Raw genomic sequence first — 130121 nt, forward strand, 5'->3', positions numbered from 1 at the left:
ACAAGGTTTGACACTAATAGATTCGCCAGATTCACCAGGACGGCTGGAAAAGAGCAGGATTGTTGACGCCGCAACACCACTATATCAGAGGAGAAGATACTCTGCTGCAAAAATCGATATTACAAAGAGCGTAGAACCCTGAACATCGAACGCGTTCCTATGTGCGCCGTCTCTTAGTAATAGGTCAGAAATACGGAATGTAGGTAATACGTCATTATTCGTGACTGTGGAATACCCTTTTGAATGTGCTAGTTTCCAACTGAACATTTTGGGAGGGATTACAGAATAATAGGCGAGGGAAAATTTGAATCAGATAGAATAGCAAGGAATCCTAAGAGAACAGATTGGGATATGTAAAAAAAGAACACAGCACATCTAAGAGGGACAACTGTCCGGTTTGGACAGACACTTCGCATCTTCGAGACGACGCTTGAAAAGTCCTCAGCCTGACTAAAAATACGGACGACGTACAGCAAAGCAAAATAACTTCAGAAAACTCTGAAAAGAGATTGAAGATCCCAGAAAAAGAAAAACATCAAAAAGGTTGCAACCGATAGCAGAGCAATTTCCTCCGTCTCTCTGAAAATAAAAGATAGAGGACCTGGCACATCTACCCCTTAAAACTCATTTTCCTGGATCCTGGGCAACTGGAGAATAAGTAAAAAAGTATGCTTGAAACAGTCCAACGGGTATTTCTAAACCACTGAAATCACTCCAAATCGATGGTATTTTCCCAGCAATTTTCCAAATGGTTGCCATTCACCCCTTGGTAGGATACAGCGCGACAGACAACCTGAAGGCCATTGTTCACGGTTCATCGAAATCCACTTCAACTCCTTACAGGACATTCTCAACTTGACATTAATGTTGAGATAACAACATTTTCAGATTTCAGAAACGGTAGCGAAAGGGAATCTAGCACTGTTATTTTATCGGGGAACATCTTGTTCAGCCCACTATCGGCAGAAACCATGCTTCTTTGATATATTAATTGATCCTCTCTTTTTATACCCACAACCGTTTCACCAAGGACCATGGTCTGGTGAGAGGGGAAACAGATGTTATCAGCATAGTCGAGGTATTTGTCCTCCGGACAAGGCAGCATTAACAACGTTACCGATAACAAAAAGATACGCTTTGAACCTCAAATACCTTCTGGATTATACCTCGATCAGGTGAGAATTTAAATTTCGATCACTATTCCAAAATGATCCGCAGGCTGTTGATATGGTGAATGCAGGAGGATCCAGAACAGAAACTAGCCCGTTCCCTGCCAATCAAGCTTTCGAAGTGTTTCTTCATGCTTTCACGATTATTTTAGCTATAATCTTGTCGCACTCAAACCGGGTGCCCTTGTTTGGGATCTTAACGCTTTTTCAAATCTCCGGGGTAGATTTGGAATTTTCATATGAATGGAAATAGCAGATCTACAGAAATTGTAGGAGCACAGCTTTGCTGAAGACCATCAATATTGGTCCGTTTGAGTGCTATCTGAAATTATTTCTCTTCTGCTTGGAGGACTAGTTCGCATCCGCAGTTACAGTAGCTAGCTATTCATTCATTTATATGAAGCGGAAGTTCACCGGATGTAATGCGGTTAGGAGGTGTGGTGAAGTGTTCCTTTCACCTCTTTAGTTGCTCGTCATCGTGGATGAGGGGTTGTCGATAACGTCCCTCACAGGACCACCGAAAAGCTTTGCAATTGCTTGCAAGTTCTTTCGTGATTAAGTATAAACTCCTGAAATCATTGCGATCTGCGGCAGCTCTGCTTTCATTCGGGTCGTGACCGACGTCCCAATGCTCATCGATATTCTCAGGAGGGTGACTTAGGACATCTACCGTCCGATCAGCGAGGTAGCTCTCCCCCTGGCGAGCGACAGACGATGTTGAACTTGGGGTACCGTAGCTCCCCAACCCTTCGTGAAGTGGCGGGCGCAATGTCAACACCTCTCTTATTATACACATCCAGAGGACACATCCAACACCGGATGCACGCCTACTACCACTACAGCTTACAAAAACGCATTGCCACAGAAGGGAAAAGAGTTCTCTCCATAGTCCCACTTTTACTTGGCTTAGGGCCAGACTGCCCAGGTTATATCGCTACAATTTCCGTTCAAGTTGAAGAAAAAGAAGACTGTGAGTGAATTTTTAAGCCCCAACTCACAGGGAAAAAGTGTCATGAAATTATTTTAGTTGATAAACTCTGAGTTCTGCAGGAATATGTGCCCTATTGTGAAAACGAATCCGCGCAGCTTTACCTACAAAGCCATTTTAATCATACTACAAGACCAAAAAAACTTCTTAAGTGATCTTTTCACGGCTCTTCTTCAATATACTTACCGCCTCTTTTCTGCAAGACGAGCAAAATTTTTTTGATACATTGCACAGATTTTCCAGGAGAAGCAACCAAAGACACGCGTGCGTATTGAAGATAATAAGGTCCCGGCATTGCATGAAATTGCAAATAGATCCCTCCAACTGGCGTCTGAAGAGATTAGGCCTGTCCAAACATTTTTGAGCCATGCATGGTGAACGTAGTGTTTCCCGCTCAGTGGAAAGCATACAAATTAGTTTTACTACTGAAACCTTAAAAACTATTGAAACCACACCAACCAAAGTAGAAACAACGAAATAACCTCCCCAAAGAGACCCCGCACGCTGATCCAAAATGATCGCAAGAATATTAACATGGTAAATGCAGGAGCATCCACAACGAAAACCAGTCTGCTCTTTGTCGATCAAACATTCGTTGGTACGTTCCATTCAAGACGAGTGCTCTTCTTCGGAATCTGAATGTCCACACGCACTCTCTGAGAAGGATTACGAATTTCCGATGCTTCCGAATAAATAGAAATAGTAGCTCTGGAGAGCCTGCAAGGATGATGATGAATAATTCTTCCAGAAAACCGTCAAGCTTAGTGGCTTTACTCCGTTCGAGTACATTGATGGCCGAGAAGATACCCGCTTATTGCGGTGAGTAGCGATTTCATCCCCGAGAGGTAAAACTTGGCCAAATGCGCTGCTTTTCAGCTACTCGCCATTGCAAGAAGAAGTCGATCATCCACGTTCCTGATCGGACCATCGAAAACCCGTAAGTTCCTTTGTAATCTGATATATGGTCCTGAAAGCAGTTACACTTCCTTCTCTGACGAAAGCAGTGCTGCTTTAATGGCGGCCCAATGCCATCAATTTTCTGAGGGGAACTATTCAAGACATCTGCCGTCCGATCATCGAAATGGTTCACCTATTACGAACGACTGCGATAGCATCCAAGGTGCTCTACCGTGGCTGCTTCAGCCAGTTGATGCGGACGGTACTCGATATAGACCGGACTGACTAGGTACATGAGACCTGCGTTGCTTGCAAATATGTCCATGGTTTAGAACACCAGCAAATCCATATTTTAGTGTTGTAATATATGATAAAAGGAACGCAAAAGGAGAACATCTGTGCTTGGCGCCAGGCGCTAAGTTATATGAAAATTTATGTTTCTCCTCACAATGATCAAGAAGCCTCATCCAATATTACGGCCTGGGGATGCCAAGGCAGGGTGGAAATCCGAAACGCCACGCCTCTTGAACAACTGAGGCAGGAGGGGCATTGATTGATGATGGGGTTCCTTGAAGATATTGCCTCTCGATCGCAACACTCGGGTGCAGAGCTTTACGGTTCCACGCGCGCGGTTAAAATCTTCAAAAGATTTGGCCTGGACACGCTAGACCGCGAGATTTCTACCCACTCACCGACTTCTAAGCCGCCCCATCACAATTCTTTATGTGCTCCCCCACGGATTTACATCCACTTCCAAGCAGAGTTCCTTAAAACATTCCCTCTAGCTCTGCTGGATGGAGAGCTCCTTTTGTCCCTGATCAATCCTATCTGCCGCCTATCGTCCGGCGTAGTGACATGCTGATCGAAGTTGGATCTTCTAGTGCGGAATGTGCATCTCCTAGGTATGGATGCATCATATGTCTTGCAAATACATTGCGTTTCTCCTTCCGTGGGACCATCTGGCTTAGTCACACTTGCAAGAAACCCTCATGCAGTGACTTTGATGTCCTTCTCGGCTTTGGAATACTGTTTCCCTACCCCATGGCTCTCTCAGTTCAAAGATGATTGCTTGCTGTGGGTGAAGCCCTCGCTAACGTGCAAAGACACACCACGTACCAGCGCAGGGCTGACAAAAGTCGGCGCTACGATTAAAGAAGACCCCTCTTTGCGAAAGGTGCTTGCATCACTTTCGTTGGTCAACACTATCGCCACTCCACCAGTCGAGTCTATGACCCATACACAACCGTCACGGTTTCTACAGGGTGCACTTACGATGGTAGTTTCCATCTGAGATTCATAAGTGGTCTGCTCAATAAATCCTGAGCGACCCTGCAATCCAACCAACAACATCAAACCCCACTGGTCAAACAGGAAGAATAAGGAGAGGAGAATACAACTTTGAGACCGTTGATAATTTTTCCTATCTAGGGTCGAAAATCGCAACCGATAACATCTACGATGAGGAAATCCGCGCACCGTTGTTGTCAGCCAACAGAGTCTATTTTAGTTTACAAAAACTGTTCCGCTCGAAACGTCTCACCGTAGGGTCAAAGCTCTTACTGTACAAGACTATGATCTTGACAGTCCTCATGTATTCCTTGGAGACTTGGGTTCTTAGCAAGAAGAATTGCGAACTCTTGGTCGCGTTCGGGAGAAGAATCCTCTGAAGAATTTTTGGCCCCCTACAAGAGGATGGACGATTCCGTAGCCTACATAACGACGAAATCTATGAGCGACACCATGACCGTCCAATTGTGGATAAAATCCGGCTCAATAGGTTACGGTGGCCGGGTCACTTAATCCGTGTGGATAAGGATGATCCCACCCGGAAAGTCTATAAGGGCAATATCTATGGTAGAAAAAGAAGACGAGGCAGACCCTGCCTAAGATGGAGCGATGGCGTAGGTCAGGACGCCAGACAGCTTTTAGGGATATCGAATTGGTGAACATCGGCGCAAAACGGGATACCGGTTGTTGCGCCGTTGATGATGATGATGACCCTACAATGATTGAAATTTATTTGAATGGACCTCATTTTCTCATTGCAGTGGATTTTTACCACTTTCGGCAATGTGCCGACTATCCCATCCTTCCTTCGCACAATAGGCATTTGGGGTCCCTATTGCGCTCCTTTGCAATATGGCCTTTCTCCGGACACTTTCTGCAACGACTAATTCCGCTAGTACATGCCTTCGTGAAGTATCCAAACATGAGGCGCTTGAAGCACCTTTTTATTATAATAAAACCGGCTCTCTCAGACGGTCAATAAGCCTCCGATTCGAACGTTTCTTTCGACAGTAATTTCTTGGCATAGGCTTTTCTCAAGCTCACGATGGATTCTTCTTCCAGTTCCTCCAACTTAAATTGTTGTTTCAACGCACTGCATATTCCATCTTTGGATTCCACTTCATCGCGATGCTTGCACTGTATGAGGATCTCATGTTCTTGGGCCCGTACTGTAACATTCTCTCCGTCGGTTTTGCCCAAGTTAGATTTTTTTCACCTTTCTGAGTACTTCGGATCTTACTTGCATTTTCTCCCAGATCTTTTACGTCGGGGTCAGATTTGACATTTTTTAGAATCTCCGCCTTGCTGGAGATAACAGTTGCCCTTTTTGGAATTGGCAGTTTTGTTTTCTGCCTCGCCTTTTTGTAACCGACCTTTGTCCATCCAAGACTTTCGTTTCCCTTAGGTTTCCCTTTGGTTGCTGACACTCGCACTCGGGGTAAAGGTTTTCTTTCGCACTTTTAGTTCCGTTCTTCGGAACAACTAGAGTGCTTTTTTTCATTTTCTTCTTTCCGGACTCCTTTCTTTCGTGGTAGATCGCTAAAATTACGGTTCAATGTCACCTGGGTCGGCTGCGACACGGTTGAAATGGCAGGCGTCGGCTTTTGTTCGGGCCTCTTTCCTCTGATCTATTATACAGGATCCTAATGGCTCTCACCATGTTTTTAATAGCTTAGTGCACGCTGTGCTTGCCCTTGTTAAACTAGGATAGCTCAACTATTTCGGCTCCAAGTTGCATGAAAAGTAACCCCCCTTAGGGATCTATTACTTCTAAACACACCTTGACCCGTAGCACTTAATGTACTTTCTTGGGTTTTATTTTTTGCCTTCTTTGGCATTGATGAAGATCCAAGAATCGAGGTGCTTCTCCTGAATGGATCAATTTCTTGGGCTTGGAGTACCTCCTGTGCTCGTCCCTCTTAGCAATCTCTTTTCAACCCATCATTTTTTGCCTTCGATGTTAGTGTTCTTGGTAGGATCTTGTTTCGCTTGAACACCTTCTTCTTCAGCTCTAAAGCGCTTGTAGCATAAGAAGCCACGGTGGCCTAGTTATCCACCTCTGAGGCATTCCAGTCGAGGGATATCGACGGCCGGGTTTACTCCCTCCCAAAAACCGCTGGTACTGGGGTTCCGAGCCCCTGCACCGTAAGTTTCCTCCTTCTCTCTTTTTCCATGTTGAGTTTATTTTCTTGGTATCCTTCCCTTGAGTGAATGAGGTTATAATTTTTTTCCGACTTTCGACATTCTTTTTAAGGTTTTGTGTAAAACAAAACCTTATTAAAATCGATTCAATGTCTGTCTGTCTGTCTGTCTGTCACACGCATTTTTCTCCAAAACGGCTAAACCGATCCAAACGAAATTTGGTGGACAGATGGGAACTATGAAATTTCACGCATAAATTTAGGTGGAGTTTAAAGAGGGGCTCCCCATACATGCAAAAGGGGGATTCAAAAAATTTTTTCACCGGATATAGTTGTGTAGGGTGTCAAATGAAAGGTCTCGATTTGTACTTTCCGAAACTGACATTAATTTTGGCATAAATTGTAAAGTGCGTGAGTAAGGAGTCAAAATGTACGCATTTGAAGTGAGACAGGATTCATTTTCGGAAACTACCCAACCCAAAAATCCGAAAAAAATCAGGGTGGTGCGCCTAGATGAAATCTAGGCCTCAAAATATGTCCCATTCCAATATCTGCTCGAAAAAACCTACTAATAGTATATTACTACTTTTTAGAAATTAACTGAAAAACCCCCCTGAAATTCATCCTATGACTTCCGGATTCTGTACGAGCATAGAGGACAATATTTGGTGTATATGTGCTAAATTTCATAGAAATCAGGCAATTAACGCCAAAGTTATAGCAGTTCAAACCTAGCAATTTCGCGAGTTTACTGCTTCCAAAGCCATGCAAATCGAATGCTGACGTCATAATTACCCGGAATAATTGACATTCGCGTGGAATATTAAAGTCACATTTATGAAGAATCTATTTATCTGGAGCCCTTTTTAAGGTTTTGTGTAAAACACTTATGTGAAATCTACTCTTCGAGAGATGTCCCATTCCGGTATCTGCTCAAAAAATTTACTAATAGTATATTATCAACTTTTAGAAATAGACTAAAAAACTCCCCTTAAGTTCATCCTAAGTGTACTAAATTTTGCACCCACATAGAGGACAGCCTCGTGCATACACATGCCAGGTTTCATGAAAATCCAACTATTAGTGGGAAAGTTATAGCAGTTCAAACTTATCAATTTCGTGCTAATTAACAGCATCCTAAGCCATACAAATAAGATGCTGACGTCATAATTAACGAGAATAATTGAAATTCCAGTGAAATATTAAAATTCCATTCAAGAAGAATCTAATGCTCCCTAGCCCTTTTTAAGGTTTTGTGTAAACACAAAACCTTATTAAAGTCGGTTTACCGTCTGTCTGTCTGTCCGTCTGTCCGTCTGTCCGTCTGTCCGTCTGTCCGTCTGTCTGTCTGTCTGTCTGTCCGTCAGTCTGTCTGTCTGTCTGTCTGTCCGTCACACGCATTTTTCTCAGAGACGGTTATAGCGATTGACACCAAATTTGGTTAAAAGGTGGGAACTGTGAACGCTCGCACATACAGTGAGTTACATCCTCTTACGTTGAATTTAAGGGGGGGTCCCCATACATGCAAAAGGGGGGTGTAAAATTTTTTTTCATCAAATATAGTCGTGCGGCGTATCAAATTAAAGGTCTCGATTAGTACTTTTCGAAGCCTGTCTTAGTTTTGACATTTGTTGGAAAGGTGGGGAGTGCGGGGGGTTGAAAGTGATCATTTCTTTAAGGGGGACATTCTCAGAAACTACCAAACCGAAAAATCTGAAAAAAATCAGGAGGCTGCCACTATATGGTGCCTTAGCTCCGAAATATCTTTCATACCGATATCTGTTCAAAGAAAGTTAATAATAGTATATTACTATAATTTTTTGTAATTGGCTGGAGACCCCCCTTAAATTTATCCTAGCGGCACGAAATTCTGCAGTGATGTAGGCAATAGTGTAGAGCATGATCATACCAAGTTTGATGGAAATCGCACTATTACTAACAAATTTATAATACGTCGAAATTGTTGCTTCTTTGAAAATTGAAGACTATCAATGTCAATATCACCCGAAAGTGGACATATGCATATATTACGTGCTACGTACTAAGAAATACACAAAACCTTTCGTACCTGAAGCGTCCAGCTTCCGGTTTCCCGACTTGTTTATATTTGATGTTGGTTAAATTGTTTTCATTCCCTAATAATATTAAACTCAGAGCGTGAAGCGTATGAGGTTGACCATTATCAACACAGGGCTTTCCATCAAATGATTTATTTAAATCGCTTTCAGTTCACAAGCGGAGTCGGCTCGTGATGATCGGTTTCGTCATTTTATTTTATCAAATGCGTCATCAGGATGTAATCGCGAGATTTTTAAATCCCCATCTAGCGTATCAAGCCACCGTTGTTTTGGCCGGTTTTTTGGTTGCTTACCATTGCTTTCGATGTTCTGATCAATGCTGGTTGTTGAATTCTCGTTAGCGTGAATTACGTTACCACACCATCGAAAACGCCTCTCTTGCAGTTTTCCCACGATCGATGCAAACCCATATCGATCGCGGATATTCTCATTTCAGACGTAATCAAAACGTGTCACGCCACCAGTGCAATGCAACATCTTTATCCCCATTACCGCAAGACGCCGTTCATTGTCCTTTATAGTCGGCCAACACTCAGAACTATAGAGAGTGGCAGACGGACGACATTGCAGTAAATTTTAGATTTGGGACGTGCGCTGATACGTCGATCACAAAGAACACCAGTTGGGAAATGCCACTTCATCCAGGTTGCATTAATGCGTGAAACAATTTCATTACGCAGTTCTCCATTGGCTGATAGCGTTGAATCGAGATTTTTAAATCGCTGAGTTCTGACAATGGCAGTAACCTGCCCTTCGAGATACTTAAATCGCTCAATTCTGGCAATGGCAGTAACCTGCCCAGAACTGAACGATCTCAATATCTCGGGTCAATGCTATAAGCCAATGGAGAACTAGGTTATGCTCCTCACATAGGGAAACACAAAACCTTTTATACCTGAAGCGTCAAGCTTCCGGTTTCCCGACTTGTTTTCTTTTAATTTCAAAATTCATCTCGGGTGTCATATACTGAAGGGTATTTGCTAAATCCCCACGTTTGTTCGTTTTTCAGGTTTCGGCCTGGACCTGCACATCGGCTTAAAAACACGTGAAGTTTTGAACAATGGAAAGGTGAGAAAATGTTTGAAAATTTAAAAAAGTACAAAACGGAATGAAGAGAAAGCAATCAAAATTTCTTATTTCGTTTTTTACGAGTAAAAAAAATTCTTTGTTTTTAGTTTTTAATGTCAGCTCGGACTCTGTGCTTTAGTTTAAATAAAAACACACTTTCTAAGAGGTTAATGCCCCATTTTCGTGACGTCGGTATCTCAATTATATTTAGGCGCTCTGAATATATAGAAACCATTGACTTTCCATGTAGAGTTATGAAAAAAACGACTGCGAAGCCAATATAAAATCTCCCATCAAAATCCACACATTGAAACAGATCGCTAAAAACCTGCGGAAACTGAAAAGCTACCAACCGAGATGAGCCCAATTTAGACAAAATCGAAATCAGCCATGGTCCACTACCCCGAAGCAAGCTTACGATGCAATGATGACATTAAATTAGATATTAAAATTTAGATTTTTTTTTTTTCTGTTGCTAAATTTCTTTGAAGAGGACATCTCCTCGCTCGATCTTTGAATAATATCTGGCGGACTGCCCAGTATGTATAGTCATAGTGTGTGAGCGTTGATCAGATTTTTTTGGCGAATCTATTGCAACGGCTTTTCTAGTCGATCTTCTAGTCACTCTCCTCAAGACTTTACAGCATCATTTCTAGTACGAATTATAAAGGGACTGCATCGCAATTATTATACAATTTTTGTACTCGTTTTCAAGAATGCCCCTCGGTGCCTTCTGAATCGGTCGCCAATTATTGTTAAGTGGTGCGGCTCGTTACAACCCGGTAAAAATTTCCGTGATCAGTGGAGAAGCTCGTCAAAAACCAACCCCGTCTCAGTCAGTTCTGTTCGCAAACACGCAATAAACAACGCTTCACAGTCAAGTAAGTTGTTAAAAATAAATCCGGGTATGACTCGAAATATTCTGCATTTAATCATTGCACTGTTCACATGCACTTTACATCAATGCCTTGCCCAAAATGTTTTAAAGTTACGTTTAAATTTAAACGACACACTACCTTATTGTGCAGCGGAAAATTTATAAATAGTAAATTACCTGAAATAAAATAATGATGTCTCAAAATTCGTTGCATAAGCATAATAATTGAATGTACGCTCGTCCCTTGCTCTGTCGCACTCCCAATACGCAGATATCCTACATAAATTTCAATCGCAATGAATTCCTGCAACACATTCAAGTTATGTGCTAATTACAGGCGATTTGTATCTGAGTTTACGCAATATGTTTTTGGCGATATCTTTTAATTTTGAAAATATATTATAATTGGAGTTGCATCTAGTGCACCGCCATTGACCAGTGATGCGAAATGTGGGGCATGACACTTCCATGGGGGACGACCGTGACCTAAACGAGGGGCCTCGAAAGCAATGTGAAAATAAATTCGTTGCCAACGCAGCTTATGAATTTTCCAATGAAATGATTCTAATCAGTGGATACAGTCAAAATTATTTTACACTGATTAATTGTATTAATTTGTTCATCAGTTCAACACTTAAACTGTATCCATCAGCCAATCGGCGAATGCTATGTACAAATATACCTGGGCAAGGTTCCTAATAGTTCGATCCTGAATATTTTATATTGGACCACCTAACCAAATATAATTTTTTCGAATAGTTATTTTATTCCAAATATTAGAATGATTTAAAGTAGTTTTTGCTTTTTTTTTTGGAAAAAAGCACTCGGAAAATTTAAAACAATAGACACGTGTGCTGACTCCTGCGCGGAGTGCAAGCCATTTTTTCCTCCCATTTGTAGATCATCACCATCAACGGCGCAACAACCGGTATCCAGTCTAGGCCTGCCTTAATAACGAACTCCAGACATCCCGGTTTTGCGCCAAGGTCCACCAATTCGATATCCCTAAAAGCTGTCTGGCGTCCTCACCTACGCCATCGCTCCATCTTAGGCAGGGTGTGCCTCGTCTTCTTTTTCTACCATAGATATTGCCCTTATAGACTTTCCGGGTGGGATCATCATCCATACGGATTAAGTGACCCGCTCACCGTAACCTATTCGCCCGGATTTTATCCACAACCGGTCATGGTATCGCTCATAGATTTCGTCATTGTGTATGGAATCGAAGGATTCTTCTCTCGAACGCGGCCATGAGTTCGCAATTTTTCTTGCTAAGAACCCAAGTTTCCGAGGAATACATGAGGACTGGCAAGATCATAGTCTTGTATAGTAAGAGCTTTGACCCTATGATGAGACGTTTCCAGAGGAACAGTCTTTGTAAGTTGAAATAGGCTCTGTTGGCTGACAACAATCGTGCGCGGGTTTCATAATCGTAGCTGTTATCGGTTGTGATTTTCGACCCTAAATAGGAGAAATTGTCAACGGTCTTAAAGTTGTATTCTCCTATCCTTATTCTTCTTCGTGTTTGTGTTTGACCAGTGCGGTTTGATGTTGTTGGTTGATTCGTCTTCGGTGCTGACGTTGCCACCATATATTTTGTCTTGCCTTCATTGATGTGCAGTCCAAGATCTCGCGCTGATTGCCACCTGCTCGATCTGGATGAAAGCAGTTTGTACGTCTCGGGTGGTTCTTCCCATGATGTCGATATCGTCAGCATAGGCCAGTAGTTGGATGGACTTAAAGAGCATCGTACCTCTTGCATTTATATCAACATCACGGATCACTCTCTCCAGGGCCAGGTTAAAGAGGACGCATGATAGAGCATCCCCTTATCGTAGACCGTTGTTGATGTCGAATGGTCTTGAGAGTGATCCTGCTACTTTTATCTGACCTCGCACATTGGTCAGGGTCAGCCTAGTCAGTCTTATTAATTTCGTCGGAATACCGAATTCTCTCATGGCCGTGTACAGTTTTACCCTGGCTATACTATCATAGGCGGCTTTAAAGTCGATGAACAGATGGTGCTACTGTTGTCCATATTCCAACAGTTTTTCCATCGCCTGCCGCAGAGAGAAAATCTGATCTGTTGCTGATTTGCCTGGAGTGAAGCCTCTTTGGTATGGGCCAATGATGTTCTGAGCATATGGGGCTATCGGGCCTAGCAAGATAGTGGAGAATATCTTATAGATGGTACTCAGCAACGTGATACCTCTATAATCTCTGCACTGTGTGATATCTCCTTTTTTATGTATGAGACAGATAATGCCTCGTTGCCAATCGTCAGGCATTGATTCGCTTGACAGCTTGAGCACAAATTGATGAACCACTTGGTGTAACTGGTCGCCTCCATAGTTAACCAATTCGGCTGTAATTACATCGGCTCCTGGTGACTTATGATTTTTTAGCCGATGAATTGCACGGACTGTTTCTCCTAAACTTGGTGGTGGCAGTATTTGTCCGTCGTCTTCAGTTGGCGGGACCTCGAACTCGCCGATGTTCTGGTTGTTCAGAAGCTCATGAAAGTACTCAACCCATCGCTCCAATATGCCCATTCTGTCGGAAATCAGATTTCCCTCTTTGTCTCGGCAGGATGAGCATCGTGGTGTGTAAGGCTTCATCCTGATAACTTCTTGGAAAACTTGCGCGCCTGGTGCAGTTGCTCCCTATACTTTTCTAGTTCACAGACTTGTTGGTTCTCCCAGGGTTCCTTTTTCCGTCTGTGAGGTCGCTTCTCCGCTCGACGGAGTTCGTGATAAGTCTCTGCGCGTGCCCGCGTTCTTTGAGAATGCAACATAACTCAGCATGCGGCATTCTTCCGTTCCGTTGCTAGCTTACATTCATCGTCAAACCAGCCCTTCCGACTCCTTTTGCAACTGAGGCCAAGTATGTTTGTGGCCGTATCCATGATAACGTTCTTCAGGTGATTGTGAGGATCATTTGTTGATGCTTCATCTCCAGGTCCTCTGTTGACTGCGGTTATTGCGGCATCCATTTCCCTCTTATAGGTGTCGCGGAGGGTTGTGTTGTGGATGGCTTCAGTGTTTACTCTCACCTGATTGTCAGAGGGGATTCTAGGTGGTATTGTTATTCGAGCTCGGAGCACCATGCCAACGAGATAGTGATCCGAGTCTATATTAGCCACCCTACATGTTCTCACATTCATCAAGGCTGAGAGTTGGCGGCGTTCGATCAACACGTGGTCAATTTAGTTGAAAGTGGTCCCGTCTGGAGTGGCCCACGTATGTTTGTGGACCGCTTTCCGCGCAAACCAGGTACTTCCAACAACCGTTTCGTGTGACCCTGCTAATTGAATAGTCCGCAGCCCGTTATCATTTGTTTTTTTCGTGTAAGCTATGGGAACCAACGCATCGCCTGAATACGTGCTCCTTCCCTACTTGGCTGTTAAAATCCCCAAGTATGATTTTAATATCATATCTGGGATAGGCTTCGAGGGTTCGCTCTACTGCCTCGTAGAAGGTATCCTTCTCCGACTCTGTAGTCTCCTCTGTAGGGGCGTGAATGTTAATGAGGCTTATATTTCTAAACTTGCCTTGCAAGCGCAGAGTGCATAGCCGTTCGCTTATGTTTTCAAAGCCGATAACAGCAGGTTTCATTTTTTGGCTGACAAAGAAACCTACTCCAAGCACATGGTTTACTCGATGACCGCTATAATATATAGTGTAGCGGCTCTTCTCCAGGAAACCGGTCCCTGTCCATCGCATCTCTTATAACGCTGTTATATCAGCCCTATATTGGGACAGGGTATCGACTAGCTGCTCATCAGCTTTATCTCTGTACAGGGAGCGCACGTTCCATGAGAAAATGTGCAAATCATTAATTCGTTGTCGTTGCCGGGTCCGTCGTTTTAAAGTCCGTCCTGTCCGAGGCTCCTGTTGTGGCTTCGTAACAAGTTGTTTTCCGTGTAGGGTTGTCAGCCCTACCCAACCCCCAACCTGGAGGACCAGTTGGTACAATTTGTCCCGTTTTTAGGCGCGGGAGACTCGCCTTCATCCTTCTCCGTCTGCAGCTTTTCGTTATGAAAGAGAGATGGAGGTGGAGAGATTAGATAATTAGATTAATTGTAATCTTACCCGAGCCGTCTCTCCAACCACTCCTTAATGGTAGAGATGAGCCTGTGTGTCCACTGACCCTTTCCCGAGCGTTCCCAATGCTCTTTCCATCTATCTAGAGATCTCTTCCTTTCGGCATTCATCTTCTGAGATAAAGGAAAGATTGACTTTGCGTTGTATATATTCGTCCTGAATGCCGAACACACCCTTAGTGCTTTTCTTCTGTAGACTGCACTCAGTTTGTTAGCGTTAAATGTGACCTGCAATGCTTTACCCCAAACTGGAGCTGCATAGAGCAGGATCGAACTCACTACCCTAACTATAAGCAACCTGGAAGCATAACATGGCCCTCCCACCTTCGGCGTCATCCTCGCCAAAGCCACACTTGCCGTAGATGCTTTGTCATAAGCGGGGATCATACGGGAATACCAATCTTCGCCGTAGATTCCCGTATTAGGTTCCAATTGTCCGAATTGAATGCATTTCTCACATCCAGATTCACCACCACGCAACATTTGCTATTACTAACCTTTCCTTGGATTGCATCTCCGGCCAAGTCAGTAGCCATTTTGATGGCATCAATGGTTGATTTGGCTTTACGGAACCCATGCTGTTGATCTGAGAGGCCTCCCTGACCCTCAACAAACAGGAGTAATCTATTATAGATTACTCGCTCTAGCATTTTCCCTACAATGTCCAAAAGACAAATAGGTTTGTAGGAGGTTGGGTCACTTGGAGGTTTACCAGCCTCAGCAGCAACAACCCAGTGAATTGTCCGGGCTGGATTTCACGGCAGCTTAAGGGCCCTATTCGGCACGCCATCCAGACTCGGAGCTTTGTTATCTCCTATTCTAGCGCAGATCTCCAGCAGCTCGTCACTGGGGGCTGGCGGTATTACCAAACAAAAGTGAAGGGCACGTGATCTACGGAGATGAACGGCCTCTCAATCGCCCGATCACGATTCTATAGGCGGTCCCCCACGGGTTTACGTTCGCTTCCGAACAGAGCACCATTAAGCACTCCTTCTTGCTCCATTGAAAGGCAAGCTTGAGGGTTTTCGGACTTCTACCGCCCTCTGATTATTAGCGCTCTTGTGACTCGGTGACAGGTCCCCATTCGACCAGTAGTTTGGTCTTCTACTAGGGAATGAGGACCTCCTACGCATGGACGCGTCACACGCTTTGGTGATGCATTGGGCAGCATCAAACGCTCTTTTCGTAGAGGCGCCTGCTTTATCAGGTTGTTCTAGCCACACTTCTATGAAGGTCTGCTCATTCAGAGCTTTGCAGCCTGATATCTTTCTCGATTTCGGGCATGCATGATGGTCTTCTGCCCGGTGACTCCACCCATAGGGCAAAGAAGATTGCCTGGTGATCGCTGTGGGTGTAGTCCTTGTTAACACCCCAGGACATACCACTTACCAGTTCAGGGCTAACAAAAGTTAGGTCTACGGTTGAGGCAGACTCCCCTTTCTGAAAGGTGTTTACATAACTTTCGTCGGTCAGAATCAAATCCAACTGTGCAAAGCGTCTAATAGACTGCGACCCCTTGCATTTCTCCCTTTGCTACCCCAATCACGGGCCCAAGCATTGAAGTCATCAGCAATCACCTTTGGAATACGATCCCTTGCATCGAGAACAAGGATGTCAAGCATTTCCTCGAATTTGGAAGTGTCAGACTTGGTGGGGCGTAACAGCTGTACACATATACCCCGTTTATTTTCGTCTATACGAAACCGCTGGCTGTCTGACTCCCAGTACATTGTATGGCTTGTCGACCGCATGCCCATATCGCCGCTCCACCAGTCGAATCTGTAGCCCATACGCCACCGTGACGGTTTCTATAGGGTTTGCTAATGATGGTAACTTCCACTTCGGATTAGTAGGTGGTCTGTTCGAGTAAATCCTGAGCTACCCTGCAATGATTTTTTCATTGAAGCTAGCACCTTCCTAAATTTCGAGCATTTAGCACTTCCGGCAATATGCCGGTAATCCCGTCCCTCCCTTCCTTCGCAAAATAAGCACTTGAGGTCCACATTGCACTCTTTGGCAATATGGCTTTTCTCCCCACACCTTCTGCATCGATGGCACCGATCAATGCCGCTGGTGCATGCCTTCGCGAAATGACCAAAAGCGAGGCACTTGAAGCACCTCTTTAGAAAAATCTCTCTCAGACGGCAAACAACCCATCCGATTCAAATCTTCCCGGCCGCCAATAACTTTTGCGCTGCGTCCACTGGTAATCGCAATGTGGCCGTTTGAGTATCGCCTTAGACTTTGAACAAACTCATAATGGACTCCTCAGCAACTTTCTCCAACTTGAACTGTTCCATTAAGCCAGTGCGAATTTCTCCTTTGGATGTCACTTCATCGAGATCCTTAGACTGTACATAAACCGCCTGATTTTGGGTCCGCACTGTGACATTCAAATTTTCCTTGTTGGAGATTAAAATTGTTTCTGGGTGAATTCGCACTTTTGCTTTTTTCTCCGCCTTTTTATTAATTTCCTTGGTCCATATACCTTTTTGATTCCCCTTAGATTTTCCGATCCGATTGCTGGAGCTCGCACTTGAAGGTTCTGTTTTCTCTCCTCGATGCTTTTAATTCCGTTTTTCGGAACTATTTGTATGGCCTTTTTTCTCTTAGGCGCCTGCTAATTTCCCAGAGGATTCAGATCTTTTTTCCGCACTCTCTTGTTTGGTGGCAGGTTTATTACAATACGATTAGATGTCACTTGGGTCGTCTGTTACACCGTTGGGGCAGCAGATTTTGACATGTCCTTGGAATTTCGTTTCTCCTGCTGCAATTTGTTGTAGAGCACTCTAATAGCTTCACCATATTTTTATGGCTTGGTGCCCGTTGTGCTTGCCCTTGATGAACTATAACAGTTCAATTATTTTTACACGAAGCTGTGTCAAGGATAATTCCCCTGGATCAGGACTCTGCTCTCCATGAATCCTAACCGGATTACTACAATTACAATTTACAATTCCAATTACAATTAGTACAACTACTACTCCAAACTACAATTTTATTTTATAGTGTGTATATATATTTCGGAAGCAACTTACCCCTTCATCAGTACAGGGCTACGAAGTAGTAGTACTGATGAATGATGATGATCCTTTTCCTGGTTCTGGAGTATTTCCCCTTGTCGCTCCTCTTGAATGTGTGTGGTCGGTGTTGTTACCGTTTTTGTCGCCCAGCGATCTGCTTTCAACTAATCTTTCTTCGATTTTGTTACTGGTACTGTCAGTAGAGTGGTACTTCGCTTGAACACCTCTTTTTCCAAATCTAGAACACTTGTAGCATTGGATGCCACGGTGGCCAAGTTGTCCACCACCAAGATGGAGGGATATCGATGATCGGGAGCCTGCTTGTCCCAAAACCCGCCGATACTGGGATTCCGAGCTCCTGCACCGTAAGTTTCCCCTTTCTCATGTCTTCCATATCCGTGTCCAAAGAAGATCGAAGGTTTATGCTCACAAGCCAGTTCTGTGAATGTTTGTGTGTGTGTATTTGTGATAGGGCAGAAGGTATACCCTATGAGCACTCAGACCGTGGTGGCCCCTTGTTCTCGTCTCCTCCATCTAACGAAATATCCCGGACTTCCATTAGTGGATATGATGCTCCCCGTTGCAACTGGAACACATAGGCGTCACATAGATAATGATCCGTGGATTCCCTTCCTCATTACAGGAGGGTCACCTATCGTCCTGTACCATTGCTATCCTGGACATATGTCCAGCTAGTGAATGATGGCCTGTCAGAATGTCGTCAATACTTCTGCAAGCCTTCCTGTTTTTCTTCACGATAAACTTTGCGATATGCATGTTACGTTCTGACAGAAAAAGTTTGATGTGTCTAGCAGCAATTAGCCAATGCCACTGATACTCCAATTGCTGGTTCCGGTCCCAGCATGGAGAGATTGCATTCTCTTCTACACCACAGTAACCAGAGTAGTTTCACCGTATTGAATTTAGCGATACGAGTTCAAACGGTTTCTGTACTTTAATTCCCTCGTATTTGATTCCAGTTCCATGAAAGGATTCATCTCCTTACGCAGAACATTCGTATATTTCCCATTTAACACCGTCATTTGTTTGCGATGTTTGTGATCCGATTACCCAAACTGGCATTAAGTCAGTTGCGGGATTACCTACGGGGGCCACTTTAAAGCAGCCTCATCAGTACACTCCAAATGCAGAAACCCATCGCGAAAACCACAGGCACTCCCGGAGGATTTTAAATTATCCCTCTGATAAATTACCATTCTTGGGGAAAACTCTCTTCTGTACACTGCACGCAGTTTGCTAACGTTAAATGTGACCTACAATGCTTTGCCTCAAATTGGAGCTACATAGCGCAGCTAGCACTACCCCAGCTATAAGCAACCTGGAAGCATACCGTGGCCCTCCCACGTTCGGCATCATCCTTGCCAGGGCCACGCTTGCGGTAGATGCTTGGCACAAGCGAAATGCACGTGTTGATTATAACTGGGCTTCGCGTCTATCATCACTCCCTAGTATTTGATATCAGGCTTAAAAGTGATTTGATTCCCAATTTGAACGCGAGCATAATTTTTTTTATGGCGCTTGGTGATAAAAACCGATCCGTTTTTTCCTTCGCAAGCGTAAGACCAGAACTCTCTAGCAAACCTCTAATAGCCCCGATCGTTTTGCATGAGTATAACTCAGCTACTTCGAGATCGTCTGTGACTACAACCAGCATTGGATTCCTCCGGAATCAAAAAATTAAGAGCATCGTTGTACATGATGTTCAACAGCACTTGATCCAGCATGGAGCCCTATGTGATACCCACGGAGACCACGTACTCCTGGGGTCCATCTTCGGTGTCATACCAGAGCCTCCGTTCTTGTAAATAGCTGTTTACAATAGCTGCGAGATAGACAGGAATACCAATCTTCACCAGAAATTCACGTATTAGGTTTCAATTAGTCGAATTAAATGCATTCCTCACGTCCAGGGCCACCGCCACGAAATTTTTACTAGTACAACCCTTTCCGTGAATTGCATCTTCGCCAAGCCAGTAACCATTTTGATGGCATCAATGATTGATCTGGCTTTACGGAATCGCATTTGCTTCCTTATAACCCGAGAGAAGCCCCTTCTCAAAATCTTTCACTTTGAAGTTTGATTGGCGTATTAAGACGATATTTCGAAGAAACATATGATATGAGGGTACCTTGAAGGTATTTCTGGAATACAATTGCACAAAGTCGCTCTTGAATTAACTTCTGTTGACACTTCGTAATAATGACAAAAACCGAGCGCATAGACCAAACTTAAAACTCAATTATTCTTTGGAAAACACAAGAAATTAAAGATGTCCAGTTCTACTATCGAACTACGACTGCAATCGTCAAATTTTAATCTTTTCCAATCCTGCAGTCACAACTTATTCTCGCGCAAACAAATTAGATTTTTCAAAATGAAAATTGGTCACCGAGCTCCATTTTTTCTAAATATAACTAACTTAATTTCTCCTGAGTGCAATATATCCAACGGGAAAATTCGAAGAAATTTTCATTCCATAATTCACGTATGAAAGAAATAAAACAAAGTCCGTCCGTTGACCCCCCGCAAAAATTAAACTAGAATTTATATCGAATATACAATACATACCTTGGGTGAAAATGCTGAAATTTTACGATTGATTATAAGCATGACGCCATCGATTGTTTGTATACCAACCAGAAAACTGGCGGATAAATTGATCAGACACGATTTGCAAACTACGCGGCTTCCTCCTGATCTTGTGGCATGTCTGTCGCGATATACACATCAATAGTGCAGACCAAACAGGATCAGCATAGTTCAAGGTGGATAACAACAGAATACCGAACACCAAATACCAATCAGTCCAAAGGGTGCATATCGCGTCTTATTTTGAAATAAAGACAGCCTTTGCCAACTAACATCTACGAAACGCTCAATACATTCAATAGACAGATCGCTAGATAGATGATGCTGCTTCAGATTCAGATACTTCGTAAGCGTGATTACGAGTTGCGATCAAGAGATTGTGATAGAATGTTGCGCTGGCAATCATTTCGGGAATACTAGACGGAGGTAATCATCATCAAATACTGCATCAGATTACTCAACTGGTGTTCCAGCCTGATACCAATCACAATAACAAAGTGAAAGGATTATTGAAACTAAATACCCTGAAGGAGCTTCGAAAATAAAGCGCACATGCGATCAAACAGAATACATGTGTGTCCACAGTAAACCTACTTAAAAAATTCAATTCTTTCCAGCCCACCTTCGCACATATTTTTCACACAATATACTAGAATGAAATAAAAAATAAAGTGTAGAAAAAGATGCCGAAAATACTTCAGCATACGACGAGTCTTTAAAATGTGATTTTATCGAAAAATTTTGAAAAATATGTAAATATTCTGCAGAAAGTCATAAAGTGACGCGTGTGCTCTCCGATGAGTAAACAGCAGATTATCACTATACTATAGAATATTTTATAAATAAATTTTAAAAAATATCTTGTGAATATCGCCTGGCCTAAGACTTTCAGGAGAGAAGTGTATATTGAAACTCACTATATATCATCACGTTTATTATCAATTTAATCCAACTATTACTCAGAAGGTCTCAATATTTCTAATTTTAGCAATTTCGATCAAGATTTCAAAATTTATACCGAAATTCTCAATGAGAAGAAATGTTAATTTTGCATTTTGCATTTTCAAAACTTTCTCTAGGCAAACTTTGCAGGCAACAATTTGCAAATTATAAAAAATCAGTTCAGATTTTGCAGTAAATATCTATTAACTAACGTTACCAAGAATACCAGTCAACACTGTCCACCCAATTTAGTGCCAATAAGTGCAATAGACAGAGAGACGACTTACAAGCAGACAGTAATGCGTAGTTCACCGAGGCATCCAATGAAGGAAGTATAAAGGCTGAGACACCTAACGAGACAGAGGAAGAATGCTACTCGAAGCACAATACCGCGTCGCGTTGCAATTTCCAGCCCTCTGAGCAGACTTCGGTTCTCTCCGTTCCCCGTCCAAACATGCTAATACCGCGAAACTTGCGACTAGCTGTCGAGAACTTCCCTCCGGTTCGCACTTATGACTATAAGCATGGGAACATGAGTCTCGGATTGCGCCGAACGTGGCGATTCGACATTAGCAACCCCACTTTGGACGCAGACTTCCTGTGTCCCCGTGGGCTACTAGTGGACCTGCAAAATAGAGAATTGATATACCCCGCAACCTCATTAAAGTCGTCAGAAAAAAAACACCTGCGCAAACAATACTCTTTCCATTGTCTTCGAGGACATTGCCGACTATTTCATTCGTGCACACCTCCGAAATTAAGCAACATCACTACTAAAGGGAGTTTCTCCCAGCCGATTAAGCACAATGTGCAGCACCACTTCAACACTACCAGCTCCCCAAAGGTGAATCCCCTATTACCCCAGCAGCTAGCTGTTGCAAAGAAAGTGTTTGATGAGCTCATGAAACAGGGTATTAGTAGACCGTCCAATGTTGGTCATCTTTAAGTCAAACGGCGAATGGAGGTCTTACGGAGATTACAGGCATCTGAATGCTCAGACATTTCCCGACAGACATCAACGTGTTTTCACGACCTTAGATCTGGCCAAGGCTTATCATCAAGTCCCAGTAGCTCCCAAAGACGTACCGAAAACGGCTATTTGTACACCTTTCAGACTCTTCAAGTTCACTAGGATAACATTTGGCTAATGCAGACATTCCAAAGATTCATCTACTCTGTCCTACAAAACTTAAACTTCTGTTTCGTCTACATGGTTCTTCTTCTGAATCTGAGCATTTGGACAATCTTGAGTGCATTTTTCAACGTTCCCTTGAGGCCGGGCTCGTTCTAAACGTTGAAAAGTGCAAATTCCTACAAACGCATTTGAAATTTCTCGGCCACATGATTACTCCTGACGGAATTCAACCAGACCCAAAGTTGAAGCGATCAAAAACTTTGCCATGCCAACCACGGTGATGGATCTGCGAAGGTTGTTGGGCATGGTAAACTCCTGTCGTCGTTTCCTACCCAAGGCCGCTCATCACCAAGCAATCCTCAAAGCTTACTTTTCTGAGCCTAAAACAAAAGACTCAGATGCACCCCTAGCTGTGTTCGTCACCTCAGATACAACGGTAGGCGCCACTCTTCACCAAACCTGGCAACAGTTGAGCTTCTTTTCTAAGCAAATAAACCCAGCTAAATACAATTACAATGCCCACGATTGCGAGCTACTCGCCATTAAATACTTCTATTTCTCCCTTGAGGTAGGCCGTCTACGGACCACAAACCCATTACGTTTGTGCTTAAACAAAAGCGTAACAAAGCGTCTCCTCGCCAACTTCATAAGTCAGTTTACTTACGACATCCAACAGTTGTCTGCAAAAGACAACATCATGACAGACGCTTTATCACGAATCTCGGAGGTAACAGTCCCCGCCACATTCGGTTATCGCCGAAGCGCAAAAGGACTACGCAGAGCTAGAAAACCTGAGGACAAACTCCAAATACAAATTCAAGAAGTTGCCTATCTTCGGCTTAAACGCCTACTTACTCTGCGAGACGTCAGACAAAGAGCCTAGGCCATTTATTCCGCCTCGACAAGCACGTAAAAATGGAATTAAACGTATTCCCTTGGACAACCAAACGTTTCCACACCATCCAACACCATTGGTTCTTTGCGAGACTGACAAGGCAACACATTTACAAAAGCCCTCGGCGAGATCTTCCATAAATTCCATCGAGATTCAAGGACAAGCGCCAAAATTACATTCCGTGAAACGACTAAGGGGATCCAACCCTGGAGCCTATGTGCTATTTACACTCATAAGACCGAAGTACATATAAGCATAGATCAAGCGCCGAGGCATCCAATACCCGGATACGTATCACCTCTGCGAAGTTGCCGAATAATACAACAAATAACTTCTCAACTGCGTTAACCCCCACCAGGTGCTGCAAGTGTTTAGAATATTGACACACATCGACAATCTGCCGGGGAGCTGACAGAAGCCAGCATTACCAGATGCGAACAGATAGTTTCCGAAGCGAAGACTTGCAACGAAAAGGATAATTGCACATACTGCGTGATCGAGGCTATGTCCGGTCTTCAGTGATGATTGTGATAACCCTCATCCCATTCGGGTTGAGGATAACACCGTGGAAGGCGTAGAGGATTGCTCACTTTTCACCATGGAGGAGATGTAAAAGACAACCCCCACTATGAAAAATGAGAAAAGATCTGACAAAGGTAGCTCGGCAGACACACATAAAGTGGTGTCCCACCACTAGCCAGTCCTACTAATCGGCACATTTAGCTCGTTCCTGGCACCTTTCCTTGTTGCTGGAAGGTGTCGAAGCACGCACTAAGTAGCAAGGGCAAAAAAAACACTGACCTGCCGTCTGCATACCAACCACTTTGTATGCTTGAGGCGGCCAGAAATATTACCGAAGGGCTCATCAACAGTGAACTCATAGAAGCGATGCTGTGATGGATGCCGTGAATGCGGTTCACTGCACTGAGGCGTGCAAATGTCAATCTCGACGGATAGTGGACGGATTGATGTCAGAAATGGCTTCAATTCCGTAATATTTGCTGATTTGCTAGTCGCACTAGAAAGTTCTTTCCATGTTTCGAGCTAGCTCTTGCAGTTATTGAGGGACTATTTAAGTGGCCACTCTCTGCTTTTTGAGACGCTGAAGTCCCAGAGGAGAATGGAGATCACATCGGGAATAGGACAGGGATCAATCCTAGAGCGGAGGGAGATGCTTAGTTCACTTCTTTTTCTTGCTCACAATGAGATGGAAGCCATAGGCAGTTTTATGAAGACACGGGATAGCTGTCTTCAGAGGGATTCTGCGCATTGCTTTTGAGTTCTTCTTCCACAGAAGAAGATTGAGTTTGATCGGTAGACTAGTCCCTTTGGCAAAGGGTTCTTCCAACTTAACTTTCTCCTCCCCCTCAACGGATTCCCTGTCTTAAAGGCTCCCTAAGATGGTTCCAGCCTAGTTCTCTGATAACGGGAAAATTTTTAATTGATAGTTCGACGGTTTACCGTTTCGAGGATCCAACACTCAGTGAGTAAACACATTCACACACCCTACTAAAAAAACGACTTTAATAAAGTAGAGGGGGGGGCGGATTTCTAACTGTAAAATTAACATATCTTCATAAGATATTGAGCTCAGTGCCATTACAAGGTTGGAGCAACTCTATCGAAATATACAAATTGCTGTCACTCTCCCTATTATTGACATAAAGGGAGGACAAGTTTTGTTGGGATTTCGGTCTAACTCTCCATGCAAACCACAACATTTGCTCACTCTCTGGCGTAATTACTTACGGCATCGTTCTGGGGCAATTGCCAATACTGTTTGCATCGTTGGGCGATTAGCTTTTATTTTGCATACACCAGCATTTCGGGAACAACTTTATCTTTCTCCATTGCCGGTCATTGAAGTTTTATCAATTTCGTCGACATACCGAAATCATTCACCATTTTTTCCATCGCTTGCCGCACAGACGAAATCTTCTCTGTTGTTGATTTGTTTAGAGTGAAGCCTCTTTGGTATGAGCCAATGAAATTCCAGGAGTATGGAGCTATCCGACCTAACAGAATAGCGCAGAATATCTTATAGATGGTACTCAGCAACGTGTCAATTCTATAATTGCTGCAATGCGAAATATTTCCTTTTTATGTTTGGAATGGAGGATGTCTCTTTGCCAGTCATCAGGCTTCAATTTTTTATCCCATACCGTGAGCATAAGTTGATTAACCATTTAGTGTAATTGGTACCTCCATATTTAACCAATTCGGGTGTAATTCCATCGGCTCCTGGCGATTTTTAAGTCGGTGAATTGCACTAACTGTTTTTTCTATACTTGGTGGTGGCAGTATTTGTCCGTCGTCTTCCGTTGACGGGACATCCAACTTGCCGATATCCTGGTTGTTGAGCAGTTCATTAAAATTCTCAACCCATCACTCCAAAATTCCCATTCGGTCGTAAATTAGATTTCTGGCTTTGTCTCGGCAGGAGGAGCATCGAGGGGTATAAGGCTTCATTCTGCTGACTTATTAATAAAACTTCCGCGCCCGGTAAGACTGATCCCTGAATTTTTCAGTTTCACAGACCTGTTCTCCCAAACTTCTTTTTTGGTCTGTGAATTCGCAATTTTTATCCCTTTTAGTGGGCTTTTATGACAAGGATGAATGAATTCTTTGAATTAATGCTTAATCCCTGGAAGGAGTCACTACCCTAATGAGATGAAGATGCGATAGATTAGTCGTAAGTGCTGTTAATAACACCTCACCTACTCCCTGAAGTACCTGTATATTATACAGTTATTCAGGTTTTGCGCCGAGGTCCACCAATTCGGTATCCCTAAAAGCTTTCTGGCGACCTACGCCTCGTCTTCTTTTTCTATCATAGATATTGCCCTTATGGACTGTCCGGGCTGGATCATCCTCATCCATACGGATTAAGTGACCCGCCCACCGTAACCTATTGAGCTGGATTTTATCCACAATCGGTCGGTCATGGTATCGCTCATAGGTTTGATCGTTATATACGGAATCTTCCATCCTCATGTAAGGGGCCAAAAATTCTTTGGATGATTCTTCTCTCGAACGCGGCCAAGAGTTCGCAATTCTCTAAGAACTAAGTTTCCGAGGAATACATAAGGACTGTCAAGATGATTGTCTTGTACAATAAGAGATTTGACCCTATGGTGAGACGTTTCGAGCGGTACAATTTGTGTAAGCTGAAATAGGCTCTGTTGGCTGACAACAACCGTGCGCGGATTTCATCATCGTAGCTGTTATCGGTTGTGATTTTCGACCCTAGATAGGAGAAATTATCAACGGTCTCAAAGTTGTAGTCTCCTATCTTTATTCTTCCCGTTTGACCAGTGCGATTTGATGTTGTTGGTTGGTTGGTTTGCGGTGCTGACGTTGCCACCATATATTTCATTGATTGCCCGTATTAAATACCATTAGGTATCAGGTCGCAGGTCGTAGTTTCGACATTTATTATCGAAAATGATCATTTCTTTCATGGACCCATTCTCAGAAACTAATCAACCAAAAAATCTGAAAAAAATGAAAAAGCTGTCACTATATGGTACCTAGGCTCCAAAATACCCCTCATATCGATATCTATTAAAGTTTATACTAGTATATTACTGTAATATTTAATAATTGACTGCAAACCCCCTTAAGTTCATCCTATCACGGAATTTTCCAGCAATGTAAGCTATAATATAGAGCATGATCCTACCACTATCACACTATTACTAACAAAGATATAATAGATCGAAGTTGCCGCTTCTGTGCAAATTCAAGTCTTTGAATGTCAATATCACGCGAAAGTGGATATTCCCATATAATATATGCAATGGGACAAACGTCCCCTCAAATGTTTTTATAAAAGAAAGACACAAAACACTTCATATCTTAAACGTCCAGCTTCCGGTTTCCCGACTTGTTCTGCATTCAATTCGGTTTTCTTCAACCACAGAGTAAAAAGTAGTCAACCATATCGGAACTATGCTCCTTACGTAACATTCTTACCGACCCAGAAACAGTCCCTGGAATACATATTTCTCCCTTGAGTGCGTGGCGTCTCTCAAACCTAAAAACTCCATTCTCGACGCATTCTTCACGACGCAAATTTAACCGCCCTTGCTATAAGTATTTTAATGTAAATGCTTTGCATCCCTGCTCTATGCGCTTGCTTTTTCCCAAAGATGCCGGTATTAGACCTTATTAGCATGGCAAATATTCTTCTTTATATGTGACTCCACTACTATTACTTTTGTCTTTAAGTCAATCTGCTCCGCGGTAATACGGATCAGACAATATTGGTACAGAAATGCTTCAACCTGATACTGGGCCACCATCAAACTTCTTAACCTGACCTGTGACACCAATAGTGCTGGTATCCTGTTTCCTAAAAAGAAGAAATCCCAAGTCGTAACAAGGTCTGAGATTTCTTAGAAATTGTCAAAATTTCACAAATCTATACCAATTAAGCATACATCAATAAATCGGAGAAAACCCAAACACAATAGTATCTAAAGTGAGGCAAAATAACTGAATCAACATCTGTCAAGACTTCATCATATTCGGTGATATTTTTCGAAGCACGTGTTCATCATTTGAGTGTTTCCAGCAAGATCGAATATCCACAGAGATGTTAACGGAAGCAGGTCTCTGTTCAGTAGTAAAAATACCTTAGATATGCCAACGAAAAGCTCCGGGTATTAATTATTTTCAACATAAACCCCGTCCCAGTAAAATAATCATAATTAGATGTAAAAAAGCGCAAATAAAAAGCAGAAATTGTAGCATTAAAACACCTGACTGAAAATGCACTCCGCAACCAAACATAATTAAGTTCGGCCCTGGGAATAATAAAAATAATTAGTGGATCTGAGAATGATTGCGGCTCTCCGTAGTCATACGCTCCTAGGATATTTCCCAGTGCTCTATAAGCTACATCGTTTCCCACTACTCGCATGATCCACATCCAAACTACACTGAGAAAATCAGGAAAAACATATCGCGAATTCGGAAAATTCGGTCTCTCGGTAATTTGCGCGCATAGTCGACATACAGGCTTGATCATATGAGAAAATCTAAACTTCTAGATATACTATATATATAAATTCATAGCTACGTACGTGAGTATATACTCACGGTTCGTGTAGCTAGAGGAGATCGGAGTGAATACGCTCGTGTTTTCTTCTGGTGCTAAAAGTGTTTTTCCCGGGTAATCAAAGGCCATCTGGGACCGTAGCCAAACCTGAGTTCGTTGTAAGCTCTGAGTCGGCTAGATACACTGGCAGAGTTTAATTCTTCTAGTGATCAGTCGACATCGATCTTTTCAATAGTACGATCCTTTAGCCTAGCTTTAATAACTTCGGCTGGGCCCAAGGCCTGTTATATAACACACTTTTATATACTATTTTAGTGGTGCATACGGGCGCATTATAGTCAAAATATCTCTTAAAATTTTGTAAGTTTTCTATTCTAGTTAAAACTCACCAATAAAAATTAAAATTTGAAAAAAAATCCCAGAACGAACTCTAAAAACTGTAAAAAATTGTGTGGAAACAATTACAGAGGACAAAAGATAGTTTGTGGATACATGTTTATAGTTGAAATGAGTGCAAAGTTTGGTTTCTGGTGTGCAGTAAAGGATACTCACAAGTTTTAATTCAGCAATTGCTGGAGTGGAGTTTAAAAAGTGCAACCATAGTGCGAAAGGACATTTGACATTGTCTTCATCTGATGAAAATGCCGTACACCTTTCTGTGATTTCTCTTCCCAAAATACATAAATGGCCACTATAATTGCATCTATTATTGATCTCCAACTGGATATACGCTACATAAACGACTATAAAATCTTGTGTGATTCTAAAAAAATCGCTCAGCTCTACCTCAGAGGAACAATATCGGGCCCGCACCGGACTTAGACGTCTTGAACTTCTTGCTCCTTTCCTTCAGATATCCCCATACCCTAGTGGATACACGTCTACATACACTGTGCCATCTCAAGATACACATTTGATTTATTTATAGCCAAAAAGAAAACCGAGCAGAATTTATTGTGTACCCAAAAATACTATACGAAAAGCTTGAATTCTCGAAAGTTGTCTTCGTTCGTCGTTTACGTTAACATTTTCGTGCATTATCTAAGACGAAAAATGAGAAAAGGACAAACAAACGTTGCGCGGTATACACGGCCAGACAATCTCGAGCTAGTTTTTCATCATTCGCTCAGATACCAGCCAGTTCGAGCTTCCCATCTATTTTATTTTCGAAAATTTTCATCCGTTTTCCACCGTCATCATTGCGCTCGCAACCCAGTGACCACTACTACCACCGCAACGGGAGCAACCACCTATCAAAATTCAAATATACCGACCCATTCCAAAATAATAACATACAGGCCACCGTGCCTGCTGAAGCGGACACTTTGCTTAAAGTTCTGCTGGTGGAAATCTGTCTCCCAGTATCATAAAGAGGATTCGAGTCGCATCTAAAAATATACACAAACAATCGCCACCAAAATAAAATTGTGGCCACAATAATGCCGACAACTATCAAGCAAGATCACAACTCAGCCGAGTCGAATAATCCCAGGAGAAAGTTCCTCCATTTCACTTTGATTGGTCTAACTTTTTTCCGGACCATTACCAGATGATCATCATTCACTAGAGCAAAATTTGACCTAGAGAATTTTGCCAAATCGAGCAACTGAATGGACGGGAAAGCGCTTTTCCTCAATTGAACTTGTGGATAGACATCGTGCAACCGCCAATTCACTAGATTCTAGGCAAACCGATCAGGGCTTCATGCGAGGGTACCACGTCTAACCAAAGAGCTTCAATTCGCCACATCAACATACACATGTGCTGTCTCCGCTTTTCTCAGCCGAGCAGGTCCTATTTTTAGATATTTTCGAAAAACGACACGAAAAATGAAAACTTGCGGGTTTTGCAAGCGCTCATTATTTAATAGAGTAGTGCGTAGGGGATGGATGACATGGGATGTACAGGTGTTGGTGGCCGGTACATGTGTTTCCGAACCGAAGTAGCTGAGCCTGACCGTAGCCAACCAATCAACCACCAGCAGCTCCAAGCGCTCCTAATTGAAAGCACTAGTTTTCGGCCTGGCTCACCTTGCTTGATGGTATTAGATGAAGATTTCTACGCTCACTTGGGATCTTCCAATATTCTCAGGGGGTCTTTCGGCACAAAGGTGTGTTGGGCATAAAGATACAAATGAAAAGTTGCTGAAAATCATTTATGCACACCTCATAATCTAAGCAAGTTATGAAAGTGTATTTGTGGGAAAGCAAAGAGCTTTCACCGGCAAAATTTCTACCTAAAAAATCCTCGTGATTTATATTTAGATTCGACATTTAGCTAGAATATTTGTCTCTCGGGTGCAACTACGTTTCCATTTCACCTGGTGTGCTTTTTAAAGAAGAGTCTTTGAATGTCAAGTTTTCATTGAAGGAGGTCTTGGAGAGGACATTCATAAATGGTATTTGGTGGGACTGCGGAATATTTCCTTTCGGAGATGCAGTGCAATATACCAAAATAGGTTGCCTATTCTGCCTACCCAGAGAATATAGGCTTACCCAAACTCTTTCAGAAATGCGCGGAATTCTTTGATTTTCAACAAAGAGCCGTTTTATAACGGTGGAAAACTTCGATGAAAGCCTCCATTTGTAGTGAAGAAGCGGAGTCTGGACTTTTTTGTAAAACCCCAGGGTTTTTTTGAATGCATTTTAGGGATTTGACACCTAAAAGTCCAAATGTCATTGATTTCGGGCATTAAAAAATTAACTTTCTTTAATAATTCTCTGGCCTACACTGAATATCAAAGATACGCCGTTCAAGGCTCTCTCAATTCAGCGATAATATTCTCAGTTTATTGAGATCCATCCACATTGAAGTATTCGTTTGCTATGCTTACATATCCTGTGTCCAATTATCGTAGCTTAATTATATGCATGCTGCCTCGCTTACATTTTGTCCTTCTGTGTTAATTTGTCAATTCTCTGCTTATATTTAGCATCTTTGCTTCAGATTTAATTGAGGAATCTTCATTTGAATTGATTAACTGTACCATCACGAAAATGTCACAATGGATATGAATTAATAGTTACTGTTCCTTTGTGACAGTTGTTGCTGCTGTGCAAGTTGCCTAAATTTTTAAATTTTCCAACCAACCTCTTTCACTTCAACCACTTTTTTGACATTGATGTACATTGTTGTAGTATATCAATACTGGGAAAAGCTAAGGCTGGCGGGTCTATTTGTTACACTAGGAACATTCAGGTTTATAGAGAGTCTAGCTCTTTTATTTTAGGAACTTTACGTTTTTGAAAAGTAATCGCAAACCCAAAGGTTGTTGAACCTTTGGGACGAGAACTCCTCGAAGGATGTCTAGCTCCTAGGAAGATTGGAGATACTATGCGACAGCTAGATAAACTGTCCAGAAAATTTTCGGGAGCCTCATGGGTTAGAATTTTTTGACGACACTCGAAAAGTCTACAAAAATCAAACCAAGGTAGAAAGCCAACGAAGCAAACATTTTTATGTGACATTAAAAGGCGAGAATCTCCAAAAGATACTACCATGCTGAAGTACCCCAGGTTTTTACAGGCTGAGATTAGCCTGTTGATCCTTCTTATCGCAACGAATTATAATTAGTGGGGAATATGAGAGGGAGAAGTCAACTTTATCGTCTAGGCTTGACCACCCGTTCCTTCAGATTTTTCCACTGTCAAGGCTTCGGCCACCCGTTCCGGCTCCCGACTTCGACTAACAGTCTACTGGTTTCATCGATTGAACTTACCTAGCGTGTTAAAGTTTCTCCGCCAGCTTCCCTTCCAATACCTTTTAGATACTTCAGTATCACCTATGGGTTGGAAGCAGTTGCTCCGCTACAATTTTTTCAGTTTCCTGATTTTGGAGATTTCAAGCTTGCCAAATATTTCATGCTCATAATTGTATTTCATTCGCTATCTTTTGATCCTTCCGAGGGTATTTTCTCAGATACTTCAATCAGTATTTTCTCAGATACTTCTATGAGGGTCTACATACCCTAAGTCATACAATTGATTTGTAAACGCGAAGTCTAATTCTGCTTTGTATTCAGACTGCCTTTAATGTCTTCAGGAACCATTTTCTTGACTTAGATTCGTTAGATTCACCAGAATTATTCGGTAGTTAGGTAGTAAGCATATGGAGCTGTCTACATTTTCGTTGAATTTCTCACACGCCAAAACTCATACTCAACCAATTTTTTCGTCATGATCTTGTGCTCGTTTCTCAATCCCACCAGAGTCACTTGCGACTCGAATCGAGATGTCCTAAACATCCTTCCACCCTTCTATTAGTGAGGGCTTCAAGATTTGTCAGCCAGACATTGGAAGATCCAGCTTTGATACATATCACACACAATCGCTTATTTATCGGTGCGAAGTTGATAATGTTTAATTTGGCTGTTCATTCCTTATCCACGATGAAGGTGACTCCAAAGTACATCTTTCTTGATGGCCCTTTTGAAAACTACGTACGATAAATAATAAGCAATCTCGCAGTCAATACATTTCGATCCCTGGAATGTTATCACTAAGGTGGTGGAGGGAACATTTAAAAGCGGCAGCTCTATTTAGTGATTGAACATTCTAGGATCCTAGATTCATCAGTTCATCCGTTCGATTCCGTAGTACTGATCCAGCTCATGATTCTGAGGTACTCTTTTTCAAATTTCTATGGAAGTCGAGTTGTGAGCCCATCGCTTCGAGGATTTTTAGAAACCTCAAGAGAATACACATTTAGTGGAGATTGAAAGGTGAATTTGGGAGCAAAAATATAGACAGCATTTCTTGTAATTTAAATTTTTACATCGGTAATCAACCATCAATTTCACTCCAAAGGGCTATACCAATTTGGTCGTCGCACTCCTACTTTATTATTATCGAAAAACTACGAGTACCAACATCTAACCTCATCAGACAACAGCCAGCGTCACACTTTTCGTAAGAAGCATCCTCGCAAATTGCTCCTTGGTCAAACAAATCGCAATGGAGGAGAATATATTCTAGGTCATGGTTTTCTCGAATTTCAGAGAGTTCACAGAATCCCTGGTTAAGTAGTGGCTTCAAGCAAATAATACTCCCCCGTATTGCTGATTTGTCCGCTTTGCACTGCCACAAAGAGCGCTTTCACCTGCTCCCGTTCCAACGATGGCTTTCCCAGAGATGTTATACTCAACAGATTTTCAAACCAGTCCCCAAGTCCATTATCTGGTTATTGTTTGAAATGAGTGACGAGGAACCATCACTCCTCTCTATACAGCAAGTGGTTTTCTCTCTACAGTAAACAACTATTAAACGACGGAGAGAGGATGAATATATGTAGGTACATGTATGTCTCATGGAGCAACCACTTTGCTTCACACACGCGACATGGCGATGATGTAACAGACAAACACTCAATGGCTGCCACTCACCAAACCTCACCAAAACCCACACGTGTAGCGCTATCCATACACAACAATATAGCTAACCCACGAGTTGATATGTAAACGGCTAAGGCAGTGGATGAAGCCTTGGTGATAACAGGAATATCTAGCTAAAAATCCAAAATTCTCATCTCCACCTTCTTTGCCATGATTCTTCCGATATTCGCCGTTCTGTTTTGCCACTTGGTCTTTAGGTACTATAACATAATATACACTGCTGCTTCTCCTGACGTCGTTTTGCAGACACAAATCATCCAAAGCTTCCTTAGTCGACCAACTAAACGCGTTTTCCGAATCCATTGAGGAGCTTGAAGTTGAGTTAAAATGCATGGCCTTCGAGATGAGGAATGAACGTCTTTAACAGGATCCACCAACATTGGATAGAATCCCCGCAAACCCTGCACTTACATTCGAGGTCTTCTCACGCATATATTTCAAACTCTCAACGGCTACTTTTAGACAATCACAAACATCCATGACTATAGCGGGGATTCAAACCTGGGACACGACGTCGAAATCGTTAAACTGACACCCCAGCGATCTCGGTTATCGTACCAAACAAATACCATGGAAATGATAAAATCTCTTTGCTTTTGACTCGTCTATATAGAAACTTCAAGTTCGATCGGACTGGACTTGAGGTATCATTCGATTTCAGTACAGATCTCGAGAAGAGGAGAGAAGTAATGTTTTTTTATCGTTCACCAAGTAGTAATTCAAATATGAAAAGGTCAGGTTTGCAATAAACAAAACCCCAGTTCCACCAGTACCTCGTTTTCTCTGAGACACTCTTATTTTTTGGCCAATTTCAATTTGTCAAGCTGTCTATGAGTTCGATTTTAATGTCCCCTACGTTGATGTTCGAATGGCTGGCGTCCTGATTCTTGATTGTATCATTATTTTCGTTTTGTCCTCGTTAATGCGTAGTCCAACCTTTTGCCAGCAGTGTCAAGAGTATGCAGTTCCTCTGCATCAGCCAGTTTTCGAGATATAATATTGATGTCATCATTGTGTCGATGAATAGTGTCCTGTTGGTGTTGGTATAACGTTGAAAAGCGTTGACGTCAGTCCGTTGTCCTGCTTCAAACCAGTACATGTTTCGAAATGATCAGTCAATCTGTTCTGGATCCTGATCTGTGAGATGGAGTTCGTCATATTCATCTTCGTCAGTGGTACTCATTTAACTGGTATATCAAATTGCAGCATTATGTTGTACAGTACTCCATAATCTATATGTTTGAAGTCAACAAAAATTTGGTACACCTCAACGTTGAATTCCCAGCAATTTGGAGGATTAGTTTAACGGTAAAAAGCTGGTCAGTTGTGGAGCGACCTGGCCTGAAACCGCCTTGGTACTCACCAATGTGCCGTTCGTGGTCTTATTCTGTATTTTATAGGACGAACAGACTAATTGTGAATGGAACAGATGATGCTCCTGGGCCAGTGGTCTGAGATCACCTTGCCCTTCCAGGTTCGCAGTAGTAGTTGGTGTGTTGCATTTAATAGACTCGTTCCACTAGATTTTAACAGGTCGACTGGAATCTCGTCCGCGCCCGGTGCTTTGTTTGATTTCAGTCTCTGTCCTTGCAAAGTCTAGTCCTGGGTTGATAACCGTTCTTAATTGTATTCACTAGTCTATATGCCTGCCTGATGTTTCTGTTAGCTAGATTTTCATTAATGTACAGCAACTGCTCGTCCTAATATTTCCGTCTCTTACGTCTAATTAGTCTATTCGGAATTCACCGTAGCTCGCCATACTTTTCTTTTTTGGCTCTGGTTACACTTTGGGTGTATTCTCTGTAGGGTTCGCTCTTTGCATCGAGTGATATTCTGCACTCATCGTCAAACCAGTCAATTCACGTTTGTCGGGATGTGTATCCCACGACTTTGTCTGCGGTTCCTTGATGGTGCCTTTAAGTTCTCCTCATAACCAGGTTAGTTTGTGAATGCGCCAGTGCGGGGAGAATGTGGAGCTTACGACAAAATTCCTACTGCTGGTGAAGTAAATTAATCGTTGACCATTGTGATTGCATTCCTCATGGAGGCTGTGTCCTCCAGTGGTACCCCAATGCCAACTTTCCTTTCCAATTTCGCATTAAAATCCCCCAACAGTATTGTTCTTCTCTCTTCGCCTTTCACTGCATCTTCCTTGACTTCAGTCAGGGCGTGCACTTTGGTGAGTCAGAGGTTGTCAGATGCGAATCGCACACAACCTTTCGTTAATAGGTTTGAATTCGGTGACGTGCGACTTGAGCTGTTTGCTCACTATAAATCTAACTCCAAACTTCTTGGGACCCAATAGTTTGCCGCTTTTGAAAATTCATGTCGCTTATTTCGCTGCCAATCCAATTTGTTTCCTGGATTGCAATCATGCTCAATTTGTAAATCTCGACCTGTTGAAGAAGGGTATTGATGGCCCCTGGTTTACTCAGAGCGTATATTCCAGGATCCGAAAGAACACTATCCAGGGGTGGCCTCGTTGATAACTGCTTCAGCTGGTTCCAAACGTGCCTGAGTTCACACAACTATGTATGTTGCAGGTTTGGATATGTAATTCCTGACACCCTACTCACCTGAGACGCCTATCTTTTCGAAGCCTGTCAAAATAAAGTATAGAGAAGCATAGGAGCTATACACCACAGCTGACATACATCTACCTCATCCCATCGCGTATGGTGTCGGTAGGATTTACTTGGGAAGCGACCTAAATATTCAAATCCTTAAGCGACTCTTTCAACATTGACGTCGAATGAATTTATTTTTTTTTGTTTTCATGTAATTATCTAAACCTTGATTTGAGCTTGCATTGCACTTCTTAACAATATGTCATTTATTCATACAACTTCTTCATCGATCGATACCTCTTGCATCCGTTCTCGAAGTAGTGGAGTCGAGTCGAGAAACATGGAGAATTACCCGCTTTTCTCCTCCTCCCGTCAAGCCTCACCCTAGACGCCTTGGCAAGTATAAAGGCATTCTTAGCGTTCACCCTTCTTGCTTATCTGTTTAGAAAACCAGCTTGTTCCTGTTCTCTTTACAGCTTTGAGGTTTTCCAATAATGACCCTTCCAGGCAACTCTCTACAAAACGTTGAAAATCTTAAAAGTTAAAGCGAAAACTAAACGTAAAGTAGAATAACTATGTTGCCTCAAGAATTTTCCATCTTTTACGCCTTCTTCGTAGTAGTAGTGCTACTACGGACTGCTTTGAGTTTCGACTTCCTAGATCCACCGTCTCTAACTTACTCGGTTCGTCTATCAGATCCTAATACATATGTGGTAGAAATACGGAGTCGACATCGACAGAGTCTTCCAAACAGCCTATCCTATATACAGATCCGAGTCCATCGTTTTACCTCGAGAATACCTCGAATATTCTTTTAGTTATTTCCGAGTTGCCCATTCCTTGAATCTGGCTGGTTCACTGGAGCAGCCACAATAGATGAATGGTCTGGTGAATGTAGAAGTCTATCCATATCAAATGCGATCTACTCACAAACCATACTTTCCTTTTTGTTCCACGCACTTTGCTTCGCTTCTAGATATGTATAGTTGTCCACACACTTTAAATTGCAGTCCCCGATTTTGATACTCTGATTTTAATTGAAAAGTAATCTAATCTCATTTCCCAATTTCTTTGATTTCCCGAGTCAGTGACTTTTATTTTAAATACTTTTTCTCCGCGAATTTTCCTTTAATTCTTTTAAGGACAAATATGTATGTCCACCTGACAGTACGTCCGACAGATCATAGGAGTCATTATGATCGTTAAGATTTACTGATTCACTACATACTAGAGCCAGAACTGTCAAATATTGTCTGCGGTTCATAATGGTGAACCAATTGTGTTTCCGTAATTAATTTTATTACTTCTTTATTTCCTTTTTATCCGGGAATAGCTTATGCTTCCTTAACGAAGAACGAAGAATATCGTAAATAATATGCCAACTTCCCTCCACTTATTACACATGCCTCTATATTCAAAACAAGACAATTCGCTTATGTTTATGTACATATTCTCCAATATTTACTACCGAACGATCTCATAAAATTCATTACTTACAAGTGCAAACATTGAAACCAAACCAATCCTTGAACTCAAAAATCAACCTTCTCCGAAAATTAAGTTACATTAAGCAGCCAAAACAGAGCCAATGAATAAACAAAATTTATTCAAACGAGTGCAATAGAATACTAATAACGAAAACAACTACATACTTATCTATTATTGTGTACACACATCCTTGCGTAAACATTTATCTTTGAATTTTAGTTGAGATTATTTCCGTTTTTGCATGTCACGCCATTAGATCATGAGCAACACAATGGAAATATGATTAAATTTGAAGATATTCAGAGGAATTTTGATATTTAAAAGCAAAGTGAAAGCTTCTATTCTAATTTATTCTAAAAATAAATAGATGCAGTTACTGAAAATTCCAATGTCAAGCCGATTGTTTAAAGTTGTGGCGAAAAAAGATACATAGAAAATTAAGAATATTTCAAGTTTGAGGGGAACTTACTAAGTAAGTTGAATTTGGAATCAAGGATTCATTCAAATGAAAAAAAAAATAAAAAAAGAATTAAGAAAATCGGAAATGCCTGAATGAATATTTGGTGTCATTTGATAGTGTGATGGCGAAGGTGGTTGAGTGACAACAAAGTCATAAAGGTCGAATCCAAGGAATGGTCGGTGGGGTTGGAAATTAATTTTGCAAATCCCATACCCTGGGTTCAAGTCCCAGTTCTGGTCAATAGATATTTGTTGCTGGCGTTGTCTTTCTCTCATGACTATAAACTTGTCACTTGCTGAGCATCTAGGGTGATGATCATGAAACTGAAGCCTAATCTCATTAAATATGAAAAAGAGAACAATTAATAACAATATTCCAAAAAGCGGAGAGCAAAAGGAAAATAGATCATTATCAAAATATCTAAATTCAAAGAAAACAATTTTTGACATTAGAAAGCATTCGCTTCTGTACAAAATTGACTTTGTAGATGAATGGATTATTCAAGGAAGATAAGAGTATCTTTTTAATATAAATAAGAAAATTATTTACTACTATCAGATAATTTTCGCTGTAGATATTGCACAAAAATTACACTGATCTTAAGTGACAATATTTCAAATATTATAAACAAATTGAAAGTTTGGAAAATTTAAACACGTTAATTATAGAATATCATCATTATCAAGGGCGCAACAACCGTTTTCCCATCTAGGCCTGGCTTAATAAGGAACTCCAGACATCCTGGTTTTGCCCCGAGGTCCACCAATTCGATATCCCTAAAAGCTGTCCGGCGCCGTGGCCTACCCCATCGTTTCATCTCAAGCAGGGTCTGCCTCGCCTTCTTTTTCTACCATAGATCATTATTGTCGACCAAATCCAAATAGGCCAGACAAGTTAAGAAATTCTTGGAAAATTGAACATTTTTCAACAAAATAAAATACTAAAACTACGGATTGAAGTTAAAGATGAGCATTTAAATTTGGGGTTTTTATGTTTCGTACGTAGGTTCCCATGTTCTATGCTTGGAAATCAATGACAGCCAGCTCAATGATGTTGACAGTAGTCAACAGACGTCATTAAACATGTGATAACTTCGCCAAAGCTGAATTTTCTAACGAAATCTTTCATTTCCATTTCAATTATTTGGAATTTCGAACTTTAAAATAAACTGAAATTGAAACTTAATGACGCTGATGATGCTTTGCAAAAGAAATAAATAGAAAATTGACCTCGAATTTTACAAAAAAAAAACGCTCTAACGTCACTTTTATTTAGCAAAACTCAACGTCCCATGGTATTTACTTTCGCACATGGAAAAACGGAGATATATAGATGTAAATGGAAACAAATAATCTGTGAAAAATGACGCAGTCACATCGTTTGTGTTTAATATGTCAATCATATCTGCGTGTGGTATATTCAATAAACTCATCACTTCACTGAAACTGCTTCGATTATTTAAAAGTCTCCTTTGCTGAGTTTGTGGGCTAGCAATCTGCAAATTTTGAAACTCTACCGAAACGACAACAACGCCTCGGATAGCGACTGACCTCACGGCAACGACCTGTGACTATCAAAAACGGACTATGATTGGTTTCTGGAATGTGCGGACGCTCCCCAAGAATGGTAGCCAGGGTCCTCGGAATGCTCGCTTTCTCCAACTTGAGCGGGAGTTCCAGCGATATAAATTGGACATTTTGGATCTAAGTCATAAGGTGGGACTCTGGAGAGTTTTCGTCTCCCTCTTGCGGCGATGTGCTTTTGTACTCTGGAAAGCCAAGCGGTACCAGACACCAATCCGATGTCGAGTTTGAAGGCTACAGCAAAGTGCTCCCTTGAACTGGGAGCCGGTTTCTGAAATACTTCTAACTGCTAGGTTTCCATCCAGGTTAGGGAGCATCACAATTGTACAATGCTAGGAGGAGCAATTAAACGCGGTTTAGGGGAAGCTGTGATCGTGAAGAGTGATCTAAATGCCAAGGTGGGATCTGACACACGTTGCTCGAACATGTGATGGGGAAACATGGTCTTGGCAACCGTAACACAGGGCCTGCCATAAGGTCAGTTGGGTTTCAACTGACCAACGTCGTACGAACAATCAGATCGACAAACTTTGCGATTAGCAGTAGATTTAAGAGTTGTCTTCTGGATGTGCGTAACAAGAGAGACGCTGATATTGGCATCGAAAGGGATCACCATCTGATGGTCGCTTAGGTTCGTTTGTGTGTTGCATTCACGACTTCTCTCATAGTTGGGGAGCTGCGACCTCTCAAGTTCAATATCGGCCGCTTGTACGACCCAGCTGCCGCTCGAGAGTGAGAGAGCTAATTTGTTGATCGAGCGGCAGATCTACTGAGTAACATTCCTGAAAATATCGATGAGCATTGGGCCGCAATTAAAAATGCTCCTTTCTCGTTTGCTGCGGAATCGTGAAAGCGGATCGATGAACGGAAGAGGTTGAAGGCTATCCTGACCGCTGCGAGCAATGGTGGGGGGGGGGGTTGTTCCCTGAGAAGTTCAGCGTAGTGTACGCCGTGACAAAAGAGAATTTGTTATTGCGCTGGTTAGAGAAGCGAAAGATGCCGCAGATCGCAATGATGAGGTGCATACCCCATTATGAAAGAGCTTGCATGTGGTCACAAATTTTTCGATGGTCCTGTGGAGGACATTGACGGTCGACTTCTCATCCACGATAATGAACAGCTGAAGAGGTAGAGAGAATACTTCACCAGGATCCTTACCGGTTTACATCCGGGAAGATTCCTCCTCTTATGGATGAAATGGCTAGTCGCCGTGACATGCGAATACGAATTGTTCTTCCGAGCAGAAAAGAAATTATTTCGGCCATCCATAATTTATGTAGAAGAACCCACAGCGGGCACTGGCCTGCTCTCTATCCATCAAATTTTCCAGGTGTTCCTTGATGCGTTCCTGAATTATCTTAGCTACTAGCAGAATGGATACATATTTATAATAGCAGAATGTGTTTTGGTATCATCATGGTGATGTCTGACTTGTCCCCATCCTTTTTCTCCCCGTTAAAAAACTGAGGCGCAAAATCCTCCTCAGCTCCTTCATGACTCGTGATTATTGAGGGCTAATTTCATAACCGGATTATCCGAGAACAACCCTGCGTCCGATCCGTCTTGCACAACTGACCCGTTGGTGAAGATTATTAGGTCTGTAATCTCTAAAGACTCGTGTATATTTATTGACCATTCTTCAATTTTGATGATTACGAGAGAGTATGGCTTTCCAAAAACAAATCTGGAAACCAGATGATCTGTCGGCATCAGAGCCACCGAATGTTTATCAAAGAATTTCCAGATGGACGCATGATCGGCGGCTTTTGCACGCACAGATATCGAGCCTATATGCGTTATTGGCTGCTTTCCGTTTCACCTTCAAATGAATGAGGGTAAATTTAGGAGAGCTTTGTGTGCCGCGGTTGGCATAGCAATCATTGCTCTAGTAATACTTTGGAAACCGAGCCTTTATATCTGCCAGCAGTTTCTTGCTGTTAGCAAAGTTCAATCTCGGAAACCAAACGATCAATCCATACATCAACATTTCTTTTATTATGAATGTATACGTCCAATGAATCCGTTACGGTCAAAGTCCCCAGATCTTACCTACCTATCTAACGTTCCCAGTGAACAGAACTAGTCCAGTCTAAATGCTATCTCGCGATATTTTCAGCGATTAAATTGTTTGAAAAAATTAAAACTTCCCATTTCTATTAACTAGTAAAATTTACAAAGCTTGCAAATACCAATATTTCGACAACCACTTGTTCCCTTCATCAGTGCTAACAAGTCTTACTTGCAAGCTTAATCAATATTACTAGCGAATAGAAAAGCAAGTCATAATTATTTCAAACAATTCTTCCTAGGATTCATCATGAGTTCGTTAAGTACCACTGTGGATTACATGCTTAGTTGCATTCACATATTTTGTCCGCCAACTTGTCGATAATTATTACGTCTAGATCATCCGCAAATGCTTATGCAAAGATCTTTGTGTCCTCCAGGAGCCATCATAAGATGTCCATTACCAGAAGCCATAATAGAGGAGGGAGAACCCCTCCCTGTGGGCAATCTCTAAGATATCCTGCCTCAATAGACTTCTGGCCGACCAGTATGTGGATTTTTCTCTCTCAACTGATTAACAGCGATTCTATACTGTCTTGCCGGGTCCCAAATTGGCGTAAATGAGGCATAATTGAAGGCACTTTCATGTCCATGAATGTGCCTAAATTCCTTTCCGTACATCGTCTTTTCACTTTTTGCCGAAAGCTCATAGAGTACTGTCTCCGTGGATTTGCCTTTCCGGCGTGTTGCCTTTAGTGAGGTGGCCGCTTAGGAATGTATGAACCGACCTATTAGTCTTTCCAATCCTTTTAGTAGAAAGGACGTCAGTTTGATCTAGTGGGACCTTTTTGCGTCCGTTTCCCCGGTTTGGGAATATATATCACCTTCACATGACCCCAGTTAATTTTAGAAAAAGCATGTGTTAGGCATTCACGGTATATATTCCGAATATATAGAGGCATGGCATCCATTCCCTGGCAAGTAATAGCGCAGGAATGATTCGATCGGGACCAGCAGACTTGTATCTATGGTGATTTTACTCGCTCCAGTGATAGTAATTTGCGTGCCGGATTCCAATGTATGCATCTGTCGGGCCTAAGGTGAGATTTTGAATGCTGCGATTGTACTATATGGGGTCCGTCATTTTACCGACAGATGAAACGTACGAGTTGGTTGTGATATTTCAACAGTTTTTTTTTATTGCAAATCATATCACCTATCCACTGACTGGCTATATTGGTTTAAGTTAGATGGATTCTAATCAACCCCAGGTTTTCCCGCAATTTTCCGCAAAAGTCACTTTGAAAAATTTACGTTTCTTTCTATTTTATTGACTTACCGCATCATCTTGCAAATATGAAGTAATTTTCAAAATGGAATATTTGAAATTGTAGCCATTCGAAATAACGTCCAAAATAATCTCCATACCAACTACGTGCCATCTAACGACGGAAACCGTAATATTTTGCACAAACCTTCTAAACGAGTTTCTGCCTAAAATCAGGCACAACTTGAGCCGGTTTAAGTTTTTACATCTAATTTTCCGCGGCCATAACGTATTTTAATACAACTCCAGTCACCGCGATTCCATAAACGCCGCCAATTTTCATAGAACCCTCAGGGTTGCCCCACCTGCCTGCAATCTCGGCATGGCGACAGTAGGAAGACATGTCAATTGTCATGCGGCCGCGAGTTGACTTCTTGAAATCAGCAGATTGGCAGTAATAAGACTTTCATGCTAATCGCTGCCGTAAGTTGATTCACGCGTCGTGTGTTGTTCATTCAAAATGTGCGGAAAATAATATCATTGGTGATATGTTAGCTGCAAGGAGTTTCGATTCGTGTGAAACATAAATAAGACTGGACTGTAAAAGGCGCGTACGGAACACTTTTTTCGTTAGTTTGCTCGTTTCTTTTCCTAGTTATTTTAATTTTAAGCGTATCTTTTTGCAATAATCCGATATCCCTCCGTAAAAGTCATCTTGTCGCTGTCCCCTGTACGCTTTAGAACCGTCGTGGCCGCATTTTTCCTTTGAAGATTGCAGAGAAAAGTTGAGTTCTCTCGTGTGTCGTGTGTTTTCTGTATTGCATCGGTTGAGTTTGTCGCTTTTGGGTTTTCGCGTAGTTTAGTTCGTTCGATAGCGAGTGGAGCAAGGTTTCAGTGGGCAAATTGAGATCGGAGACGAGGTCCTGACCGGCACGAGATCATCACATCCAGGATACGCGCAAGGGGCATTGGGAGGAGCCCAAGTCGTTTCGAAGCCCGTGTGATAGCGAAATTGTGTGTAAGTTCCTCACAACGTCTACAACTTTGACGTCAAGTTCGAATCGAAGCTGAAAACGAGGTTATTGCGTTGCGTTGACCGAAACTTGCCACTCATTCATTCTTTCCGTCGTTTTCTTTCTTCTGGCGTTCGCCGCTCGGTTTCTTACGCTCGAGAACAACTTGGACGCACTCGGGCCGTGATGACGGCACCGTTCTCCGGCCGAGCATGCAAGTGATTGGGACACGTGTTAGTTTGTGATTTGGTGGAAGTGATGGCTCCTTGTCAATGCAAAGTCCGAAATTTCTGGACAAAAGTAGCCGCGGGAGTCTTGAGCGGCTGCGAATGAAGGCTGGCGGGAGGTCGCGACCAATCTTCGTTTCGGCTGTGATAAGCGCAGTCAAGGCTCAATTTGCTGACTCTCACAAATACTTGGCGGTCGTTTGAAAACGTCAGCAGACACTTGTTGTTCTGCGAGCTCTGACTGGGTAGAAATGTAAAATTCGTTCCATTTCATCCAAAATGGCAAAAAACAGTCATACGTTGCTAGAATATACGCGGTTTCATTCCCATAAAAAAATCCGAAGTTTCGGTGGGACTTTTAGGATTCTTATCATGTCACCAGCTGATCCGGTTTCTGTGTCCGCCGTATATCTTTGTTTGGCCCATATCCACGTCTATTCGCGAGAACACATCTTCCGTCCCAAGGCCTTACGTATCCACCGCCACCGTAAGCGATACCGCTCGAGATATTCATCTACAAGTCATCCATTGTTTACTCAACAAAAACTGCTGAAAGCCCCAGAATTCTATGACGACACCTGGACCCAGGCCGCGCTTTAGAAACGGCGTGTCAACCTTACAAGCCGTGTCTGATTGCTTACGTCAATGCTCGAGAGATCGCTTTTGCTCATGGCGACAAACGAGATTTGCTCCTCGCTGATTACTATTATTATTGTCTCATGGCAATGGCAGCGACGAGAACTTTGTCTTGTTTACTGCACCGAGGCCTGTCCATTTTTACGCCGCACAAACAGACCGGTTATCCGTGAATCGCAAGAATGGCGTGATACCGAAAAAAACCAAATTCCCAATGAAACCGCGGGGCCTTTTTCCTGGGGATTCCAGCCCAATATGCTGCTCCCATTAGCACGCCGCCATGCAAATAGTGCATTGCATCATCACGACTACGCTAGGTCGCCAAGATAAGCTCCGAAATATTTTATCTGTTTTAATCTTTCAAACGATTGAATGGGGAATTTGGTGACCCAGAAAGTTAGCAAGTGCTCGGCGACAATGTACGATTAATTATCCCCTTTGTGGCCATTCTGGCGGCACTCACTGTAAATCTTATTATCGGCATTCCATTACGGGGAAAGTGTCAGTAAAGTGATGCCTGCGGCGGACGGAAGTGTGGAGTCGTTTGCGGCTATTGACATGGTGGCTGTGTGATGGGACCAAACGCTCCCCGGCCGATGAAGTGTCACTTAAGGAAGAAGACACGTGTGTAGCATTCTAGCAATCCGGTGGAGTCAATACCAGAACATTAAAAGTAAGGAATTGCGGGAAAAGGAGAGAGATTTACAGTGGCGAATAGATTCTCGCTAACAATTGCGGAGGTGATAAGTCAATTTGTTTCTAGGTCATGCTCTCGTTGACTTAGTATGGCTGGTTTCCTGGTTTTGATTAAATCGTGTTCGCTTTGAACGCAAGGGAGCATTTGAACATGATAATTGTCAAATTCAGCGTCCAACCTATCAAATAAGGCCACCTACTTGCACTTTACTTGAAATTAGGTAAATTCAGAACCAGGTGGAAATCGAGCAAATCTTCATTATTGGCAATTTCTTTCCATTTGCTGCTCTCGCCCAACGGCATATATCGTTGGCTATGAACATGTTTAAATCCCAGGAAAAAGTTCGTTCCACTGAGACAAATTTTTGTCAGGGAGTTATCATTCTGGCAGGGAAAATATTTGTTTTATCGATGTTGGCCGTTAAAAACTTTGTTTTCTTCAGATTTAGCCACCTATCGTTGTGCAGGAGCTGATCATCTCAGAGTTGGACAAATTGCTTCAGACAAGCTTTGTTGAGAAAGGCTAGGAAAACATTTGCATAGGGCAGAGAGTAAGACTATGTACAGTGCTGGACCGGTGAATACCGAAGGAGAGACGCAGATTTTAATACAGCGGTTACATTTCAAAATCTACTCTCTGACCTCGATCGATTGAATTAACCCAGCAGATAAGCTTCTATACCTTTGGCCGTGCTTGCAGTGTATGCCAAACTACCTTGTGAGGCACGAGATTGATTCTTGACCGACTTGGGTGACGATAATTTAAAGGATAGTGTGAAATCATTTGGCGAGGATAAGATAACCGCCGAATTATGGTGTTTTGAATGAATCCTGGGGCTTCACCTTCTTGATTTTCAAATTTCAGCCTCAATATTGTGAAAAGTCAGTTTTCTCAGCAACTTCTGTGGTGTTGATAGCTGGTATTGCTCTGAATATCGACCAAGCTTGCGAAGCGATTGTTGCCAAAATTCTTCCACTGATATCTACTAGAAACTTGGTTGTTTCTTGTCATTAGCATAGCAGAAGTCTGCGATATCCTAGATCCGTCTAGTCGATGCAATTATCCTTCACCGTCATAAGTATCAGGTTTAGGCATTGCTCAAGTTGGTATATAATTGCTTTTTTCGTTTCGGTCACAGAAATCTGTCAATTGGCCCGCGTTTTGATGAAGAAGTTTTTTCTGACGCGTTTTTATCTGGATCTCGACTTTCCACATTCAAAAAGTACGGCTCATGAAGCGCTTGTCAGACTTGGTAATTTCAAGAGTTGTGTAGCTACCTCTGTAAGTTCCATGTTTTTTTGAAACACACTCGTAATGATTGGCAGGCGTATAACTGAAATCGCTTCATTATTTATTGCACAGAATCTTTTCCATTTGATTCATAGAAATGCCAAGCGGTATTGAACAAGCAATTCTTTATTGGTGCTGCCTAAAGATTAAGATGTAACAGTTATGCCTCCTTTTTTTTGTTGATATCCATGTCAAGTTCCTTGATAAAAAGCAAATATTTGAATTTCTCAATATTAATCCTGTTATGAAAAGCATACTTTCATCTCATTGTTTCCGAGGTTGGAGGAGTATGTTCAGTCATGGTCTATCGAGGTTTAATGTATCCAAAACATTAATATTCAGAGCAGAACACATCTGCCTGCACGTTCATGATAAATTTAGATATCGTTTCACGCCTTTGGTTGCAGGAATTCCTTTTTAGTTGACGCATTATTAATACACTGATCGCGCATCGACACTCTGTGTATTAAATTCAATGCACACCATATAATAACTTGTCTCCGAGATATGAATCCACTTAGTTTTCTTCCTTCCCCATCGTGTTTCGTCTACAGCAAAAATTATCTCGAGCAACTTGTCCTAAAATGGAATAATCGCCTCATGCAACACGGTCTCAAATTGAATCTGAATAAAACTGAATTTTTGACGACCGATCCCAATGAAACAGGCAGAATTTCGTCCGTCCTGTCGCTCTCTATGGTTCTCAGTGTTGGCCGACTATAAAAGACAATGAACGGCGTCTTGCGGTAATAGAGACGAAGATGTTGCGTTGGACTAGTGGCGTGTCACGTTTTGATCACATCCGCGATCGATATGGGGCTGCACCGATCGTGGAAAAACTGTGAGAGGGACGTCTTCGATGGTATGATCACATAATTCGCGCTAACGAAAATTCACTTGCCAAAATTGGTCTGAGCATCGAAGTCGATGGGAAACGAGCAAAGGCCGGCCGATACGATGGATGGGGATTTAAGAGCGCCATGATTGCATGCGATTCAGGCATTTGATAAAATAAAATGATGAAACCGATCATGACGAGCCGACCCCGCTTGTGAACGGAGCAAAAAAGTCAAAAGAAGATTACCTCAGATTTGTAGTCATGTGCATTTGGTTCAGTGAGCTATCTACTTCTCAACAGTATTAAACATATTCCGTGACTAAAATACTTATAGCAGCAAAAAAATTTTATTTCTGCAATCTTACTCCCTAATATTTCTCGATATAGATTAGGATATCGCAGTGGTTGCAGTTTTTTCTGGAAGTGGACGTGAAAGACTTCACATCAAAGTTTTTTTAACATGTGACTCAATAAGTTCTTAGGATGACTCATAAAGCAACAAATTTTAGGCGATGATCAGCTTTATTCATTACCATGTTGTACGTAGGCCGAGTAGGACGAGAGGCAAGACTTGAGTCCAGGACGGGTCGTCGCGTGCCATAATGGCGGCTTTCAGCGTCCGGTGCCAACGTTCTAGCATCCCATTGGATTGCGGGTGGTATGCAGTAGTCCGCTGGCGTTTAAAACCCAGGAGTTTGCCTAACTCCGAGAAAAGGGTGGATTCAAATTGCATTCCCTGGTGACCACTCCAAGGACGCCAAAGCGAGGTATCCACTCTCGACAGAGGGCTTCGGCACAAGATTGCGCCGTAATGTCTTTCAGAGGTATTGCCTGAGGCCACCGCGTGAACCTGTCCATGATTGTGAGGCAATACTTGTAACCGTGCGAGTCTCGCAAAGGCCCTATTATGTCGAGGTGCATCGTGTGGAAACGCTTGGTAGTGCGGGGGAATGAGCCCACTTCTTTCCTTACATGCCTGGAGACTTTACACTTCTGGCATGCGATGCACTCTCTGGCCCAGGAATTGATATCCTTGTTCATGGAGGGCCAGAAGTATTTTCGGGTGACTAACCGGTTTGTTGTCCTGATTCCGGGATGCGCCAAGTCGTGAACTGACCGGCTTATTCCCATGCGGTCCTTTCTGTCCCAACCAATGGCACTTTCTCACCGCTAATCCTCCACTCCCGTGGCGAGTTCTAAAATGAGTGAGTGGAGAGTTCCGCGCCATCCGCCCGTCCGCATCTGCAACATTCGAAATAAATTTCGAATGCTGCAGATCCTGCCGCGCCACACAAACAGTCAAATGTATTTTGTGTTGGTTTGTTAGTTTTTTGGAGTAGCATGGACGACCAGAGTATTCGAAATCATTGTTTTGCAGTCGCGTTTCAAATTAGTGAACCATTTCCGTATCATTTGTCTCCATGGAACCAATTCTAATAACATTTATCAAGAGAAATTTTTATTCTGATTAACAAGTAAGAATTCGTAAACAGACGAAATTCAAATTACTGCGTTGTTTGAAAAATTACAAAAGCAGCGTCACTTGAAGCTCTGTTGTGTGCGAATCATCATCAAATTGTAATGGAATTTTGACAGAAAATGCTTGAAGGTTTGTGCTTCCTGATGCCGTGCTGCCGCAAGTTCCAAATCCTCAGAACCGTTTCGCTTGATTTGGGGACCAAACATCGCCATCCACACTCATCACTATCTCAGCCAATGCTTTGTAATTAGTCTGATTATGCCATCTATCTCTGTTGTAACACAGACTAAAGTGGCGATTTCTTTTGAATTCTCATGCGACCCATTTGCCTCAATTTTAATTACTTCATCAGTAGCAGCAAACTTCGAAACTGAGCTACAGCAAAGAAGAGTGCCGCTCTTGTCACGATCCTTTAGATATACCTGTCGGCTTGTTCCACTGCTATGAAACGAACCATGATCTTATCCTTTATTTGTCTCTTTGAACTTATTTAGACTACCGAACAAATGGAAACAGAAACAGCTTAAATAACCTAAATATATTAGGCCTTTTGGTATGTCTTTGTGCTTGTCTCACTATATAGCGTCAGTCTGTGATCGTCTTTGTTCTTGTCACGCTTGCGTGAACTTATCACTTGCACATCGCAAAGGTCCCCCATCCATCGCATAAGAGAAAATCGAAAATCTAGGCATAGTTGACCGAAGAACGATCAGCAGGCATTAAGTTTGGGTCTTAGGGGATCTTATATGACAGGATTCAAAACAATTGCTATCAATTATCGTAAGCACCGACAATATTGGCATCCATTCTCTGCATGCATAGGGAATCAGCTGGTTGATTGATTACTATTATTTCAGACATTGCAGGCCTGCCTCATGCAAAATTGTCGATTTCAATGACCCCAGTTTAAACGTTCCCTGAAAATTATGTTGTGCTGTACAAATAAAAATCCATCAAATATTCTTCCAACCCCTAAGTTTGTCTGTTATAATTTTGTAGTTCGCTTGTTTATATATGGTTTAGAGTTCTTTGCTGTAAAAAAAATATTCGGTGTGTGCATAAGTATTTTCAATCCCTATAGACTTTAAATACATATAGTAATTCACGTAATCTTACTCAAAACTTACGACCCTAATATTTCTATTCATCCTACAACCTGATGAAGAAATGAATTATGCTCTAAATGAAGTTCACTTCTTTACCCTTATTAATTGATAGCTGTTCACTCCTTCCTAGAAGCCCAATTGTCTACCTGCCAACTTGTCGAAGTCTACTACTAAGCCGATTAATATTTACGGACAGAATTCCGAAAATTACATTACCCTTAAGGATAATTGAGCCTTTCACAATTTACGGGTGAATAAGAATTAATCTACACACGTGCATGTTAAAGTGACAATTATTCCTGACTCGGCCTTGAATTCAAAGAGCCATCAAGCTATAAACTGGGCTACATATCCATGCATCCTCATAGAATAGAAAGCGTAACTAGGTGACAGGTTTATTTACAGCTCTAGCTATGTCTGGGATTGTTCTATCGAATTCTGGGAATAATTGAATTCTGCCTGAATTTCTCCTATTAAATGCTGGGCCGTAACTAGTTGATTAATTTGATAGTAGGAGTTTCTTTTGTTTTTGGTGACATCATTATCTATACATTCCGTCTCGACCTTTCTCAATTAGGAAACTTCCAAGGTTGACAACTGCAAACCTTTGGGCAAATATAGACGCCTTAATAAAGGTTTTAGCAATTACACGGGCGATAAACCAATTAAATATTTTTCTCTTTTCTTAGCTAGGGAGCGGATTGTTCGGATTTCACTTCTTTTACGACTCCCGGATCAGGAGTGAGTATTCAGTCTCACATCCTTCCCCGGAATTATATCTAAGTTATATTTCAATTCAAAACTGACGAAAAATCCTGACAGATAATCACTCATTTAAGTTGTATGGAAAAAAGATATCATAGCGTCCTTCAAGCTTGAAAATCTTCTCGAGTCACTTGGGAGTTATAAACAAACACAAATCGTTGCGAATTAAAATATATGGAAAAGACATCGAACATCTCCAGCTTCGACCTCCTCAACAAGCAAAATGTAAACACCATAAAAAACTAAATCAATCAACTTTGAAAGAGGAAGATTGAATTATTTTTGGTATAAAATAATGCACTCAAGCTAGTTCTAAATTCGGAGAATTTACAGTCTGAGAATTCACTTCTCGATGGAGCCTGTTGTTGATAAAAACGTGCCAAGACTATCACATTAAAATTCAACCCTGCGCTCTTTAATTGTGTACATTCTAATTAAGAACTGCTTTGTGAGTGAGTGGAGACATCGATAGGCTAATCTTTTTGCAAGAATGTTTCAGTATTCGCCATTTATAAATTGCTCCTGATCAAATTATCAGTTGGACACGTTCATTCATTGTGTAAAGCGTGGAATGATACTCGTAAAGCAATTTTCTTCCATTTTGATTGTAGGTGTTATGATCCTTACAAGGGGCTCAATCCTGCTTTCTTACTACAGTGTAGTTTCAAAAATGTTCTTTATATTTTTTTGTATAATTTAAACGAAATCAGTAGTAAACGAATTCAATTTAGAGGAATTTAAGTGAGACCAGAGTCTTCAAGGTCTCTTGAAGTAAAGAAACTCAAGAGCTGGAAAAATCATATATAATCCAGATTTTAGATAGAATAGTTCTCGTCTCACACCTGATATCCCTAATGGGATTGATTATTATATTTATCAGAAATACGTGCCCACCCCCGTAAATTTAAGCTTTAATCCACAACCTCCTACAAAAAATCCTTGAAATTGTTTCATAGCAGTCGTTTTTATATGCCTTTGTGGTCTGTATCGTATGTTCCAAAACAAAATAAACCCCCACGACAGCTCAACCTTCATTTCCAGCATCTTTCCTTCCTGTTCTCATTTATTTTGCTCAGGCAATCAATGAAATAAATCTTCCGAAATTCTGACAATCTTGGAAAATAATGAGGAAAACAATGAAGCAGAAATTCGCTCCTTAGTCAATCGACAGCAATGGTAACCGTAGAGTATCTCTACGTTCTCTAACAATATCTCACGTAGGCATTGTGCTGTATGTAATGCGTTGTAATCATACAAGCGAATCCCACTTGGTGAAAACTTCTGAGAGCCACCAGGAGCTCATAAAATTTCAAGTTACTTAAAATTAGAATCATTACAATCTGTAGATGCGTTTGAGTTTGGGTTGTTTGGGCATGAGTGATGCTCTATTTACTTATAATGCATTCTAATTAAATTGCACATGACTACAGACGATGCACTCTATTTGTGTTGGCTCATTAAAATTATAAACGTATTGCATTTTCGTTGGTTGTTTTCTATTTGGCTCGTATCTCAGTGCAAACAATTTTTCATACAATTATGCAACTGAGACAACATTCAGTCAAATATTAAATGGCCTATTTGATACCAATGCCATTCGTTGCATTATTCAGTTCAGTGTCAGAAAGGGGGATAAAAAATGGTACTATTGACAGAAGCATCTAAAAGAGACTAGTTCGATATATCTTGCTCAAACGTACATATTTCAATTGAGGAAAGTGCTTCCAAAATGCCAGGAATTTGAACCGTTCGCGGACACGGCCGTAAATTCGAAAAGTCCAAAAATTTATAATTGGCGGCTCAAATAGCCGGAAGTTTCGAACGAAATTTATCACCGACCTTGGGACAAAATTAGAGTTTTTCAAAGAAAAATTGCATGAACGTCACTATTTCTCCTTTTCTAAAATTGGAATATTATCTGGGACCCGTGACCTTTTAAAATTATCTCATCTGTTTAAATCGAACATTATGAGTGAGAACGCAGCTGGTCTAAGCTTCAGTTTAATAGTTTACCAAGATTACTAATAGGGATGGGTTCAATAACACTTAAAAAGCAAAATAGCGTGTTCGTCCACTTCATTTCAAGATCAGAATGGTATGCTAGAAAGCAGCATGGTCAATATTAAGAAGAAGAATGGATAAACGAGTAACTGCAAATGTTATGCAGTTTGGGTACTAATGAAGGAGAATATGTGAACCTCCTTTGGGATCATTTCTAAAAATAAACCGAATTTTTGTTTAGGTTTCAACTTGAACCCTCCCATTTTCTTGTTTCCCTGGTGAAAACCATTCCTATAACTTCATCAAACGGTAATGCACAAAACAGCAAGCTGCTAACCAGTACCTTTTCCATTGAACCATTTGTGGAAGAGTAAGGACCTTTTCAATATCGTTAAAATGTCTAAAATTCAGTATATTTCTCACTAATCTCTTCTTACGCACTGAAACAGTTGAAAAATTGAAGGTATTACTTGATGAAGACTCTTGTCAGACGCTAGCTGAAAAATTACTAGGAATTGTTTACACAACAGTTTTGGATCGTGTAGAGGTATTAGGAATAGTTCAAAAGTAAGCACCATGAAACCATTACTTGGAAAAGGTTTAATGAGAAGTCCCACCCCAACCGGTGTATTCAGCAGACATCGCCTAAGCAGTAGTTGTGTTGGAACAGTGCATAATATTTGCCTAATAGAAAGGTGATTGAACATGAGAAAATGAAGGATGGGAAAGTGATTACAGAGTGAAGGTAGTTTATGAATGGCTATAGTCGTTGTGTTTGGATGGAGGAAGGTATTGGGCATGGGAGTGTCAGATAGACGGTTATCACTGTTATAGGAAATGAAGAATAGCGAAAATTGGTTCTTTCTTGTTCTCAACCACCAACCACTCGTTAACAAAAGGCTCAGGGTGTGACAGACATTTCTCAATAAATGTCTCACCGCATATCCGGTCAGAAAGGCATCGATGGATTGTATTTTGTAGGGTTCGTAGAGCTTCTGGTTGGATTGGCACTTTATACCATCGTCATTTTTGAATATCACGGTACAGTGGTTGAGGATCTGCCTTGCCTTGAAGCCGCATCCTCTTCATCTGATAAGAAGAGGTGTTGGTTCAGACGAGTGATTGGAGGTCGGTTTAACTGTTTACATAAAAAAAACTTGGCTCTTGGTGAAGTGGGCTTACAAAAGCTGAGTATCACATGCAGTGATTTGAAGACGCTATTTGTACGGTTTAGTGTCATTAATGTGAGGGATGTTGGATAATTACGCAAAAGGAAATAACTTAGTTTACTATTGGGATGGGAGACGTATGCATTCTTAAAGACAACTTTCGTATATCAGAATACATTTTCGATATCATTCATCTTTCCTTTAAAAACGATTGTTTGACACTTTCCCGGGTTGAGAGCTAGTTTCCGTGATAGGTAGGGGACTAACAAAAGGTCGGGAATTGCGCACTTTCATTTTTCATTAGGGCAATTTCATAAATTATCTTCTGTGAATTCAAAAACATCAGTGAAAATGGAGAACAGAAAATCCTGCCACCAGTGCAACATGATTTTCCACGGTTTTCGACATCAGTTGAAGCCAATGCAAATTTTTAATGAATGCCAAAATGTATATGGGGCGAATGCACCCTCCCTTGAAATTTTGTCATAGTGGTTGAAAGATCCCAGGTGGGACACGTTTGTTTGCAGGACCAATCGTATGAAGGTCGTTCCAAATCATCGACTGTTGGCAGGAATGTGACCCTGATGAAAGCTAAAATAAACGAAAATCCCAGATTGACCCAGGAATTGGTTGCTATTGAACTGGGCTTAAATGTCATGACTGTACCACAAATATTCGATCGTCACCTGGGAAACACGAAGAAACTATATTTTGAAATGACGTAATAGCAAAGCGATATCGTTACCTCAACTTTTCCAAAATTTGCTTGCAGCCAAGCACAAAAAAAGGAACTTCAACGCTGCTTTCTAGATAAAGGCGATGCGCCAGTTTACACTGCTAAAAAAATCAATAACTTTATTGCTGTTTGCTGAACATTGTGATCATTTTTGTTTATTTATTGCAACTTATTTGTTTTTCCTTGAATCTGGCACAAATTTAAGAAAGAGCCACACTCGGTATACATTCTGGTGATGCAAAGTGAAGTCTGGATAGAGCAACACTGTCCTTCCAAGTTGGTTCAGTTTTTACCAAATATGATTTCAAATTGTCCTGCTGGAAGATGTGATTTTATAAATTGTAGACGCCCCTTTTTAACTGGTCGGAATCAATGGTCTGATCAAGGAGCAGCTCAAGGTGGATTATTTCCTTTGAAATCCTCCAGCAACAATGAATCGCTTTTTTAAGGTTTTGTGTAAACACAAAACCTTATTAAAATCGGTTTACCGTCTGTCTGTCTGTCTGTCCGTCACACGTCCGTCTCGGAAACGGTTACAGCGATTAACACCAAATTTGGTAGAAAGGTGGGAACTGTGAACGCTCACGCATACAGTGAGTTACATCCTCTTACGTCGAATTTAAGGGGGCAGTCCCCATACATGCAAAAGGGGGGTGTAATTTTTTTTTTCATCAAATATGGTCATGTGGGGTATCAAATTAAAGGTCTCGGTCAGCACTTTTCAAAAACGGTCTTAGTTTTGACATTTGTTGGAAATGTGGGGAGTGCGGGGGGTTGACCATTCCTTTACGGGGGCCATTCTCAGAAACTACTCAACCGAAAAATCTGAAAAAAATCAAGAGGCTGCCACTATATGGTGCCTGGGCTCCGGAATACCTTCCACACTGATATCTGCACAAATAAAGTTAATAATAGTATATTACTATAATTTTTAGTAATTCGCTGCAAAACCCCCCTTAAGTGCATGCTAGGACCACCAAATTTCGCAACAATATAGGGTGTAACATAGAGCATGATGTTACCAAGTTTGGTGGAAATCGCACTATTGTTAACAAAGTTATAATACGTCAAAGTTGTCGCTTCTTTGAAAATTAAAGGCTATAAATTCAATATCATCCGAAAGTGGATATTCTCACATAATATTGTATATGCATATATTACGTGCTACGTACTAAGAAATGCACAAAACCTTTCTTACCTGAAGCGTCCGTCCGGTTTCCCGACTTGTTATTCTTTAACACAGGCTTTGGGATCAATTTTGCAGCTCCAAATTATTTCAACCTTTCCCATCGAAATTTCCTGGAAAAACCGCTAGGCCCACTGGTGTACTACTCGCACTTATACCAAATCAGTTGCAGTTGGTTCAGCTTCGTGATTTTGATAATCGTTTTTTTTTTGCGAATTGCAAGCCTAGTGAAGCGATGCGTCGCTTACTAAGTTGTTGGAAATCATCCCAGCGCCAACTTAAATAGCTTCAATGGGTCTAATCTCCGTTTTCCTACGTTTTTTCGCCAAAGAAGAAGGTAGCCCTGAAAATATAGGGTTAACGAGGAAAGCGCAAATTGTGGGTGGTTATTTTTCGACACAGCCTCCTTTCATATTATCCAACGATGTACAATATATTCATAATCCGTAGAACTCCTCCAAGTAGCTTCCAACCATAGACTCCATATCTTCATTGTTGACAATAATAATAAATAATTCAAGGAAGCTACATCTAATATTCGATACCGTATTTCGGAAATCAGTTGTTCCCTTCTTCAATGATTTCAACACCTGACACCAAGCCTACCAACGACACCGCCGTCTGCCGAACCTTTCAGTCCATTGTTTTAATTGTTCTTTTGCCCGTAAATGTTGTACAGGTTTCAACCATACTCCGAAACGGCGCAAAACTTTCAATTGTTGCTGTGAAACATCGCCAAACACTCGATTGACACATATCAAACACGGCGCTTAGCGTACACAGACATCTCATATATTCAAATGTTCAGACAAAATAAGATATACAATACTTTTTCAATGCGTACCATGTATATCGCACTTTGAGTCAACCATCACCCAATATCCCAATCCTTTGTCATGTTCATCTATATAGGCTATATGGCCTCATTAAAACTTTGCCAGGCATAATTTTATAGTATTTTTGCAAAGGATAGAACAGGCTTACCCAAAGCGAAGTCTAATTTAGGATACAACACAGTGGAGTCTAATTCCACTTTGACATTGGTTCTAATGAAAATATTTTCCTCGTTTTTACAAATCCACCAGCGATGTTCTATTCTCTCGTCTAAGAAACTTAATTTTATAAGATTTGTAGCGACTGGAACGGATGTCTGTCATAAGTAACATTCGGTATTGATAATTACCAAAAATAGTATTTTACGCATCCAAGAAAAAGGCTACTAAATGTGCATTTGTCCATTTTGTAAGCAAGATATTTTCCACTTCGATAATAACGTATGCATCCCGTGGCACTGCTAAAACACGAAAACGAACACATCACGAAGATGTTCAACTGATATAAATTTTAAATCAGCTATGCAACATGTTTTTTTTATATTTACTTCCTTTAAAATTCGCAAGTACACTGGGATCCCTGGAGTAATTTATCGCCCAATCCGTCTTTAGTAAAGCCGCAGGATTGTGCTCAATTTCCAGGATATTTATTGTAATGGTATGGAAATGAAAAAACATGAAAAGTCTATTTTTAGTCACATAACACCTCAGAAAATCGCTCCAACAGCTTGCTACCTGTGCTTATGCCTCATCACAAAAGCGCAGCGAAGTATGTAAATACGGAGAATCCACATTTTCAGTTGAGGAAATCAAATTAAACCTTATTCCATTTGTTGAAAAGAACCTCTGTCGAAAGGGCGAAATTTTCACCATGCAATAAATTCGTGTTGGCCATCATACAAAATGTTCCAACAAATCCTGTCCTCTATCGCAAAAATTGAGTATCCGGACGAATATTGAAAAGTACTTTAATAAATGTAACATTATAATAAAGTTAGTAATTGCATTACCCTCCATTCCAGATGAAAACTCAAAGCTAGTCCTTCCAACAGCATAGTAGATAAATAACATGGCAATTAGTCGTGAAATATCAACAAGTTATGAAAATTTCATGACGTTAGGCTTTTCGATCAACTTTTAACACTTCAGATGTTTGGTTTGGCTAAGCATCGCTCGCTAGCACTTTGTACATATCTCGGTTGTTATAACATATTTGATGTGCTTCACGAAATTCAAAGTTCACGTTCATGCATGTATATATAACCCATTATGCCCGCACATTACCACCTGAATGACGGTTCACCGATACCTGATAAAAAAGTCAATATTGGAGAATAGGTTTGAGGATAAGGTCCTTCGAGCGACATTAGGTTTGATTGAAATGTCACTATAAACATTGTTGCTTTCATTCGGTAATATATGGGTTCATAAAAATTTGGGACTGCTAAAGGCAAAATTGTTTATTACTTATTCAAAACGAGCGAATATAGTATGACCCCTCTTGACTTTTTTTTTTGAAAAATAGGATATTCATACAGTCCCATGAGATAAGTTTCCATTTATTTTCATTATTGAAATTATGCCTCATTGTGGTTGATTTTGCAATAAACTCAGGGGAATGTCTTCTTTGACAGAAAAGGACATCTCTAAATCCCTTCATACCTGAGAAAGCAGAAGAAGTTTTACGAAGCAATGAAAAGGGAAGCACTTGTCCTCGAAATATTAATACATGCAAAATAAAGGGAAATTTGTTATGCTTTTGACTTAAAAAAATTGTTCACTTTCTATTGTCTTTTTGTTCCAAAAGGCAATGAAATAGCAGATGGGTATTCAGCGACACTGAAACCACAGTTCATCATGGTCGGAGCTGGGGAAAAGTGTCCAACCATTTTTTTGTAAAGCTAGAACAATCATCTCATCAGAGCAGAATTTTTGGGGCCTCTTGTTGAAAAATCGATGGTTCGATGATCAACTTGATTGAGTGTCAGCCTCTCGATCTAGTTGCGCCGAGTACGAACCCCAATTGTGTCACCATATTTTGAGTAATGATAATGAAACAAATGATAACTGCCCTATGAACTACCGGGGAATGAACAAGGGATACACTTTGTTAAAAAACGAAATCACGCCATTTTCACTTATCTTTCGTGAAACTAGTTTCACTGCAGTAATAAGGTTTTGTGAAGATCGTGATGGTGATGGTACAGTAGATGCATTAAAACTTCTCAACGAAAGAATTTGGGTATCAGTCGAATTATCAAACTGTGACTTGGTGTTGTCATGATAAAAACATTCCCTTTCATATTTTTTTAAGAATTGCGGGGTCCTAAGTCCGCATCAACTTGATGCCGGACCATCATCGCCTAATATTCCCTTTCATGTTGAGCGATACTGGCTTCTTTTTAAGGTTTTGTGTAAAACAAAACCTTATTAAAATCGGTTTGCTGTCTGCCCGTCACACGCATTTTTTTCGGAGACGGTTGTAGCGATTGACACCAAATTTGGTAGGAAGGCGGGAACTGTGAACGCTCACGCATACAGTGAGTTATATCCTTTTACGTCGAATTTAAGGGGGTGTAATTTTTTTTTTCATCAAATATAGTCATTTGGGGTATCAAATGAAAGGTCTCAATCAGTACTTTTCGAAGCCGGTCTTAGTTTTGACATAGAAAGGTGGGGAGTGCGGGGGGTTGAAAGTGATCATTTCTTTAAGAGGGTCATTCTCAGAAACTACCCAACCGAAAAATCTGAAAAAAAATCAAGAGGCTGCCATTATCTGGTGCCTGGGCTCCGATATCCGTTGAAATAAAGTTTATAATAGTATATTACTATAATTTTTCGTAATTGGCTGCAAACCCCCCTTCAGTTCATCCTAGAATCACGAAGTTTGGTGGAAATCGCACTATTATTAACAAAATTATAATAGGTCAATGTCGTTGCTTCTTTGCAAATTCAGAACTATGAATCTCAATATCACCCGAAAGGGGATACTCTCACATATATGCGTATATTACGTGCAACGTACTAAGAAATACACAAAACCTTTCGTACCTGAAGTGTCCAGCTTCCGGTTTCCCGACTTGTTTCTCTGATTTCTTCAACCGCATTTATTGCAGGGAGTAGATATTCGAATGAATAATTTGAGTGGACGGTGATAGCTTATTATCCCCATACCATAAAGCACAATATCACGTTTTGCCAAAGGGTAAAAGGTAGACTACCTCGTTTGTAGTCTACTTTTCACCATTCACTTCAAAAACGGCTGTTCGTGTAAAAATTGATTCGGATATGCGAATCCATGAAATCTTTCCCACCTAGTTTGTGAACCACGCAGAGAATGAATTTCTATTCTAATTCGTGCCAACTGACCTAAAACTTATGTTTCTTAGCGATGTCATGAGTGCTTATGCGTTGGCCTTATTCGATTTTTGGCGACATGTCGACCAAAGTCTAGTGCATCTTTTCCGTTAAAATTTTCTTAGCGGTATTTTTCATCTATCTATGCTTTCCTTTAGAGTAGTAAAATTGTAAAATATATCGAATTCTCTCAGAAATATCTTTCATTTTCACGTAAAAATAAATTTTGCCTATCCCAGTAAACCTGATCAGTTGATCCAGCAACTGTCAAACATAAACTGGAGTTGTCAGATGCAAGAGTTATAGTATTTCCAATTCAAGTTATTTACCAAATCTTAATACTTTTACAATTATATAAATGATATTAGAATCATTATATAATAATTAGCTAATATTTTTGCCAGTTATTATTGGATTATTCTTTGCAAGTTGATATCATTTTTTATCTCACAATATTCCATTACGTTTTATAAAAAATGCCACCGTTATGTTTCTTGTTCCTAATTTCATTGTAATAATGAACTTTATTTGAAAAATTGGGAATAATTTATTCAACTCATATTTCTCCAGTTTTCCCCCAAAAAATCCAGTATTCTCCCCCAAAACATTCAACTCTACCTCCCAATGACCATATTTACTACTTCGTTTCAAGGCCAATTCTTATTACATTTCCCCAAAATAAAAATGATACTCTTCCCCCTTTGAATTTCCGAACATTCACAGAATAATTTATGGAATGTTTTTCATATCTTCTCCTTCCTCTTTTTAATTCAGAAATTAAAGAAATTAATTGAAATTGTATGAAATTTTCTAACGATTATATAAACATGAAACACTTTCTTCCTGGAAATCCAATTAAAAGTTGCGAAGAAATGCACTGTGATGAATTCATGCTTGCCTAGTAAAGACGCCATGGGATATGAAATATGTTGAATTTCCACATTGAGCCGGATCGGATATTTTGCACTGATACTGAGTTTTTCTTTAAATGTGAGGTTTTAATATTTATATCTTACCGGCCGGCGCCACGTGTAGTAGCTATGATTCGTTGATTTTATATCAGGTAATTCAAGAGTTTGAGATAGCTCTTGCTACTTCGCTGTTAGCTTCATTATTTCAATTGTTTGAGTTAGGAACGCTCCATGTATACAACAATATATGAATGGTTTATTTCTTTTCCCTCCACGTTTTACATTCAATGGTGAAATGTAATTACTCATATGAAGAATCGAAAAATTATATTTGAATATTTTATTTACTTTTCCACTTTAGAAAGTTCTTCTTTTCAGCCAAGAAGACTCGAAATGGTAGCTAGGGGAAGCAGATCTGAGGATTAAAAGAAAGCTTGATATTCCGAGACTGCCAGCTTTAGTAGCATTGGCTGTTATAAATATGTTCACTATTACGTATTTTATGTGAAATGGGCCCATGCGCTTTCACCAATACAGTTGTTGTTCTCTCCTTTGTAGGATATTGGGCATCCCCACGCGTTATTATTCGTATTATTATTCCTTATCTGATTTTCAGATTCATTATCATCACACCTAATGCTGAAAAAGTTATAAGCCTACAGTAGCAGGACTGCACAAAGACGAACACAAACGTCCATGACCAAGCGGGATTCGGGGCCGAGACAACGATAATGAGATGCTGACGTTTAATTAACTCGGCCATCGCTCCGGCATGAATTTGCTTTGCTATACACTATTGATTACAAAATGATTTACGATGACTCAACAACGGAAGGAACAATACACAATTCTCTCATCCAACATTCCAACATTGCACCATAACGCTTTTGTTGCGTATTTCTGCCTCGAACATCGAAAGAGTGAGCCACATCTAGACAATCTTCGTATCGTAGAAGATCCACTTCTCGTTATAGATAATGAAACGATACACTGACACATTTCTAGTTTGTTTATCAAAGAAAACACAAGCTCTACATATCATAACATTCGCTGATGTCAGAATATGAAGCTTCATTTCCACCTTTCCCATAGCTGGAAGGGAGTAATTTATGGTTCCCTTTACGACTTTGAAGTTTGCCACAGAAATCAATCATAGATTTTTTTTAGTAAGGATCGGAAGTTTATCTCCACAGATAATACACGAACTTACACACCAATTTCCGATTGTTCTCTTTCGATTTTGCTGATCGCCAAAACAGTCTTAGCACCCATATGATGACTGTCAATGATCTATTAGTTCGAATTTTCTTCTCGAATAATTCAATTATCAACACGTGTAACCTAAAATCATAACATTTTCCGGGTCCCATAAGTTTGAATTCTTGCCAAATCTTTACTTCAGATTTGTTTCCACTGAGAATTGATTTCATGGAAATTATAGTGTTTCGAAAAATGGAAAGTGGAGCACAATTAAAATCATGCCATTTGCGTCATTTGCAGTCATAATATGTCCAACGCTGACAAATGAGGATTTTAATTATTTTAAATATGCTGCGGTGTTTTTTTTCACTGAAGGATTCGAGAACCCCCCTTTAATGTGATATTTGATATGGACCTTTTTCCAATCGACTGGCAAAATCAAGCATGTTCGACTAATAATCATTGTCTGAACTTGGCTCAGTCTTTCTGCGGTATACATTTCTTATACAAAAGTGCAAAAATACAATTAAAAATAACAGGAGCAAGTATTATTCTGAATGGAGTAGAAAACAATTATACCATTCCAATAAAAAACTAAGGTTTTGTTTTACATAAACCCTTAAAAAGAAATGTACCTATTACGAATCCATTCAATATATCGACCTAACTCATCACGAGACACAAACCATAATAAATTTAAATCACCTCATATTACCTTCCCAGCTATATAATCAATTCTGAAATATTATTATTATCGACAGAAAGGAATGTTTTCGTTGTAAGGTCGTTCTCGCACGGTTCTAAGTGTAATATTAGAGCATACATGCATGAGCCCGATAGGGAGGTCTCACTTTCTACTCTGATCTCAACAACTAGAACATACCGCCTTGAAGCCAGCAGTAGAGTTTCTTTATATTTGTCCGCTGTCTCGAGACGTTGACTTGCATTATCTACATGTGTGTGAAGACCTTACACTAGACTTTATACAATGAGATAATTGCGTTAGCTATGTAAACAAACTATGTATCATTTGCATGACAGTGGAAGATAGAAAGCTAAGGTGGATTGTGAAAAGATGTTGCTAGCGCAGCAAATCTTATTTGATAAATTGATCCAATTCTTTGCTTGAAAAAGCCCTAAGTATCCACGGTAAATTTGTATGCACATTTATTTTCCCTATCTCAATAGCGCCGTGGTCATATAGTGTCAATACTACAATGAATAACAATAAATGGTCATTGAATACAACGTGCGCAATTTTAAATATTTCAAGCCGTCGTGAACGCTATAAATTTAAAAAGGCTTTATCATGATTGACATATGGAGTGAATTTGTTAGCCAAGTTTTCGAAGTATTTATTTCATTTCCGCATTTATTGTATATCGGAAACTTACCATATTTCGAGAACCAGTTGTTCGAAATAGATCTCGCACTGGTTTCCGAACTACAGTACATACGGAAATGAAATAGAAATTTTTGCAAGAAAGAAAATATCTTTCTAAAAATCAATTTAGTTTTAAATAACCTCAGAAACCAAACTTTCCCAATTCAATATTTTCATCCATTTTTCTCAAGACATGTTGAACAATCAATAATGATTCTTATTTTATTCTTTAATTTACAGATCGGTTGGAGTAATAATTTAGATTAACCATGGAGGACGGTCATCAAAAAACCGTCGAGGAGGCATTAAACTTTTTCGGAACAGATCACGAACGGGGTCTTTCAATTGATCAGGTTAAAAAGAATCAAGCAAAATACGGACCTAATGGTAAGTTTCTATTAATTTAGTTATTTAGTTATATTAATTGGAAAAGTAGCAGAAACGACAGTTCGTATGTCAGACTCTTTATCGTATGTATGTATATATGCTCCCTAATAACAACATGGAAAAACGTTTGAAACAATTTTTATCTGATGGTGCATATTTTTGGTTAGTGGGGTAATATTGAAAAGAACACCGGGCCTTTAAAATTAGTATAAATTTATATATCTTTCATGCCATTTAACCAAAGTTTTCCTATAGTTAGTAGCTTCAAGCCGATTTGCTTAACAAAGGCTGTAAATGACCTAGGCGAAAAGTCTGAAAAATCATGATGATGGCGCTATTTGACATCTAGATCTAAAAATGTTCCCCATTTCGATATCTGTTCAAGTAAACCTATAAAATTTTGCCCTAATATACTGCATAAAATAGAACATCATACTGGAAAGTTTAGTGGAAACCGTACTACGGTAAACAAAAATTACTGCACTCTACCCACCCAGAACACCAACATGTGAGTGATGGATTCCACGTGATTTCTGTGTCCGTTTGGTCATTATTGCATCATCAAGAAAGAGGGCAACATAATGCTTGTAGCTGCTTAATTTTAGTTTGTTTTCTATTATATTTGGGATATTCTTGTTTCTTCCGTTTGGTGTTTATTACGTCATCAAGAAAGAAATGCGTTAAATACAAAAGATTTTATCTTCATTTTATTGTTGATGAAGTTGTGCATTAATTTCATCATTCACTTTAGTCCAAAAAAATTCGTTCAAAGCAATGGGCCTGACAGAAACAAACATAACTTGAAGAAGGATTTAAACATGGCCGTTGATAGGAATCGAGAATCACGAAAACTTCTAAGAAATGTCCTGTGATAAATATGCTGCTGACATGTCCAAGCAGTGCTATATGAGGGAATGAGAGCTGCTCCATAGTAAATTAATCGGCATCCAATTAACTAAAGTTCTGCTCATTCAGTCGCAAGCAGTTTCCTTCATAATTAACCCAATGAGTATCGTATGAACTTTCTCCTGATAATTGGCTTCTCCTTATATGACTACACGCTTAAAAGGGCATCATTAGTTTGTCCTTTATTCGAAACTCCGTCGAACCTCCCCCGAATCTCGTTTTCTGAGGCGAACAAATCATGGAATTTCCCTTTACATATTCCATTAACATTAGCCGACTCCATTACTGCTAAACCTAAATTTCTTTTCATCTTATTCCATCTTACCTATTGTAGAACCTTCGCTGTTCATTCCATTCTTATTAATGGACGTGAATTATATACATGCATGTCTACCCTAGCAAATGTCTATTCACGTCTCCTTCTGAAAAAAAAATAAATACTTTATTACTCAAAATACAAGCCATGGTGATTTGCTATTAATATTCGATGTGATACTTTTATTCTTGTCAGCATCAAACCTACTAGAAGAGAAGAGGTAACAGTTAAACCTATTGGGCTAGCAAGTAAGTCTCTGCCTTTTGTAAGAAGTTGGAACTAAAAAATACAGTTTTCTCACTATTAAGGTATTTATTTTACAATATTGATATTTCGGAACTCCCCAAAGTGCGCCTCAGCATCTTTCTGACAATCTTGTCTGGAAAGAGCTCCCCTCCCCTGCATAAAGCTACTGATAAGAGCCATCCAAGTTTTCACAAAATAAAAGAGTGTGTTCTTCATCATCCGCCACTCCATGGCAGAACATACAATCAGGAGATCGTGCTTCCCAATCTTGTGCAGGTAACACTGAAAACCTCCATGCTCAGTTAGATGTTGGCTAAGGAAATAGTCAATCTCAACATACTTTCGATTCAGCTGCGGATCTTAATTACCGATAAGCCACTGCCTCTTAACTCATTTTACCAAGATTTGCTACTCGGTTAGTGTGCATTGCCGTTCTCCACTGACAACCACGTCTCTTAAAACTTCACCTTTGTGGTGGTCGATGGCTCGTTCCCTTAGCAAGGAGGACAACGGAGATCACTTCCGCGATCGCCACCACAGACGGTTCTGAAATAGTGCGATAAACAAATGCCACTTCCGAAGCTTTCCGCGTATTTACTTGAGTAAGGTATCCACCGCCTTGTCAAGGACACCAACACATACCTTCGCAGCGTAAAGCGGAACGGACTGCGTTGCTCCTCTAACAAGACCTCTCCCGGCAAATATAGGGCCCATTAGCCTGCTTTGTTTTGCTCGAAGAAACTCATCTCAGCTGGTTTTGACTCTTAAAGTCAACTCATCGATCGATATGGGACGCAGGGTCCGGATTCTCTTTCTGCTCAAGATAACTACTTCGATTTTCGGTTCAAACCAGGAGCAGTGATCTATCTGCTTACTCGTCGCATCAATATGTCAAGTTTGCTTTGCGCCTGTTCAACAGTGCGTCCAGCAACAAGCGCCGCGCCGTCGTCTGCATAACCGGCCAGGTCCGACCAAGCTCAAATCTTGTCTGCCAGCTAAACACATGCGATAATCGAAATGACTAAGCGACAGTCTCTTGCGTCTCAGTTACGTCATAAAATACCGGGTTCACCTTTGTGTTTGTCCCACAGCTTTGGGCTTATCGTTTACACAACATTAAATGTGATAATAATTTGACTGAAATGCAGGCTCGCTGGAGGAGTGAACACAGCTAAAAAAATGAAGTGGCACCATGGTCGTCAAATCGAAACAATGCAAAGCAACGTAGATACAATCACTCCCTCTGGATATCACAATTATATACTGCATTTAACTTTTTGTGTGATTCTAGGATGCGTTTTTATTTCCACGGTAGTAACTACGTAAAATGCGCCAAGCCTACAGCTTTTGTTTTCGGATTTGTTACCGGCTTCAAAGCAGGTACATGCCCACTTGAAAGAGTTTTGTAGAAACGGAGTTTGAATTGACAGCTGTCAGGGACTAAAAACTTCAACATATCAAACAAGCTCACATACTACGAAATTCATTCAAAGAGAAATCGATTTTATTTGGTTGCTAAACCGAAGTAGAGTAGGCAAATTCCCATAGGGGCCCAGTTAAAGGAGTTTCGAAAAAAATGTCATGGGACTTGCATTCCAATTCGCAAAGCTCAAACACCAACGACAGCAGACTCCAAGTAAAACCATTTCATAGAAACTCTCACCACATTCATGACATCCTCAACTTCTACTCTGAATAAAGGATACGATTCAAGAGAGGAATAACATCACGTAAATCCCATTCATATGATGAATTCAAATATACTAATCTCATTCCTACGCGGAAAACGTGGGTTCAATGAAAAAGGAAAAACTTTCGGATTTTCGATTTCCTGGACACATTTGTATAAACTGGGCGTGTCTGCCAGCAATGAAAGTTTGATGAGTTATTAAATCCTGTCTCTAATTGTTCCAGTTAATTGATGATATGGTTCCTACAAACATTTGCGGTCATAATGAACATGTTTACGTTAATAGATACATCCTCATGAACAACATATTTCATAATCAATACTCTCTTTCTTGGTCAAGCCACGGTGCCCCTCATATTGGCCTCGGAATCAGTGAACCGCTAGAACTCAATTAGTTGGTTCGATTTCGATTTTCTTTTTACTGGGAATGGTTCTTTTTTCTTGTGCACATCATTAAAGTGTAATTAATTACGATTTAGTTTAGTGGAAAATTATATACAATATTGATTTCCTGATTTATATTTTCCGCTCAACACCCACAGTAAGGGGAAATTCTGGGGTGGAAAGGAGAAAGCTCTCGTGTTTTTATTGGAAAATCTTGAGTAAACATTTCTTTGTGGGCTTGCTAGGATTCATTCAGAAATATTTTCATTTAAGAATTTTTATCCAATGCCTTATCAGAGGGTATAGTACATTCCACGATTTGCCACAACGAAAGTTTGTTTATACATAGCATCAAGAATACATACGTATCACTCCTGAGTGAATTAATTTATAATTTATTTGGTATGATTGATAGAAATACACATAGTTTTCAACAAGCGCAGATTTATTTCCTCCCATCAATTATGCATAAATGTCGGAAAAGTTCCGTTTATGGTGGGATAGTACGCAAACAGTAGCAATTTCCGCGAGGACGGAATTCATTCCGCTTGAGTTCGGAGTTGTAAAAAATGAAACAATGCTTTCAATTCTTCCGTGTAATAGCGTCACAATTAACATAGCAAAAATGTGCATAAATTCTGCGAGGAATAAATGGTATAGACGGAATTGCTACGCGCTGTGACTAAAGTGCTAAATGGGCGGGGGAAGAATTCCATGATATTCTCGTGACACGCTCTCAAACGCTGACAACCACCAACCAAGCAATTTCGCCTGAAAGCTTCCTGTGTAGTTTTTTTCGTGTTAAAAAAGCAGCGAGTGCACATTTTTTAATCATGAAATTCAATTTCTCTTTCATCAGAGTGTTTTGGTTTTTTTCTCTGAAGAAAGGAATCGATAAAGTAAATCAGCGAAAGTTGCAGTAATTTTCTAGTTCAGTCGCTGAGTTGCTATTTCGTCGAACATTTCTTCATCAAAATCACATACACGATAGTAATTCGAGTGATAATATCACGAAATATAGCATGATTTCGCTCAATCTGATATGCATGTGTGTTTCACTAGGTTAATCATATCTCGTCTCGCCTGATAGATAAGTTAAAGTTAAAGACTGATAAAATGTTTACCGGGAAATATAATTTTGATGATATTTCTATGTAGTTTTCATTCGCTTATCGGTCGTATCAGCTTCAGTGACAACGACGATTAGGAAAAACTAGATTATGGTAGATATGGAGCGCACTTTATCGAATTAAAATATTTTCGCAGAAATGCTAGGGATAAGCTTTGTTTTCAGTTGAATACTTTTGTATTTTATATTTTTGATAATGCCATGACATGAAATCTGATAACAATCGCTGAATCACAAAGGCTCAGGCAATGAACAAAGATTTAATCATTTCTTTTATCTTTTTTGAAACATTTTGCGCCTCATAGTTGACTTGCTTTGTTAGTCCCATCATTGTGACGTCTGATATGCAAATATCTTAACAGAATCACGCATCTGTAGATCTTTATCGTACAGCAAATAGTTATTTTCTCCATGTCCCCTAATATATTTCCTGATGACTCTGTACAAAAGTCACGATTTCTCTGACTTAAACGCACGTGCCTACAGCAAGGATATTTCGCACTTTCCTACAAATAGATTGCACGTATACATAGGGTCCCCCGAAGAAATTATGGAGATTTATTCAGTATTCAATGAACTACCAAAACTGTCTTTCTACAAAGTTTTGCTGGGTCAAAGAAGTTTTGGTAAATTAGCTCCACAAGTCTCTGGAACCAGTTCATTCAGTTTCGTTAATAATTGACTGGATGAAAAATCAATTGTTTTTCTGCTTGTCATCCGTTCACGCAAAAGTTTTCCAGATTGAAGGAAGTAGTAAATTATATATATTACTTTGATCATGGGGGAAGAAATAGCAAATTCTCAGAAGGAAACTTTCGATTTCGATCCGAATGAGTCGCATTTAAACCAGATAGTCATTGTAATTGCAGAAACGGTGAATTTAGTAAATGTTTTGTAGGTATGTAGGCTTTGATCACGTTCTGCTCGAAATTATTCTGATTTTTATCAATACCCCGAATTAATTTCAATACGCCAGTAATAGAATATGAAAGGATTTCTAGTCCTTCTATATGATGAACTTTGTTAGAAAGAACGCAATTTTTAGATACTCCATCAAATATGCATTTTGCTAAATATATGCTAGATGTTTTGTGATGTCCTAGAACGAAAAAATACATGTTTGATCTGCTATACCTTTCGTAGTGATAAGATTTCCACCAAATTTTGCTTTTTTGAATTTGATGGATTTTTGAGTCAATTTTGAAAATAAGGGAAAATAATATTTATTACTTCGAAAAAAAATATCAAAAGGGTTCGACTTTGGGAAAAAGTTACATCTTTAGAGAAATTATTGGATTCAAACAACAATTTTTTTTGCGTAAGAAACTTGTTTTATTCACAAAAACAAGAAAATATCAGTTACAAAATCAGCAGACACAAACATTTATGGCCATAATTGAACGGCTGATACCCAATTAATGGAGCTAAAAACATCAGATGAAAAATGTTTTTAGCTTCATTAATTGGACATCAGCCGTTCAATTATGGCCATAAATATTTGGGTCTGCTATACATCTGTGCCGCCGCTGCGAGTTTATCAACGTTGAATCAAAGTATTCTGCCAGAGGACATCTGATTTCAGTACAAGAAACTCAAAAGCGAAGAAATAACCCTGACTCTCTTGGTGGACAATTCAGGTATTTTCAAGAAATCTGAGGGGTTTCTTCTTCTTCAAAAACACGACAGATCAAATTAGCCCTTGGCCTCCGGATAGACTTCCTCCAGCCATTTCGATCCTTCGATTGTCGCCTCCAGTTGAAAAATTAATTAAGGCAGCCTAAACCGGATACCGGTCGTTGCGCCGTTGATGATGATGAGTTAAAAAATTCCCAAAAATTTTACCCCCATCGATGCAGCTGGATCATCATAGAACTGGTACAACTCATGGTTTCATCTAATTCGCAAGTCAGCTCCATCTTCCAAGTATTCGACGTAGAACCTTACGTTCGAATGTGTCGATGGACTTCTATGACACCTGCATTAGAGTCCATGCTGCACAGCCGTACAGTAGCACAGGTCGTATTATTGTCTTTTTAATTCGGAGCTTATTTTTGGTGTGCACCCTTTTACTTTCATTTGATTTCTTCGTCAGCGAATCCCACTATTTGCGAAGATTTGTTAAGCAATGTTTCCGTTGTACCTAACTCCAGCTTGTGGATAACATATCCAAGGGCTAGGTTAAAAAGCATGGGGGCGAGTCCATCCCCTTGCTTTAATCTGCAGTTCGTTTCGAAGCATTGCGTTAGTTCGCCGAGCACCTTTACATGGGATTCTGTGTTAGCCATCGGGATTTCGGTCATTTGCACCAGTTTTTCTGGTATACAGAACCCGCGCATGGTACGATATAGTGCTTCTCGTTTCATGCTATGATACGCTTGAAGGAAGTCGACGAAGAGCTGATGTACATCGATATTGAACTCTGCACTTTTCCAGTAGCAATTTGACCGTGAAAATTTGGTCCATCGTGAATAATCCTTTTTGAAAGCCACATTGGTATTCACCAATTAATTTGTCTGTATATGGCTCTAATCTAGCTTGGATGATTTTCGTTAGAATCTTGTAGGACGTGCACAACAATGAAATTTCTCTGAGGAGTTTCCTAACCTTTAAACGATTTGGGGTTGAGGAATTCAAATCTTGTTGAACAAATCCAAGATCCTCTTTCACATTTTCACAGGAAACCTTCAACTGAGCTTTTAACAGATTTCCTCGTCGACATCCATGCATCAGAAAGTGAATTTTATCTAAAAGCAAAATGTTCCTCAAACCTTTCTTCAGTTTAGTTTCTTATCATTGTGACTATTGTTTACAATTTTTCACTAATCGGCGGGCTGCGAAACTGCTCTGATCCGGTTATTTTCCCATACTATGAAGATTTTTGAACGCATTCTTGACAACCGTATTCGCGAAATCGTTGCAATAACCGTGAATCAAGCCAGGTTTGTCAAAAACTGCGGAACTACTGCTGCGCGGTTACTCATGGGGAAACACCGTGAGAAGCATCGCTCTCTTTATATTCCATTTCTGGATCTAGAGAAAGCGTTTGACCGTATGCCACATGAACTCATGCTTTACGGTAACACTTAGTGCCAGAAGAACTCGTGCGCTGGCTTCAACTGCTCTACCACGATCCGAAAAGTAAAGTTCGAAGTATGGCGGGTGTACCAAAACCGCTTCGTGTCTCTGTAGGTGTTCATCAAGGAAGCGCCCTCTCACCACTCCTCTGTGTTCTTGTTATGGACACCATGACACGAGACATCCAACGTCCAGCGCCTTATACACTGCTTTATGCGGATGATGTTTTCCTAGCATCTAATAGCAAAAATGATCGCCTCATGCAACACGGTCTCAGATTGAATCTAAACAAAACTGAATTTTTGACGACCGATCCTCGTGAAACAGGCACATTCACTGTCAGCGAGAGTGATCTGCCCAGAACTGAGCGATTTAAATACCTCAGGTCAACGCTATCAGCCAATGGAGAACTGTGTTATGAAATTGCTTCACGCATTAACGCAACCTGGATGAAGTGGCGTTCCACAACTGGTGTTCTTTGTGATCGACGTGTCAACGATCGTCTCAAATCTAAAATTTACCGCAATGTTCGTTCGTCCTATCACCCTTTATGGTTCTGAGTGTTGGCCGACTATAAAAGACAATGAACGACCTCTTGCGGTAATGGAGACGAAGATGTTGCTTTGGACTAGTCGCGTGACACGTTTTGATCACATCCGAAATGAGGATATTTGCGATCGTTATCTAGGAAAAATTACGAGAGAGGCGTCTTCGATGGTATGGTCACGCAATTCGCGCTAACGAGAATTCACTTGCCAAGATTGGTCTGAATGTCGAAGTCGATAACGGACTAATTGTAGACTATGCGCTTGTGAATGGAAGTGAAAATCTGAAAAAGACGTAGGTGGAATGTGCATAATTCTCGCCCACCCTAAACCACCCCGACTTCTCAACTTATGTCCCCACGGTCTAAACCAGCAAGATCACGCGTCCATTGCCTTTTCCGGACTAGACCCGGTTCCTGAAGCTTCTTTTGAATCGCGGCTATTGTTGTGTTTGCTGCGCTCCAATTTTCTTCCGACCTCAGTATCCCGTCCATGAGATTCTGCGCTCCGATAACTACGTTAAGGACGTCGCTCCACTCCCTTCCATCTACGAATCGCAGACTTTGGAACATAACATGCTCCGGCTCCTCGGGTGTAGTGGTGTATTCGGAACAGTCAGAAGAGTCAACCAATCCGAATCAATGCAAACACTTCCTGCAACCACCATGAAGCGAATATTCAATTCCCCGTGCTTTCAACCGACATATCTCTCAATACACGAGATTGGTGTTTGGGCCGAATGGTGTTTTTTCCGAATTATACCACAGTTGTTGCCAGTTCCCTCTTAGATTAGCTCACCTCCTCTGATAGAGACAGTGAGCCTCATTCGCTAGAATCCAAGGGTATCATTCTCATAATAACATATACTGTCGATTGAGTCCACTGCCCTATATGGGCTGCATACCCTCACGATTGGCGGTTCAGCCGAACTCATCTTTTTCCGATTCACGGTTTTATTCAATGGTGGAGGGATCCCTGACAGAAGCCACATATAGTAGGATGAATTTCACCACCTCTGAAATACTGTGAAAATTGAAATCACAGACGGAATATGTCAATGTCTCGCAATGAATTTGCATAGAGGTTGGAAAATTCTTAGTCCCCGCACCTAATGTTGTCAAATGAACCGTTATCTAACACTTTTGCCAAGTTTAGGTAAGAAATATATAGCTAGGAGGCAAATTTAACGAATGTCGCCAATATACCATAGACTTCGATAATATATGGTCAGGAACAATCGCCAGGCTAGGATGTTTATTTTGGATCCTCCCAATCTTACCAATAATGAAGAATGATTCCTTCGATCGTCTATCAAAAGCGTTATATTTTACGGCCCTCGTTGCCTTTACAGCTTCCTTACGTTTCATCAGATTGTGGGATCAAGAAGGATATCGAGGTATCTGCGGTTGTCTTTAGAAATTTTTTTTAGAGAACACAATGCTTTCCTTTCATCAGCAAGAATGCATTACCTATAGCAATGTCCAGTAGGTAAAAACCACAGTGTTCACCATCATTTTAAGCTTCCCTAACACGTCATAAGTCATAACCATCTCTTACCGACGATCAACACTTTCTATTGCTCAACTTATGAGGAAATCACAGAACTTTTTGCATCCAACTTTGTATAAATTGATCAAAACAGTTTTATGGTCGATGCCTAGCTACACAGTATCTTTGACACTACTGATAAGTATGCCTATTTTATTTGCACTTTTTGAAGAATCTGATCAATTGTATCGAGATTTAGATGATCAGAACTGTGACTAATCTGCGACATTAAAATGGAGAAAACGACATCGAATGAATAATTCCTGTACATGCATTACAGTAAAGCGCTTATTACTTACTTATGCAGGAATACACCGAAATAAGTATGTTAGGATGTTTTCCTCAAATATTTAGTCCCGAAATTCATGAAAATGAAATTCCCTGAACTCCAATTATTCATTTAATTACCACCCCGTATGTTACCTAAATTAATTGTCATCTAGATAATTAACGTTGTATGTTGATATATGCAACACGCAAAACTCCCGAGGAGCATTTAGCAATAATTAAATGATACAATTTGTGCAAATATACATCATTAATTAATTCAAAAGCAGAGGAAGGATTGTTTGGCTTAATTTTCGTTGTCTACTTCTACTTTCAATGCACCATGAAGGAACATGGAAGCGTGAAATTCAAGCATTCTTGACAACGTTCATCAAATTTAACACGTAGAAAATCCAATTTCAGGAGAAACATTTAAATACTGTTGCTTATATACCATAATACGCTCAGAGCTTCGGCGGATTCAATTGATATTTGACATAAATTAGGAATGATTGGCAAAAGCAATTTATTTTATGAGCTCATCGGCTTTTAGGAATATTTGAATCGAAAGTAAAACAAAATCGAATGATTCATTTGAAGTTTGCTTGCCGATTTTCAAGCGCTATTTCACGCTTGTATGATTCGATCTTCTTGAAACTTTTCAAGACGCACCAGAACATCAACAAAAGCGAATTCAGTGAAAATTCAGATAACCCCATTTGTGCACACTGTGGGAGACATGTGGTCATTTCTGATGACGGTCCTTTATAATATAATACATTTCCTTCTCTTGATTATCACATTAAATACATTTTACGTTGTGTGCTGACCAACTACGGGCAGAGTGAAAAAAACGAAGTTGTGGTTAGATGTTATACCACAATTTTCATAGAATGCATGCATTATGGTTTGTGGTGCAAAATTATCTCAGAAAACCCCCTGTAAGTTTAGTATTTTTCTCATTTCTGCTGGTAGTATCAAGGGACAGCTACTGACAACTTCGAAAACCTGTCAGTCACTGTAGGGGGAGTGTGATTAAACCGAAGTAGTGGTACATAGAATCCATCCATATTTAAATTTTCTAGGATAGTAGATATTGTCGAATCTATCAACTTCTCTTATGTTCTAAATTCCATAATAGAAGAATGGAAAAGAAAATTAGTAGACCAATAATTCGGAAGGATTATCTCTCATTTCATGGAACCTTCCTTGGAAATGACAGCATTCCGACCAATGATATGTACTAAGGGTAGTGCCAATTCATCCAGTAGAGTAGAAGCTAGTCAATAAAAATATATATCGTATTTCAATGAATGCATAAATATGCTATTCGAAGAATAAAAATTAAAATTATTCTAGGATGAATACACTGCACATTGGACTTTTTCTAGGTTTTGTATTATAGAAAGCACATAAGTAAACATAAAATCGTTCATGCCTGTAGTAGTGTCCAATTTCTGTTTTACCGATTTCTTTTAAATGGTAAACGATCTTTCTATCGTGTGATTTGAAAATGTCACATTTCTATCCAATTCAATAATTTCACATTAACGGAAATTTCTTTGAAAACGATGTTGAAAGATGCATGCGTTTGCAAAACTTTAGGAATTTTCCTCAACATCCACAAGCTTGAAATGCCAATGAACACTTCAAAATTTACTGTCACCCATTACCGATCATAAATTTATTTTAATAAATACATTTCAATTAAGAACCTTTTAATCTACTCTAAAAATTCCTATAAAATTTCGTAAAAAAATCCATTTGATTTTCAATTTTCATTATATCTTTTTTCATCTAACTTTTCTGAACGACGAACGCATTAAATCTAGATGATTGTATTGCGTCACATTAGCACAACGAAAGAAAAATATTATTTTTTTAAATCGAATAAAAAAAGAACCCTGTTGGTCGTCCGCGTCATTTGCTTTCCCTGGAAAAATTGAATAAAAAATAAAAGAGTTGGAAGTGTGTGGGGAAAAAGTGAAAATATTTCAAATAAATGTTTATAAGTTTGAAAACGTATTTTAGGGGGCATTATGTAGGCTGATAATATATTATGCTACCTAGATGTGCGATGAATTCTTATAGACACATTTTCGGAAGGAGAAATTATAGGTGTTTCTCGTAGCAACCGCTTTCCTGTGGAGATATTAAATTTTTTTGGTTCAAGAATAATAAGATTTTGTAATTTGTTCAAATTTTTCAATTTCAAATGAATAATTATATGTTTGTATAATATGTACTTCGTACAGAATCATCTGTCGAAAACCACCTGTCATTCCTTTTCTTTTAAATTGCTCAGTATATTTAAAAAAGTTCATTTACCCATTCAGAAGCCGCACTGCACGTGTTAAGTGAAATTTTTGAAATAATTACTCGCAAATGAAAATTATAAAACAAAAGGAGAAGACCAGAATATACATTTTCATGTATGTATTGTGAATATACCAACAATTTGTCAAAAACACTATCAAATTTGATCTTATCTGAATTATCTTGAGTAGAACGTGACACACTCAATTAAATGAAAATAAGGCAGTGCGTGCGAATAATGACAATTTCAATGCTTCCGTAGTTGTACAATAACTGGTGATAGCACTATTTGACTGGTTTTTTAAAAGCCAAATCTGTTGATATTGTTACTAAGGTGGTACATTTTAAAGACTTCTCTATAAAATGATAAGAATTTTGTCTCAATTGTAAATATGAAAATAGGATTATATTATCAGTACACATTCATTAAGTCACTGAAAAGCATCGCGTATAATTATCGAAGCGAACTAGCTCATCTAGTAAATCAATGAAGTTTTTTGCACTTTTTATTCACCGGATCTTGAAAATAAAATATTGTTTTTTAAATAAAATGCTATATACAATTATCTCCTTTTCCATTACATTAAAATTAATGTAAGTCGGAAAACTAAAAGCTGGATGCTTCAGGTATGCAAGGTTTTGGGTATTTCTTTTATAAAAACATTTCTCCCCTTAGTACCCAATACGTGTAATGTGCTACTGACATTCAAGAATTTGCACTGAAGCGGCAGCTTTGATCTATTATAACTTTGTTAGTAATACTGCGATTTCCACCCCACACAGAATCAGTCTCTATATCATAGCCTATATTACTGCAAATTTTCATGATTCCAGGATGGACTTAAGGGGATGGGGGGCCCGGCAGTTAATTACCAAAAATTATAGCAACATACTATCATTAACTTTATTTGAATAGATATCAGTATGAAGGGTATTTTAGAGTCTTGGCACTATAAAATGGCAGCTTCCTTATTATTTCCAGATTCTTCGGTTGTGTAGGTTCTGAGAATGGCCGCGCGTAAGAAATGACCTTCTCCAGTCCCCGCCTTCCTCCCTTGTAAATTAGATGTCAAAACTAAGATCAGTTTTGAGAAATACTTACCGATACTTTTCATTTGATACCCTACATGACTATTCGGGGGAAGGACCGTAAGTCCGTAAGGTGGAAAAGGGGGAGGAAACCCTCTGCAATTATAAAAATCCAGGAAAAAAGTAAAGGGGAGAAAAAACAAAAAGGCAAACCCACTCCGCGAAGTGATCCCTCAATGGTGAGATGGGGTGTGGTACAAATAAAATGAGCGGACCAAAGAAGGGGATAAATAAAATATAGTTGGAGTTACTCCTATGAAGGGGACAAAGGCTGAAGCGAGTCGATCAAACAAACGAAAATCAAATGTCAAAACTAGGCTGTTTGGGGATGAGGTAATTTCTGCAAATTCGTTTTTAAAGTAATAAAAACTTGTTTCTTTTTCGTTGGTGTGGGTATTTATTCTTGCAAATACCGATATTTCGGGAACCACTTGTTCCCTTCATCAGTGCAAACAAGTTGCACTTGGAAGAATAAATACCCACACCAACGAAAAAGAAACAAGAAGTTTTTATTACTTTAATTAATTAATCGTTGGAAACACCGCATAATTTCACTCTGAAACTCGTTTTGTCAATGGTCAATGTCAATGATATTGTGATATGTATTGAGGAGGAAAAGTTCTCGTTCATAATGTTCCTTTCACTCTATCCACTCTTTTGATCTCCATTCTTATATTTTTATGTTAACTCCTTCGGAACCCATCTTCCATTTCTTTTTCAGTGCTTAAGGTTGTTACTATTTTTAGGTATTAAATATCATTTAATCATTTATAGCAATGAGTTAGAAAAAGCTACAAAATAGATGGCTACGCACAAAACATTTGAGTATTTTCCACCGTCATGAAGGAAAAAACAGACTCATCTCCGTAATGCCAGCCTAAAGTCCTAAATGCATCACATTTTTCTAACATGTGATGTTCTATAACCGAAATCAAATATGAATGCTGTGTGTAAACAAGGAATCCTCATAATTAAAAAGTTACACACAAAGGTGAAATCATATTTCCGCGCCAAAGCCAACGAAGAGAACATCGCTTTGGTGATGAAAAGTGATATTGTGATATTTGGTATTATTTGGATCGGGCTCGGTGGTACACCTTACCCTACACTTTAAGCTAATATCAATTTTGTGGTATCACATACATCACTGATCCATGTGATGTCTCCAACTTTGGCTTCTATCTTTTAAATTTTAAATTTACCATCACAAACTTTCTCTTCTCCATTTCCATGTAAAAAACTTTACACCTACTGTTTAGAGATTAAATGTTTTTTTCCTTTCTCTATTTATCACAAATCGTCTGTTCGATTCTTTCTCCCAATTATATTTGAGTTTATTTCGCAAAAAAGGGAAAACGCAGTCTAAACATATTAGCACTCCAAAAAACAATGCCAAACTATCCGCAACTATAAATTCTCTTTGTTTGTGAGAGTATTTTCTTCCGAAAGCTTCTTCCCTGAGATATGTACAAACTGTGGATTAGACAAGACAAAGAGAGACAATAGTTTCGCAACTACCTTCGTAATCCTATGACGCTCTCCGCCAGTCGATCCAAATGGAAGGAGTTTTAGAGGTTTTTCGCTCCATGAATTTTATTCTGATTGACTTTAAATTTGTGAAACATATTTTTGATATGTAGTATTATATAGAAGAAATAGTCTGGTTTCAATAAAACACAAATTAAACACGAATGGCTAAGATTTTCACATATGAAAATCTAATATCTTTTATAAAATTAGCCATTTTCTGCTTTAGTATTCCTCACTCAAGTCCATGAATTATTTTTCAAGAATAAAATTCTGATTATGATAAATCTGTATCTCATGAAGATTTAGGTAAGGTCATAAGTTGTAAGAAACTACGAGCAGACAGAACATTCGTGACTAACCACAATTTAAGATTTATCCCACAGATTTCAGAGAAATGAGAGAAATCTCTGATCCTATTTATATAGCGCCATTCAAGGTCAACATATGGTGATTCGCACGATATTTAACGACTTAACGCTAAATAGACTTTTATGCATATAATTCTCATCAGTTGGTTGGTTGTTAGTCAATTAAAACGCGACAATATTTTTTCGATATGAAAAACAGCTATTTGTGCGCCAACAATAAATACTGATTAACAACAAGAAGTTTCTTCATTCGTTGCAACTTTGAAGGGAAAGGAATGGAAATTTTGTATATGTGAGAAGTATAAATGACACTTCTTTATCGGAAAAGTCCTATCATTCTCATTCTTGCATTGGCGGATGTAAGCACTGTTCAAGTAATCATCAGTAGCCTTATTTGTCACTCATTGCAATGGTATGTATGCCTGAATTATTCAAAAACTGAAAAGAATTAATCGATAATATCGAAATGAATTGCACCTTTTGTCTTTAATTACGATTACTGTTTTTTTCTGCTATGCTCTAGGTATTCACATATATGTATGTTATTCGCCTTATGTTCCATAGGATATCCACCCTGTCTCTTTTTTTGCACTTTAATTTTAAGATGTGCTTCAGCTTCACGTAATACGCCCAACAATGAGACAAGGCCGAGGATGAATCTAAACATCCATGACACAACCGAAATTCGAAACTCTAGCATGAGGTCGAGGGGCTGATTGTCAAATATCTCATCGTGTTGCCAAACTGTTTTAGGAGATAGTCTATTGAATCATTCCCGATTATCTCCATGTCGCCCTAATTGTATAATTGTATCAAGAGGTCGATTTCCGGTGGTCGTATTTATTACTGTAACTACATAAGTGCTGAATTAGAAATATGTATAACATTGCGTTGTGAATACCATTTCAAGAGAATCTGCCTATGTGATAATGAAACAAAGATTTTAAACTATGAAAGCTTTCATATTATTCACCAGCAGATAGCGCTCTAGTACCCTAAACTTTGAACACAAAATTTCTTATCATAAAGCCTTTCACGAGCTCAGATATTTGTGTTGCTTACTTCACGTGTTTTTCGACATAAAAATTTGGACCAATTTTGGTTATTTAATTACTCAGAATTCCTGTACTGGATTCGAATCTCAGCATTATCGTATATTAGCCTCGGATACAGATTAGATGCTATCTAGTTTGATTTGCTGCCTGCATTAAATTTACTTCGATTAGATTTTTATATACAAAAATTTATGCAATTTCGTATTTTCGTAGAGAAATATTTTTATATGATTGGCTTTCCAATATCTCGTTTACGAGATCAAGATAATAAAGAATTTTATGAATCTTTCTTCTCCCCATTTATGTATACGATTGTTGTTTAGATCTGTCTAAAGAATTTTTTTTGTGCTTCTCATAGTAAGTTTTGTTATTTGTGATTAGTTTTCTCAATCGCATCGTATTCTTCTCAAGTTTCCGGATCCCCAAATTAGTTTCGAACATAACTACATATTTGTTATTGCAGAAACATTAGTCGAAATTCTAATCTAATTTAAAAATAGTATAAATAAAGAAAACTCTCCAAAACAATATAATACTAAATATAACAACAGCTTTTCTCAAAATTACTCCTGGCAATAATCTTTCAACATTTCTGCTTCCTTTACGATTCATTGAAAAAACAAGCAAAAATCGAATAAATAAATAGGAATTGATGTTACCCTAAACCATCTCCATATATTCACTCATCTCGGTCCAGATTTTTTTATTTTTTCATGATTTCATCATATAATCGTAAAAAATATTCTTATCTTTGGTTTATTCACTTGAAAATCCACTACTCTATTGATATCACATTTAGCCATATCTGTAAATAGGCTTGGAGTCTACATATTTGTTATTCTAGGCCATTAGTAAAACTAGGCGAAAACTGAGTATAATCGCACTCGAAGTTAGATAAGTGTGCTGGTATCGAGTATATACTACAATTGAATACATAGTTGGCAAATTGTAACCATATTCATTCTCAGTTTTATGCGAAAGAAAAGCACATGGGCAACGGGTTTTTTTATAGAAAAGGAAGTTACACTAAAAAGAGATATTCTTGGAAATATGGAGTAGCATTCTTAAGAAAAGAGAACACATTTTTATTTTTAATTTTCTTTCACCTGACGATACGAACTCACCTTTATTACAATCTACAAAATAAATATAGTCCTGAAAATAGTCCACACAAGATCCTGGTATAAATGTTGACTAAAAATAATAGAAAACTACATAAAATCAAACCAAACTTTTTTTATCGCTGCACAATAAAAACTAAAATGAAAGTGTTTTTAATGGATGCAAAATATTTCCAAACGAGTAAACTCGTCTGAATAAATAAATAAATGCAATTGTAACGATTCGAAAAAAAAGTGTAAATAATGAGATTTTAATTTTGTTTTTGAATAACAAAAGCCAATCCAAGAACTTTCTAGTATTTTTCTCGCAGACAAACATTAAGTACTACTTTTATGAGACTATATGAATTCTCTGAGCAGAGTTTCAAAAATAAACAATTTTTTTCTGGGAAAAATTGCCAAAAATTGCATTATGGCTTGTGTAAAAATGATTGGTGGAGAGCAGTGGAGTTGAATATCAGCTTAGATAGTTAAAGAAGTATTTGCGATGGAATATCCGGCTATGATCCAATAGATAAACAGATCGTAAAAGCAAATAATCATTTCGTTATATGACATTTCTGCGTTGCGTATTTGGCACCTGAATCTAAGCAGAGCTTATGCAGTGTCACAGACGTCATGGACTAAAAAATATTTTTTTCTTTCCTAATAAAATATTGAATCGTGGCTCTGCAATGATTGTACCGCATAAAAACTAGACATTTACATTCAAATTAGATATTCTCACTCACATAGATAGTAGTGGAAGCGTTAGACGGCTTTGCAAGTTTGCCCATGGAAATAGGAAGTACACACATGACCAAGATCAATGGCCGAGGCGGCTGAGCATCAATCTCTCAGTCTCATGTTGCGAGTTTCAATTCTAAACACACCTTTAATCTCGCGACTATCGGCTTATCACAATAGCACAACATCAAACATATTAATTATGAAACTTAGGGGACGTGACAATCCGAAATTTTGTTTTTCTCTTTTTTGGAAATTTGAAAAATTAGAGAGAAAAACAGATACATTGATGGAACTTAAATACCCACACAACCCAATACAAGAAAAAATATTTTCTGATTTTTCCAGCCTGTTTTTTGGCTGTTGGCTTTCATTTCCCGAAGCAGTCCCGTAAATCTCCCGTTGAAATGGTTTTTAAGCTTAATAACAAAATGGCTTTGATGTCTTCCCATTTTGGAATCGAAGCAAAACTCACAAAGAATCAGTCCTAGCCACTAAGGAATGTGAACAAAAACAGTCATATATTTTTTGGCACAAAACTGGATATACGGGGGTACTGTCGTGATGCAAAAAAAAAATCATTGTTATGCTCCAATTTTCAGTGCGCCAATGTTCTTTCTGCTCCGCTATCATATACATATGTACCTGGTAGTATCTGGAAAGGGACCACCACGTGATGTCATCAGAGTACTCTGACCAGGAATATCGAATAAAACAAAATAACTTCAGCATACGAAGCAGGTATCGGTGAATGTGTCAATTAGAAGGCGGATGGGCACAGTAACAGTCGATAGGTCGTACATTGAGAAAAGGCGACACTGAAGTTTATGACATGCAATGGAAGCTACTGTCTCAGGATGTCAACCAGGTGGGCCCTCCTAGGCCAACGTAGCACAGAACAGTGTCAAAAGTGTATAAGCTTCTCGGAAGCATATTGCCAGAAACCAATGCGGACGTTAACCTTTTTTTGATTTCTCTAGCTGTCCATCGTCAATTTTCAAGCATTTAATCGATAATCGATTCACCGATATCCTTCAATCATTCAACTAAACATCTCCACTAGCGCATAATTCATAATGCTCGGTTTTCTTCCCCGGAATGCGTTATTTGGCTTCCCTCTATAAGTTATCCAATTAAAATATATATTTGGATGCCATATTCTTCTCCAATTTTCGATCTCGAAATCCAATTAGTACATTTAAGGTTGCTAGATCTCTAGTTTAAACGTGTACCAATGTTAGTGTCCAGTCTCATCTGGACTTTACTCCGTACGTTGTCGTCGCTATTCCTGGCCAATTAAAAGATAAACTTAATCTAGAAGATTGCTCTTTATTCATTGCTTCTACTTTTATATAACCAAAATCCGTTGTTAAACAAATATGCTATCCTTAACATCGGGTCAAATCCAACTGGTGTTCTAGAACCCCGACTGATGAGCCCAAGATGTCTATCGGACGAAAGTGAAAAATTACCCTTCCCTCGCAACTGGAGTTCCTAGGCCTTCCCTACCAACCAAGAACTCTATTTCAAAAGACTTCAAAATCAACTAGAAACCAACTGATGACTTATATGCTTAGCCTAGAAGCTAAGGCAGACCTTTTCCGTACGCTCGTTCCGACTTTTATTCAATTGTTCTGTTTGCAAGAATCGGCAAAAATCCATATTGTCGATTCTGCAATTGGGTACAAAAAGTCCACACATCAATCTTCCGTAGCAATAAAAAACACTTTCAGTCAATATGCATAACAAGTCGAGTAGTCGGAAGCTTGATGCTTCAAGCATGAAAGGTTTTGTGTATTTCTTTTATAAATAGATTTGAGTGTGCATTTGTCCCATTAGTACGTATCATATAATATGTGCATATATTATATGAAAATATCCACTTTCAAGTGATATTGGCATTCAGCGTTGAATTTGCAAAGAAGCGACAGCTTTGACCTATCACAACTTTGTTACTAATAACGCGATTTCCACGAAATTTGGTAGAATCATGCTCTATGCTGTAGGCTACATTCGTGCTCGGTGCTGGGATGAACTTAAGGAGGGTTTCGCAGCCAATTGCTAAAAAATATAGTAATGTACTATTATTAACTTTTTTTAAAATTTTTTATTTATTATGTTTTTATTATTAACAGATATCGGTATGTAGGGTATTTCGGAGCCTAGGCACCCTATAGTAGCAGCTTCTCGATTTTTTTAGATTTTTCGGTTGGGTAGTTTCTGAGAATGGGTCCGTAAAAGAAATGATCATTTTTGACCCCCCGCACTCCCCGCCGCCAGCAAATATCAAAACTAAGACTGGCTTCAGAAAGTGCTAATCGAGACCTTATATTTATTGAATAAAAATGTTCACTTTGTTTTTTTTCATAGACTATACCAACAAAATTGCGATTTAAAACTTTATACATATTCTGCACTCCAAAGTTTTCGAATTGAATTAGCAATTTCGAAACTTTACATCCAGTTGTTCCAATTATATCAATACTCTGACAACAATGTCATTGAGTAAAGAATACCATATAATTAAATTTTTACCAAAAGAATTTAAAGAGTTTCAGGGAGGAGTTAAGAAAACGAACTTTTCAAACACGAGGAAGCGTTAGGCCATTCGAAAATAATGTTTGTTATAGCTTCATAAGAGGGAGATATTTTTCATGTGTGAACTACTGTTCAAACGATCAACGCACTTTTCTTTATGACACCATAACCTTTATACACAACAATATCCCAAAAATATTGCCTGCGATAGAAGCCAACAAAGCTATTATCGACATCGAAACTAAGTATTTATGTTGCGTGTCACGCAAAAATGGTTTCTTAGCATAGCAATATTTCGATTACAAACCCCATAAAGGAAATATTATAAGCGCTTGAATGGAATATCACGCCTTGCCGTCGAGATTCACCGGCTACTGCTCCTTCTGTAAGCGATGCTTTTATTCTCATCGAAAATACCAAAATAATGGTTTGATTTGAGAACAAAAAGCCACTTAGCCCACGACCACAATTCAACAACAACAAAATTGCATCGGCTTTTGGTTGGAAATCTCTTTAATTCTAAAAACTTTTCCAAACAACGTGAAGAAAGTTGGAAAAGTTTCTCTCACGTGGAAATACGAAATCTCTAATCTGCTTTTCATGGGAAAATAATTTCTTATCTACCATCCCCATAGTGCATTGACCTGGTTTTGTATAAAGAGGATAAATATCTTCACTGAATTGTTATGAGGTTGTAATACTGCGTTAACAACATCATAGAAAAGATAATGATCTACTATTCAGATAAACACTACTATAATTAATCAATTCTTCCCGAGAACATAAGGCAGTTGATTTCCAATTACGCTTCTCCGAAAAAAATATTGTGAAAAGGGAAAAATTGGACCTTTATCTTGATGAACAGGCTTCCAATGAGCTATTTAATAACAACATGATGAAGGCGACAAGGCTGGAAATGTTAGATAGGTCAATAGACGTGCTCTCGGAAAGTCCCAACGTAACATAAACACTTTCGTATATGAACGAACTCAATAATTATGTTAACAGCCATCCTTTCTCTATCTAAATTGGCCTCTTGAAGGTTCTATGGGTTCAAGGACGTTACGATATTGTCTAGGACAACTTCCACGACGCCACAAGTTATGGCTACCATACTGAAAATAATAAGGGTCTCCGCTTGTAATCGGACAAAATTTATGACGCTCAATATCGAGAGTGAGGATAAAACTATTCAGAATTTCGCTGTTAGCTATGAAATCAAATCAATGAAATTACAGACTTTGACTTGCAACATCAAATTATACACTTTACGATCAGATTTTGTTATTACAAATATTGGAGGTAACCTTCTCCAACACCAAAGCACAAACTATAACTATTCGTTATAGTGTTCGTGATTTGATAAATTCAACATCTGTTTTTCTGCAATTAAACATCAGTTTACCTATACTCAGCTCAGTATGCAGGCAGGTGAGAATTGACGTCATTGATTGCGTAATTTATGACCACTATCAACTTGTGTAGTAGATGATGCTTAACGTCTAATTGAGCACCATTGAAAACTTATTAATACACTCGTGTTACAAACGTGATAAAATTCTTAATAGTACGTGGAACGTTGTGAATTTTCTAGTCAAGAATATTACAAATAGCTTATTTAGTGTAAATTTACTGTCGTTTCTTGCTACATTTTTAGTGATAAAATTTATTTGTATCTTTGCTAATTTTTTTTTATGATAATTCTAATCATATTTCTTACCTTTCTTTCAATTACAGAGCTTCCAACCGAAGAAGGTAAGTTTCCATGTGACTATCGTTGAAAGCCACTTCCATTGATTGTCAATCAAGTGCATTTTTTATAAAAAATAAAAAAAAACATCAAATGTCTGGAAATATATATAAATTAATTGATAATAACTTTCAATGAAGAGAGTCTGGTTTTCATAAATTTATGAACATTTCATATTTTTCCCTGACGAATATGAAAGACAGATACATGATGGAAATTTGGAGAGATGCATTTATGAGTTTGCTAGAGTATCTACCTTAATTTTATAAACAAATGTAATTTTCTTCTTTGATATTTTGCGATCGATAATTCGGCGTAAATATATTATTTGAAACATTTACAAAGATGAAAGGTATTGTGAAAATGTGATGTTTTAAGGATGAAAATATTGTTTATGCAAAAGCGTAGAGGATTGAAGTGTGAACCAAGTAATATGAAAGCTATGGGGTATAGACTCATCTGCCGTATAATGATTAGTTTTTAGTACTACTTCCAGGATCATTTAATGGATTTTTGCGCTGTATTCAAAATTGTTTATCTATAATAAGTGGAAATTTTAGCTTTTCCATTGCGCCTTTTTCATCTTTATTGGTGAAAATATTGACTACCTCAGGCCTTCCTAGAAAGAGATAGACTACAAAGAGGATATTCGCGATCTATGTGGCCTTACATTCATCGTCGAGTAGTTATGGATAGTTCATTAGCTAAGATTAGTGTGAACATCCAAGTTAATTGGACACGAACGCTAGACGATAATTTGAAAACTCCGTTCCATGCGGATCAAGCTTAAGATCGAGATAAATAGTGAACCCGGTCAAGACAAGCCTAAAGAAGGCTAAAGAAGAAGAAAAAACTATACAAGAACCAAAAAATATACATGTGAATCTGATACAGAATGAAACAAAAGGGAAAACCAAACAGCATCAAATTTATAAACAACGCAGAAATACCAAATGTTTGCTGGAAAATTAGAAACAAACAATCCATCTCAAAAATCTAGTATCTAGGACGTTGGTCACGATGTGGGAATCATAATTAGCATAGAAGCAAAAGAAAATGGTGGGATTCCGCATAGGATTATGCGGAAAATATAAATATTCGTATGTAGTCTGCGATTTTGTCCTCCATTTCAATTAATTGAGTACCTACTTCCTACCTACATCGATAGTGTCCTCCCACCCCCTTGACTACTTTTTGGGTCATCCTTGTCCTCAGCACTTGTTCAAAATAGTTCGATAAATCTGAAACGAAGATAGGAAGAGATAGGAAGAAAAATGTTATACTTGACTACAGTGAAGATTAAACCAAGACAGGACAGATGGGAAGTGGCCTTTAAATTAAAAGGAGAATGAACAGCAAAATTATAGATTTCTACTCCATCAATGGGAGATTTTGTATGCAAAAAGTCAAAGGATATCACAATGATATTTGCCAACTATACGAAAGAAGCAGCGAGAAAAGAATTTTATAACACGCTGGGGTATACCTGGTGCAATTTGAATCCTATAATCGCCGCCAAGAAAATTTTACTTCATCATCAAAAATCTAACAAATGTGTTCAACCGCTTCACATTGCACTAGTACAGGTATAGTGATAGCATAGCCTTCCGTCATAAGGAAACCCATAAAGGCACATACGGCAGTGATGTGTAGATCACCACGTGCTTTTTAATGCGAAGATCTTGAGTAATGGATTATGGAGCCTAAAAACACCAAATTATGATAGTGACCATTATATGATAAAAATACCACGCCTGCGACTCTCCAATACATATATGACGAATTAAAGAATAGATAGAGTTTGAGCGAACACTTGACTCAGAGGACATTACTAGCCAATGTACCACAAAGAACGCGACCGGTCGGCCAAATTTTTGATTATTCAGTCCAATATGACAGCGCCTCGAATTCTAGATTCTATCTCGCCAAAATGATTGGCTTACTACCGCAAACCACAAAGAAAATAATTGAGGAGTATCAAGTTGCATGATCGCGGCAGCCAATTGGTAAACACTCCCCGCAAGATGACCCAGTCGCCAGGTTTTTCCTACACAATTTTGAACGTTGCATCGCTTGTGTCATCTAGCGCCGTCTTGTAGGAAACTCAGCCCGGATATATCAGCGTCGTCGAGCTCTAGACCCGGAAAGTCTGATAACATTACTCTATGATGACAATTGATGGCAACGGTGTCTCTTTCTTCATTTCGGAAGAAAAAAGGTCCCATGATGCCACCATCCCATAAATCGCACCAAACTAATATTTTAGTATTGGAATTGATGTCGATGTGTGGATTATGATCGCTCCAATAATTTTGCTTGCTTACATGCCGCTCAACTAAAAATGGGACCCGTTCTAGAGGATGATTTTCCCGCGAAAACCGAATTTCCAGCAAAGATTTCCGCCGCCCAAACATATTGTCTGCCTGGCTTCAGTTTTTGGCAAAATAAGCAGGGTTTCCCTCTCTAGCGAAGCCCAATTCTGCTGATCGGCGGCTGTGTTTTCTTCAGTTCCCATCGGTCCCCTCTGGATCGTAGTTCAAGGTCCAATAGAGAGAGTGGACCCACAGTCAAACTTTTCCTCAGTGCGGCGAATTGCCTGCGCAATAAAGTCATCATTGGAACCGAACTCACCACGAAATTAACGTGCCGTATCTACAATGAGCAGCAATTTCGAGAATAATTTCCACACATTCGGCAAGTGTGATTCATGATGAAATGACAAGGCTTACTGAATGTGTTGACACCTGGATGTCACTGGTAACTTTTATAGCCGCTGAAACATAACAATTGGAAAAACTATCATTGCAGTTTACCTGTTGAAAAATACCAGTTTTAAACTCCCGTAACTGAGGCGCCAACTGATTCAGAGAATTTTGCATAAAGAAGAGATACCAAAAGAATATAATGCCGAACCTATATTACATAACAACCAGGAGCATAGCAACAAGAAAGGCGATAAAGTGAAATACTTCTGCAAAGTGCTATCAAAAGTCATTAGCAACAGACTAGGAACTTATGCGTAAGCCATACTTCCTGATTAACATGTGTTTTTTAATATAGACCAAATTTTTGGTCTATACACCGCCGATATTTCAGCATTAAGTAACTCTGACATTTTTCAATTGTTTTTGAAATTCTAAAGTTCAGTGCCATTTTAGCTGTGTTAATGTAGTTCAAAGGAAAGCACTGAAATTTTAACAGCGCTTTACATTGAAAATAATCTTTCAAATGTGAAAGCTGGGCGGGCTTTATCGTCAGCAATATCCCGCCTTTAAACAACACAATTCGTAGTTTGCTGAATAATCTCTTTAAATTAGAGTCCGCCGCAGCGATACTCCAACGAAGAGAAAATGTTACCAATAATCTGGAAGTGTCATATCATCATCGATCTCAGGAATTAAACATGCGCAGTATAACAAGACAATTATGAAGCAAGATCACGTCGCTTGCAATATAGAAAAATTGTTCGCGCTGGAGTGTGCTTAAAAACTATCAGCGGACCATTTCTCTTCAAAGTTGCTTGCCACAGTTTGATTAATTTCTATTTTCAAAAAGATGAGCGACGACGTTCTTCCAGCGCTAGCTCTAACTTGGAGATCTTGTATCGATGATGTTTCGGACTCTCCTGGACTCTGGATTATTTAAAAAATAAAATTTAAGCTACCAAGCCGGAGACCATTGCCGAACTTTAAACTAACATACGAGCCGAAGTAGCTTCTATCCTAGTCAATTTTGTGGACGACAGACTATAATATGTTGAGACCTCAACGTCATGTTCTGGCCCATAAAAAAGTAGCCATAGGAGTAAGCCTAAAAGTAGACCAGAGTAAATCCAAGTCTCTGGAGGTATTAGGGTTTCAATTGGAAATAACCGCCTTCGATACCCTGACACAAATGTATACAGCATGAACAAAGACAATTGCTAATAAAGATCTTCTACCAACATTTAAAAGGAAAGTATTGAAGTGAACCTTTGGACCGAAAAACAGCGAAATTGAAGACTTAAGTCATGCCAAATCAAACAAGAGGCTTCTAACGCTGGATAAACAAAATCGCAAGCGATATATGGGACATGACAGTCGCCAACGAGAAACAGAAAGTAAAAGACCCACTGATATAAAAACCATCCTTTTGTAATGGCCCAAATATTTTACGGAATCGCTTCGCTGGAACGTATCAATACAATTTTCAGACGCTTACGTCACCGTTCACATTTCACACCTTTCGCCGGTATATCTTCTTTGAACAAATTTAAGTGACGACTGAAGTTCGCCAAGTAGCTTTGGTAGTTTCGTATACCGTACTACCATATGTTATTGTATTGACAATTACTTCAACAAATAGTTAACAAACCAGATGAAGAACTTGACCCAGATTTTAGGGAAAAATCACTTTAATATGACTAGTCGCAGTTCAAAGAAGAGGTTTATGCAAAATATTGCTCAAGAATGAAATATCAGCAATTCAGAGCATTTAATATTAACAAACCTCCTTGAAAGTCTTCTGCCTTCATTCATTCCGCTGCTCCACAAACAAATTCCAGTACAGGATTCACCGCTTCGCTACTAAAATAAATCGGGTTTACAACAACACAAACGTGCTATGTTTTTGCTTAGCGAGTATCCAAAATGAATTCGGCATTTCTCACCGCCAAGTTGTGTGTTCAATCCCAACCTTAAAACATAAATTATCACTAGGGTTGTAATGATATGATCAAGCCGAAGAAGATGCGAAATCATAATTTGATTAATAGCAATTAACACGTTTAATGCGGGACACAAATTCAAACCATTGGGAAAGTTCAAAAGTACAAATTAAGGAGCAACTCGCAAATCAATTAAATGTGATACAAAAAGCGTCTCTATGCATTTGAAGCCATGTAAAAGGTTCATACGATGAAAAAGTAGGTGCCTCAATAACAGTAGCAAAACCGAAAAACCACCTACGAAATACTGTTCGGCAGGCCATTTCCCCACAAGAGAAGAGAAACAATGAAAATTGGTTTATTCAGAAAAACTTGAAACTTGACAGCAAATATTTTCTAGTACTGTGAATTGATTCCTTCCAAAAAGTCGGGAACATAAAACAAGTCAGAAACCGGAAGCTCACTTTGAGGAATCCTTCAGTGCCCGCCCATCCATTCTTTCTCTTTTTACGTTCATAGTATATATACATTCGATATTTTAGACTATTCGCTTTGAGGTGCCACTAAAATCCCACATATCATACATAGGTGCAGTAAAAGATAATTTTGGCCTGCTATAACTTTGTTATCAATAGTTGGATTTTCGGCAGACTTTCCAATATTATGTACTTCTAGGAAGAATTTAAGGGAGTTCTTCGTGAATTTTCAAGATACAATGATTTACGATTGTTAACGTTATTTGAGTATATATCGGTTGAAGGTTATTTCGGGACCTAGACGTTATAACGGGCATCATCATTTCTTTCCAAATATTTTGGTAGGGTAGTTTCTGAGGATTGAGCTTGAACTCCTGTACGCCGCCATTGTGAGTTCCCAAGAATTTCCTTTGGGAGGCTATAAGGTGGACACGACAACGTTGGGACGCCTTTTTTCGTCAAAAACTCTTCCGATAGGAACGAAGAATGTGACGGCACATTGTCTTGGTACAGGATCTAGTCGTTCTTTCCGAATTAGGGCCGCACACTGAAGATTTTTGCTCGCAATTGCTCCAGGACGCCAAAATAGAACCGTTCAATCACTATCTGTCTGGCAGAAACATATTCGTAATGAATTCTACCGCGAATATCGAAAAAAAAAAACGATAACTTCAGTTGAGACTATCACCTCCCTACTTTCATTGGCCGCTCCCTACCATTTGTCACCCGCTTCTGACTTTGTTTACAAGTCTCGGGGGTTCAAATATTCAGCTCTCATTTCCGGTGACTACCTAATTCATCCAATCTCTATCGTCGTTCTGATTTTTGTTCTTGGATGAAAAGTTTCAGCACCATCTTTGCGCAAATATTTTGAATGTTCAAATTCTCATATATCTTTTGAGCAGATTCTTTGTTGATGTTTAACTCGTCAGACAGTGTACAAATTCCCAGACGCCGGTCAGACATGATCAGTCCGCGCAGACGGTCGTGGGTATGGGAGAAGACAGGAGCTCTTCACGCGCATAATCATCTATTGGTTTACGTTGAACCGCTTCTCTCAGTGGAACATTCGCATTTTCAAAATGCTCTCGTATATTAAATGTAAAGCTTCGGAGTATTATCGCAAGATTTTGCTAAAAATTGGGTGACAACACGTTGTTTGTAATGTGCTCTCGACTTCATATTGCAACTGAACCTAAAGGAAGGTTTCCCTCTTTTCAGACATGTTTACCAATAACACGAAGTTATCTGTTTCCGATTTATGACCAAATTCTTGGAATTTATTTGCAACATCTTGTTTGACCCGCCCATTACGCCCTTTTACAACTGGTGTCATAATTAAGACTTCTTTGGAGAAGTACTAATTGGGATTTTTTGTTTGTTACCCCACTTGGCTATATTTGGCGAAAAAATGAAGAATGGTGTTGCAACAGAATCCCGATAAATGGCATGGTCAACGGACTGGGGACTGACGAATTGGTATGAAATATTGAAATTGTAAAATGAAGAAAATTAACTCCGCGGACTGGCAAATTTGTACGAATTACCCAAAAATACGAATAATCGATGTACGAATTATCGGGATTCCACTGTATTCACTGCATATGTGGATTCATCGTAAAACATTTCTACCAAATTTTCGGGTTAAAAGTTTTCTGGAAAAAGTGCAGGAAATACTGGCAACGCTTGGTTGGGAAATACTTTGTCATGCGCTCACTCACCAGGACTTAAAAATGGGAAAGTTATTGGTTTGATTCGAAGATTAGATAATTGTATTATAAACAGTAAACCCTGCTAGTTGAATTAAACTCAATAACGGGGTCCTGCTCCTCGAGTCGTATAAGTGGGGAGAGAATAACGACGACGCATGTGTCTTGTGTCTTCGGTGTTCCTTAACACCCAATTATTGAAGTTATCAGATAAATATCCTGATATAAGACTTTATTAGGAGGAAATGTCAAATTACAAATTTTTCCTCCAAGAAAAGATACCTTAAAGCAAATTTCCTAGGATTAGAGGACTATGGACGAACTTCCCTTGCCAATAAAATATTGCATTATCAAGTTTAGTCAATAAAGTCCTCAACATATCACATTGTGCCTATTTCGTACCTTCCGAGTACGAATTTTATTAGCAATTTCAGATTGAATAATGAAGGATTAAGAGATTCCTTAAAATGTCTTCTATTTTCCCGAAATGATTTCGGACGAATGACGGAAAGGATTAAATGTAATTTCGAGATTATTCAGAATCAAAGTCAGCTTTAAATTATCGGTTTGATGTGCATAACATTAATTACGAAATTAACTTCTAGTGACTGTTAGGTCGTTTACCTGATCTAGGAAAGAACAGGTTTCACCAAAGAATGGGAGTAGGGGGTCTATTCAAAAGTGTTTAAAAAATATGTGTCTTTCCCACAATTAGTATCTAGTCTTTAAAACTGTTCACTGGACTCTCTTCATAGGAATTATATTTATTGAAGTTTATTCTTAATTAATTTCTAATATATAATCTAAATAATCCTTTTTTCTTCTTCCAGGAAAGTCCATTTGGCAATTAGTCTTAGAACAATTTGATGATCTGCTTGTTAAGATCTTGCTGTTAGCCGCTATTATATCTTTTGTAAGTATCATAAGATGTGCAATCATATCGAACCTCTTTAAATCGATTTCCACTATCCTTTTTTTCCTATCCAACATTTTCCGGTCATCTATGCCAAAGATATTTGAAACGTTTAGCATACCAACCTAAATGGCAGTTTCTATAAATACAGGCCATTCGCGTCAACCAGAAGCATTTATTCATCTTTTTTTCTTTCGCTTCATTTTCATCTTTCACTTGTGAGCCAGTATTTATGAGCACACGGCTACAAGCCCGGAATATGATGTGATGTACGAGAAAATTTTTATTTTCCACTCTGTCGACCACTGATGAATTTTACTCATCACACTTGCTACCACTCGTCAAAGTCTTTTTTCCCCAACAGATTACATAACAATGCTGACTACTAGTATAATAGTATTTAGAGGACCTGGGAATTTTCAGGAAAAAAGTTGTATTTTTTTTCTTTTTTTTTCGACTTCACATTTTCATGATGTCTTCGAACATAACGTTGAAATTCTTTCGATTATATTATTTTTAGATGAGACGCCTCTCGGTGCTTCTGTTATTTAAGAAAGTCTTTTAAAATATTTTGGTTTTCCTGAAATGTTGTCATTACAATGATGTGGTGATGCTGCGTAAATGACGTTAATTTCTTTCTCAAATTTTAAGTTGATTTCTGGGAAATTGTTTTGAATTTCCAAGAGTATAAGGCTTACAGTTTTATGGCCGCTTGCAAACTTTTTAAACAAAAGTATTGATTTTCAATGACATTGAAAATCGAATTGACGAATGAGCAAGTTGACATTGGTCAACACAAAAGTTGACATTGGGTAAAATTAGATATTATGTACGAGACTAAAAATAGTATGTGTTTCAGATAGTGTCCTTGTCCTTGAGGTTTTATTTGGGTGCGTAGGGCATATCATTAATTTTACTATATCTTAAAATAATATCAAAGGAAAATTAGAAATGCTAAAATTGAATTTTGCTTCTTACCTTTTCAAAGAAAATCATTACCCACTTTCCAACTTTAGTGAAGCAATTCAAGAAATTCTTGAAGGGCAAAACTTCTGGGAACAGTTTCTCGCCTCATGTTCCAAAGCGATCAAGTTTTCAGTTTGAATCGATAGTAAAGCATCCTGGAACTTGAATTCAAAAACAAGGACTCCTTGATAAAACTTCCAAGGATATGTCACTCTTTGATATGTTGAAAATGGTTTCAAGAGATATTTCACAAAAGGGGTGGATAGAAAGAAATTTGTGGACATATGATGACTGGGAAGTAAAAACAATATAATGGTTGGTTCGAGCTCCCTATTGTTAATAACTTCTTCTTTCCTGGATATATTGAAACTTGCATGAACAAGCTTAAATAAAGTTAAGTAATTGATATCTCACATATAAGAGATTAGTTTGGCACAGATACTATCTCTATCCGATTTTCTAAGGAAGTCGATTTGGCTCTTATCCACAAATAAAGTTTTCATAAAGTAATATCAAGGAAAATATCTTCTCAACAATTCAGCAATCTACAATAAAATATTTAAAATTCAGTAAAAGTATAGTCCCACCTACGAAATCATACATTTTTCCCATCTCAGATTATCAGGGAAGCAATTCAGTTTAGTTTTCCCTTAAGAATCTTATTCTTTCACGAACTCAGAAAATTTCCTGCCAAGCCACATCCCTTGAGAAGTGAGGAAAACAATTTTATCTTCTATCTACGCTCCATGCTTTTCCGCGAATTACTGTGGAGATATTTTCTTGATACGGTTCAAGGACACAGTCATGGTTTGATTCATTTAAGTTGTTACCTGGGAACAAATTTAATTGGGAGTTTTATGCAAATAAAATTAATTGAGAACATTTTTAATTGCTTTAAAAAATATTGGTTTCGTTGCACCTTTTTCACGAACTTTTAGGTCTTTGAGATGAGGGTTATAGTCCCTCAATTAAAATGATTGGATGATCTGCTTGGTGGAAAAGCTTTTTTTGATATCAACTTCCCCGCAAAAAATAATCCTATAGACTTTAAGCTATTAAACACAAAGATATTGGATCATTTCGATCAAAGAAGAGCGAGTAATAATTTAAGTAGGATTAATAAATAGCGTTTCTGGTGGTGGGTAAGAGCATTCCGCTGATGGCGTTCTCAAGCGCTAAATTGAAGGGCAAGAAACGAAAACACCTCCCGATTTTAGATCTTCATTTGCATGAAAATTGTTAGAAGGCCTATTTTCACGTATATTTTTGGAGTTTTTTCTTAGTAAAAGAACCGGAAATCAACTAAATTTGGACATTATATTAGTCATATTCCTGAGCAACTTTCAAGAATTTGTGAAAAATTTGAGCTAAGAATAAAAAAGTTGCGCGCCGTTATTCCACTAAAGGTCATAACTAAAGTTCTCCAACTGCAGCACTTTTAGTGACTCCAAGTTTGATTTGAAATCAAAAGGCTTTTAATTTTACATTATTAACTTATTTTCTAAGAATACGAACTTCAATGCAGGTGAAAGTAACCAAAATTTAAATTTTCACCATTTTTTACAAATAACGCAAAAGAGGCGCCCTTAAAAAGATGATATCCCAAATGTTGGTTCATATTCTTAGCCATTTTAGACCCACAAATTTCATATTGATCGGTTCATTACTATTTTTTGAGCTATTATAGAATTCTCGCAGATGTGAAAAACGCCATTTTGACATTCCTCACTCTTAATTACTAACAAAATTCAGTTCAGTTCTTCTCTATAGGGAGAAAAAACGGATGAACATGAACTATTACTGGGAATACGGAAGTAATCGTTCCATTCCTCATCTCCTCCAGTGATTCCAAACAAGAGAAAATAAGTCCTCGCGAATCGCTTTTGGAATTTTTCGAGCTATCTAATATTCCAGAACCAAGATCGAATCATGTAATGCATTTTTTATAATTACAAAATTTCGTCCGTTTCCGGTATTGGCATTGGGGTAGCCAACCCACCGATCATTTTGGAAAAAGCAATTGACGATCCCGTTCAAAACAGGATCAATTCATTAGATACACAACTACACTTGCGCGAAGCACTTCTGCTCAAAATGAGTGATCCATGAACTAAAAACAACTCGGAGATAGTTTCTCCTCAATCGGCTAGGTTCTCTCTCAAGTGAAACTTGGGAGTTAATCTTATACTTCAAAATGAATGGGTTTTCTATTATAACCGAGGGTAGGATGACGCTTCCGGGTTCATGAAATCGCTGCCCAAGCGTCGTCTTTCAACACGTCCACAGGAGGACTCCGCTTACTTAAGCACGGTTGGCATGCCTGTTGCTATAGCCACCACTCGGAAACGCATCGCCCTAATCTCCGATTATATACGTGACAGATTGATGTAGATCGAAATATACTAGGAACGAAGGGTTGCCGCCCATCGATCGATTTTTATATGTCTCTGACATTAAAGTAATCTACCCGCCAGACACTTTTCGACTTCTGGGTGAACATGCGAATTTAAAAGAAATTCTTCTGACTGGCGTTGAGAATACCAACTATCAAACTATTAACTTGATATCTGAAGAATGGAGTCGCCTCTCGAGGAACCTCTCCGGAAGATGGTGTTAGGGGAAATTCAGTTGAGAAGGGGGAGAAAGGCGCAACCATAACATCAGTTAAGGAATCGTGGTGAATTTGACAGCCAGCAAAACTACCTGGGGTTATGGGGTCTATTATCATCTTTTCCCCCCGGCGTCAATCTTCAAGATTGAGCAGTGAGATATCAATAAAAGCAAAAGGGAGGCTAGAAGGGGAAAATGGTGCACCTTCCACTATGAATGCGATCCTACTAACATCTTCAGGCTTCTTCTTTTTTTGGCTAAAATTGTATTGTTGAACATCAGATATACTCTGTTTCGGGAACCAACTGTCTTTTTCATCAGTGTGGTCTCCTCTTCCAGAGAGAGGTTGGATTATTTCTAGCTCAAAGAGAGAGAGAGAGAGATCACACTAATGAAGGGGACAGTTAGTTCGCCGAATATTATATAACCATTTTTCAACAATATAATTTTACCCAATAAAATGAAATATTCTTCTCAACTTGCTCATCATTTTGCTTCAGATAAGCAAAAATTTGTTACATTAAAAATTCAAGTCTGAGTGTATATCGCCCACTGGGGAAATCTCTGAAAGTACTAATTAAAGCTAAGGCCTCCTTCGATTTCGTATATGGGGTAGTGGCTTCTTTAGTACTCGGTTCAATCCCGTACTCGTGAATCTCAGATCCTCCGAAGCCTCACAATGAAACCATTTTCAAAGACTTTCAGCTCCTGAACTGTTGTAAAAATTAACACTCACCAAAGCGAAGTCGTGCTAACTTCATTCAATAATTCGGAAAGTATCGTAGCAAGTGTTTCACTGAATAGCATTCCATTTTTGTTACATTTTGTAAATAAACCTGACTTAAGTAATTATTTTAAATAACGAGCCAATTAGGAAAATAGACGCATGACATTTTATTCATGTCATTCATTATTCAGTCCTCCTGTCCTATGTTAAATTGCCTCACTGATATGCATCCACTCGAAATAAACTATTCCCCAACATCAATCTAAATACGATTTCTAACATTCAAATCTTGTTATAATTCCAGGTATTAGCTCTTTTTGAAGAGCATGAAGATACATTTACAGCGTTCGTAGAACCTTTAGTTATTTTACTTATTTTGATTGCAAATGCAGTTGTAGGTGTGTGGCAGGTAAGAAATTGATTTTCAAACTTTACACAACACTGAAAGAGCGTAATCTGACGATTTCCTTTGCTTCTCTATAATTTCAGGAAAGAAATGCCGAATCAGCTATTGAAGCACTTAAAGAATATGAACCCGAAATGGGTAAAGTCATACGAGGTGACAAATCCGGTGTACAAAAAGTTCGGGCGAAAGAAATTGTACCCGGTGATCTAGTTGAAGTGTCAGTCGGTGATAAGATTCCAGCTGATATCAGATTAACAAAAATCTATTCCACCACATTGAGAATTGATCAGTCCATCTTGACCGGTGAATCTGTTTCTGTGATAAAACATACAGATCCTATTCCCGATCCACGTGCTGTGAATCAAGACAAAAAGAATATTCTATTCTCAGGTACAAATGTAGCTGCTGGTAAGGCACGTGGTGTTGTTATTGGCACCGGTTTGAATACTGCCATTGGTAAGATCCGTACTGAAATGTCAGAAACAGAAGAAATTAAGACACCATTGCAACAAAAACTTGATGAATTCGGTGAACAATTGTCAAAAGTTATTTCGATTATTTGCGTCGCTGTATGGGCCATTAATATTGGTCACTTCAATGATCCAGCTCACGGTGGCTCCTGGATTAAAGGTGCTATCTACTATTTCAAGATCGCTGTCGCGTTGGCTGTAGCTGCTATCCCAGAAGGTCTACCAGCTGTCATTACCACTTGTCTCGCCTTAGGTACACGCCGTATGGCCAAGAAGAACGCTATTGTACGTTCACTGCCGTCCGTCGAAACTCTCGGTTGTACCTCGGTCATCTGCTCTGATAAGACAGGAACGTTGACTACAAATCAAATGTCCGTTTCACGTATGTTTGTCTTCGATAAGATTGAAGGTAGCGATAGCAGCTTCCTTGAATTCGAAATGACCGGCTCAACCTATGAACCAATTGGTGAAGTTTTCTTGAACGGTTCAAAAGTTAAAGCATCCGATTTCGAAGTTATGCAAGAAATTGGCACCATCTGCGTTATGTGCAATGACTCTGCAATCGATTTTAATGAATTTAAACAGGCCTTTGAAAAAGTCGGTGAAGCTACCGAGACTGCACTCATTGTACTTGCTGAGAAATTGAACCCGTTCAATGTACCCAAGACTGGATTGGATAGGCGATCAACAGCTATTGTAGTACGACAAGAAATTGAAACCAAATGGAAGAAAGAATTCACCTTGGAATTCAGCAGAGATCGTAAATCCATGTCTTCATATTGTTCCCCAACCAAACCTTCACGTCTTGGAAATGGACCGAAATTGTTCGTCAAGGGCGCTCCAGAAGGTGTATTGGAACGTTGTACACACGCCCGTGTCGGAACCTCAAAGGTCCCATTGACCAACACCTTGAAGAATCGTATCTTGGATCTCACTCGTCAATACGGTACCGGTCGTGATACTCTCCGTTGCTTGGCTCTTGCCACCGGTGATAATCCAATGAAACCTGAAGATATGGACTTGGGAGACTCAACCAAATTCTACACATATGAAATCAACCTAACCTTCATCGGTGTCGTCGGTATGTTGGATCCCCCACGTAAGGAAGTCTTTGACTCAATTGTTCGCTGCCGTGCAGCTGGTATTCGTGTAATTGTAATCACTGGTGATAACAAGGCTACCGCCGAAGCCATTTGCCGACGTATTGGTGTATTCGGAGAGGATGAAGATACTACTGGCAAATCATTCTCTGGACGTGAATTCGATGATCTATCACCCGGCGAACAGAAGGTTGCTTGCGCCCGTGCCCGTCTCTTCTCACGCGTCGAACCTGCTCACAAATCAAAGATTGTTGAATATTTGCAAAGCATGAATGAAATCTCAGCTATGACTGGTGATGGTGTCAACGATGCGCCTGCATTGAAAAAGGCTGAAATTGGTATTGCTATGGGTTCGGGTACTGCTGTCGCCAAATCTGCATCAGAGATGGTGTTGGCTGATGATAACTTCTCATCAATTGTATCCGCTGTTGAAGAAGGTCGCGCTATTTACAACAACATGAAACAATTCATCCGTTATTTGATTTCATCCAATATTGGTGAAGTCGTATCTATTTTCTTGACTGCTGCCCTTGGTCTTCCAGAAGCTTTGATTCCAGTACAACTGTTGTGGGTCAACTTGGTGAGTTTCACTTTTCTTTAGATTTATATTTCGCAATGTTTTCAGGGACAGATAATTCAATAGCTTAAAATACAGATTAACTCTCAACTTTAAAACTATACTGAATTTTGATTTCGGACAAGTAAAATAAGTATAATTTTTTATCTTTTCCCCGTTCTAGGTCACTGACGGTTTGCCAGCTACAGCTTTAGGTTTCAATCCACCAGATTTAGATATCATGCAAAAACCACCACGTAAGTCTGATGAAGGTTTGATCTCAGGCTGGTTGTTCTTCCGGTAAGTGTAAAGTGTTCTTTGCTATTGTACGAATATTTTTTTATCCTTCTTTCATTTCTGCTGTATATATTGGTAGTGCCCTAGTGATTCTGCTTCCCCAATCCATTCAAAAATAACTTCCTTGATCTATATGAGACTATCCCATTAATAGAAACAGCATATAGAAAACAAACCCGATATTCAAATTTATTTAAAACCAAAAGGTATATTGCGGAGAAGATATGAAATTTGCGTTCTCTGAAGGTAAAGACTATCATTAGAATTCCTTACCATTCAAACCAGCAGCACACGCTTGGACGAACAAGGAGAAATTGAATTGAATCTTTGGTTTATGTTATGTCCTATTGTTCTACGTGCACACATTCACATAGATCCGGATAGAAATGGTTTTACAGTGTTCATTGTAATTCGACGGCACATACGATTGCTTGTAAAGTGTACACTTTAAATCCAAAAGCAATTGAATCTTTTAATAAATACACCGAGCACTTAATAGGTGCCAGAAAAAATCGCCTTGCCATAACTGAGTTGGTCTGGTCATCTGGCAAACGCCAAAACAAAGGAGTTCGTGGGGTTCAGGGCCAAACAGCACAAAAAGTCCCATAACTTCGATCCGAAATTGTAAACAATAGTCACACCCCGAACTCAAATAAAAGCCAGAAATCTTTGAGAAATTAGAGGCCAAAATAATAAAGCACTTCCATGATTAAATTTCGTTTGAAGGACAGTTAGCTTTAACGGCAATAATTGGGTAGGAAGTTCCACTTGAATCCATTGCAGATTTTAATCCAATAAAATCTTTCTAAAGCATCCCTTCGAAATTCAATTTCAGTCTTAGAATCTCAGATATATAAAATCATTTCGAAAGTATTGAAATAAAACTCAATGGAAACGTCTGCCTTGTCGTAGTCTCTCAATAACGAGCTACAATGAAAATTGCATCATATTCGGCACCTACTCGTTATTAATCCCCAATAAGAATTCTTTCTTTCAATTTTTTCCGCCTGCTTGTTTTTGATCCTGAAAATATCGACGTGCTCCCTGATGTCATAAAGATATTTGTGTACGTTCTGTGTTTGGATATTATTTTGTACTCAGAAAAATCATTAAAAATTGACTGATCCTCGTATTATCAGAGCAATATATGATAGCGCAGTGTCACGGGTTGCATCGAAGTAAAATTTGTGAGGAATTTGAAATTCAAAGTGAAGTCAGACAAGATTCTATCACCGATACTATTCCCCTTTGTTATCGATGACGTTCTCTATGCTGCCTTGCCAAGAGGACGTGGAGAACTTTAATTCACAGAGGCCTTAGCCAAATGACAACAGAGTCGGACTGAAAATAAATACTAACAAAACCAAGGTTTTCAGTCTGACTGCTCATCGCACTCTTCCTGTCTGCCTTAACGGGTAGAACACCAAGAGCGCTGATCAATTTGTCTATCTTTGTAGTGTTGTTCCTGGTGGTATCGAGCTCCATGTTACCCGACACAATAAGAGCACTAGATCTTCCTTCGCTGTCTGTCTAAAATTTGGAAATGAAGATTCCTCGATACCAACAATAAATTGAAGCCGTTTCGTCGTAACCACTAATGACTGCCTTGCATTGTAATTCGCCGTCTTAGGACAGCAGGGTGCATCGCATTAGAAATACGTGGCGGAGAAGGTAGGCTTTTCCGGGAATAGCAAAAATGACGCTATGAGATTGTCTGGGAGAGTCCATCCCTTTTAGAATTACGATGCTGTGCTTCGACTCATGTTATGAAGAAAATTCGGTCATAAAATACGCAGGATAAAAAAGAGCGATTATCTAGCCCCACAGAAATTTCACGATTCCACCCCCAATAAAATAACAGCATAAGATATCTGCCTGTCACGTGAACTTTATTCGAAAATGGCCGACCGTATTCGCACGAAATATGATTGTTTTGTTTCCCATTTCATTTCCAGTGAAAAGCTCCTGATTATTAAGGGAAGGGGAGTCAGGAGCTGAGCAGACTTAAAGTAAGGCCTGTCTTTATTTGCGGAAAAGACAACAAGGTCAGGCGTCATCGATATGTAACGTTATTTGAAAATCTGACGGGGTCAAGGTCATGCAAATATGCTCAGCAGAACAATATATGCCGACCAAACTCCAATAGTTTTTAATGGATCATCAAATACCTGTGTGGTCTGGCGCTGCTCTGATGGGATATGGAAGTTTGGTTTGCCACCTTCATTCTTTTGTTAAATCTCCGAGACTAAAAAAGTCGCTTAATTTTTGGTTAATAACGAGGCCTAAACCGTCAGCTGTTAAACGGCCTATGGCATGTGTGCATGACAACTGTAGTGTCAGAACTATATTATATTAACATCATCTGCTACAAAAATATGCAATGACTTTACTGAACCTACTATTATAGTAGATTACTATATTTCGGAATTGGAATTCCCTGGAAGACCCCCTGTAAGTCGATTATAGTAGCAATTTAAGCTACAATATAATACAAGGGATGATACTGAAAAGTTTGGTGCAAACCGTACATCAACAAATGTATGGAAGTGGTAATTTTCATGGCAATTTACTGCACTCTAAGATGATGATATATGGTCACACGTCACATCATAGAATATATTGCTCTAATGGAAAATGAAGCTTTTGTGATAAAACAAGTCAGGTGTTACCCTTAATTTTTTGACTAAGTTAAAATCTGAAAGTTATTAACCGAACGATTTGTGTTTCGTACATTAGCTAGGGATAGAGAAACAGATGACGTGAAAGATAAACCACGAGGGGGCTGTCCGCGCCGTGTATGCATTCGTCGAAATCCTCTAAGTCACAAAAGGCGACTAGCAATCATATTTTACGACGCAAACATCTTCAGCTTGGGACATCCCACTAGCGTAATGTTTTGGTGGGAAATTTCTCATCATGGTATTACCCATCTGTGAAACTGGTGTAAAAACGAGTTCCAGCATATACGAAACTATGTTGGAAGAGCTTGTTGAACTCTAACGATACCTTATTTGCCGGACGAAATTGGTGCTCTCAGCAAGATTCAGCGCCGGCATACAAATCCAAGTGAATCCAGCAATGGCTGACAGAGGTTGTTCCCGATTTCATCTCCGCAAATTTGAGAAGGTTACCTGCGCACGTCGACATGCCACTTTGAGTGGTCTGCGCGAAATGCCGCTCCGTACTGTGTGTAAAGCTATCGACGCTTGGCCCCAGAAATTTCAAGCTTGTTTAAATGCAAGAGGCGGTCATTTTGAATATTTTAGTGAAATGTCTATATATTTTGCCCTTTCTGTATTAATTTCGAAGAGTTAGTTCGTGGGAAGTAAAGGTTTGCTTGACTGGCAGAACTTACGGCTATACTACGTATTTACTTCGACAATTGACAAATAATAAGATTCGAAATGAGCAATAACTTGTTCGGACGCACTGGAAAGGAGATCCTTCTGCTTCTTAATTATTTCAGCCCAATACCAAACGTGTACAGGCGCAGGTTTTCCTCGATAACATAACGAAAAAGGACTGGTTTTTCTATACGCACATTGAACATCGTCATCGAAGTTAGTTTAAGTTCAATCAGTCTAGCTGGAGGACCCGGGTTCCCTAAAATCCCACCATCTCAAATTTTACCGTGCGGTAGCTTGGGAAACAGTTTCCCTTTAAAAGCCCTACCAGAATTTTCATAAACCCCTTCATAAGGGCAAGTAAACATTCCACTTTCACAAAGATTTTGGCCTATAGGCTGGAATTCAAATCTCTCCATTCGGCAACGTAAACCTTTGCCACACCGCCTTTTAGAGTGGACTTGGCGAAGCAGTTTTCATTATCTGCAATATTCAGTCATCGAAAATACTTGACCTCTGAGAATGTTACTGACGTCCATGGTAAAAGTCATCTTTCAAATCTGGTCAACCAATCAGAGCATATCATAGCTTTTTGAGGATATTCGCAATGGACCAGCAGTTCCAGAATTTGGTTTAACATGATGTGATCAAAATTGTTTTTCCTCGTTTTTTTTTCGGTCGATTTTTATGAGATGCGAATAAATCAAAAAACCCCGAGTCTGTTATTTTTCTAATAAAATGTAAAATTCATAAGGTAAAATCATCAATGCTGCGGTGTGAGGTTATCAACATAATGAATTTTACTCTTGCCCTTGGAAATTCAATGCAATGTCAACTTCTTTCAACCAGTTTACAATAGGTCCTGTTTTTGTTAATGAATTAGTTCGCGCTAGAACCGCCACAAAACTAAATTTGTTCAATATGCTAAAAAATGTTCTTTTTTCTCTACAGTTATTTGGCTATCGGTGGTTATGTCGGCGCTGCTACAGTCGGTGCAGCTGCCTGGTGGTTCTTGTTCTGCGAGACTGGCCCACAAATGTCATACTGGCAACTTACCCATCACTTGTCGTGCTTGCCTGGTAACGAGGACTTCAAGGGTGTCGACTGCAAACTTTTCAATGATCCACATCCAATGACAATGGCTCTTTCTGTACTGGTAACAATTGAAATGTTGAACGCAATGAACAGGTAAAGTAATTTTCATCCTTGTCCTACTGAAGAAACTTAAATATTGAAAACTAAATTATCTTCTTTACTTTTCAAACAGCTTATCAGAAAATCAGTCGTTGATTACGATGCCACCATGGTCAAATATGTGGCTTATTGGTTCCATGGCTCTCTCCTTCACACTTCATTTCGTCATTCTCCATGTAGAAGTCCTCGCGGTAAGTACACAATCTGCAATTGCTTCAAATAGTTTTGGTACATGTAATTAACGTAATTGTTCTTTTTTCGTTCAAGCAAAATCTAGTAGACTATATTGTCTCTGTTGTCTAACATATCCACTGAATTAGCATCATCAAAACACACTTTCCTTTTTATCTTGCAGACTGTCTTCCAAGTGACACCGCTTTCAGTTGACGAATGGATGACGGTTATGAAGTTCTCAATTCCTGTTGTGCTACTCGACGAGACGCTCAAATTCGTCGCCCGAAAGATCGCAGATGGTGAGAAAATCTTGTATTCAATGCACGGGATTATTGTAATGTGGGCGGTGTTTTTTGGTTTGCTCTATTGGCATATATTTTAAAAACAAACCCTTAATTTTTTGATTAATTAATATATAATACCTATCTCAATTAAGAGAGAACGTTTTTGAGTGTCTCTTCCCCCTCTTTAGTCCAAATAACTAGTGTTATTTTTAATTATTGTATTTTTAGTAATTTAATACAGATACGAAAGAAAAAAATAATTATTATTTAATAAAAATAATAATAAATAAAATCCAAAAAAAAAAACTTGAAAAAGATGATAATTAAATTTGTAAAAATGGACACACAACACACCCGATTTGTAAAAAGCGAAAGAGAAAATGAGAAAAAAATCTTAAAATGCGGAGACCATTACATGAGAAGATCAGAACTTAATAATTCTTAATAATTTAATGTGGTGATGATGATAATGATGATGAAAATGCAATAATGAAAAGAGAAGGAAATAAAGTAAAACAAAAGTCAAATAAAATGCGTACAAAGAATTGTTCGAACACAAACCTCCATAATATGTGTTGAAAATCTTGACATGATGACAATGATATGATTGAACATGGACATGCATTTGTTTTTAAAAAATGAAAAAAATCGAAAAACGAACACAAATTGGTTTTTCTTAATAACTTCCTCAACATGATGGACAACGGAGAAAACAATCAAAGCGTATTTGCTATTGTTTCGGGCCTACAAAATGAAACGGAACGGTTACGAAATGAAACGTATCGGGCCGGTATTGATAGATCTTCCCTTTCGTCAGTAATACTTGGTGCTTGCGAGCTACGTTGTGCGTTGACGATAAAACCATGAGAACAATATTTTTTTGATTTAGATAAAATATTGCTCCAATTATCCTTCCCTCCCCATAATGTGTCGACCCCACCTAACTACGAAACTGACCTCAAAGATGATGATAATTTATACTGTTGTTATTACTCCACTAGTTTTGGTGTTGTGTTTTGTAGCCCCGCCCTGCTCGCCTGCCTTAGCCACCGTGAAGACCGCCCACAGATACGCATGCTTGATCTGTTGTTGTTGTACTATACTACTACTTTACGATGAATCTTGACCCCACCATCTCTTCTCTACATTCTATCAAAGATGTTGTGAACTTACTGAAAACTAACTACTAAAATTTAAGACACATTTCTCGTAATGTCAGTTGTTAGGCATAATTAACATTCAATAATAGCAGTAGCTTGTAAATCCAGAAGATCATAGCGAAATATATTGAATAATTCATTCAGTCACGAAGAAAAGCCCATTTAGTCGACTCTTGCGCATTTCAATACTATCACCATCCACCATTTTCGTGAAAGCGTTGTGATACATATGAACTTTCTCTTCAATTTGTCATAATAAGCACTCATTCATACCATAGACGACGTTAGGATATGTGCTTTACACTTTTGGCTTAATTGGATATACTTGCTTCTTTTTACACCGCCAAGTAGTACTGTTTCAATTCGGGTTGAGCAAAACGAAATTGACAGTCTCTAGCAAACGAAAAATGTACTTAAACTGATAGCAGAGGATATTCAATTAGCACTTTCAACACTTTGATCACAATCATAAAATTTCGAATTCACCAGCGGTAACGAGATATTGCAGTGCAATAGCTAGCGCCGTCGATAGTTGAAATCAGTAAAATTGGAATAGTTAACTTTTAAATTATTTTAATGAGGTGCTGCCAGTACTGGCGTAATATAGTTAGGGATGAGTATTTTTTTGTAGCGTAAGGTTTTTCGAAATTGGCACTCATTTTGCCCCTGGAGATGTTCACGCGAGATATATTGTGACTCAATTTCAGGAACTCTCTGAAGACAATACAATTTGTTCTGTGGAATACGTCCTGGAAATCATTATTCCAAATATTTAAATGAGAAGTTTTTGAAATTATACATAGTTTCATTTCAATTTGATGCTAGGTAGGATTTAATACTTCAAGGGTTGCTTCCAGCTCATCAATTCATTATATTCCGGTAGGACGCAAATGTCACATTGTTGAGACTTTCTTATTTTTACCATCCGAAAACCTCCAAGTGACTAAACTTTTCTGGCAGATTAGATAAAGTAACAGAAGGAATTCATGTTCGTATATGAGTTAGTGCCTATATTGGTGAATCCAGTTTGTATCCCTTTGTATAATTCATTCACTCTTTGTTAACTTAAGGCCTCGATTCCCGATACCAATACCATCATCGCAGCAATCTATGCAAATACCTTTCATTTTACGAACGTTTTCGCGAATAGTTCAAATATTAGACTTGTAAAAAAAACATTATAAGCAGAATTGCTACAAAGCCATCATTTCCCTATCATCATAATTGCTATTAGTGAAAAGGCAAATCATGTAGTTCATAATTTTCTACTATTGTAATATAAAATTTTCGAAGCAACTCAAAAATTCATGAAACTTCAAGTCATTAATGTATGCATACATTCTCTTCGAAAAATTTCAAACTTCAAACTATCTAATTTTCTAGCGAGAAACTGTAGGAAGAGAAATGCTGTATGTAAAGTTCGATAGATTAGATAATCTTAATTATCTTCAATTTCAGATGAAAATTAGACTAGGAAAAGTAAACGGGCAAAAAATTAGAATTAACAAAATCAAATTCATACAAACTTACATCCGTTAAAATGACAATAGTTAAGTAAATAATAGAGAAAGAAAGAGATACCAAACAATACTGTTAACATCATGCCGTATAGAGAAATAGACAAAGTTAAATTTTATTAATCGAAAAAGATAGGTTATAAAATCTTGAAAAAAAATATAAAATGTAGGCAATTACCAACAACACATATTAACAGATCAACTGGTATACATGTTTAACGAACAATTAACAAAATTTGCTAGTATATACATACACGTACATTTTTCAATTGTTCAACCTTCTTTTTTATCGAAATAGTTGGTTAGTTTTAACTGAATTCTAGGATAGAAATTAATTGGATAGCAGGAAATCGAAATTCAAGCTAAAAAAGAAACTTCTACGATTTTTGGGGAATTTGTTACCATTTAATATTAATTACAAGATTAAACAATTGACTTTTAAATACAACAATATTTAAGGATTGGTTTCTAAAAAAGGCAAACTATTACTGTACATTTATAATTTATTGAACTTGGAGAAAGCGAGAGTTTAATTAAATGAAAGTATTTTTAAATAGAATTCGTTTTACTAACTCCCTCTACAGAAACACTAACCAACCATCCCACTGACACAACTACAACAGCAGCAGCAACAGCACAGAACGTTATCATTCAGGCAAAGAACACACATGAACAAAAAACAATTTAATGTTGTGTGTTGTATAAATTGCTCCCTCTCTCTTCGCTCTAACAAATGCCTTATCCATTCTCGCCCTGTCGCACCCCCCTCATTTCTCTATTGGCAATGTATTTGGTATCAAACGATGTAATTGATCTTTTGTTTTTCCCACCCCCTCGACAATTTCTATTGCAAATTTTACAGCTTTCATCTATATATTTTGTGTTGTGGTACGAAATGTGATACACGAAACAGTGATTTATTAATTTTTCGTTGTGCAATCAAGTATTGTTGATCATGAAAGAACGAAATTCATTAATTCAATGTTGTTCTCTCTAAAAGTGCATTCTTTTATTTGTGTGTTCCCCACCTTTATCCCACAAATAAAAAGCTAACAAAACCGGTCCTCTTGAAGCCTATGACTTATCAACATGAAATATCATAGAAATGACAAAAAATATGTTATTTCTTTTGTTTTTTGAAAATTCAAGAGGCGTTTTTATTGTATTCGAGGTAAGTCATTGTTGCTATTCATAAAAAAAAAATAAGATAAGTTAGATAAATAGAGATGTCAGTTATGATGCCACCAACCAGGTTCTAAAATTAGCAAAAAGAAGACCTAACTTAGAAATTTTTGATAAGAAGGATTTCAGAGCTTGCTTTAAATTTTGAAGGAAAGGCTTTTGAGCACGTCGAAATATCAACACAGTCAAAAAACTATTATCTACTGTCTTTTAATAGGCATCTACTTTAGCTCCAATGTGTAACGTAATCCTATGCAGTCTTGTGTGCTTCGATACGATACAAGCAATGAACATTATATTTAAAAATGTAGTATACACAGTAAATGCTATCTTTCCCATGATGGTTCCCGAGAGAGTTAACAAAGAAGTCGTCTCACAAATGGTTTCGCAAATATAATTTTTAATTCAATTTGCGCAGATATCAGCATATTTTGCATTCCCCAAACTCATCCGTTCTATATAGCCTGCATCCTTCTGAATTAATTTAATTCACCATATGCCATCCTTCCACACTGGACTTGAAATTTTTCTGAGGCTTCACCGTTGAAGGAAACCTATCGATCTATCGATCACCTATCAGCCGATTCAACACTTTCTATTTTATTCAATATTGATAGTATGAGATTTTTGCCCTTTTTATTAGTTATATCTCGGTATGCAAAACTATCTACTTGTTGATAACGGTGGCCAGGTATTTCATAGTTTCCACTTACTTTTGGCGATCATATATAAGTCCCTCTCTATTGCATTAATATTTAATATTAGTGCTATATTTTTCCGAATTTTCCTTTCGTATCGTGCGGAAATCCTTTTTAAGAGACGAATTGAAAAAAAATCAACTATTCTTTGGCATTATTTACTTGGCTAACGAATATACAAGGTACAACAAAAAGTGGGGTATTCCTTATTTTTTAAAAATATTTCCAAAAATATGGAAATTACTGCATTATTTTTAATTTATTTATTAAACTTACTTCTTAAGTAATATAATTCAACTCGTTACAAAGTGGGGAAACTCTCCTAAATCGCTCCGGAAAGGGCTGAGCCGGGCCGAACACTGTTGTGACGTTATATATGTATCATCATCATCAACGGCGCAACAACCGGTATCCGGGCTAGGCCTGCCTTAATAAGGAACTCCAGACACTCCGGCTTTACGCCGAGGTCCACGAATTCGATATTCCTAAAAGCTGTCTGGCGTCCTGACCTACGCCATCGCTCCATGAGATGGAGCGGCAGGGTCTGCCTTGTCTTCTTTTTCTACCATAGATATTGCCCTTATAAACTATCCGATCTAGATTATCCTTATCCATACGGATCAAGTGACCCGCCCACCGTAACCTGTTGAGCCGAAATTTATCCACAAACAGACGGTCGGTATCGCTCTTAGATTTATTCATTATATAGGCTACGGAATCGTCCATCCATATGAAGGGGGCCAAAAAATCTTTCGGATGCTTCTCTCGACCGCGGTCAAAAGTTCGCAATTTTTTTTGCTAAGAAACCAGGTTTCCGAGGAATACAACAAGAATTGGCAAGATCATAGTACTGTACAGGAAGAGCTTTGACCCTATGGTAGGACATTTCGAGCGGAACAGTTTTTGTAAACTGAGGCTCTGTTGGCTGCCAACAACTGCGTGCTGATTTCATCGTCATAGCTGTTATCGGTTGTGATTTTCGACCCTAGATAGGAGAAATTTTCAACGGTCTCAAGGTTGTAGCTTCTTATCTTTAGTGTTTTCGTTTGACCAGTGCGATTCGTTGTTATTCGTTCTTTGATTTTTGGCGCTGACGTCGCCACCACGTACTTCGTCTTGCGTTCATTAATGTGCAGCCTGAGATCTCGCGCCGCCTGCTCGATCTGGATGAAGGTAGACTACATCTCGGGTTGTTCTTCCCATAATGTCAATATCGTCAGCGTAGGCCAATAATTAGGTGGGTTGGGTTCAAATCTGCATCGCCTGCCGGGCCAGGATGCATAGGACGCATGATACGGCATCCCCCTGTCTTAGACCGTCGTTGATGTTGAAATGTCTCGAGAGTGATCCGGCTGCTTTTATCTAGCCTCGCACATTGGTCAGGGTCAGCCTAATTAGTCTTATCAATTTCGTCGGGATACCGAATTCTCTCATGGCCGTGTACAGTTTTACCCTGACTATGCTGTCATAGGCTGGTTTACAATTGATGAAAAGGTGGTGCAACTGATAGCCATATCGCTTGCCGCAGAGAGAAAATCTAATCTGTTGTTGATTTGCCTGGAGTGAAGCCTCTTTGGTATTGGCCAATGATGTTCTGAGCGTATGGGGCTGCTCGGTCCAGCAAGATAGCGGAGGATATCTTACAGATGGTACTAAGCAACATGATACCTCTATAATAGTTGCACTGTGTGAAATCCCCCTTTTTAGGTATGGGACAGATAATGCCTCGTTGCCAGTCATCAAGATTCGCTGTCCCACACCTTGAATATCAGTTGAAAACGTAAATTTTAATTCGAACAAGTGCGCCGTGCAAACGTCTCCTATATTTCTAGTTACATTGTTTTTCAACAAAAACAGAAATCGATGATTTCGATAGAGTTTCGGATCGGTGTTCGTGGCAATTTTTTTCCTGTTTGCGGATTCGCCCTTTCTCATATTGCGAGTGAACGATCCCCGCAGATTTCTCTCGGCGGTTTGAAATATTCACTTCGAATATTTGCAATCAGCATATTTACTCACAAAGTTTGGATTGTCTGTGCATTATATTTCTCATCGGAGCGAAATGACGCAACCAATCAAGACGAGCCGACCCCACTTCTAAACGGGGCAAAAGCTGAAGAAGAAGATCATACGCGTAATTAATTACTTACAATAAAACCCGCTTCAAAATCGATTGTTACGTTTACTAGCTACCGACGAATGAGAATTTCACCACTGTGGGGTCAAGTTGCGCAAACCGATGAGATCATTTTCCTGCATTTAAATTTGAATTAATACTAAAAACTATTTGATGAAATTTCAGAAATATATTAATTATCATGTATGCCTTCGGAGCAAACCAAAAAAGGCATGTAAGAAATCATATTAGTTCCCAGTTATTGGTCTTAGAAAACCATTCTAAAATTTGGAAATATGGTCGTTCTTAATTTGGTCCCACTCATTTGAAACTCGTTCAACGAGGAGTTAACGATTGTTTGGATTTAGCACTGCTTCCTTGAATATTTCCCATAAATTTTCGATGAAGATTAAATTCGGGTGAGTTTCCTGGCAAAACTTTTCAAATCGTTAAAAAGTGCTGCAAAGAGCTTCATCAGTGGAAGGTATCTCTTTTAGATATTTGTATGAATTGTTGTAGCCGGTTCCCGTAGATCATCAACATTTTCTTGCGGGAATACTCCCTACTAACGGTACAATTTTCATCGATAATAATAACCTCGGATTTACCATATTGAAGCCACTGGTTGAAGATCTTCGTTATCATCCTTATCCTGAATCAAACTTTATCCTTAACTGGCATTCATATTTTTTTCTTATTGGGTGGTATTAGCCTATGTGACTCTCTGCTTCTTTCACGTTCTCCAATTTATCCTGCAGACCGCTCGTCCACAAAAGAACAGTTGTCCTTAGAATATCGAGCTGTCGACTGACGGAAGTGATGCTGTTGCCTCTTTGACACATCTTTTGACAATGCTATACAACTATGAAGAAAATATCCATTAGATAAAAATTCTTGCAAATTTCGAAGAAAATCAAATTTTGAATGCGACCCACATCTTGAATTTATCGTCCCCCGTGAAATATGCTTTTCTGCATTTAATTATTTATTGTAGTCGTTACTGCCTTTGTTAGACTTCACTTTTGTGTCAATATTTTGAAATTTTACTTTCTCAGGTGGTTATGACAATACATTTTGCCCACTGTGTACAAAAAATGCATAACAGATTCGTCCCTAATAGTATATGGTAGGGCTACTCGCTGATTAAGTTGCTACTCCTAATCTGTCTAGTATACTATAGACATTTGCAAAAGGATTCAGGTTGGGATAATTATTTGGCTAATTTAAAACAGAGGTATTATAGGTGTAAGACCTGTGTCTTGCATACCATACCAGATAACTAAAATGAGGCTATCGTGCATCACTTTATGATGCTGTGTATTCGTAGCACCACCAAAATATACTGGCCCAAGTTATTTGATTGAAATGCAAGACCATACTAATGTGGTTGAGGAATGTTTTACAGTTTTCACCACACAACCTTCAGTATAACATTCTTTTGGCCTCCTTGAAACGACCCGACGCCCCTTAGTTGTTACCTCCATCATACTCTCGTTAAGAAATACCACTTGAATGGAACCATAAAGAAACATTTCCGAATAAATAAATAAACAAATTCCAATTTTCTTTTATGTCGATGGTGTTCCTTTAATTCTCCGTATACGTATTTCGGCAACCACTTGCTGCCTTCTTCAGTGGAATTTATTTATTTGTTCGGACATGGACCTTTTCGGTGACAGTGGAGTTCACTCTCCATGTCCTATTCCCATATAGCAACACAGAAAGAACACTAGCGCAGAACAGTCTTAACCTGATCCTGGTTTGATATAACCGCATTCTCAGATTTTAGACAATGTAGTGAACTTAGTGCTATTAATGCTTCGGGCAGCGTCCAGTGGGTTGCCACCGTCGCCAGAATCCCCATATACCCTTATGCGTTGTGTTTCAGGAATACCTCTGTACTTGCTGAATAACAGCTTCTTCCCGCTGTATATAGTAGCGGTCAAAAAAAGCCGAGGGCATTTTTTTTGCGAATCAGTGGTTCTGAGGTTTTTCGATAAGAAGTATTGATAGATCAATTAATCAAAAAAGTGAATTTGTAATGAAAACGATGAAATGCAGAAAATTAATATGGTTACTTATAAAAGGGAATTAGTTGTAAACTGTAAATTTTATGTGAATTATTTGAAACCAGCGAGTTTAGTGCACCAATTTGTCAGTGGACTTGCAAGAAAGACGAGTGAGCATAAGGATAGGAATTTGTTCCAAATATGGAGTTAAAGGATGTCCATCATATGGACAACTGTGTTGTAAAACAGTAGTCAAAAGAAAATAGTTTCAATGTCAGAAGAACTTAGAAAAAAGTCCTTCTTTCAACGTGTTGTTGGTTCCTAGATGGACAGAATTGGCACAAACAGAGGGAACATTGATCAGCAGATAATGGCGCTAATGTAATTTCCCCTGAACAAATGCAGAAAAAACTTAATTGGCCCATATTTATGAGTCATAAGCAATGGACGATACGGTGACGAATGAATACAGAGTATTCTAAAGTATTCTCCATAAGTTATGGTGCCCTAGACCAGATATTAGAAGTCGTGGTATTGCTGAAGGGCACTGCAAATTAGGTAGCCTATGTAGAAACTATAAAAAGGGCCTGGGCTTTCAGCATGATGCCGCTGGTCAAAGACCTATTACTGCTCTTTGACTTCAGGAATGTTTAACAGTACATGAAATACATGACCAGTTGTGATTTATATTTATGTCCCCTACTGTCAGTATTTAAGGTGTACCTTATGTTCACCTGTAAAATTAACCATTACATAACTTAATACGAAAATTCCCACCACTTATTCCGTAACTACATCGAAGTACCTATTGGTCGTTATCAGGACTATAGACATTCAAAACTCTGTTGTTCTTGCAAATGGATTACCAAAGTCAAGTTCTATTTTACAACATTCGGTGTGACACTAACGATCTCAAAAATTTAATGATCTAAGTTTTTGAATATGATTATGAACTTAGTGCTTCGAATTTTAAATAGTCCCCAATTTTCATTCTGCCTAAAACCGTGTACTCTTTGCAGGAGAACTTTTCTTAGATTCCAAATACATATTTCCCCGCTTTTTACCGAAACAGTTCTCACTGAGGATTTCCATATAAGGTCCCAAGACATGTTAGGTGCTTCTCATTCCGATGAGGAAAGTGGAGCTAATCTTTAAAACTATTCGCTTTAATAATTTGGCACTTGTTGTTTCAGAGCCAGTCTAGAACAATCAATATTTTTTTTTTTGATGTTGTTACGCTTCTGCAAAATGTCATCTCTCCCCTGAACGAACCGCGAGTCACCTGTTTTTTGGAAAACTAGATGCTTAGTCTAAAAAAAGGGGTCCATTGACCAAAAAAATTGAAGAAAATTTTTCTTCAATTGATCCGGTCTATCATGAAGTGAATGACGGACTCAGGATCTCCTCAATCTTGAAAATAATGTTGTAAATCTTTCTAGACTTGTCTATTCACATTTAATTGAAGTATACTTCATTTATCTACAATGGGTAACCCGCGGCATTTTTCTTTGTTATACAAATTGCACTGACTCTGAGTCATACACTTGTTAACTTTAGAAACTAGAAATTGGAGTTGAGTCGTGTTCCGCAAAGAAAATCGAATTGAATAAAACTGTATGGAGAGGAGCTCGAATAATTTCCCCCCGGGACTGGATCTGGACAAGTAGAAATATTCATAACCTTCTATACTTCTATCTCATAATGAGCACTGAAAGCGACTGCAGACCCGTCGCAAGGGGGAGGGGTGATTAAACCGGGCCAGGAGTTTTCTCAGCGATCCAAAAATAGAAACTTTAACTAAATTAGATTGATTTTCTACTTTCGTTGGCCCACATAATTTCCACCCGGGTCCGAAATTTCTCTCGAAGGCCCCGGTCGGTTTATGCAATAATTACCATGGATTTCGGGACTATCGCTAATCATACAGTCCCAAAGGTAGGCTAAATTCTTGGGTTAATAGAACAAAAACATCGGAAAATTGAGCTTTACCTTGTAATCAATCAAGACAAAGAACGTCGTTGAGAGCTCGTTATTAATGTAAATACAATTAAAACACTTGTTTTATCCAGACACTGGGGGTACTTCGATCACCTCGTTGAGTGGATTTTTCCATTAATTTTTATATTGTCCATCCTTTCTGAGCAGATATCATGAATGAAGACATACAAATAGAAGACCCCCTTTCAACCTGGCCTACCCATAAAAAAACAAAAACCACGACCCAATACTCCAACTTGACAATGAACTGGATTTAATCCACCGAATCATGTTAGGACAATTTCACAAAATCTTGACAATTTGCCTTCTTCGAATATTGGAATTATCACTTTCCAGTTAGAATGACGTTCCATTGTCGTGCGACGCTTATCTTAAATTTCGGAAAAATTTTCATCACTAATTAATTAATAATTTCCTTGTCAACTTTCACTTCTTCTACATTGTTTAGGACTTTTGAAAGTCGTCGCGACGTTGAACTTTCCTCCTTCTATTTCGTCCCTATCTGTTTTGCGAGTTTTAAGGAAAATCCTATCTCCATTCTGTCCTACTCATTGCAGTTGATTAAAAAAAAAACCAATTCATACATGTATATATGGCTGCCATTCACCCCTTGATGGGGTATAGGGTGTCAACTACACGCGTCATCGCTCGTAGTTACCTGAAATGCATTCAGCTCCCCCTACGACTTCCCGAGACGCTCGCACTCCTCCTCTACTGTTCTGCGCCAAGTGCCTTTGGGGTGACCCACTCGTCGGTCTTGCTGGGAAAATGGATGCTGCATGGCTTAGCCCGCATTGCAATTGTTGCCCCTCATTTATGTGTGATCTATCCCTATGCCACTTCCATCTTCTGATTTCAGTGCGTATCCAAGCTCCTCGTTTGAGAAAGTGTCAGCCTAGCGCACTCCGGTGATAGGACGCAAACAGGCATTTACGAAAACTTGGAGCTTTTGGGTAACAGTCGAATTCATTTTCCATGTGTTACTCCGATATAGCACAGCAGAGAAAGAACACTATCACAGAATAGACTCAACTTGACCTTGGTGTTGAGATAACTACATTTCCAGATTTAGACAAGGCAGCGAAAGCGGATGTAGCGCTGTTGTGTCGGGCAACATCCAGTTCAGTGCCACCATCGAAAACAACCCAGTTCCCAGATATACAAATTGATCAACGCCTTCGATGCTCTACCCATTAATGCAGATAGGGCGAGTGCGATGATCCTTCAGACTGAGAATCTTGTTTTTTTGTGTTTGCTTCCATTCCAACTCTACTTACCTCTCTTTCCAAATCCAGAGCCATTTGATGAAGGTCCATAACCCGGAGTGAGCTCAAACAGGTTTTAGCTTGACTGATTCAAATTTGATATTTCACTGCCATAAAAAAAAGGCAGATATATTGGGCCTTAATATTTCCCTCATCATCGCATACTAATTTGCGACTCTTTCAATAGAATCAAATGAAGTATCCCAGACTAAATTCACTTCAACTCGTCATCCGCAGTAAGGTATCAGTTTGGTAGGTGTGGTTGAGTCAGATGTATTCACTTTGTTGTGATTGCATGATATATTGAATTAGCAAAATTTGCGAATAGTACAGCTGTTGGAAAATCAATAGGAGGTTCCTCAGGTTGTTTTTTATTTTATTTCTGCGCTCAAGGAGAACCGTGGTAGCATCTATTTCTGAACCGGTCTAAGAAACAGCTTTAGGTATGGAACTCAATATTTATATTTCTTCTAGAAATTTCAGAAAATTTAATAAGTTTCTAGGTACCATCAAAGAATAGGTAACTATATTGTGTAGTATTTAAGCTTATAATAAGGCACTTTTAGCAACAATGACTTATTTTCGAAAAGATTTTCCCACCCTTTACCCGAATTCATCCTACAATCAAAGCATCAACAAAGTCAATGTGAATTAAGTGCATGATCGATGTTCCAATTAATAAGTAAGTACAGACAATAATAATATAATTGCTTAGTTTACATTCAGAAAATTTATGTTATGTAAGATCTTTGATCATTCCAAATATTTCTATTTAAAAGTATAGCACCTAGTTCAAATCTTCTATTCACTTTCAAAACTATTTCCTAATCTTACATTTTTCTATTTCTGTTTATTATTTCCCCACAGTCAACCCAAATTTCCACTAGATGTGCATATCATCCTGCGATAATTCTTTTATGAATAGTGAATGTAGATTTCATCGTCATAGTTTTTGTAAAATTTAATGGATTCATATAAAAATAGAAAACCTGAAACCAAGCCTGCCTTGCATATATTGATGCCGCCGAGGAATGAACGTTTGGATTTTACCCCTGTCCTGCGAACCAATATCACCATCCAACTAAGCAGCAATCAGTAACCGTTTGTTGACCTTAAATCCTTCATAATTTAATTTTTATAACTCGAACGATCATAAGCACCAGTAATTTATTGAATTCCTATATTAAAAATTTCAATATTGTTAAAAGTGTGGTAAATTGAAATTTTTATAAAGAAAAACTGGTACCTATTTTACTAACAGATTTACACGAATATACAATTTTTATAAATATACAAAGAAAAACAATTAATGGTTTAAGCTATTTTTCGAATTAAATTTTCAATTTATGCTGTGAGAGCCAAAGAACTCATTAACCTCCCCATTAGAGGATCATCCTACATTCAGTCAGTATTTTTACACTTTGTACCCTTAAAGTAACTACAAAATCATTATTTATTCACTATATTAGAATGTTGCTTCTTTTTAACAAAAGGGTTCATTATTCAACACATCATTTCCAAACCACTGTTCTGATTGAATGAATGGGAAATACACATTTCCACCGTCATTTTGAACAGTAAATTCTTAAAGTTTGGTTTGAATTATGATATATAGTTGACTCGAAAATATTACCAAAAAACAAATTTTTGGAAATTTTTATAACACAATTGCAATATTTTATAGTACCCGATGCTGTTGACACCAGCAAATGGTAGATTCTACAATGAATGGATGTGTGGGCGGCGCCAACCGTTAATTATTTTGCTCCCATCGAATAGTACACCTTAAAAGCTACAATTACTACTTTAAAAAATACCAAAAATAATAATAAATTAGCAGAAAGTATAATATAATGGAAAGTAAAGAAAGAAGGCAGCACAAAAACTTCTATGTAAGAGTATTATAACTTTTTTTTTTTAATTTTCGGTTTTATTGGATTTCTAGTGGTATTCTTTTTTAATATAATAAAAAGATGAGACATAGATAACATATATTTATCCAATAGACTCTTCTGTGTATTCTGTTTTTACTTAAAATGAAAAAAAGATATCTACATATACGTTTTGTATTTGTTTAATTTTGTTTGTTTCATTTGTGCCTCAGTCCTCAAATAATTTTCAATGTTATTAGTTTGTATCTAGTCTTCGATTATATACCATTATGATGGCTATTATCAAATCAATTTCATGTATGTATTTATTTTTATAATATAATTTTATTTAAATATTTTAGTTATATTCACTCTAATTTAAACAGAAAACATATTTAATTTACTGTGTAAATAAAGGTTACTTACACTACCTTGAAAGATAAAACCAAAAAAAAAAATAAACAAAAACTAGACAAAAGAAAGGTATATGATAATTATCAAATCCTAAAAAATAAAAATCCATATCTAGAGGCAAAAACTACATTAAAACAACTGCATACTATATGATACTTTACGGATTGATTCCTAAAAATAACAGTGAAAGCTACTACTACCGTAACTATAACAAGACACTGTCGATCTTTTCTTTCAGAGAAAGTTTGAAAATGCAAAAAGTAAACTAGATCTATTGTTTCATAATTTTACTTGTTGGCCCGTTTGTGTTTATTGCGATTTTATTGTTTCTCGAAACTATAAATAAAAAAAATTATTTTAAATTTTAAGTAAAAGAGAGAAAATTTTAAACGAATAATAAATAAAAAATATCGAAAAATACAAATTATTGTGGTTTTGAATTTATCAACACGGTTTTGGTACAGATTTGGTATATTAGAAACATCTAGGGTCTGAAAAAGTAAACATTTGATGCCACGATATCCAGGAGCATGGCTCTCTCTGCTGTAGCCACTTTAGCAGGTTCGTGTAGGTAATGGTTGAAATAGGCTGACGAAATGAATTTCTTTATCATTCGCTCCTACTGCAAAATTATAACGTTGGGACAGTTACAATACCTTACCGCCCCCCGCTGCATCAAGATTGACGGTACATTTTTCGCGAAACATACACGCACATAACTGTGCAGCAGGTTGCCGACATCGGCTTAAAAATCATAAGTCACCAGGAGCCGATGGAATTACTGTCGAATTGGTCAAATATGGAGGCGACCGATTACACCAAGCGATTCATTAACTGATGCTCACACTATGATACAGCGAATCAATGCCTGACGATTGGCAAAGAGGCATTATCTGTCTCATACATAAAAAGGGAAATATCATACAGTGCAGCAATTATAAAGGTATCACGTTGCTGAGTACCAACTATAAGATATTCTCCGCTATATTGCTAGACCAGATAGCCCCATAGGCCCAGAACGCAATTTGCCCATACCGAAGAGGCTTCACTCCAGGCAAATCAGCAACAGATCACATTTTCTCTGTGCGGCAAGCGATGGAAAAAACTGTTGGAATATGGACATCAGTTACACCATCTTTTCATTTTAAAGCCGCCTATAATAGCATAGCCAGGGTAAAACTGTACACGGCCATGAGAAAATTCGGTATCCCAACGAAATTGATAAGACTGACTAGACTGACCCTGACCAATGTGCGAGGCCAGATAAAAGCAGCAGGATCACTCTCAAGACCATTCGACATTAACAACAGTCTACGATAAGGGGATGCCCTATCATGCGTCCTCTTTAACCTGGCCCTCGAGAAAGTGATCCGTGATGCTGAGATAAATGCAAGAGGTACAATCCTCTTTAAGTCCACCCAACTACTTGCCTATGCTGACGATATCGACATCATGGGAAGAACCACCCGAGACGTACAAACTGCCTTCATCCAGATCGAGCAGGCGGTGCGAGATCTTGGGTTGCTCATCAATAAAGGCAAGACAAAATAGATGGTAGCAAAGTCAGCACCAAAAACCAACCAGCCAACAACATCAAACCGCACTGGTCAAACGGGAAGAATAAAGATAGGAGACTACAACTTTGAGCCCGTTGACAATTTCTCCTATCTAGGGTCGAAAATGACAACCGATAAAAGCTACGATGATGAAATACGCGCACGGTTGTTGGCAGCCAACAGAGCTTATTTCAGCTTACAAAAACTGTTTCGCTCGAAATGTCTCACCCTAGGGTCAAAGCTTTTACTGTACAAGACAATGATCTTGTCAGTCCTCATGTATTCCTCGGAGACTTGGGTTCTTAGCAAGAAAAATTGCGAACTCTTGGCTGCGTTCGAGAGAAGAATCCTCCGAAGAATTTTTGGCCCCCTACATGAGAATGGACGATTCCGTAGCCTACGCAATGACGGAATCTATGAACAATACCATGACCGTCAAGTTGTGGATAAAATCCGGCTCAATAGGTTATATAGACGAGGTATATTCTGCCTGAGATGGAACGATGACGTAGGTCAGGACGCCAGACAGCTTTTAGGGATATCGAATTTGTGGACCTCGGCGCAAAACCGTAATGTCTGGAATTCCTTATTAAGGCAGGCCTAAACCGAATTCCGGTTGTTGCGCTGTTGATGATGATGAAACCTGTATCTGGAAGAAGATAACACTGGTTTACAAATTTTAACTTTTTTATTTACTTTTGGTGAAAACCCTATTTTTTATTATACTACTATAACTCTTATTAAATATTGCGTTTGTGTTCTCAAAGTCAAGCAAGAAAGCCTTTGCATTATTTTGGATGCTCTCACTGAGTCATCAAGACAAAAAGTGAGTGTTACTCTTATGTAGTTCGTGAAAAAATGTTATCTGTAATTTGGATCACCAAAAATGTGGAGAGAACCCTCAAAACACGAAAATGTTATTTTTTTATGTTATGAAATCGACTCATCTAAATATAGTTATATAGAAAAATATTTTACTTTATATCGGAAATATAAAATCGTTTTTGGCGCTATTGGCACTCTGTCAACAATAAAGAAACCTATCCAACAGAGGACAGTCAAGTTAAAAAAATAAACATTATTGCGTCAAAATAGGTTGGCTTTTCCGGAATGATTTTTATTTCAGAAAAAATAAATGTGAAATGTACTTTTTTAGTGAATCCGTAAAATATAAAGCCTGATAAAAAATTTCGGGAAAACCATGCTGCCTTTGAATCTTTATACAAAATTATTCCTAGTATTTCCAACACAAAAGGAAATTTTTGAGGGTCCTCAAAAAAGTTTATCTTTTATGAAAGATACTTGGGATTATGAAGGAAATATTGCTCATTTATAAAAAAAACCGACAACACAACTTTCTTGAAGAACATTTTATCCTCTCACGTCTGATTTTTTTCCGGAAAACTTAGGCGCCGGCACTGACGAGCAGGAAGAGCGTTTTCACCTAGACTTTAAGATTTTTGAAGGCAGATACAAAGGTTTTCGACTCGAAAGGGTATTAGGGGACCCCAGCTGCTATATTCTAAGAATGGATATATACACCATCTAAACTAGTCTAATTTTTGGTGATACTTTCAGAAATGGAAAAATAATGAGGGAAATACCTAAGTCTATTTTTTTGATTACCTATCCATCCGCTATCCAGTTCGAGTCAAATCCAATGTACTGCACTCTTAGTTACTAGATTGAACTCAAGATAATTGGATTTTGTTAAACTGCAAAATCTTGAAATATATAAGGATCTTTATCTTATTGTACTAACAGATAATTTATTAAACCTTTTCTATCGTATGCTATCTTTTTTGTTAATATATGTAAACATAAAGTGAAAAAATACATATAATATACAATGCGATGTTAATGTTAATTACGATATTATACGTTATTATAAATTTAAGACTTTCTCTTATCAATTTCTTTAGAGAAATGTGTAAGTCTTACTTTCTAAATTTATCCTTTACATTTGAGTTTCTCAAGATAATTAATATTAGCACAGAGTTAGGTCAGGGTTTCATTTTAATGGCCTTATTGCAGTCTACATCTCTCCAATTTTATTTTATATGTTTTTATGTAGCCCAAGAAATGCTGATACGATGGCGTTTCACTTGTAAGAAGGCAAAACTTTTTTCAATTTAGACCCGTCTAATAAGCTTTTAAATCCAAATTATGGTTAGGAGAGGGAGAAGAGGGTGATTTTCCTCTAGCCCAGAGTTTTCTTGTTCATGTTCATTCCAATCTGTCGCCAGCTCCCGTACTATTACTCTCTTCGACAAATTGCTGCCAAATACAATTCACGTCTTTTCTTTGCATTGCCTTCAACTTCCAGTCAGCAATCCGCTCTTCAATTTATTTATTTATTTAATGAAGACAATATACAGAAAATAAATTGCTTATTACATATTGTCCTCAGAGGGAGGAGCAAGTAAGTGGATAACCTTACGCTTAAAACTAGAGAAGGAGACAGAGTCAAAAGACCCAAGCTGTAGGGCGTTGTAGGACCGGCATAGCCTCGGGATCGGGGAGTGAAAGTAAATCTCAAGCTCCGCGAAGGGTACTTAAAAAATGTCCGCACTACGTGTATTATGAGAAGCGGTGCGGAAAGTAATATCCGAGCTGCAGAGTTTGAAAAGAGTGCACATATCAAGGAAGATACGACGTTGCTGCAGGGAGGGGAGATTGAGTCATGCCAGATAGTCAACCCGTGGAAGGTGTTTTGCAAAAGAGTGTCTGGGCGAATTTGCGTTGTACAACTTCAAGAGCGCGACAGTCATGGATGCGGAAGGGGGACCAGACTACACAGCTCTTGGTCTCACTGCCCCCCTTGGCATGGGATGCCTGGCATTGTGGTATGGGTGGGATTACATCGTCGACAAACTACTCAGCACGCCCAGCATGCTGCATGGGTAAACCCCAAAGTTCTTTTGCTTATATCATTGAAAATTACACTGTCTAGACGCTCTGTTGAGATTTATTGAGTGATCTGAAAAGTTCCGTTGATTCCTCGCGTTCGGTGCATTTTGAGCACGTCTGGAGTGATTTTAACCTTACTATCTCAACCGACTGTTGAATTTCATAATTTCCTCTATGGGTGTGGGTGGGGATGGCATAGTTCAGGAAACCCGTCTACACTTTATTCTTGACGTCTACTGACATTGCCAGTGCTGATTTGAGTTAGCGTAGCATGTCCTGCCATAATGAGTCTCGCCGACATTCTAGACAAATTCTTCATGACTGTAGTTGCAGTCGCGAGATATTAGCGCATAGTCGAATTGCAATCTCATCATTGATTTGAGAGAGAATCCTCGGAGTTGCTGCTGCTTCTTTTCGTTTCTCTTTTTTTGGGTAGTGCATATTGTACGAGACTCAGCAAGTAATCTGTAACACCACAAAGTTCTTGCTCTTTCTTCACCTATTCTCTCTGTCCAGATTGGAGCTTTCTGTTCCTCCTGTAGAGCAGTGTATAGGATGCTGGATGTTGTTGGGTCCCAGCCCTTCGCTTTCCGAAATGTACTGTACAAAGTAATGCTTGACTTGCAAATTTCAGCAAAACGGGTTAGCTTTACCAGAATGATAATGCCCCCTCAACAACGCATATCAGAGTCAATAATAGCTTGACAAATGCGTTTTAGATAAAGATCGGCTTTTCACAAGGGCTGGCACTTCAACTGTTCAATCTGGCCCTGGACCAGGTTATAGGAAAGTTGTCTCTAGACACAGAAGACACGCTGCTCTTTAAGTCCTGCCAAATCGCCGCATATGGGAATGATATAAGCATTATGGCGCGATCTTTCACATCAGCAACGGAGATTATGAGAGAATGTAGACAAATTTCTATACTTAAGAGTATAACTGACGAAAGATGGAAATGAAATGGACGAAATAAAATGCCAAACTTAGCTCGCAAGCAGAGCCTTCTACTTCCACGATCCTGCCGATTTAAAAGCCAGCTGCAAACAGAAAATCAAAACCCTGAGTATAAAAAACAATAATAAGGCCTATGTTACCGATTGCCTGATCGTGGTGAGGGAACTCAGTAAGGACGATATTCTAGAGAAACAAGGGTAAAACTAAGCAGTAATGAAAACCACAAGCCAAGGTGTAATTGCCGTGCCGAGAGCTGAATGGTCACAGGGGTTAAGATGTGGCCATGAATAGTGAACTCTGGGTGCCAGGCTCTGCCGAGATCCACTTACTTTACCCAGTAAAACTAAGGCTACGGCAACCAATTATGAAAAACGTCAAAGAAAACAAAAACCAGAACTGAATTTCCAATTCCTTGGGCTCAAGTGGGAACCAATCCAATTGGGACCCAGTCCTTAACGGACGTGCGGAACCAGGCCACTTCTGTCAACATTTCTGATCCTGGGATCCAATCGGCACCAACTGCTGAGGCCAAAGTCTTGCCCACGGGTAAGCGTCTGTCCTCGGATAGCAAATAGCCTTCGAACAAACCGCCTTTTGTGCAAAATAGTGCAAACCCACAAGTTGAGGGGAACGAAGCATTCGGGGCACCTGCAGCTAAGGACGGCAAGAGCGGTCTTCTGATCTTACCAACCTCTTGGCCCAAAAGGCAATAAAGACGGCTCGGCCGACAACGATTAAGCCTTCATCTGCAACCAAGTCTATAGAGGACTACATCCTCGCAAAACATTAAGTTTGAGTCGGTAGGTGCAAACCGGAAATGTTACGGCTAAACTTTGTCGACGAAAACATGAACGAGTGGCTCAGGCAGTACTGCTCCTTCCTCAACGATGTGCTGGAGGGTACGCGGCCTTCCTGAACTAATCAATGCTTAAGACTGTCACGTTACAAGTGTCGGCTGCTAAAACCATTGAAAGAGACGTGCAGACCACGGTATCTTTATCTGAGGCCAAGATGAGGTGCCATATTTCTTAAATGAATTTGCAGCATTGTAAAGTGGCGACTGCACTTATCAGTTTTCGGATCAATAGCTGCAAGACATTTATATACCTCTTACAAGAACCATGGGTTGTTGATAGGTAAGTCACTTCCGACATGCTGACCTATTGTATGCCAATGGAAACAATAGACCCCGATCCTGAATGATGATTTTAAAAGACCCTCAGGCTAACTTGGTTAGCGACTTATCTGATGACAACACCACAACGGCCAAACTAATCATAAAAAGTAAGTCAACAGAGATAAAGAGGTTCTGTGGTGCTCCGCTTATTTGCCCTATGATATAGACGAAGCTTCCAGTAGAACATTCATCAGAGCTATCCAATATGCCAAAAGTAATAGCAGGATGTGATGTTAACGCACCCCATGCTGAGAAAGTTCCAACATCAACGCAAGAAGATCGAAACTATTGGAGTATCTCCTCAATTGTGATAATGAACCCAGTTGCTTCAACGTAATCAGGCGAGAGGTCACCGATATCACGGTGGCATCCCTTAACATTGAACTGATGATTTGAATCGCCACAAAGAGGTTCAAGAAAGCTCTTAAGAAGAGCATGAGGTCGGCTAAACAACCATCATGGAGACGTTTAGTATATTCGCAATATACTGACTCTCTTGAGCCGAAAGCAGAAGCGAATCCTTATCAAAGAACCTAACCAGAAACTGTTTTATCTACGTTTACAGAGTGGAAGGTACACAGAAAGCGATGAAGCGGCAAAACATTTGCTTGAAAGGAACTTTTCAGGCGGCATCCAAAATCCCTCCAGGTTGGACAGGTGCATATAATTATCAGCCGAGAGACTGGAATCTAGCATGCAAGGTAGTATCACTAAAGCGAGTAAAATGGGTATTTAACTCATTCCATAGATACAAATCTGCAAGTCCGGACGGCATTATTCCTGCTGTAGTAATAGAGGGAATGGATGCATGGATGCATGGCTAGTACAGGAGACGATATTTATTCCCAAATCAGGGAAACCCACCTACACGAACGCAAAAAGCTTCTAACCGATTAGTCTAACATCCTTTCTACTGAACTGAAAAGACTAGTAGATTGGCTCATAAGGGATACATACATTCCTAAGTGACTACTTCACTATAGGCAACATGCCTATTAGGAAGACAAATTCATGGAGACAGCACTCCATGAGCTCCTGGCAAAAATTGAAACGACGATATCCGAAAAAGAATACGCCGTAGACGCATTCATGGGCATCGAAAGTGGCTTCAGTTGTGTCTCATTCGCCTGATTTGTGACGCGGAAGAACAGCATGTAATCGATCTGCTGTTGATCAGTTGGATCCTTCACATACTGGAGTGGGGAAAAATCCACAAACTGGACGAAAAGAAATCTATTAAGGCAGGATGTCTTAGGGGCTGCCCTATGGAGGGGTCTTCTTTCCTTCTAAAGGACACGTGTCTGTGGGTCCTGGAGATCACAAAGGTCTTCACACAAGTACGATCTAACAATAATAATTACGGGCAAGTCTGCGGACATAGTATGTGACTATTTGAATGCAATCCACAGTTGGTGGGACTCGGAATGAACGCTAGGAAGACTAGACTTTAGACAGTCCACTACGAAAGTTAGACAGTGCAGCTACACGGCACCGTCTTCGCTCACTTTTAATATCAAACCAATTGGTGTGAAGTTGCCAATTTGGACGGTTAAAGAATATTCATGATGTAGGTGCCAGGGCAATCAAAGATCGCTGGCAATGAGGAAGCTGTAAAAGGGGGGAGGGCTGAATCCACAATGGTGGGACCAGAACCAGCTTTTGTCATCCGGCCATCCACTGTCAAGTCTAGTCTAAAGAGTGAAATTGCAAAGATTCGCGCAGCCAAATGGAGAAATTTGAGCTCCTGCCGGCTAGAGCCGCACTTTTGTTACTTCTTAAAAAGCATTGCTCCTTACACAACCCTGAACGCATATGTAGCTGCCCTGCATGTGTATTTCAGACGAAGACACCTCGGTAAGGTTTTCTTCAACGAAGATACTACGCACTCTTTGCGGAAGGATATTATGATATAATGGGCCTGACAGAAGACCTAAGTGCTTGGAGCTGCGGCTTCCTCCTAAACTAAATTAACTAACTTCCGAAAATCTGCTCAATACCTTCGAGAGAAAGGTCCAGAGAAGAAGATTAGGAGCTAAACGAAAGGACGACCAATGACGAATTATATTTGAAATATTTGATCACCCTGAAGTCTCCAAAATAATCAAACTTCGGAAGCTGCAATGGGCGCCACCGGGATACCTACCGGTGGGAAAATCCCGAAGGCGCTGGGCAGATTTTGTTGATTGAAGGAAGGACATCCTGAACAGGTCCGAAATGAGTTGCAACAACGTTATAATAAAATAAAATGAAAGGCGCAACCAAAAAATCAGTCCATATTTAAGACATGATTCTTTCTCTTAAAATAAATTTCGAAATTTGCAAGTGGTTGACGAAAAAATTACCACCCCTCCCCGTCGGATTGTGCAACAAACAGATATGTTTATATGTAATCAATTTGAAGCCTTCAAAAGCCACTTTAATCTTCCTTTCCTTGAATTCTCAGTAAAAGTAGATGGCTAGACAAACGTTGCGTGGATCACTTTGCACATTTCTCATGTGAGTATTTATTACCTCTTTAATTCCTCTATTGTTTGCTTCTATAATTTTGGTTATGACTGAGAGTAAACATACA

The 130121-nt window shown here is 39.1% G+C and overlaps 1 protein-coding gene and 1 long non-coding RNA gene across 7 annotated transcripts; one reads left to right on the forward strand and one right to left on the reverse strand.

The window, feature by feature from the left end:
- The first annotated feature begins 10270 nt into the window (after positions 1-10270).
- Positions 10271-121363, forward strand: LOC119649808 (calcium-transporting ATPase sarcoplasmic/endoplasmic reticulum type). Of its 6 annotated transcripts, XR_005249201.1 has the most exons (11): positions 64135-64252; positions 86839-86856; positions 94512-94594; positions 99202-99306; positions 99387-101453; positions 101614-101729; positions 106022-106258; positions 106338-106455; positions 106620-106737; positions 119535-119768; positions 120352-121363. XR_005249201.1 is itself a non-coding variant. In XM_038052152.1 (10 exons), exons 2-10 carry the CDS (start codon positions 64135-64137, stop codon positions 106818-106820), a joined length of 3063 nt encoding a protein of 1020 aa, XP_037908080.1. In that variant the 5' UTR covers positions 10271-10509; positions 64106-64134; the 3' UTR covers positions 106821-107382. The 6 variants fall into 6 exon arrangements, 5 of the variants coding, with proteins under 5 accessions (XP_037908080.1, XP_037908066.1, XP_037908073.1 ...); XM_038052152.1 differs by lacking the exons at positions 119535-119768; positions 120352-121363 and adding an exon at positions 10271-10509 and having other exon boundaries at positions 64106-64252; positions 106620-107382; XM_038052138.1 differs by lacking the exons at positions 119535-119768; positions 120352-121363 and adding an exon at positions 28394-28635 and having other exon boundaries at positions 64106-64252; positions 106620-107382.
- On the reverse strand, positions 76048-77023 carry LOC119649835. The gene is made up of 3 exons (XR_005249205.1): positions 76687-77023; positions 76425-76500; positions 76048-76291 (listed from the first exon to the last, which is right to left on the reverse strand). It is a non-coding gene; the product is annotated as an uncharacterized LOC119649835 (long non-coding RNA).
- Positions 121364-130121: the final 8758 nt, after the last annotated feature.

This window comes from Hermetia illucens, chromosome 1 (assembly GCF_905115235.1).
Source record: "Hermetia illucens chromosome 1, iHerIll2.2.curated.20191125, whole genome shotgun sequence".
In the NCBI taxonomy this organism is placed as follows: Eukaryota; Metazoa; Arthropoda; class Insecta; order Diptera; family Stratiomyidae; genus Hermetia; species Hermetia illucens.

What these genes read in the sequence shown, in the direction of transcription:
- LOC119649808 (XM_038052152.1), top strand. Translation starts at nt 64,135, where the DNA reads ATGGAGGACGGTCATCAAAAAACCGTCGAGGAGGCATTAAACTTTTTC. An exon ending in TCAGGCTGGTTGTTCTTCCG is followed by an intron (nt 101,730 to 106,021) that starts GTAAGTGTAAAG and finishes TTTTCTCTACAG; the next exon opens with TTATTTGGCTATCGGTGGTT. An exon ending in TCCATGTAGAAGTCCTCGCG is followed by an intron (nt 106,456 to 106,619) that starts GTAAGTACACAA and finishes TTTATCTTGCAG; the next exon opens with ACTGTCTTCCAAGTGACACC.